At 45.7% G+C, this 144,179-nt stretch overlaps 2 protein-coding genes across 12 annotated transcripts; both read right to left on the bottom strand.

Moving 5' to 3' along the window:
* Window positions 1-3,494: 3,494 nt before the first annotated feature.
* On the bottom strand, window positions 3,495-110,038 carry LOC126537545 (DNA damage-regulated autophagy modulator protein 1-like). 9 transcript variants are annotated; one of them, XM_055074351.2, is made up of 8 exons: window positions 109,876-110,038; window positions 82,052-82,192; window positions 30,319-30,479; window positions 20,858-20,925; window positions 18,813-18,985; window positions 11,040-11,217; window positions 6,678-6,742; window positions 3,495-4,734 (listed from the first exon to the last, which is right to left on the bottom strand). In XM_055074351.2, exons 3-8 carry the CDS (start codon window positions 30,447-30,449, stop codon window positions 4,549-4,551), a joined length of 801 nt encoding a protein of 266 aa, XP_054930326.1. In that variant the 5' UTR covers window positions 30,450-30,479; window positions 82,052-82,192; window positions 109,876-110,038; the 3' UTR covers window positions 3,495-4,548. The 9 variants fall into 9 exon arrangements, with proteins under 9 accessions (XP_054930326.1, XP_050040603.1, XP_054930327.1 ...); XM_050184646.3 differs by lacking the exon at window positions 109,876-110,038 and adding an exon at window positions 107,639-107,866; XM_055074352.2 differs by lacking the exon at window positions 109,876-110,038 and adding an exon at window positions 90,319-90,340.
* A 7,222-nt stretch (window positions 110,039-117,260) lies between these two features.
* Window positions 117,261-133,884, bottom strand: LOC126537547 (DNA damage-regulated autophagy modulator protein 1-like). 3 transcript variants are annotated; one of them, XM_050184651.3, is made up of 7 exons: window positions 133,415-133,884; window positions 131,936-132,259; window positions 130,348-130,415; window positions 126,403-126,578; window positions 124,908-125,085; window positions 123,316-123,377; window positions 117,261-117,652 (listed from the first exon to the last, which is right to left on the bottom strand). In XM_050184651.3, exons 2-7 carry the CDS (start codon window positions 132,112-132,114, stop codon window positions 117,503-117,505), a joined length of 813 nt encoding a protein of 270 aa, XP_050040608.1. In that variant the 5' UTR covers window positions 132,115-132,259; window positions 133,415-133,884; the 3' UTR covers window positions 117,261-117,502. The 3 variants fall into 3 exon arrangements, with proteins under 3 accessions (XP_050040608.1, XP_050040607.1, XP_054930330.1); XM_050184650.3 differs by having other exon boundaries at window positions 123,316-123,380; window positions 133,415-133,881; XM_055074355.2 differs by lacking the exon at window positions 133,415-133,884 and adding an exon at window positions 133,015-133,389 and having other exon boundaries at window positions 123,316-123,380.
* Between the last annotated feature and the right edge of the window lie 10,295 nt (window positions 133,885-144,179).

The following is a 144,179-nucleotide window of genomic DNA, read 5'->3' on the forward strand; positions in this document are numbered from 1 at the left end:
TAAACATGGAGGTAGTCAATGTTTATCTGTATCTAGAGATGGGGCGCTCTCCAGCATCCTCTGAAGGGAGGAGGGGGGGAGGAAATAAAGAGAGAATGCAGGGATGTTAACCAGAAATGCGTCCGATTGGCAACCCTACTCTGGGGGACGGGAGAGAGGGAATAGAAAGATGACATAGAGGGAGGGGAGGGGAAGGAAAGCTGCGATGAGCTCGCGCACGTGCGCGGAGGGCCCGAGCGAGTCAAAGGCGTTCACATAGGCCAGTCGTCCTCAAGAAAGACAAAAGTGCCTTCACAGCTTTGTGGCCTGACAAGCGATGGGAACGGCCTTCAAGCAGCATCTGCACAGACCATGGTCGATCATCCATTCGTCGCAATGCGATAGATAACGTTTGCAATTTCTGACTGAAATTGATGGCATTGGCACCATAAACGTTCGATGTTCTCTTCGACGCCGCAGACGTCGCATGCATCACTGTCGGTCAGTCCAATCAAAGTAGCGTACGCGTTCGTGAAAGCCACTCCCAGCCACAGCCGGTACAGAAGCGATGCCTCACGTCGGTGGAGCCCGGGTGGAGGTCGGAGTTGGAGCGAAAGGTTCAGTTCGTGCAACCCGGTGGGCCTTATATATATTTGGGGTGTTGCACTCTGCTAAAGAGAGCTCGCGCGCCAGGTGACGAAGCTGTGGAAAGAAGAATGGGAACGCTGTGTTGGGAACGCTGTGCACTCTCAGGAAAAAACTCTTACAACCTTTGGGCTGTATCTCTGCCACACAACAATAATAGCCATCTGCCTTGCTTGCGTTTCCTTTCTTGAAAACGCGGCGCCCGCTACTTTGCTGTCGGACAGGCTATGTCATGCTGATAACGCGCATGCCTTTCGTTACTGGAAAGTACCGGGCTCGCCGCGCTAAAGAAAGGAAATGCGGACAAGACAGATGACGGTTATTGTTGTGTGGCAAAAGGGTGTAATTTTGCTTAAGAGTGTGGAGAGAAGTAATTAATAAAGGGAAAAGGAGACATGCGCCCGAACGTAGCTAAGTGCTACAAAGGAAACCCATGGGTTTCCTTTGACTGTGGGTGTAGGCCTGTTGGTGATTCATGATTTTGGGAACTGACCGCAAGGAAAACAGAAGACTTGAAGAAAGTGGCAACACGAAGCGGTACTGACAACGGGTAATTTGATGAAATGAACGCCGAGCTTATAGAGATCAGATACACGTGTGCACCCGAAGAGCAACGTAAAAACCAACAAAATTACAGAGCCACCTTAAACAGCGGTGCGATACTAAGATACCAAGATAAACGTTGACAGTCTACTAGGCACCGATCACGTGTGTATCACATGGAAAGAAACAAAAGTTCTTTCTGAGAAGCAGCAACTCACTGCAATCACCATCCTGAAAGCGTCGCATGGCCACTGACTCGTGAAAGCGCTGTGAAGTGTAGCACTTGAGAATGCCCCTACGCTAGACTCTCCACCTCGACCGACCGACCGATCGACGGACGGATCGGTAGGCGGGAAGGGCAGCGCCTTGACTATCCCCAATTCGTTTGATATCTCTAGGATATGGGTGTCGAAGACTCCAGCTACACATAATGAGCGAATGGTTGAACGCAATAGAATGACCAGAGAGAAAGGGGGATTGTGTGGAGGGGGATATTTAACGAATACTGGTGAGGCTTGCCATGGCGTCACGCCTAACCTCCTATTCCAGGTGATAAGGAATGGTCGCCCAATGCACTTTACAGATGCCGAATATGCAAAAAGCACCAGCACATGCCATATAGAAGCTTATTAAACTGTTTCATTGAGTCTAGTGTCTCCGAGAAAGGTTAAAACTTCCTTCGCTTCGCGGGGCGCAAACGCAGCGCTAGTGCACGGACGAAGTGCTTGGCATAACCCAAGGCATAATAGCATTTCATCTATATTCAGTGGGTACATCATAGCGGTACTTTCTAATGTGAAATGCTGAAAGATCGCCTTAAGTGGGCTCTGTCTTCCTGTAAGTTAAAGGTAGGGCACAGGGGTGATCTTATCTATTAATTAAATATAATAAGTATTTTCAGTTATTGACATTCAGTCGAATACGACGTACTCGTCACCGATTTTGTCGGTCAAAGCCACTCGGGATACGAAACTCGCATATCTGGTCGCCCGTGCGAATAGGTTCCTGCTGCTGCTTTGAGTCGGTCAAAATTGCAAATCGCGAGCGACACGTAAAACAAGACACAGGAGTCAATCCGTCTCACCCTGGAGAATATATCGTAAATTCTTGCGTAGAAAGTCTGTGTGATGAACCAACAGCTCAACTTGCATGCAAATTGCTTGCTGTTACGTAACGACGGGGCAGCCCTCGCAGAGCAACGCTGTGCTGCATCCCACATGTTTCAGTGCACAAAAAACTTGGTGTCGTTGATAGGATGGTAGTCGGTACGTGACAAATTCAGAGACAACAAAACGGCCTGTGGATCTGTGGAGATGACTCAGGTGCTAGCTGGCTGCTTTAAGATGTAAATAAAAGCACCACACTAGACAGACAGCTTGGTACTGGTGGTAGGTGTCTTTCGGCTGAGGTTCGAGATCATCGTGACACCGGTTGCCGGTAGCCTACATCTACACAGCTAAAGCAGATGGATGAGCAGTGACAGATCCGCCAGTGTAGACGCGGCGACGTTGCTCGTAACAGCATAAAATGTGTCTTGGCGTAAAATATGTTGATAACACGAGGGTTGTCAAGCAGCTGTTTGTCATTCGAGTCACCGGGCAACCCTGTAATACAGTGCACCGCTTTCTTTAGTCGAGGGGCGACACTCTGCTCTTATAGGCAGTTACGGGGAAGAGTCAACGAAAATCTTCGAGCGAGCCCCGTACCAGGCAAGGGTGTAGGGCCACCTACAACCAACCACCCTCTATTCTTCAGGCCGCCTAACGTAGCAGGCTATAGTAGTTTATCGCAGATAAATTTCTTATGGCAACTTCCTCGAGCTTCTCATACTTCTAACTTGGGTCTCCGAATGCACCACATAAGAAGCAGGGCCCGTATTCACAAAAATCTTGCACGCCATAAACGTTCCTAAGAACAACTTCAAGCGAATCCTAATGCTGCACATATCATTAGCGAACGCGGCCAGCCAATGGCAAAGAACACTTGCGAACGAGAATCTTGGCGAATTGGGCTACAATTATGTTGAGTCACATCTTTTTGTTCCCAGACGACTAACTATAAGAAGCTTCGCACTTTACTGCGACTGCGTGTAAACTCACTACGTGCATCGCGTCAACACTACGAAAACTCAGTTCTCGACTATGCTTGCCTTGACTTCAATTGACGAGTCTAACTAAATGATATACATGTTCAAGAAAGAGATAACAATGTTCGGTGTCAATGTACTTACATGAAGTGATATTTCTTCGGCAGTTTCTCTTTCTGCGTTGCAACTTACCATCCAAAGTTGCGATAGCAAATACTAAACCAAATATAATGTCAAAAAATAAGAAAAGAAATAAATGAAGCATTTTAATACAAAATGTACAGAGTATTTACAGGTTTCAATATATGTATGTGTGCGTTCAACCTGCGACTAAGGCGCTGCGAGCTTCTCTGAGCGTTTCCCGTTCAAAGTGGACATGTAGAAGCAACGTGGAGTCTTATATGCTGCATGTATTGCTTTAAAAACGGCGTAATAATGGAACTTTCTACGTATACGAGGGCATGCTTTAGAAACTGACACATGGATTTGACGAGGTAATGTCACGATTGTAGAGTTGCATAATAGCTAGTCACCAGAAACGCTCTGAACCTGGCTAAATTGTTTTCTTTCAAGCTCTAGCCGCATGGCCCGTACATCTGATAAGCAACAGCCAAATTTGAGCAAAGTGGTGATTGCAATCCATGCCATCGTTTAGCAAGGAACGCTGGCCACGTGCTACCAGCACACCAAATTGAGACTACTGTTTTAATCGTTCCTGGAGTGTTCGTCGTCCTGAACATCTGTGGTCACTTAGTTTGATTCACAAATCAAATCACACTATTTCTTTAAATAGTTTCTGTCCGGCTTTCTGAGATTTCGAATTGTCGCTTCCCTTTTTACTGCATGTCAAGTTGAACATTAGTGCTTAACATCACGTTGCTTTTCAAGTAAACGAGCCTGAAGTCAAACGATCCGACTGTGCTGACTCTCTCTTGCTTCCTCTCCCTCTTGCTTGAAGCTCAATGATGCGGATTCCAAGTGAATTCTATAAACTTGCCAGACGAGGTATCCTTCCTGACTACATACACTAGATATTTTGGAATATCATCGCAGACTTTCTGCCAGTAGCTAGCAACGACTCTTCAGCGACTAAGATGAACTAACCAGCAACAGTTCGTAACGCAGTGCACACAGTTCACAGGAGTGGGTTCCGGTTCCTAATGCAACTTGCCGTTTCGTACACAAAACCACTTCGTGAGGCTCGTTTGATGACCAGTGCTGGGAGGCGCCCTGAATGCCCATTGACCTTAACGGCGAAACCCGCACTGCAATGTCCACGCCGCCGCGTGATCCCACTAGAACTTCATCATCTCATTGTTCGATTCTTTCTCCTGCTGCGCTTCACTGTTGACAACGACGTTCTCTAGGTTGATGGTGACGTTGACCGCCTTCATGTCCGCGGAAAGCGTGAGGAAGTTGCACATGAGACCGATGATGAGAATCCACTCTCCAACGGAGGACCATGGGCTGAGGCCGCGATACTGCAATGAAAGCAGAATAATGATCACTTTATATTTAAATGTACTGGTATTTATATACAGGTTCAAGAACTGCTAAACAAATGGCACGTAGACGAGGAAACAAGTTAGCAGTGGCTCCAGTAAGGCCGTGCAGAATTTTCATGGCTTGACTATATTATTTTGGTATCGTGCAAGGCGAAAACGACCTAGAGATGTTCTTGTGAGGCTTTGACCGCAAAATATAAGTATTTACGCGCACGCACGCACACGCACACACAGCGATAAAAAAAAAAGAGACGCTGAAGAAAACAGACTTTTCAAAGCTATAAATATAGACATAGATTTTCATAGCGCAGGAATTCAGGAAAAGAAAAGAAAGAAAAATGCGAAAGCAAAAAGCAGAACTTCAGATAGGCGCTACTCATACTTTAGCGCCTGTTTTACTTTCTATTCCAAAAATCAACGTTGCCGTGCCGCTTGTGGCTGGGCGTGGCGTTTAGGAACACTTTACTCCTACCGTGCGGGAATGGTCGACTGCCCGACGTGCGACTTCTGTGAGTACGAGGAAATCACGGATCACCTATTGCGCATCTCTCACCGCTAAGACGTCCAACGCCTCTTTCTGCGTACAACTTTACACCGACTTGATTTGAGACCGTTCTCTGAGTCAAAAGTACTCGCACCATGGCCACATCCGTCACTGGCACAAAAGCGATTTGTGCACTATTGAATTACTTGAAGTGAACCGTCCCGAGATACTGCTGATAATGATCCTGCGCATCCTCCCACGTGAACCCAGTGCCTACTCCTCTCTATTTTGCTCTTTCTGTACACCGCTTTCCGTAACCCTGTGTAGGGTAGCAATCCGGACGCGCACCTGGTTGACCTCTCTGCCTCCCCCTCCACTTGCTTTCTACCTTTCCTTTCGCTGGTATTCTTGTTTTCGTTTTCTGACTTTTTGCGGTAGAAGAATAGTGTCGTACAGTAATCACCAATTGCACCCAAGAAGTGATTTTATGAATATAGACTTCTCAGAATATCGTTGCTCTTTCTGGGGTGCTTGATTAAACCACAGCGAAACTTCTCTTATGGTAAAGGTGTACACAGATGCCAAATGCCACCGAAGAGCGAAGAAGTCTGCATGTGCACACACATGCGTGCCATGTAGTAGGCACTACTTTGGAAACACGACTCGAAAGACAACTTTTATTCTCGAAGCCTTTGCTGCCGAGGTGTGACGTGGGAATCGAGGTATGCAAGATATGCTTACAGGTAACAGGAGCATGCCTGACAAGACAGAAAAAAAATGCTGAATGCGAATGAAAAGCGGTGACGTTGGCTAGAAGAGCTTGCCTCTGGCCTGCTACTCCACAACCCGGCGTGAGTGTCCGAAGTCGTAGCATGCCGGCGAGCCGCGGTAAAAGCTTGTCGCACGACTGGCCCAGTCGGCAAACCTAATAATCTCTCTAATAATTTCGGTTATGTCCCAAGGCAGAGCCTCCATCTTTATGTTATTCAGAAGCTTTGGCGGTAAAATACAACCAGGGTGCGTGGCTTGGTACGAGCTTCAGCACCTTCACGCTGAGGGCACGCTTCCCCGAATTTGCAGCAATCAAGGAAGCATTGTTTTGCGCTGTCCGAAGGTTCTGGACGTAGACCGGGCGTAGGTTCTACTCCCTAAGGGCATACTGGGAAATGCTGGCTCTGTACCGACAGCGCTATTGAGCCATTCAGAATGCAGTGGCGCATCAATGCGCAAGGAGCATCAAGCAGTGCATGGTCGTTGCCACTGGCATTAGTAATTTGAATAGGCAAACACTGCGGAAGCAACAGATCAAAGCCCGCACGGTAACATAGGTGATGAAGTACATGTGTCCCATGTTGTTCATTCCAATTAATCTCCTTATTTCAAGAAAGCATCAGAAAGTACAATATCATTTCAAGATTTCAGGATCCAGCCTTACAATAGTGCCACGATGTGGGTTGGGCTTGAAGTCTTCTAGGCTGTTGAATGGAGCAAACGCGGCCACTGTTTGGTTTCGTCAAGGTAGAAGAGGATAGCACAGTTTCGCAGTAACAAAGAGCTTTCTTTGGATTGTAGAAAATGCCTATCGTAACTGCAAATTGAAAGTTCACAGTGCCACATATTCACTGCCTGGAATAACATTAGTATTTCAAGACGTTTCTCTTATCATGCTTTTGTAAATCATGGTTAGTGGCTTGACATGGAGCCATGTTGACTAATATGTTGTATATTAGACAATTACAGAGTAGCGGGCTATTGGCACTCACATCTCTTTCATTGTGGTAGGCTAACCGTCTTTTTCAACGTAATTGGAACTCATGTTAATTTTCAAGGTATTCCTTTGTAATAGTGGCATGTTTCTCTATTCAAAAACCTAACAAGTAAGGTCGCTAGGGAAACTTGCATGAAATGTTCAAAAGAAAGTACATTGTGGATGAAAAAATAGAACAATTTGCTATATAAAAAGAGCAAGTGAAAATGATTAGCTTTACAACAGGATAAATAGTTACGAAATCAATCAGTGTATAAAATGTGTGACGTGCTTGACGGCGTAACTATGTTTATTGCAGCGATGATATTTACGTATAGCGCGTATTGTTTCGCTACGTAATTCTCACACGAACAGGGGGTTAGCAGCGCAGCTGTAGTGGTAGTAGAAATGGTGTTACGTATTCGCCAACACGTTCTATTTGTGCGGCCCTGTGTCGAGCCACGTCGAGCGATGACGTTGGCTTCGCGAAACGGAAGCCCGCGGAAGACTTCGAGAAACACACGCCTCGGCGGTCAAAAGGTGCAGGGAATTAGGAAGGTCATTCGCCTTGCTATACAAATTTAGTCATTTCGGTCTTGCGACTGTACAGCACGATACATAATGTGAGCTTCTGAAACTCGTAGCTTGCGGGCTTCGACATAGACTGGAGACGCGTATAATTCACGTGCTCGACAATGTCCACTAGCAGTGAACACAGACTGGAAGTATGTATTTAATGAATTTGCAAAACTTAAATTTTGTTCCTGAGAATTGAGAGTGCTGCTTTGTTTTTTGGGGCTAAGATACTTCCAAAACTTTCCAGGGGATTGTTTTAAAAAGTTAGGAAGCGTAACTGAAAAGAAATGTGCTTTCACTGTAATAATCTTTGCTCTCATTTCATTGAGAGCACACGTGAGTTTACGTTTATGTTGAGGACCTTTTTTTGTTTTGAGCAATTTTCTTAGTCGCTTCCCTTTGCGCTTCACATGAATGATATCACGTGTTATCCATGGGTTATTTCTATTTATTCGTTTGGCTTTTGTTGGTTATAGTTATCGATGCAGTGAGATACAATTGTTTTAAACCTTTCCCATAATGTGTCTATATCAGTGTTTGAAGAATTAGCGAGTTCTTCAAATGACTGATACTCCAAAATTAAGTAATTAACTATGCTTGAGTTGTCAGCTTTTGTAAAGTCTGGATAACCAGTTTTCGAAATAGAAGGATTTGCTGCGGCCTGAATGGGAGTAGTGCATAATGTTAATTTGCCATTTGATATTCCATTTAGCACTGCTAAGTTAGTTTTATCGATCGAAAAGTGATTGCACAGAAAGATGAGGTCAAGAATGTTGGCTGCATTGCCTTGAACACGTGTGGGCTCGTTGACAACTTGTGACAAGTCAAGACTAAGCATAATATCAAAAACAATTTCAAAATAAATAAATCAAATATGAGAATAAATCAAATATAAGAAAATAGAAAGTATCATTAGAGAAAGAACCCACTTCACGCGCCAATATCATTGTCCAGACAAAACTCGCCGATGTTGTGCAGCTTGGCAGGCAACTCAGGAATAAGTGCGACCAACAAAATGAACAGTGAGAACTGCTGTTTCTGAAATTGTGAGGCGTGCAAAGCCACAAGGAAATGTTTGCTGATTGTTGTTCTGGGAGATATGTTGTTGAATAGCTGTCCGTCCTTACGTTTATTCGTCGCCTGTGTTGTTTAGCAGTGTTCTTTTCTTTCTTATCGTTTTTATTCTTGAAGTGTCTTTTCGCCCACGAATGGTAAGGCCGGACCCTTAGGCGTAGACCGGGCGACCGCGTTGTTGTCCGCCTTTTGTACTAGTGACATAAGCCCGGTGTTGTAATTTCCCACACTGTGCAGTGAATGCTTCCCGACTCTTTTGTGCCCTTTCGCTTTCTAGACGCCCATAGTTCTTTGCTCTAGCTCTTCAAAAGTCCGACTGCAGTCTCGGTAGTTTCATGCATGTTGTTGCTTTGCGCTCGTTTGTAATTCTTTAGGCAGACGGCTGTAATCGAATTCAAACTTGGCGAAATCCGCCCGCGATTGGGTGTGCGTGTTTGATCTGTGTGGCTTGATTGGTTCTGGTCAACGAGAAGTTGTGATTGGTCTTTTTTTTTCTTCTCTGGCTGGGTGTTAGGATGATTCCCGAGGCGCCCGGCGAGAATTCACGCCAGAGACACCAAGAGACCAGTTCACAGTGACTGCTGCTCTTATGACATAACTATGTGATGCGCAATTGCCTAAATCTGTAATTCGAGTAACTAAACGTAAAACCATCTCAGGAAAATGTCTACGGATCTCCTGCGCGCACGTCTGAGCTGTCCTGTACGGAGCAAGTAGCGACAACACATTACGCTACAGTATGCTACGCTCCGTCACTTCTTGAAACCCACGAAAACTGAAACCTTTAAATGTGACACGAGTAACTTTTTGAAATTGCGAGGCTAGCCAAATTGAAATGTTTACCGACAGGGAATTTCAAAGCGTTTGAAGCGGATTTACCAGTTCGTACGCCGCTATAATATAGCTTCGCTAGGCCACTTCGCATAGTGTAACACACCTGAAACTACGGCGTAGTGAATTTCGCATCAGCTAAGCTAGATTGTTAGTTATTCTCTCCCTCACAATTTAAAACGGGCATAGCACTTAACACTGCCTTCACACCGTAAAAAATTGCAAATAGTTAAGCTTTAAGAATAGGAGTCGTAATGAAGAGGAGTACGCCTCTCATGGGGATTGAATACTAATGTGGTACAAGGGCGCTACCTGTTCAATGCCCAGCCACCAGAACAGGCGCCAGCATTAGAAGCAGTGCAGACCGTTGCTCTTGATTAACTTTTAAATTCCATCAAAACTAGGCTCTTGAAGAGCGTCATTAGGAAAAACTAGAGTAAACTTTACCACCACCACAACCACAGGTGGATACTTTGTTTATGGCTATCGGGGCGATAAGTCCTATGCGTGTTGTTGAAGGCCGTAAAATGTAACGAACATTGCTGGAATGACCAAAAAGGAATAGTGGAAATCATAGTGTGAATGACAAGCATCCAAGATCAGAAAACTGCGACGAAGAGAAAAAAGGGCCCACAACTGCATGGAGGTGCATTTTTAGACGGCGTGAAGATTCATGCCGTCAGAATGACACTAATACACGTTTCTTCTGTAAGGGTTTGTTTGGCAATTTCAACACATTCACTAATCCCGTCACGGAATGGTGTCCTGATTTACAGCATCACGGCCTGGGACTCTCCAGTGCACTTTCAATAGTTTGATAACCGAGCTCGATCCATAGCTACGATCTATTCGACAAGGACAGCATAATTAGAAATCTAAGACAAAGAAAAGAGGTCTGGAAACATGCTGTCGATGTGTTATGTTTGCATGCTTGTAAATGCCAGTATGATTGCAGTGCGATAGTATAGTAGCCAATGCTCCCACTTCTTGACTTTTTGGCTAAAATCAAAGCGTTCAAACTGATCAAAGTGAACTTCGACGAACAATAAAGCAATAAAAGAAAAGCGACACACAACATTACAGCGACGTGACGTCAGGTGTGGGGATGGAAGGGGTCGGTGTGGGAAAGAGTAAGGGTGGAGGGTGGCCGCATTTCCTCACTCATGACGTACATGACACAAGCAAATAAGTTATTTTCTACGAGTAGTAAAATTTTTTCCTTCAATGGTTGGCGGCGCCTTAAATTTCAAACGGGGGCCATTATCCTAAGGGGCCTCACGAAATGCGTTTTTAATTTCTTCGTACATAATTATGTATTTGTTGCATAAACAATTGGTAGGATGGAATACTCTATTGCCGCATACTTCAATTTATTCGAGAACATTCTTGGCTTCAGCCATTCGCGAGGGTCTTAGAATATGTTTCATTCCATAAAACGCGAAATCACGTAAGCTTACCGCTTCCTCCCAGTACCGCCCACCCACTCAGACTGGCTGATAAGTTCGCCCCTTCTTCCCACCCCGAAAGAGCGAGCATGTTCGCAGCAAACAACGCGTTCTTCAAGGATACTGGCTATAGCACCGCCAATGGTGGCCAACGAGGCGACTATCCTGGCGTATCCGAGCACTGGACGACAGTGGTCGTGCCCCAGCAACCACACGAACATGGCCTGGATGATGAAGTAGCCCGTCGAGAAAACGAAAGCCAGACCGGCGCCAGCGATGTGTGGAAGGAGAACCGGCAGCAACTGCGGAATAAAAAAAAATTAGCACAGAAGAATCTAAGGTTCAGGACAAAGAGGATCTAAATTTGAACATGTATAATTAATGCACGTTCGTGTACATTCGCCTTGCGGATGAAATGTGCATGCATATTAAGAACGCACTTGTTAACGGCACTCCAAGGGACATTAAGTTTGATGTGACAAAGCATATAGCTAAATGAAGCCACGCTTGCAACTTGGTGAAGAAGAACTTGCAAAAAAGTGTGCTTTTGCAAGAGGCAAAATTTAAAAAATATGGCTAATTTATGACCGGGCGTTTAGACTCTAGTGTAATTTGCATTCGGTACTCATAGCTTCGTGCAGATTCAAACGAAGAAGTCTAAATAAAAACATAAATCCTAGCGCTTACTGTGTTATATGTGTTGGACGTAAATGAGGTGCCTATTGTTGATTGTTAATGCTAGTGTAAAACATTTTTGTGAAACGTCTAAACTAGCGCTGCACTCAGATGCGTCTAGTCCGAGAAACTTTTCAAAGCTATATATTTGCCTACAGCCGAACATCCTTCGTGACCAATGAATGTGCAATGTGTTTTATCGTATCTAACACTAAGTCAGTCTAGATAGATAAGGTATTAATTCCTCCAAAGCTCTACTTTTGTTAATGTTATCGTAGTGGGCAATTATCGGAAGAGAAAATGAACCTGAAAGTTCCACTTCATGAATATTGCGCCGTAATTCAAGTACCAGTACGTCCAGATTTCAGATTTATTATCAGAATACGTGTGATACAGTGCAAAAGAATACATAAATGCGAAGGGCGTCTCAAAGCCACGAGAATCAGAGCGAGACCTCCTGTTAGACTGTACATCCTGGTGAACAGTGATAAACGCAAGAAACTACATTAGACATAAAGTTGATGCAAGTCAGAAACAAACATGCATGACAATGTTCTACACGGAAAAGCTGTTAGCATGAACAATATGAAATAATCATGCGTTTAACAAATGCGACCGCAAGTTTTTTTTAGATATGTTACGATGGATCCCTTCCTAATTCCCGCAGGCAAAGAACTCAAAAATGAAACTGATGAAAAATGTTGCGTATACTTACCGTAATTCGTGCGGTGTTTAGACAAGAGTAATTAGTTAATGTTGCAAAGCCAGTCAATGGTACACGAGGAAACGGATTTGGGAGTGTGAATTCAAGGATTTCAAACATGCATATTTTCGTAATTGAGCCACTGTGACGCGGTGAAGGATCTTGAGCTTACTAAGTTTAGTCTTTGGCTTTTTTGAATGCAATTTGCAGCAATACCTCGTGATAACAAAGCTCAATGGGGAGTCGAATTGGTTTGTCATATCAATTATTGCATGTACGGCACTACGGATCTTTGTCGTGAATTCAAATTTAATTTCACTTATTTTGTTAATTCCATTATTTCGTTATATGCCGCTTGGTTACGACGAGGTCTGGTTGTAGTCTGTCTTTAAAAAAATAACTTTAACAAGGCCAGTGCAGACGCCGCAAAGACACGTGACGTCACAGCGAGCTAGTCCTGGAACTTGCAGGCGGCGTCGCCACCTGTATTTTGGTCTTGCGTATTTAATGTGTTACGAAGCCTCTTCGCACGATAAGGTTGACTTCTGTTTAGTATTGTAGAATAGTTATTTACTTACACGACTCAAGCTATTTTTCTCTTTAGTATCCCTTTGTGCGCACGTGCACAAACATTTGTTCGAGTGAGTGTTAAAAAAACATTGCCTATTGGTTTGCTTGCTGAAGATTAGTATTCACTAAACGACGCTCGCGTATTACCGGGTATCGAAGTAACTGAACGTTAACTGATTATCATTTCAGCAGTGTTCAAATGTCAATGGTTTAACGCTTCGGCTGATACACACAAACCACTCGACACTTACTGTCTGCGCATCAACTTCTTTAAGAAAGCAGGCGCTTTGCCGACTTGAGAGTCTGCAAAAGGCGGAAGAGAAAGATAGCAGAACGTAGCGTTGAGGTATAAGAAGGCAGTAAGACACATTAACAGATATAGAAAAGAGATAGCGAAACTGACAAGCAGTGTACGTACACTGAAAGGAGCAAGTGTCTTAAGGATGCAATGAGAGGCTGGTTTCTTGGGAAGTCCTCTATAGACAGACAAGAATCAAGAAACATACGTTATAGGTGCAAGAGCACATTACATTTCCAACTTAGCGCTCCGCAATGTGTCTATGACACTAGGTGTGGCCGAATGGTGGATGAGCACTGTCACGACATAATGCTGCACAAATGTGATCCGCAGGAAGAGTATTCAGCTCTTGATGCTGGTGCACCGAGCGCTGAGGTGACAGTCGGCCAAATGCATTAAATGAACAGCCTCAACAACAGTGAACACGGGCACCGACGGCGTTTCGTAATTTCTGAATGAGAAGCAATGGAAAGCGTTCATCGGCACTAGAGTACATGCTTGAGTTGCTACATTACAGGCACTTCAAAGCTCGAGCGTTCGGCTGGCGCTGTAGCGCTGATCGGCTCACTACTGCAAATTCTTTCTTCATGCGTTCGCTACGCGAATGAGAGAGGATGGCGAAGGCTACACACATCGTGAGCATTTTAGTTGCAGCACTCTTCTACGGAAAACCAAGAAAAAATTGGCCAAACTGCGATGTTTCCAACATGAAAATGGAATTTCGAGGGTACGGCAGTAAGAAGGAGATGAAGTTGTGAAACCCTGATTTATGATTGCGGGATTACACTGCAGTATAGACGGCATTATGCTATCATCGCTTCGTAGCGCTTCAAATGAAAAAAAAAAAAATAACAAGGAAAGTGAAAGAAAACTAAATCTCAGTTGGCGGAAGTGGTGAAATGAAGCTGCGATTGAGGGAGGGGGGTAATCCCTTAATTTGGAGTGAAATATACATTTCTCAAGAACAACTTCGGATTAAAGGCAGGAAGCATAGACACAGTATTAATATTGTAGTTTCGTAGCATAGGGTCAGGGGGTGGTGGAGGGCGATGGAAGGGACTAACGCAGACATGGCTCGGACTTCACCCTAAGCTTCAATTACGGCTGCGCAGGGGTGCTACAACTTCAGGGGCGAAGTTGAGGACACTTGTCAAAGCTACTACTCAGTATGGAAATGGAACAAGACGGCCAAGAAATCCAAAAAGACGTGACTGAAACATGAAAAGACGCCACTGCCAGAACGCGAGAACGAAGAAGTGAAAATACATAACGACCAAAAAAAATTATTCTGCTTTTCTTTCATAGACACATTTTGAAGAGTTGTCCAAGACCCTAATTAGGTGAGTTTGTTCTGACTTGACAGGAGCAGAATAAGCATACAATAGCTGAGAACGTTGTCGCAGAAACGAGACGAGACAGCTGCGTTCGATGCGAACGAAATCAAAGATTCTTCTTTTTCCTTTATTTTTCTGTAGCGCGCGCGCCTCTGGAGCCGGCCGTCTTCTTTCTCTTCTTGTCCGCTCCCATGAGTTTCAACAGCTTCCGGCCGCGAAAAGCTTTCATCTCATCATTGGAAGCAGCCTTCAAGTGTGTAAAGCTGTTGTACTGGTCTCCGAACAAGTCTTCTTTTCGTTTTTAAGAGACAGAAGCGCGTCTTCGCGTCGACTCCAGAATATACTTCAATGACCTTAGCAAGGTTCCAGAAGGATCTAGGAGTGCGTGCGCCGATCAAAACTATATTTATTTGGTTCACCGTCATTACTTGCTTTCTTCCGTTACACTGCTCTCTAAGTTCTTTCAGATATTGCCTGTTCCATCTATTCCAGCAATCTTTCGTGATTTTTTGCTTATTTCTCCACATTTCTTCTATGCTGCCCTTTTTTTTTACTTCGGTTATGTCTTTAATCCTATGCTTTCCACCTATTATATCAGCCGGCACAACAGGTATTGGCTTATCCGGTTCGCTGTGTACATAGGTCAACGGTCTGTTATTAAGGATAGCTTCAACTTTAGTTCTTATTGTTTGCATCTCTTCTCTTGACAACAGTCTTTTTCGAATAACATTCCTCATTGCTGGTTTCGTGCTTCGTACCATCCTTTCATAAAAGCCTCCCCGCCAAGGAGCTTGTTCTGTGATGTACTTCCATTTGAGTTCATCTCCTTGGCTTGCTCTTTTGGAGACTTCTTCCTGTAGTTCTTTAATCATACGATTGCTGTCTCTGTTGGCCTTCTTGAACGTCCTTGCGTTGTCACTGTATATGGTGCAACAAAGCTGACTCTGTCAGCAGGGAGTGGGGCTGTTTCTTGGCGCAGTGGTCTGGCGTTAAATCGTTTGCACTTTAGACATCCATGAATTTTCTTCTTCAGCTGTCTTCCTTGTATTATCCAATACTTAGTTCGAAGCTGCGATGATGTGACGCTTATTCCTCCATGCAGCGTGAGTTGATAAATATGGCGTACCAGCAGCTCTCGTTGCACTCTCTCTCAGTACCTCAGCGTTTTCCCTGTGCTCTGACTTGAGTGACTCCATCTCGGCAGCGTGCTTGGTCTCCAGACTCCGCTCAATGTTTTCCCACTCCTGGTCGTACTCCAGCCTTTGCGAGCCAAGCGTGTCAGCGTACTGCTCCACTTCGTGCTTCAGTAGAAGTAGCTCTTCATCTTTCAACTTCACTTCTTCCTGGTACTGCTTCTGGCTTGCAAGCAGTTCCTCCAGATGTCTCCTGTGGTCGACTTCGGTCCCTCGGAGCTTCTCCTCAAGATTCTGCAGTGTAGACTCATACTCGGCACGAACAGTCTCCACTTCATCTTTCAGCCTAGACTTCCCCTCGCAGAGCACAGACTCATATTCGGTGCGTGCCGCTTCCGCCTCTCGTCACGACTTCGCATTCTCTTCTGCAAGTCGCCTTATTGCAGTGCTTGGGTCAACTGCCGAGTCCGACCTGGCCCTTGTGATGCTCTCTGCAAGCTCTACGATTTCGTCCCTTTCTTTCTTGAGGGAATCAAGTGCACTGCGGAGTGACTCTGTCTTTTTCTGCTCTTCCTCGAGGGCAGAGGACAGTTTTTGGACCTCTTCACCATGTTTGTTGATAAGCTCTGCCATTTCGGCAGAAGCCTTCGCCTGCTGTTCGTTGGCAGACCGGCTAAGAGCCTGCTCCTTTTCCCAGAAACTGCAACGAAGGACGTCCAGCTCTTCCGTCATGCGTCTCCGCTCCTCAGCTAGCCTTGCCTCCGCCGTTTTCTCTAGCTGCTCCATTTCTTCCCGATGCTTGCTCAGCAGCTCTTTAGTACGTACCACCTGCTCAGAGAGGAGTGCCGCTTTCTCCTGAGAATGCTGCTCTTCGAGGCTTTTATTGACGTCCAGCAGAACACGACAATAACATGACTGCCTTCTACCTTCTGCTAATGCAGCTGCAGTCTGCAGAAAAACACTTGATGTGATGTTCATAAAATGGCAAGTAGATGTTTTCTCTTCTTGATTTTCAGTTTCACCAGGAGTAGATGCTGTACACTGTGCAGTCAGTTCTTTGCTTCGGCACATAGACGTCGCATGCCATTTTCGACATATCTTGCACCTAATGTTTGCCTTACATATTTTTGCATTATGGCTAGGCCTGGTACTGCGGAAACATCTGTTTGCCTCTTTGAGCTTCATTTTCTTATCTTCATAAGGCATCGTTCTCCTACAGTCATCAGTATAATGAGTACTATTCTTGCAAAATATGTAAAACTTTGCAGCTGTACTTTTATTGTCTGCTGCTTGTTATTGTCTGCTGCTTACTCTCAGTTCTGTTGCCGTAGCTTTTTCTCTTTTCTGCCGACAATTCCTTTCTACACTCTACCTGATCTTCTATGTATTTCATCAAGCGCCTAAGTATATCTCCTTGACGTAAAACCACATTCTGATCTTGTGCTGAGGGTCTACTGATCACTTCTCTTTGTTTTAACTGGAATCCAATGTACAGATCCACTGGCAAAGCTCTTTTCAGGATCGGAAGCAACATCGATGCATAGGACTCGCTTTTCAGTCCTAAGGACTCCAATCCACGTATGTGCACTAGCACCTTTTGTGACAGCTTCCTTAAACCGTTATAGTCGTTGCAGTTTGCTACTGTATTCAAGTTAGTTAATTCTTTCATATGCATTTCTACCAGCACGTCATCTTCTCCGTACTTCTCCTTGAGTAGATCAATGGCATTCCCATAGTTACTGTCGGAAAACTGTAGTCCCTCCACGGCAGCTGCCGCTTTTCCGGTTAGTGAGGACAGAAGGTATGTAAATTTCTGATTTTTGTTCAAGTCGGTTCTTTCATGCACAGCTGTTTCAAATTGCCGCCAAAATCTCTGCCATTTCATTTTATCGCCGTCAACCTTCATTATTTCTAGCTTTGGTAACTTCACTATCGTTGTTTGCTGCGATTGTCGAGCTTCGTCATTAAAGTTGGGTTGCTCCCTCGCTGTTTCCCGTATTTCCTGCCGAGAAAGGTACGCGTTGATGCTGTGCAGAGCACTTATTATCTTTAATTCGTACTCAGTGGTTTTCGCAAACTCCGAGTCAGCTGTTTCGGGTGTTATGAACTGCTCCATCTGCTCGTCTGCTTTCTTCAGCGTGTCTGCAATACCTTTAATCTGGCTGGCTATCAGCGACATCGCTGTAGGATCCTGATTTTCCTCCATTTTCTTTTCAGCATCGCTCAATAAATTGGTTATTTGTGTCCTCAGCGACTTTCGCTTTTTCAAAATCACTTCTCTGTTCATCTTGAATGACTGAGGAAACTGCTGGTCGCTTACATATTCTAGCGGCGAAACGTCATCTGAGTCTTGGCCGTCCTCTGTGTCCGTGCCGCTCCTTGCTGCCGATGTCGCGCCTCGCTGCCGTTGGTTCGCCTGCGAGCCTCCTCTTCGTCCGTCTTCTGTAGCCAGTCCGTCATTCTGGTAGTCCGTGGCCAGCCGGAAGAGGAGTAGCCGCGATCCTGGTCACGGCACCATGTCGCAGAAACGAGACGACACAGCTGCTTTCGATGCGAACGAAATCAAAGATTCTTCTTTTTCTTTAGCGCGCGCGCCTTTGGATCCCGCCGTCTTCTTTCTCTTCTTGTCCGCTCCCATGAGTTTCAACAGACGTGCTTCCACGCCGGCTAGTTGGTATGGCATGATTTATCTGATATGCGTGTGCTAAGGTGTCACACGCATAGATAAATAGATAGATATAGATAGATAGATAGATAGATAGATATAGATAGATAGATAGATAGATAGATAGATAGATAGATAGATAGATAGATAGATAGATAGATAGATAGATAGATAGATATAGATAGATATAGATAGATAGATAGATAGATAGATATAGATAGATAGATAGATAGATATAGATAGATAGATAGATAGATATAGATAGATAGATAGATAGATAGATAGATAGATAGATAGATAGATATAGATAGATAGATATAGATAGATAGATATAGATATATATAGATATAGATAGATAGATATATAGATAGATAGATAGATAGATAGATAGATAGATAGATAGATAGATAGATAGATAGATAGATAGATAGATAGATAGATAGATAGATAGATAGATAGATAGATAGATAGATAGATAGATAGATAGATAGATAGCGCCCATGATAGAGCTTGACTCACCCATGTGCCATCCCGCCGTATGTGACTGACGGGGTTGGTAGCGACCATGGCCAAACCTACGCCGGCCAGCAGGCCGCTAATCAGCGACAGGTAGTTGAGAAGTGTGACGAACTTCTTGCGCTTGCACTCCACCGCTCGAACCGCGAAGAAGCGCACCAGCATGGGTATCAAGCCTGCGATTGCAAACGAGAACGCCCATTCCACCCTGCGTCTCGGGCACTGCCTGACAACTGATACGACAGCATAAGAATGCAATGGCAGCTGAGAGAATATATATATGTGAAATTTTGGGAACCGGTAGGACGAAAACTCATGCCCCATTGATCGTGTACCCAAGGAAAACAACAAGCCACCAAGCCACCAGGTACGAATCTATCAAAGTGATTCGCCAAAATCTCCCAATAATATTCGCTTGGTATTTCGTGATGACTGATGACACCTTCGATTGGTCATTTACAGCGCTATGACTTTTCTACAAAAGGCACCAACAAACGATGCAACTTTCTTACAAAATACAACTTGAGAGCTGTGTTATTACAATAAACAGCAATAGTAGGCATAATTAGGTTTCACTCTAGCCAGTAGAACCCGTTCGTGCTCACAGCAATGTTTCAGTTTTGTCTTACACGACCTTTGAAGATATTTGGAAAGCTCGGAAATGACCAGTCAAATGTGTAATGAGCATTCGCTTCAGGAGACGACAGGGCGACCATATGGTATACTGTATCATATATGATTTAGAACAGGTCAGCACAGACGCAGATCGCAATGTGCAGTAGTATGGAGCTGCTAAAGAAGGTTGGGTTAAGCTCGCATAAATGGAAAAGACCAATACAAGAATAAGAAATGGCACCAATAAAAGTACATTTACTAAAATAACCAATACGTGACTGTTTCAGGAAAATTAAGCAAGCACCCGTGGCTTGGAAAAACAATTTAAAAATTGTCTCGCCATCCCGACCCTGACAAAGTGGATGTCCAATGAAGCTGTTTAAAACCATCACTACAACTGCTCATGGAGGTGTACCATGCTTTATTACTTTAGAGTAATGGTAGCAATGATAGTTTTGACAGCACGCAGCCGCCAATAGCGCTGCTTCAACAACATTGAAATTAGTTGCTAGGCTGGTTCTTTTATATACGAAAACCTAGGGACGCCACTGCCCACGTCGCCAACTACCGTCGGCACGGCAGCTTGCTCAAGAGTAATCTTTACCGGGAAACGTATGAGGGGAGCGCTAAACGCGCTTCGCATCGTTATCAGGAGCGCCTTGTAGTCAATTATGTGGTTAAGGTGATTGCATTGCGCTTGCTCTTTACTGAAACGCATGCTGTTCTGCACGTTGTATGCGTGATTCCAAAGAATGCATGCACCGTTCGCTTCACTTTGCTGACTGTTTCTAGTCTCTGCCTTGTGGGGGTACGAGCCACAGCTCCTGGCCATGCACTGCCACCGGGATCGGCCCACATTTTTGCTGACGGACGCGGACACGAAAAATGCTGACCAAGTAGAGGGGAACCGCTTCGCTGTAATAAAGGTGCAAAAGAGGCCAGGATTTCAGATTTCTCTATGAGGTACAACTTCATATTTTGTCAGCGCAGTGGGGTGTTGGTGCGACAGGGTATGGGCTGACGTACGTATCCGCATACTTCTGGATAAGATATTCCCCGGCAATCTCCAGTGTACATTGGCCGTTTTCTGCGAACGACGAACACGTGCTGACACACGCAATTGTTATTGCTCTCGCGAAACCAGGAGTGTATTTGTCGACAGATCGCTGCAATAGATACGAACTTCTTGCTTTTGATGAGCCTTCGGCTATTGTCATACCGCCCCTTCAGATAACGCATGTTTTAGCGTGTTCAAAAGAGTCCTATAATGATAAGATAGCGCTCGTGATTCTCTCCACTTGTCAATGTCTTGATTGCGCTAATAACCACCGAAAACGATAAGTGCTCGCAGACAAATAAAAGTACGTCACAAGGGCGTTGCTCTCGATGAGACATAGAAAACACTTCAGAGAGCAAGAGTTGTGGCTCTTTACCCGAAAGGATGCAGGCGATCAGGGCGAGTCCGAATAGTGCGCTTTGCGGAGGATTGCCACCAGCATCGCTGGAAGAACAGAAAACGACATTAGCATCAGAAAGCTGAACATAAAGAAAAGACAACACACAAAAAAGCAGCATTTCGCCACCACACGCACACTAAGAGAAGCGAGTTCCCGCTGAAATAAAGGCATAGTCTTCGTCATACAGAACTGTACAAAAAAACATTATATACATTACCGTGAATGCCGTACAATAGGCATACACAAGGCCGAACTAATGCTATATATTTCAATAACATATCCTCACCACGATGCGCATATATGAAGCAGGGGAAGCGCAGATTCATTTATGCTGCGCTTCAACGAGGTCATATGCTTACACCACAGTGTAACAAGCTCGTAACTTGTGAGCCTGAAATTCTGCACGGTAACATCTACTTCTGCCGCTTTAGATGTTCAGTTCACAACAAGAGCTTCGTCCACCGTGCACGCCTTGCATGTGAAAATGGTTAGCTCAGCTCAACGACCACATTTATTCGGCCTTCGAAGACATATACTTCACCTCTTGTAGAGTTCGTCCAAACGGCGCTCATCAAGGCGCTAACTATACCGGGCGAAAGTGAGGTTACATCCCAGCCACCCACCCGACTCATCTGCGGAACCATGGACGACACCGTAAATCCCAGCTGGACTTTACTCAAGAGAACAGATATGTACAGTGCCCGGAGACTCAAACGCGATGCTCTCAGTACACGGCTGCCGGCGCTTTTTGCGCAGCTGGTGTGCTCTGTGGACACCAATCTGATGCATTGTGGTATACGACAAACGCAAGAGGGTTTGCTACATATTTTCGCTGTAGTTGGAAAAAAAGGATGAAATTGAAAGAATGAGCGCGGCGAGTACCTCGAAAACTGCAGTTGCGTACGAATGACTTTCTGCGCCATTGGTGAATGTCACCTCAAACGAGACCTCTGTGAAAGGATGCATAGTTCTGGTTCGTTACTATGCACGAGAAAAGAGAGAGCAGATAAAAAGAGAAGTAGAGCAAGACAGGAGAGAGATACAGAGAGAGAGAGAGACAGAGATGAGCACTAACAGAGCAACAACAACACAAATAATACAGACAATGCCTTTATAATAACCTGCATGGGGTCTCCAAAATTCTTCGTTGTAGGGGGCAATTAGTTGTAAAGGTCTCATTCTTTAAAGCTCAAAATAGAGCAGGTCAAGTAGGTTCAACAACGAAAAACGTTGATTTAGCATGAATTCAATGGAGGCTTAGGTAGACAAATGGGTGGGTAATTTTTTGTGACACTTCGCCTGATAGAATGCACGATTGCAACCAAACTAACTGCACCGAGATTCAGAGCGTGCTCCACGGCGAAACACGGCAATGGCGCACGATAAAACTGCACGTCATCAAATTTTGCCAACGCTTTACTTGTCGTCAGCAAGCAGTTTTGGTTCTTTTGCAGGATCTTTGTCACTGTTTTTTTTTTTTTTGTTGTTGTTCATTAACATTCCCGTGGTTTCCTCCATAGATGGCTTTGAAGGCGTTGCTGGTCTTCAATTGCGGTTACATCATCACGTCGTGATCGACTGTGGCGCATTCGTCAGCCATTGGACCAGCTGCTGTGTTACAAATAGCGCACGACTTGAGCGATTCATGCAGCACAGCAGCAGGACTGTAACATCTGACACCGGCATGCACATCGAGTCGTTAATGCTGCCGCTAGCCTACGTAGCACAGCTACGTGGCGTGTTCGTTAAAACGCTGCAAATCAGCCGTAGGGGACGGGTAAATTTCTTCGTTCTATAGGCAAATTCGTTTTAGTGGTATTCGCTGTAGAGGCGTTCAGAACAGATTTAAAAGATAGGAATTTAGCCGACACAGAATCAATTCTTTGTTAAGCCGGTCATTTTGTTGTAGAGGCGTTGGACTACAAAAAGGTTGTGAAATTGTAGTCTGCTAGCTGGCCGGGAAATTTAGCGGCAGTCATTCCGAAGTATTGAGTTGGTTGGGAACCATAGGGAAAGATGAAACTGTCTGCCCTACTCCCTTTAGAAGACACTGGTCGGACTCGCACATCCACAAGGACATACGAGTGGATGGATGCACGTTTGGCTTACGGTGACGAGGCCTTTTAATCTAGTACGAGGCCATCGGCATAGACCCTTGCCGTAGTACTAGTTCTGAGCTTTGTGTCACAGGTGGTCACTCGGCCCGGCTGTCTTCAGGAATCGCGAGAGGAAGCTTACCAAGCCTCCTCACATGGTAAGGGTGGCCAATTCGCTATCGCAGGAATGTAACTTACTAACAGAGCTTAACATAACATATTTATTGGTGCCCCTTTAAAAGCAAATCGAAAGTACCAATTGAACTTACCTATAGAATGCGTGACGTGATAACCAGTAAAGTCCAATTTTTCATTAATAAAAAGAAACAGTGAAAACGAAATCATTGAAATCTACGATTGCTACAAGCTATATAAAGCACGTTCATTAGGTTTGAAAGTTTTTACGAGATCACTTGCTTTGTCTTATCGGTTTCTTCCTTCTGAGAAGTTATTTCTAAGCTAACAGCATCCTATAAAATTGACTTATGGAGATAAGAAGAGTCAACAAGCGATGAAGATCATTAGCTCCTGCTGTCTTCGTATTGCCAATGTTTCGTTCCCCGCAGATGCTGGGAACCAGAAAGACATAAAGCTGATGTATTGCGAAACATAATAAGTATAACTGCCTTGCGTGGATTTACGAAGTACTTAATTCCTTCTCAATTTCTAATGGATGTCTTCTCAGGCCAGATGTTTAACAACCTCCAGCCGTTGGTATGACATGAAACAGGCTAAATAACAATTGCGGGAAACGTATTATCAATAAAAGAATCATGAAAACGTAGACATCGCGAGGAAAACGCAGAGAAGTTTCAGCGAAGGGTCAGAGCGCAAAACAAAGACTCCCCATCGACGAACAGAATCAGCCATTTATTTCCTGCAGAAATAAGTCACCAAAGGAATTCATAGTGTAGCGTAACCTTCAAGAAGTTCGCGGTTCTTTATTTTCTTTTTCTTCGCGGCTTCCTCTTCGACGATATGTTTCCGTGTTATTGTTACGTAACGCACACTCTTCCTCCTACGTGACCTACAACACGTTTCTTTCCACGCGCCTCATTCACCTCGCCTCGGCAAATGTGTACGTTGTGTAGAGTCCAACGAAACAGAACCCATGTTGCGGAAACAATGACTTCAACGCACAAATGCAATGCTCCACGTGTCGCTCATTGAGCGGTGCGGCCGCTATCTTTCCTATGAAATGGCAGTCTTCCGACGGGCCTATGAATGAAGGTAAGGAGACGCTACTTTCCTCATACGAAACGTAGGGTCACGTAGTGGAACTAACTCTCCTATTCAGTAGAGCCATCGCAATGAGACCCCTAAGGTTATGATTCGCTATCTTGCGTGCGAACTCACTGACAAAAAAAAAAAACAATGGGTACAGATGCAGCCCGTTTAGCTATACGTGGCGCAACTTAAGTGGACCGTTGAAGGAAGCAGATTTGGAAGCGCGAGAACCGACAACAGCCAGAAAGTATCGCTGTTTCACTAGACGTGGAGGTCGCAAGTAAAATCGTACCGAAAAGAACGACACCCAATGGCCACTTAGTAACTACGCACGTGCTCAGATACGGGAGGTTTTCAGTCGCGACCGTTAGTTCGTCTCCATCTGTCGCTGCAGATTCTCCTCGGCGTGGATGCCAGACACCGCGGTCAAGTGCTTTTATGATGCATATCGTGCTTCGTGCAAGAAGTATATGCGTAAGATGGAGGCCTCGTGGTGAGGGCGCTAAGTCTCGGTGGACGCCTCAATTGAGTGAGGAGCGTTCGCGGGTGCGCGCGATCGGGCCCTGCGCGAGGTTTTCCGTGCACAGTACGCTCGAACATTCGCGGCATATAAGCGCTGCATTCGTCGGGCGAAGGATGCTGCTGATCGCGCGTTGTGCGCTGGCATAACATCCAGGAACCTCCTTCTGCCGGCCTGCTCAAATTTGGTTCGCAAAGCAGAGCTCTCCAACATGCCTTCCCCCCCTCGAGGCCCCGGATGGCGCCCTCGCCACTTCTGTTAAGGCTTCAACAGAGCCCTTGCTGCGCACGCACGTTGCCGTGGACGAGCCCGCTGCAGACAGCGACTTTCACTGTCGAATTCGTGCGCTCGCGGGCTGTCCCTATCCGGCGATTCCGGATGATCCCCTTTTACATCACCTGACATTGAACATGCAATGATTCTTGGGAACTTACGCGCGGCACCGGGGCTGGATGGGCTCACGGGCACGTTTGCGCGAAATCTTTATCATCACCACCCTCAATTCTTCTTGCATAACTTCAAGCAGTTCACTTGGGTCACCTTCGCTCTGCCTGGAAGACAGGCCGCGTTATTTTTGTACCGAAACCTGGTCATTACCCTCACCTTCCTTCTGCCTATAGACCGCTTGTTATGAATTCCCTTTTTGGTAAAATTCTAGAACGGCTTCTAAATTCCCACCTATATTATTTTCGACATTCTCATAATCTAATTCATAAAAATCAATTTGGTTTTACACATGCACGGAGTGCCCCTCTGGCACTGCACACCCTAAAGCGGCAACTCAGTGTGTCTAAGGCTGCGAGCGCGCCCGCGGTCTTAATTTGCTTGGACTTTACTGGGGCATTTGATAGCGTCTGGCATGATGGGGTGCTATTTTTTCTACGCAAACATCGTTGCCCTGCGTACCTCTATCACTTTCTTCAATCTTTCTTTACTGGCCGCACGGTGGTTCTTCAGACAAAGACAGGTGAAGTCTCGGTCTGCCCTTCAATTGACAGTCCGCAGGGCTCGCCCATTCGCCCCCTGCTATGGAATTTTATAATTCATTCCCTGCTTAGTCTCCGATCGCCCGAGGGTGTTCACATCCAGGCATATGCGGATGACACCATTGTACTAATTTCCGGTTGGTCCCGATTGCAACTGCAGGCTTTAGCGGAATCGGTCTTGACCTTGATTTGTGATAGGGCCAGGCAAAACAAAGTCAAAATTAGTCTTCAAAAATCTTTTTTTTTTCTTTTTCAACAACGGGCACATGGAAACTTTTAAGCGCCGTCCGTGAATCCGATTGGACAGCGCATTCCTAAAACATCAGGACCGCATTAAACTACTCGGAGTGGTCTTTGGTCGCGAACTGAATTTTCACGCCCACGTTGACTACCTTAAGACTGAATCCGAGATATTGGTCACCCAATTGCTCAATTTTATCCGTATGCATTTTACGCGGCGACCAGTATTTTTACGTGGTTCATATAGACAGGTTCTGCTGCCTGCGGTTGCATATGCGTCGCCGGTATGGTGGCCTACTTTCCCTACGGCGCACCTTCACACCCGAGTGCTGTCGGTGCAACGTAGCCTATTGGTGGCATTAACCGGAGCGTACCACACAACCAGAACTTCGGCGCTGCAGATATTGTTCAACTGTCCGCCCCTCAGAGTGGAATTGGACCGCATGAGCGCTGAGTTTTCAATCTTTACGCTACGTCAGGTTACTCGCTATGGCTCTGACGCGTTCTATACCCGAGTGGTATCGAGTGCCCGTTCGACCCGTGGTTCTGTCAAGCACGAGAAATCTGTAGCTTCTCTTTCAAGAGACTTACTCCTGACCACGCTGCTCGGATCGCTGCCCTTTCCGCTTACACCATGTATACACTGACGGCGAATTCACGAGTGCCTTGGCGGGAGCCGCTTTTGTCGTATTTGACCCTCGTCGACGCTTGGCTGCCGTACGCAGGTTCCAGCTTGTAAACGCGACAAGTGCATATAGCGTCGAGGTGGTCGCCTTCGCCGAGGCGCTCGTGTTCCTTGCTTCACTGCCTGTGGGAGCACCGGTACACATTTTTACTGACTGTCTTTCATTGTTGTCCGGGTTATCTCATCTCCGCGACGCAGACTCACGCGTTTGGCGTTGTAAGAGGGCGCTTCTCTTGCAGGCTCATGGGGGTCGCCGGGTGCGCCTGTACCATGCCCCTGGCCACAGGGGCGTGGTGGGCAATGAACTGGCGGACGCCGCTGCGTCGTCAGTGGCAAGGTCGGGGCAGATTCGCGAAACTACATCCTCTGTAAAAACAGTGCGAGCGCGACTTTATAGTGTTGCGAGGAACCAGTGGCACTGTTACTGGCAAAGGGAGGGCAGAAACACCAGCCTTTACCGATGGATCCCTAGCGTACATGTCATTCCCGGTTGGTTCCCGCCGAATAGACTGCTGGGGCATCTATTTACGGGACACTGTCACTTTGTTTCCTATTTATACCACGTCAACCTTCGCTCTTCAAACTTGTGCACGTACGGAGCAGTGTGCGACAATGTGTCGCACTACTTCACCTTATGCCCGCACACGGCGCACATAGTGCGCCAATTGTGCGCCGATGCACGCCGATGAGTCTCTGACGCCCGACTGCTACTGCGGTCTGCTCAATTCCAAGCGATCGCGAGTTCTGCTCCTGCAGACCTCGCGCCTCTAGCTGTCCTTTCTGTTTCTCCTTCTCCTACCCTTTCCATTTTGCCAAATGCATATTCACTCCTCTCATACATTTTTTACCGCCTCACGTTACTTTCGCATGTTTCTTATTGCCAACTGCACTGTTTTAGCCAACTATGGCGGTGTTTCCCCGTGTTAGATGGCATTAGCTGCATGCTTCATATTCACGATCTCATTTTTTCTTCCCCTATCCTTTCCGATCCTATTCGTATTATTTTCTCTTCCTATTCCAGGCCATCCTTCTGTCACTTCTTGCCCGCAAGCCGCCACTTATACCTTTCATGTATAGACATACTTGCAGCATACGGCCTCGGAATCACCTGCCTGGCCATTTCCTGTCGGGGGCCCCGTGTGGCCATCCTGCCTGGCGGCACCTGCCCCCATCTGGTTCCTGTCCGATCAGGGTGCCGAAGGGCGCACTGATTACACCAACCGTCAAGATATACATCAAATACGCGCATGCTGCGGATGATTGCCGGAGCGGTGGGTTGGTGGTCCTGGGGGGCTGTTTGGATCTCCGATTGAGCTTTGGCGCTGCTTGTAGCCGGCGCCTGCTTCCTAAACTAGGAGCACACTCCTAGGTTTTGTGATGCCTTTTAAATCCTCTTCAATGTTGTATGCCTATTTGTACAGTCATCTACTTCAAGCTTGCCTCCGCTTTTTTTTTCATAATTGGCTTTTCTTTAAAATTCATTTGGGATGCTCACGCTTCCCCTTCTCATTTAATTTTTTGCTGGCATTCGCGCCTGCTGTACTTACCCGGTGCTTTGGGCTTCCCCATTTTATTTTTCATCCTATTTAATGCTTGTGGACGCAGAAAAAAAGCAATGGCACAATGAACAAAAGACATTCATTTTTACTCTGGTTGCGCAACACAAAGCTGACCGAAGAAGTTGCGCTTGTACTGGTTTCCCAGTGTTCTGAAACAATATGACGCAACCTGTCCTTCGCAGGAAAGTAAAAAAAGAAACGAGTTAATTTCCTGACCATAAAAAAAAATGAAAGAAAAAAGCCGGAACTTTCAGCACGACGATTCAGGGCCCGTATTCACCAAAACTACTCACTCTATAATATTGTTCGTAAGATGAAATGCTAGCCAATCATAAGGTTGGACGCAGTATTAGAGTAGGGGATCGGACAATAGAAAAGAGCAATTATAACAGAAACGCTTTGCGAATTTGGCCCCAGAAGAACTGAGGGGCTTGATTCTGAGGAAGAACCATGTGAAGCCTACAAATATTAAAGCACAGGGAGTCGGTGGGGCAAAGGAACTCTTTCTTTTTTAAGATATGGTTAATTGTGCATGATGGCGTTAAATTTGCGATAAGCTTCATTGTCATGATAAAGTAAGACGGCAATGAAGGCACGGGAAAAGACAACTCAGATTTTCCCCTGCGTTAGGTTCGTCTCGTCTTTGTAACTGTCTTACTTATTTTTATTTAGCATGCTAAGCAAAATATGAGGTGCGTCAAACGGATCCTTTAAAACGCTCTTATCAAACGCAAGCTGGGCAAGTGGAATGTACGTCAACGGGATAAATAAACCGCTACAGAATATTTAAGAAACATGACACGCAACCCCGCGTTTACGTCATAGCGCGAACTAGCGAACAAAAACAAAAACGAAAGCCACACGATTGATAAGGGACAGAATAGAAGACGCTGACAGGCACTCTAATTATTCTTCTCAGACCCGAAGGCTGCTCGGAGACATAGTCGCCTTTCATGTCGGTTTTTATTACCGTGGCTATAACGCGAAGGTAAATCTCTCCCCAACCTTACCTCTTTTTTTCAATGAGCCGGTTAGACGCTCAGGGCAGCATCTCTACGCATGTGGAGAACACAGCTGTCTCTTCACGTTACTTGCCATAAAAACCGCTTTTCTTAGTCTACACACAGAAATGGAGGTGCAACGGCTCGTGTTCCGTAGTTAGCACGTTGGTTCTGCATCCGGCATATATTCATGTCAACTGACGGTATTCGAAAGGCACAACCACGTGTGATTCGGGTTGTCCGTAACAATGCAACTTACCAGGTGAAGTTGGCGTCTAATTTCACAAAAAGGTGACGGCTAAAATATGCTTGAACCACTTCCATGCAGTTCCTCGCGCATTCGGCTTTATACGAGCAGTGATCATTTTACCTGGTCGCTTCCGAGTTAGCATTGAAAAGTATAGGGAAGGCAACGCGCCATGACAACAAACACGAAGTTTCGCGAGAATTTAGAACATGTAAGCACATCATACAGTCGATGCCTTTCAGGAACATTGCAAAAGAATAAAGAAATATTAACTTTTGTATCGGATAATCGAAAACTCTGCAGATTTGTCCGCTCTTCGCTGTTCTCTCCACGCTGACTGTAAAGGTAAGGGAAAGTGTACAGACAAGGCAAAAAAGAAAGAAAAAGTATCAATGACACCGAGGGAGAGAGAGGGAGAGAAATGAAAGAGGTGAAGACAGGGATAGTAACCATAAAAGCGGCTGGTTGAGGAAAGGGAATGCAGCTGGAACAGGAAGATGAGAGAAAGGGGAAGGAAAGACGCGGCGAAATCGCGCATGCGCGGGAACGGCAACGCGCAATTTAAGGCGCAACACAGGCCAGTCGCCCTAACGAAGCCGCTAACGTGTCTTCCTTCACTCTCTTGTGGGCCGACGAGCGACGCTTTGCGCTTTCACGACGTTGCGCTTTCACTCACAGTGGCCGATCGACAAGTCGTCGGAATGCGTTAGAGAGCGATTGTACGCGCGACTGGAATCTAGGACACGAGCCCGATAAATGCTCGAATGTTCTCTTCGCAACCACTGAAGTCGCACGTGGCACAGTCGGTCGTTCCAATCAACGTAGCCGCAAGTCCTGGCGAAGGAGAAGCAGGATATTCCGGAAAATGTGTCTTACCTGACGTACGGTAAGAACACAGGCACGTCGCCGATGAGGACGCTCCACGCGTAGACGATCATGACGGTGATCGTCAGCGTGAACACAAAGATCCATGGGAACCAGTGGAGCTTGGAGACCTTGATCTCCATGCCGCTGACAACGCGCAGGTAGTTTCCTTCCTGCACGTGAAAGATGAACGCTGGTTAAATGAGGAGACGGCAGCCCCATAGTGCTTATTTCCTGTATGAAAATGAAACAACAACAACAACAACAACAAAAGCATTTAAGCGCGCAAGGCTAGCTCCACGTTATTTAACAGAGGAATAAATACACAAAAATTGAAAACACGCAATTAAACTTTTATTGAACATAAGATTGGTTAAACGGGGTCAAGGTGTCACCTCAGCTCAAATCGTTGCAAACGGTGCGCCTGTATCGAATCGAACTCTGGAAGAATCGTAGGTGAAAGTCTGCCGTCACAAACTGTGACGCGTAAGTATACACTGTGATTCTCGGTAACAAATATTTTACACGTGTCCTCTTTGGCGTTTGCTTCCTTAGCCTCGCTGTAGCCAAATGATATTATTGCTCGGTGTAAGTCATCATGACGGAACCCTCCAGTACTCATGGGCACAGTCATTCGATCATGAAACTAATGCATACGTCGAAGTCCTCACAAGATTCTTTCGGGCAACAAGTATTCTCCAGAGTCAACAAGACGTTGGAATAGAGCAAGCGACACTGTGAAAGCAAAACAAAAGCAAAAAAGTCAGCCGTGCTAACCCAGAAATAACTACAGGAACAAAAGGAACCACTGAAACGATTTCCGTTCCTATGCTTGTGTCGGTGTTCACACGCCTGCCTTTTAGTAACATCAACAATCAGTACATCCCTGCTTAAATTTAAGTTGTTATAAACAAAAGCCGCGTCGCCAGTATAATTTGGGCAGCCTCTGCAAAATATTGCGCTAAGAGAAATTTTCACACAATAACGCTTATTCCACACTTGGAGCAGTCTTATTATGCTAGCTAAGCTTTGCGCCACTCAAGCGATACAGTACCGCGTGTACAGCTTGCACTGACTGTTATAAATATTTACACAACATTTCCCTCTGGGAATCCACGTCACTCAAGTAAGCAAGATGAAAAACGTTGTTCAGAAAGATGGAGATGGAACTTACACGAACGCAGCTTTTCACGAATACGTCAGGTGGCCCAACCTCTCAACCAACTGTGTAAGAGACAGCACGCTCGCAATTCTACACAAAAGTCATCTATAGTAGTAGAATTTATGTCATGCCGTATGTCGTGCCGAGAGGGGACTCTCTAACGATGTGTTTCTGAAGCGAGAACATCACTATACAGCATGAACACCTTTGCTACGTGCCCGGTGATCGTTGCCGCATCTTCCACCACCAAGTGAAGGGCGACAGCACTCAATCAAACGTTGCCTACTGGCATTATCGAAACGGAACTGTGGGAGTATCGACAGGGCGATAGGGCGAGCGTGAACAGCGCAATCTTATCCGCGTCAAACAAGCACCTATATGAAAAGCATGAGCACAGTCTCGGTCGAGCCAACCTCTTGAGCAGTTGATTCGAGACGCGCGTTGCGAATGATGGCTGTATATTCGAATGAATCCGGGAAGGATAAGGTTTACGGCTCGTACATGTGCAAAGCGATCCGCCACACCGCGCCGATAACGCACAAAGAAAGAGTGCACTGTTGCATTTAAGAGAGGCCCGTTTGCCGTTGCCGTCATAGTCGAACGCTATTCTCGTTCCTTGTGAGCCCCTTGCGTGCCAAGAAATAAAAATAATGTCAGTTACGGAAACTCTACTCAACCTCCGTGCTTCGTTCCGCTGTGTTATCTAGACCGTGTTTTCCCGGCTGTCTTATCTATAGTACGCAATTCGTATCGCTCCCACAAGCGAAAACCACATGTATTGTATCACTACATGTTACTGCTGATATTCATTTCTATAGTTGCGAATACGAGCAATAAATGGAGCTGGGCAGGCCATGTAATGCTTAGTGCAGGTAAGCGGTGGACAATTAGATTTACAGAATGGGGGCCAAGGGAAGGGAAGCGCATTCGAGGACGGCTGAGAACTAGGTGCTGCGACAAAATTAGGAAATATGCAGGCATAACATGGGGTAAGTTCGAGCAAGATGGGTAATTGGAGATCGATCGGAGAGCCCTTCGTCTTGTTGTGGAAGCAAAATATTATGAAAATGATGATAATGACCGTGTACTTATTATGGTGGAGAAAAATCGAAACCATGTGAAAGAAACGACTGGAAAAGAAAGAGCATCCCTGCGGGTGACGCTCTAACATAACAGATTTGTTTTTGATGTGATTTGTGTGGCGAACTGTTTCCGCGCATTTACGTCACCTGACTGAGTGAATTTTTCGTTATTGTTACTTTTCTTTCGGTCTGTGCCGGCTTGTGAGTGACGAATGTCGTATTTAGTATAACCTTGCTCTATGAGTGAAGGAATAGCGAGTGACGCTTAAAGGCGGCGACATCTCCTAAATATCACGTATTATACAACGGAAATAAAAACAAAAAGGAAACAGGTGCCGCTGTTAGAATTCTAACGTGGCAAAACTAAATCAACAGCCCTGAATCGAGTAGTGGCTTCTGATTTTTTATAGTTCCAAGTTCATAAGAGGGCAATACACAGAAGTTCAGACGCGATAGCGTGTACCCTGTTTAGTCCACATCTGCGCTTTTGTTGCCTTACCAAAATAAATTCAGTAAACGCAATTTGGATGTTTTCGACATTTAGAAAATCACATTAGGAAGCCTTTAGGGACCAGGGGGCGATAACGGATACTTTACGCTAAATGGGCCCGAGTCGTGTTCTGTGGAGAGAGACGGCGTTATAGCCGGGTCATTCGTGTCTGGCTTTAGCACTGGCAGCACGAAAACATGACGTAAAGCTAACTCGCGAGATTTGTCGAGCCTAGTGCCAGACGCATCGGCGTCTACGAGCTGCAGCGTTTCCGGCGCGCAGTCTTCGTGCAGTTGGCGCACAGTGCCAGAGCGCTGTGTCCCGCAGAAGCCGAACGCGTCGGGTGCTGGTCTCGTGAAATCTCGCGAAAGTAACAGTCTCTCCGTTCGTCCGAGAAGAATACCACCCCTGATGGAAACGATCGAAAGCTGATCGGATATATGCGCTAGTGGGTACGAATCATCGTAAGCCAGATTTCGTGAACAATCACGCCGACGTTGTAATGGGATTAGCATTCTTTGAGACCTTCACCCACTATGGGGTATGTCTGTTTGTATCCTTACTTCTTTTACAGAGTGACCCAAGTTGTTTACTACCTTGAACCTGTAGGTGTGTACTCTTGCTGCTAGCTTGCCGAACAGACACAGCACATGGTACATGATAGCTGTGTAGCCGAATAGACGACTTACTGCTGGCGGCAGTCAGACCTAGTAGACACGCTTGGATCACTGCGTTAGGCGCCACTGGCTGTGTGCCCGAACAGACAACTTCAGCAGTGCGCGTGTGATATTGGTATGAGGCCATTCTTCGCCAGTCGTCCAGAATGAATGTGCCCGGGTAGTATAGCCTTAAATATGTAAGGGTCATAAGTGCCCCATTCACGAGACACCTCCGTGTCGGGCGCGACCGTTTGATGGACAGCCATTGAAACGAAGTTGCAGCCGGGATACTAGGGATACCACGGAGCTGCAACTGGGATTCAATGCGATTACAACCAGATGCACTGTGTAGTGGCATCATTTGGCATTGTGGTTGGCAGCGAGGGCTCTACTTCGTGTGTCTGCGGTGGCAATACAATGTGTTGCTGCATTGCTTTAATGCCATTCGTGTTAACGTCGACATTCATCGTGAGGGTAATGCTGCCAGAATTATTTTGTTTATTTTGTTTAATGCGGAAAAACCATGGGCTTTGAAAGCACTCGATCCGTGGGGAAACATGTGGGGAAGTTGGTTACTGTGTACGTTGGAACATATCAGAACACGTTGGAAACCTGTTGGGTAGGACTGCATGTCTCTTTTTATTAAAGTGAAAATTAAAAAAAAAGAGAGATGCAGTCACTTTATAGTGGTGACGGCTACTCCTTTTCACATAGCTGAAAGAACAGTATTAATATACGTAGTAAGCAAATGAAAAGAAAACGCGTCATAGGGCCAGAAATCCACAGCACACAGTCCTATACACCCATGAATATATAAATACAAAAGGCAAATGCAAGTCGCACCACAAGGAGTTTGTAAACAAAGTCAAACACACACAAACAGCCGTGATGTAGACTGCGATGAGCATATAAACAGATGAATTACACAGAGTTAAAATAATGCACGCACGGAATACAAAAAAGTATAAAACGTAAGACACAAGCGATAATAGTTACAAATAATACAAGGAAGTTATAGTTACGTCGTGTGACTATTCAGTGCAATATTTAGTACTTGTTAAGGATGCCTGTGTCTTCGTTAACATGTTCAAGTGCGTTCAATGCTTTTGCCGTGCTATTTTCGACGCCCATGGGCCCACAAACTTTACGAGTGAGAAAGGTCAGTGAGGATCAACGGATTGTACAGCTCTTGTTCTAGCTGCCGTCATTGCATGGTGTATACGGGGCATTCGAGGAGTAGGCGGCGAACATGCTCATCGTCTTGGTCACAGGAGCAAGCCGAGGAAGAAGCCCGTTTTGTTTGATATAGCAAACGTTTGGTGTATGCTGTCCCATGGCGCAGTCGATGAATTAGTGTCTCGGTACGTTTGCAAAGTTCTGCATCCAGCTGGTATTTGAGCTGAGGGTCCACTTCGTAAAGAATTGATGCCTAAGTATTTTGATTAAACCAGGTTGACATGCACAGATCCATGTTTAGTACCCTTGTTATGAGCTGTGTGTCCATTGGTGATAAACGGGTGCGTTGAATTCCTGCATCATTATAGGCCGATTTTGCCAACGAACCCGCCAATTCAATGCCTGCTATACCAGCATGTCGCGGGAGCCACTGTAAAATCCCTTAATGTTTTATTTCAGTAGCCTGTGTTACAGTACTGCGTATGTTATTCGTGCGTGTGCTTGGCTGTGGTCAATATATTCAAGGCAAGCTAAAGCCGATAGGAAGTTCGTACAAATTACCCACTTTTTTTTGGTGTCTCATATATTTTGATAAAGAAAGTGGCTTGGAGAATCGCCACTAGTTACACTATTATGTATGTACATATGTAGTTTCTGTCGTAAGACGCATAAGTGTTTTTTTTTCTTATTTCTTTTAAATTATTATCTATTCGCACACCTACTTTCGGGCGAAGGCATTACAGCACGCAGTACTGTTGAAGGCATTAGTATAGGTGTAAATAATAATGATTTCCTGGCTGGTTTCCTGTTCTGCGCGCATGCTCGAATTCACGACCTCGTGGTTCGTGCAAAGAGCCGTAGCCAAACCGAAAACGTTGCTTTCGTCGCGTGCAGTTTGCTTTCTCCGCCCATGAAGCTCGCCTGACTCCCTTCCCTTCTTTTGCATCTTGCGAACAGGAATCTCGGACACTATCACGCCGAATCTACGTCGCGCTTCTTCTCTGGCTGAAACATTTTGAGAACGGAACTGTAAGCTTGGCTACTTGGCTTGTGGGCCTCACATTAGCAGTTGCGCAAATTTTTAGGCCAAGCACCATCCTGATCACCAAAAGCAAATTCGACACGTGGATTGAAGGCTCACCTATAGAGAGCGGTGCGATACGCAAATGACATACCAAGTGAAAAGTGAAATGATCAGTGAAAGAGTAAGTTATTTTTTACCCTTGCCCTGTAATTGCTTGCTCGGTGTGCTACACAGAGTGGTTAGGCCTCAAGCAGTGTGCTGTATCAGCAAAGGGACGTAGAAGAATGTGATGCCTCATTGGCTACCAGAACAATTTGCTATAGGAGCGACATTTGCGAACTTTTAATTCAGTCATTTATTTTTATTATAGAGAGTACAATCGTTAAAGACCAATGTGATGAGCAAGCAATTTCAGCTAGAAACATCGCATACGTAGGCTGATCCATTCAGAAGCTTGAAATTCCTACGCATTTCCCTCATATATGTACAACAGGCTAGTGCTTCGATACCGGTCAAGAGTGCGTTGGGACAGCCTTTACCGCCGCAACTATTTCGATGCCAGCACGAAGTTCCCCTCATTCCGGATATATGATTAGTTGTAATGAAATATTTCACTCACTCACTCGCTCAAAATGTACTGCGTCCGAAAACTGATGCAGTTCGAAGAAATTGAAGTTCTCTCAGACGTCTCTGCACAAAGGAGCGCGGCGGGTCGGGTCGGACTGAACCTGCCGAAGAGCGTCTGCTACCTTTATGCCTTCGGTGAGATCTACATCGTTCTCTTTTGTTTTTCCCTGCGAAGCCTCCAGCTACGTCCATTATTCATTATCCGTGCGCAAAGCAGTGGTTGCGCCCATTGCTAATTCCGATCACTCAATTCGGAAGTGCTCACGTTCTGTCAGATAACCTTCCCGAGGCACGGTGTACTTCCGGAAGATAAGCGTCTGGAAAAAAAAAAACGCCCATTGCCTGTAGATCGCGCGAGCAACTCGAGCCAGAGCCATCACCAGGCCTTCGATTATTCCACCGTGCGGCCGCCGGACAGGGGCAGCTCCCCTATGACGTTGCGCTTACGTAAGCATGACGCAAGGACCGTCCATCGTCACGCTACGTATGCGTTTAGACTGAGAGCGCGATGCTATTGCACGCGCAGACTTCGAAAAACGCAGACGAACAGAACTCGATGGAGAGAGAGAGAGAGAGAGAAAACTTTATAGTCGCTCAGTGGTAACGTCCTTGCGAGCGAGCGGGAAAGCTTGGTCGTTGCGACGGAGATTTAAAGGCGCGATGACTATCACACGCACCCGCTTTGCCGCAGGGCGCGTCCGTTGGCGGGGCAAAATCGACCCGCGTCGGCGCTTAGTCTCTGTCGAGGCGTTTTACCGCACACATGGACGCACGGAACGCTGGATTTGCGCACGCCACGGTCAGACAAGTGTTTGTCGCACAACACTGCGATCAAGCCAGCCGAAAAAAAAACGTTCGCATGCGCACAACTACCTGGTTATCTCTCCGGTCTTGGCGACGGTGAACTCGGCCCTAATTGTGCCGCGCAGTTTCCACGGAATAATGGGTGTCCGCATTTCATAGCGGGATCTGAAATAGCGGGTCATGGGAACCCAAGAGCACGGCTGGCTGATTGTTGATTCAAGGGCAAGGCACGATTTCTTTCCCGTTTTGCCCTAATAACAAGGCTGAATTAAGATGGTGATAAAAAAGGACCTCCAGCAGGCCTAGACCATTTCTAATTATTTAGAAAAAAAAGGAAAGAAACGGATTTGGGGTGCTGCTGCTCGACGTTAGCCATGCATGTGACCGATACTGCATGCGGTAAATAATAAAACTGCACCGATAGCACGTCACCCGCCACTCGAAACTTGCAGCAGCTTTGTAAACGTGGTTTTCGCGCGTAACTATTTCTGCACGAGATTTTCAGATGATCCATTGTTCGGTTTAGTTTCGCTGTGTTGCCTTCGCTCCACTGGGTGGCCAGTGAGGTTTATTTCGTCGTAGAGACCCACACGGCGGTGGTGTTCGCCTTCGTAGCTAACGCTTTCGTAATAGAGGTTTTGACGGCGAAGGCACCTAGCAAAGGAAATCACATTGTTCATGAATTTGTTTGCACAGGTCCGATAGAGGTAAAGGAATGACTTGATAAACATAAAACAATAAGGCATAAAAACGTGGTTTGGTAGCCAACTAATTGTCATCTTAGGGCAACGGTTCACATTGCGTGATACTCCGCTTTTGTAGAAGGCGCGATCCTCCCTTTGAACCTAAAATTCGCATCCGTACCAATTTAGGGCAACTTCAGTTGTCACCACAAAGTGGGTGCGTTAGGCATCCAGGTTCAGTTGCACAGTGCATCACAAACAGCCTGGATCCATGCTAACATCAGGCGAGGTAATCGGTTTGGCATTTAATGGTAAAGCTACTTTATCGAAAAATACGCGTCAACGTCAAACGCGATTCTTCCTTCTTAATGTATATTTATGGCTCTCACATAGCAGCAGCGCAGTGTTAGCGTGCTAGGGCGACCGAGGTTGAAAGCGCGCAATACGTGAACCTCTGAAAGATAATTTATTTGCACAGTGGAGCCCTTGTCTTGAAGTTCTTGTCTTTCCATATCTCTTATTTTTTTTTCTTCTTTCGGGACGTTTATCTGCCGCAGTGAAATGACCTCAGGGGGGTATGAGTAGGACAATGGAACTTCAGGTGACCTCCCAAAGAACCACTCGTAAATGTTATAGCGCTCGACTGCAGGTGTAGATATCTTGCGCTATGACGCTTGAGGGAATACGCCAGTGGTGACAGAAGTTAGGTATCAGAAGAAAATAAAATCATGACGGAAAGAGAAGGCGGCGATTGAAGAATTATTGACGTGCGCAATCTGCGCTGTGGCAGCGAGGCATTCTAAAAGCACTGAGATGCAAACGCCCATTTCGCCTGCAAGTTGGACCTCAGACAATGAGTGATATAGCCATTATTATTCAAAAATGTTAACTGACATACAAAGCGGAGCACAATACTTAGTTTCCGGCATACACAGACCCGCAGCGCCGCCTGAACTGTCGCGAAGGGATACCATCGCCCTTCGTAAGGTTTGGGCTAATGCGGGCCTCACATCGCGCATCACCCGAAAGTGGAAAAGTATAGCGTATTTTACAGCAAATATATTCCAGGCACTGAGGAATTGTCGATAGGAGGCTAGAAAGAGCGGAGCTTCAAACAAAGAGAGAAATAATAAAATTACTAGTTACGAAGGGCCTCCACTACAGCGACCAAAACACCGTAAGCGGTGAATTGACTCAAAGGATTCTGAACCTTTAAACGATAAGTATGGACAGCTGGGCTAGTTGGTTAAGATTAGCATTATGAAACATAGTTCCACCGGCGTTCGTGTTGTCTTTCTCTCCTCGTCCTTGTCCAAATGTGCGCTGGAACTATGTTTCACAATGCTAACCTTTAAACGAATTCCTCCAAGGTTTTTAACACGATTGGTATGAAGCAGTGCGTTTACACTTTTGGATGCCTCGAGAACACGATTCACCTCTTTTAGAAAATTTCGACGATGTTATCAAACTATCTCGATAACAAGTTAAGCCACGCAACCAAGGGTTCTCTTTTAAAGAAAGGCAGAATAATGTCGCCAATTAAAAATTCATTAAGTTAAGCAGCCGGCGTCTTGCGCACACGAGGGTTGGGTAGATAGGCGAAAACGTTTCGATGTAGCGGGACGAATATGTGGTACAACCTCGCCTAAGAAGCTTCCAAGAATGCGAGTGCTTGGCATAAATAAGTACGAAATACATATAATCTTGTGAACTTGAAGCAGTGTGTAGGGAAAGAAACGCACATAACAATAACCACGCTGAAAGAAAATATAAATAATCAGAAAAAGAAAGAAAACAAAGAAACCTGTTATCCTTTATGATTTCCCATTACAGTAGGGTGCCAGACACAAAGCCAACTATTGCACGCAGTTCTTAAGTACTTACCTCTGGCAAATGATCACTGCACCCTTCCTGACAGGATATTGAAGCGCTGTAGTGAATATTCCTGCCCGTCGCGCTGGCTACAGAAAGCTTTTTGGTTTCGCAGCGCGCATGATCACCTGACTGGTATCAGATCAAATCACAGGCAGCTGTAATGAAAGGTGACAGGAACGATGCATGTACCGAGTACAACGACATCATCACCGACACGGGGTTTTATAATTGGGCATTTCGAAGGGAGTGAAAGAGATAGTGGATATTGCCGTGGGACTGAATTACTGAAGCGTGCGTGTATTTACAGGCTACGGCAACAATGCGTACACAAGGTCGCTGCCAGAAGCGGCCACGCCTTCCTCCCCACCAAATCATTTTCTTTGCTGACAGTCAGCATGTCTTCACCACGGCCCCCACTGCTCCGTAAGGAAACATATCGCACTCCTAAAGCAAGCAATCCGGGATCTTGACAGAGAATGCTGAATCAATAAGGTTTGCGCTTTCATTACTCAGCAATCACTGACGAAGGCGTCACGTCATCATCGCAAGGAAATTTCTAACGTGATAATTCAAACGAGTACATGCTGGAGAGGAACGGTGCAAACGTTAGAGAGAGAGACAGACAGGAAATGCATAGTAAGGTAGGGAGGATAACCACAGGTATAGTTCTGGTTGGCTACCCGACATGGATAGAAGGAGTGAGGGGGCAGAAAGAGTAAGAGGAGCACGAACGAAGTAAACCACGTACACAATCTAGTGGCAGCATGCAGCGTTCACAAAAGCCTACATCTGGGCCCGAAGGCAGTGCCTGATATAACCGTCTGTGCGTGCAATTCCTTTGAGAGCGTTGGCCTAAATCTCTCTGCTCTCATAGTGTCCAAATGTCCAATCTGTCAAGCAGCGTACATGTCACTTGCCTCTCATCTCAACAGAACGGCTGACAGTCCCATGTACGAAACGTGTGGCTGTGGCGAGACTTGCACATATGTACCTCTGTTCCAACCACCTGGGATAAGAGTTCCCCTTGGAATTAGTCTAGTAGTTTATCCTGTTTCATTGATTTAGTGGTTAGCGTTCACTTGCCTCTGAGAGAAGCAGGCGTGCACTCAAACTGTTAGGATGTGATGAATCAAAGAGAACGCCCACCAGGAACTACAAAAAAAAAAGAAAAAAAAGTGAGAAAATTAATAGGATGTCTCGGCTCCCGTGATGGAGCCGAAACCACCCTAAACATTTTTTAATTAAACGTGTTTTTCAGTTCTTGGTCAGCGTTTTTTTTTTTTCTTTTCATCGTGCCTCTTCCCGATCAAACAGGATTTCTCCAGGCCCTGGGTTTCATTCTATCATGACGAAGCTTTCGCAGAGAAGCTGTTGTTCCCGCTATTTGATTGTCCGAGTTATAGTCATACGTTGCTCCCGCACCTCCTGTACCATTTCAGCGAAGTCACAGAGTACTACTGTTGTTTGTACGTAAACCCGCTCGTCTCGAAGGCTAGCCAGCTAAACCATGACCATGGCACTTTCTCCTATATAGTCGACGCTTTCCGCACGCGCGCTTTTCCTTCTTCGGGCGGAGCACGCATTGTATCGCGTGCCTTAATTTACCCGTGACCATGGAACGCCGGCACCGGCAACGTTCCTCGCGTATACATGCGCGCCGCGTCAAGTGTTTTAAGGCCACGGTGGCCTATTTTCTGCGATTCGAGGGAGCGACGCGCGCGCGTATTTCGTAACAGCCCGGGCTGTTTTGAAGGAAAGCAAGAAGCGGGCTCGTCGTCGACAGCGGCGCGTCGTCATCGACGAGCGGTTGTCGTGGGCAGCGCTTCTTGTATACGAGACGCGGAAACTCGAACGACCCTCGGCGTCTGCCGAAAGTCTCGATAGTTCCATTACTTCTCGCCGGAATTGAGGAAAGTAAGAGGCGCTTGTGCCGCCTCTATCGGCGCTGCTCTTGTTTTGTTTGTATTGTCACTCACGCTACACTAGGAAATCAGCGCGGCGGCGAGGGCACCTGCACCTTGAAGACGTTTATGTGCGTGTGTGTGCGCGCGTGGTTTTCAAAGATGCGCAAATAGTGCCTTTGTCATGCTCGACCTTCAACGACACGCTGGCCGCCGTGCCAAACTTGCACTTCCTGGTGGTGCGGCTGGTCGCGTGTGCTAAGCGATTTCGAACAGCTGGTTCGATGGTGAATGCTCGATGGCCATACCGAAAATCGGGAGGGAGGCGCCGTGAAGGTAGTATGAGAGGAAAGCAGATAAACATTCTGGGGTTTTACGTGCCAGAACCGCGATCTCATTATGAGGCACGCCGTAGTGAGGGACTGCGGCGTAAGACAGGAAAGCCGATACCGACGTCAAAAGCCTGACGCCGGACAACAGTACGCTGCTGTAGATTCAATCTCGAGAGAAGCATAGTCCGCCTGTGTGGAGATTAGTTGACTGTTTTTTGTAAACCCAAACAGTGCCTCCAAGCAACCTGGACGCTCGTCTATCGCTGTTTACAAGTATGCGCTACCATCTGGCGAAGTTTGGGCCAAATAGGGCATAAGCGAGCGGCCTGACATCAGTGAAAGAGCATGAACACCTTCTACGTCAGACGCCCGCGTGATAATACTGATTACATTCTTCACACAAGTTTCAGATCAGCTCAAAACATCTCAATGTGTTCTTGAATGAACAGAGGCAAACGCGAAAGGTTTCTTTTGGTGAAAGAAACAAAGTCGTCTTTTTTTTTTTTTGCTACCCAGTATATGTGTTTCCTCGCGACGGTAGACACCGGGACTTTAAAGCACTGACACTGAGTTTGATTTTGGCGGGCGTCTCTGAATCCACAAGGCTGAATTTGATCTTGGGGCGCTTAGCTGACTGGTTGCTCATTTTGTTGCTGAAGGGGACAAAGAGTGCGATAAAGGTGACGTTCCAGAGCCCCCCCCCCCGCCCCCCCCTTCCCTGTTTTGAAAGATAAACGCGATCCCAAGTACTATAACCTGACCATCTAAGGTAGTACATTTGTCTATAAAACACGTCATCAAGAACATTGCAGGATGCCTAACCAAGGCTGCTCCGAGAAGACTAGACAGCGCCGCACTACACATTTTGCGTTGTGCACCTCTGCACTAAGGTTGATCGTAGTTGCTTTCTACAGTAATGATGATGGTGATGATGACGATGATGATGATGATGATAGTAAAGAACTAAGCCCCTCATGTCTCACTTTGAAATCTCATTTATCTAAAGTAACAAAAGAGAAAATATTTGTTTGAAACTGTGGGGAATAAGGCAATGTGTGTGGAAGAAACATTTTTATATGGGTCGATCTGCTACTTTAGAGTCCCAGTGTCGCTGTGGGTAGACATTAATTTCTGTTTTACTACCAGCAAGTAAAAAGATATTGATTCATAAATGGGCTCTCTAAGTCCCAGCAATGAACGAGAGAAGGAAACCCAAGCGGCTTTATTTTGTTTAATTGTGACCTTTTAAAGCCAACAGACAAGAAGACAAAGACTTCATTGTCAGCAATAAATTTGGCTCATTCATTGTCTCGAACATTGTGTTAATCATTATCACTCAGTCATTGTGTGCAGTCCATGCAATTATTTAAGAGTGGCAAATGAATAATACTACAGTGGGGGTTTTCACGGAACCCACGAGGTTAAGATTCAGAGTAAACATAACCAAAACGAACACGCGTGAATCTCACATTTCGACTTCTGCTGTTTTTGCACTGGGTAAACTGTCAAACATTGGCGCGAAGTAAAACTATATTTCAAATGGTGTTAAGGAAATAGATCACTGAACCTCTCGGTGTTTAATTTGGATCAAATAAACAAAAAGGAGGGATCTCTGAAAAAGATGCCGCGTGACTCTGACGCAGGGAGGGAAACCGAATTGCTACAGGTCTCGAATTACGCAAACGTCATTGCTCAGTCAAGGTCTTTGGAACGTGTGTAGCGGCGGTGTCTGCCGACTTGAAACCCAACTCCTGCAGTGCCGTTTCGCCATGCATTGGCATGCATGACGTGCATACGTCAATGAACGGGCGTTAGAATAAGGGCGTCCTGCTGGTTAGCTACTTTCTCCTGCGCAGGGAATCCTGGGTGCCTGAGGATATAGTCAAGAACGCAGGACTAGCTAAACAATGATCACACCCGCTACCCTAAACTTAAGAGCGAACCAAATTTGTTCTTCAGCAGCGTATGGCAGACCACAAAGCGCAATGTTGCGTTTCATTCATCGAGGAATTACATATATGCGAGAACGGGAGCCTAACCAGTATATATATATATATATATATATATATATATATATATATATATATATATATATATATATATATGTATATATATATATATATATATATATACACAGGGAGTTTCAGCGAACACTTTCAACATTTTTTAAACGTTACCTGTGGCAGATAGCTCAATTCTATTTGACGAGCCGGTCTGCTCGAAGCGGCGGACACTACTTGCACAAAAATTGAAATGCAAGATCGACTAATTAACAAGAATTTACTAATTAACTTTTAGCTACTTATCTTATGACCCATATTGAAATTTACAAATTCTAGCAGTGGACTTCGCAGGGCGTGTCCACTTGAAACGAATTCTCAGGACGACACCAGTTTCGAGATATAAATTCCCGAACTTTGCGGAGAAATGCATTGGTGTTCCAGTTACTTGTGTACTTCCGTGCATGAAACGACGTTCTGTTAAGAAATTAACTGGAACGCCAATGCATTTCTCCGCAAAGTTCGGGAATTGATATCTCGAAACTGGTTTCATCCTGAGAAGTCGTTCCAAGTGGATCCGCTTTGCAAACGCCACGGCTAGAATTTGTAAATTGCAATATAGACCATAACGTAATTCGTTAAAAACTTAATTAGTGAGTTTTTATTAATTATTCGATTTTGCATCTTCATTTTTTGTGCAAGTATTGTCCGCCGCTTCGAGTAGACCAACTCATGAACTAGAACTGTGATTTCTGCCACAGGCAACTTTTAAAAAATTTGGAAAGTGTTCGCTTAAACACCCTGTATATATAAACATGAACGGAAACCGGGAGCCCGATTTTAATTAGTCATATCACAAGAAGCCAGAAAGCAATGACACCAATGACAGCATGGGGGAAATTATTCGGAGTTCTTGATTGAACGAAAGAAATGATAAACGAATGGTAATAAAGGTGGATGAAAACACAACTGGCCGCCGGTGGCCGCCACGTTTCACGTTACGTGTGCGGTGCTCTTACCAAGTGAGCTACCGCGGCGCCGTTTTTTCATACACTTTCTGGGATAATTATGTTTTGTGGCTAGAGCTAACCCTGGGAGTATTATCCAGAGCCACCACTCACGGCCTTCACGTCGGATGTGGAACGTCCTTTCCTCCGCAGGAGTCACGTCTACGCGAACTTTTCACGTGAAGGCAACCGGTCAATAAACCCACACATGCTACCTGAAGGTATCAAAGCTGCCAGATTCGAGACCCTTGTTATGTAATGAACGAGAAGAAAGGAAACCGAGAGGTCCGATGTTAATTAGTCACATCATAAGAAATTAACTGCAGCTCTTAATTAAGAACTCCAGTTCTTGTATTCTGGCAATTCATTCCAAGTTGATAAGCCTTGCAAACTCCCCGGCTACAGTCCATAAGTGGCAATATGGGCCGTAAAGTAACTAAGTAAGAAGTTCATTAGTTAGCTTTTAGTTAGGTGAACATGAGTTTCGATTTCTCGTGCAAATAACGTCCGCCTCTCCCAATAATCCAGTTCAAGGACTAGAATTATGTTATGCGCCAGAGGAGATTTCTAAAAATTGCAGGAAACTTAAAAATTATCACCCAAGTATTCGATATCGCGTCTACACACCACGTGTTCGCACTAGCCGCGTCAACGCATGAACTATTTCACACGTGTTGCCCCGAAATGAATGGATTTGTGGGGAAAAAAAAAAAACTCTTAATTTTATCATTGAGAAAATGCCTACCTGCATTTAACGTTTCCCGAAAGAAGAGTGTCGCAAAAGCTGCATGCTATAGTATTTCTGACGCGCCGCTTTATCCGAGCTCACAAAAACTTCGGTTCGTGAGAACTGCTCGTCATTCGGAAGCTGCATTCACTAATGGATTCGTTTTCGCAACTGGCTCATCCTTGGTTTTTACGCTCCACTCATGTGCATGCGAACGGGCAGATAACTAATTTAGAAGAGACTCATGGGTACAGATATAAAGGACAGGCTATTTTTGGCACTGCAGTGACGCCTACACAAATAGTGATAATGTACGTGGCAAGCGATGCATTAGGCTTTTTTAGGCGAAAATTTAAGACGATCACAGTACGTCCATTTTGGATGTACTTATTTATCCATTTATTTATTTATGCAAAGTGCACTAGTCGTTATAACATGCTGTAGCAGGAAATGGGACGCTATACGTATAACCTTACAGGTTTGCAGTGATTTACAATGAATACATACAATTTACACTTGACGATAACAAAGGTTGGTAAATTACTATAAAATAAAGTGAAAAACTCGGAAACATAGTACATCGTGTTACGGCTAGTAACAGTCGAGCACTATACAAAGGTACTAAGCAATCGTGGATGGAAACGACCGTGCAGCGTTAATCAACGGGGGCCTAATCACACAGTCCGATATCACCAACCTATTTTCACTCACCGAAGGACACGCTTCCACCGATAGGTTTCCTGCCCGCTGTCATCTGTGTTCTCCTCAATATCGGACGATACCACACGACCTAAGCCAACGTGCAGCGCCTCGACTGAGCCTACACGAGTCGTGCCTACTCACCTGCAGCTGTGACATTGAAAAGAACCAGACACCATGTAAGAGGAAGTGAAACGGCGCGGAGCTGCTGCTCGCGTGTGGTAGCGCTGCTTCTAGAATTGTTATATAGGTATTCACGGCCCGTCGTCCACCTAGCGCAGCGCGTCATAGTCAACGTCCCTCCGTCGCGATGTGTGTATACACAGCGCGGCGCCACCTTCTCGCCTCTCTTTGTGCACCCGCGACGGTTCGACGTGGACAGAGCTCGTAGTCTTTCACGGGCTCGTGCACGCGACGACGCCTGGGCGTACGTCAGCAGACTGAAATCGCAATCTTGTACCGAAGCCCCCCGTTTCTGTATGCGGTGGAACAATTTCACGTCTGCATAGCTTTTCTTTTTCTTCGCGGAAATATAGCGGATTTCATAGGGACATCACGACAACTCCATACAATATTCGCCACAATCATACGGAAAGCTTGAGAAAAACCAGTGCTCTCTACACAGCGCTTGTGTACAAGGAAAATAAGCGAAATGATGGTTGGACGATTATGGAGGATAGCTTCATTTGCTAGAACGCGGTAGCTTAAAGAGAAAAACACTAAAATTAAACATAACCTGAGCTGTATCACTGAATCACCCTTCTGCAATATCAGAAGGACCACTGTTACCTTGAGAGAAGGCTTGTTAAGCCAGAAAAGAAAAAAATAAGGATTGGTGGTGACACCGCATTGACGTTCCTGCACTAGCTCGCCGTGGCATCATGGATTTTGATAGCGTCTGCTCAGGCCTATTAATTTTTTTATTGGTAAAGATGAACGACATGGTAGTCTAAAGTGGTCAAAGAATGTATTATTAAGTCTCAAGGACTTTTACTTAGCCACAATGACCAAAAACATTTTTAGAGAGAGAGAGAGAGGGGCTTTTGAATCTATGATCTCACAGTGACGCACCAATGCTGCAGTAATAAGCTACTCGACACTTTACAGCTGATAATAATGCTCGGTGTTGTCATCGATATCGCGAAATTATTGACAAGCGCTCGCGCACTGCGCCACGGGGTTGTCGCATAGCAGCAGTGGTGCAACGATCTCCACGCAGGTTATTTACAAAATCATCAGAGATGAGAGTAAATATGTGTCCGATAAGGTTCTCCCACTATAGATGTAGCTGGATGCACACAAGAACGGGGACATCTATTTTTGTTCTCCGTGTCACCTTTCCAACTATCGGTGTGCCAGTTAAGCTGCTTTCCTGTTTGCGTCGCTGTAGTGTCCATGCTCAAGAAAAAGCCGTCACTGTGTTTGCAGCTTGATGTGTTAGAACGTTTTATTGAGCGCAGTGTTATGCTATGTGCACTTTTCTTTATGCTGATTTTGGAGATTGAAATGTTGCTGTGTCGATGTGTTGTCTGCCTATACGCGTTTCGACGAACTGCTAGCGTACATGGGTCCAGAATGAGCTAGTGCCACACCGAAGTGGCGATATAATCTGTTCTTTATTCCATAGTATTTTCGCTAATCTGGGCTAGTTGGTAAGCTGAAATGACGGAAAACAGGGCAAATTTAATGCGAATTACACAGGCGCTGATTCTCAAATGAGAGAGAGAGTGAGAATTTGCAGTGTTATGGGTGTAGCACGTGCGTGATTGTCGATCACCAAGGCAAGATATCCATTTTGTCCCGGCAGTTTATTTATGTAAAAGCAAGTGTATGCGCAGTCCACCTTTATGCTGAATCGTTCTGTATCTACAACTTTTGGAGAATTAAGCTGTAGCCAACGTGAGGCACACGCTATGGTGACGTAGTGGCTGTGGAGTTGCGTCACTCCCCCGTCATCGCCTGTTCTTCCTTTCCGTATCCCGTTCTTTCTTTCCTTTACTGCCAACTTCCCTTTCCCCCTGGGCAGCAAACCAAGTGTAAACTTGTTAGCTTCCTTGCCTTTTCTTTTCTCTCTCCTCAGACTCTACGGTACTTAAAAAGCGGAGCGAGCGCCACTTGTCAAGTGCAGTAGCAGTGGCCATTGCACTTGCTCTGCAACTAGAATTGCATTAACAAAGTAACTGCACGTGCATTGCAATTTCACTTGCAATACACTCGCACTGGCACTGCACTTGCACTTGATACTTCACTGTCTGTGTAGTGCAACTGACACTGTCAAGAGCAATTGATATTTCAAGTGCGTTGCACTATCAGTGCAGTGCAATTCGCACTGCCAAGTGCAGTGTCAACTGCCGCTAGCTTTGGCAAGCATGTATGTCCGCCTAGAGTAGGCAACGTTACTCGTCCTAGCCAATGTCAGCCGGCTATAATTAGGATGTTTCTCCCTACACGTGCACCTATGCGTAGACACAATCTAAGGGGAGGAAAACGGGGCGGAGCGAGAACTGGTTTATGAGGTAGACGTATTGTTCTTCTACATGTTAGCTGCCAGAAAACGATAAGGGTGTACCGCCATGTTATGTACCAAAGCTCACAGCGGTCGTCATCGCATGTGAGCTGCCAACTTTCACGACGAGACGTGTTAAAACACATAGGGTGACTCTGAAGAATTCCCATTATAATTTACTTAACAATTATTTATTATATTCGTTATAATATTAATTTATTTAAATTTTTGTTCCTATCAGGATTTCCAAGATATCAGGCTTGAACGCTTATCTGCAATGCTTGCTGGCAGTGAAAGTCTAGCACGTTGCCTGCCGTCTTGCCAGTGAATGCGTTGTGCTTTCTAACGGCCCAAGTGCCTAAACCATTATATAAGCTAATGGCGGTGGTTGTGGCAGAGGTGGTGGCGATAAGCGCGTTAGTATTTGATATTAAGAGCTACAATTGTTGCTTCTGATCAAAAACATAATGACAAGAGATGTTGGTTTAAAAGCTTGGAAATTTATTTAGTGGTGTACAACAAAGTAGCCACATAAACTCAGAATGTTAGATAATGATTTATATTTCTGGCAAAGAGGTGAAATAATGGTCAGGCAAATACCACGCATTCATATACCAGGGCCATCAAATCATGGACTATCACTGGCGCCACACGTGTGCGCTTAATTTACGAGCACAAATGTGGCCCCGATCAAAATTTCTTTTGATATATGCCTTCGATTCCTGCTTGTATCCATGAAAGTAAACATTGGAGACTAAAAAATATGGACTCACAAAAAAGATTGCTGAGCAGTGAACGTGTGTGAAAGTGAAAGTGAACATTGTCGTAGTGTCGTCATACGATGAACCAGGAACACCACCAAGTATAATCTGGGAAACGGCAATGGATTTATTACAGTCGGTTGCAAAAATTCCTGCTGGGTGCATAGCTTCCTCATTTTCATCGATTTGCCATACTTTACAGTCTTTCCTGGTACTCCCTTGCGTTTATACGCCAAGCAAGGCCTGTGAGGTTTCTTCACTAAATTTTCTTTCATGAACATTACTTGATGACAGTTTCACCTGTTTTCATAAAACATGTGACATATTTCCAGCGCAAGTAAAAAATAAAGGCAAAGAAAGCGACAGGACGAGCGCGACATTCAACTACCCCATTTTTTCAGGATAACGCACGGTACACATAGTTACAAAAGAAGCATGAAAAACCAGATACAAGAAAGACATGTCAGCATCCAAGCAGAACCCGCGGAACAAGCAAAATGCGATCTTTCTCTGTGCTACATGGCTCACAAGAGGTGACATTAGAAAATCATAGCTCTTTCGTTGATGAGGAAACAAAGAACCTGTTCCTTTTTTTTATTTTTTCATAAAATGTGCGTAAATATGTTGTGGCGCCTCGTAGAGGCCCAGCTATTCCTCTGCTTCGACGTGCATTAAAAAGATGAACACTCTAGGGATACCAAACAACACAAAAGCACCCGAAAACGAGTTTCAGCCAGTAAATACCCTCCCCCCCCCCCCCCCGAAAAAAAAAAATGACCCAGCCAGTCTTGGCCCAAAAAACTAGTTCACAATCCATGTACATGGTCCAGAACACATGTGCAATGCAGTCCGCGTTGGAAAAAAAGAAAAGGGAAGAAACGCATGTTTCTTGTAACTGATGTTTCATGCTTCTTTTGTTATCATATATCTGTCATGATCCTCAAAAGATAGATAGAAATCTGCGCTTGTCCCCCTGGTGCTTGCTTTGTCCTTGTCGTGTACTTTCGCCCTTAATATGTTGCCATGGGTTGCAGTTAGCCCAAACCAACAACACTTTGTTAAAAACATGTTTTTTCTTTATTTTTCTTTTTAATTGATGCGATCAGCAACACAATTATATGCATGACTAAATTAATTTTCGGATAAGTGCTCTTATTCTTAAACAATTAGTTCACGTGCGATCCGTTGTGCGCGCTGCAAGCAGCAATGCAGGAAATTATCCTTTCGCTTGTCCTGCATCTTTAAAACCACAGAAGTTTATTGAATATCACAGTGGCTCTACCAAATAAGGTGTACGTGCACGAGAAGGTCAGGTCTCATGCTCTTTTGTAACGAAAAGTATAATCATGTCTGTTTATGCAAGCGAGCCGTTATTGTTCATCGCATCTCGAGCAAACTAGCGTGAAAGTGTTTCCATAATCGCGAGGTACCACTCTATGACGCGCAGGCCCCGGCAACAGAGGTACGCATGTCCTTGTCGCCTGCACGCAATAAGGAAAAGCACCATTTGTTTTTTCGCGCCCAAGATGATCAAATCGGGAGCAGGCGCTTTCAACCAGAGCTAACTAAAACAGCTAAAGGAAATGACAAATTGCGACCAGGAAACATCAGTTTCATATTATATAACTCCACACTATAGGCCAGGATGACTCCGATACGTAATATATATATATATATATATATATATATATATATATATATTGACGTAAATGACTCAATCCATGCGAAAAGTAAGAAAAGTAACTTATACGATGTGTTACTTCACAGGAGTTTTCCGTGCTGTGCCATCAGACTAGATCCCAAAAAGAATTCACCGTCTGTTCTTCCGAAGAGTCGTTTGTTGGCGCTAAAATTTTTAAGAGACTGTAGCCGAGTTTACGTGCAACGTATCAACCAACCTTCGTGCGACGATTTCAGAAGCGTTCTCATGTCTGTTGCTTTTTTTTTTGATCGAACGCTTCTCGCCTCTGAGTGCTGGAGAGCACAAATCCCAGAGGCCGAATTCACAAAGCTTCTCGTTCGTAAGTGATATTTTCTATTAGTCACACGCCTTCTCTAACTATATCGCCATTGTATATCGAGTATCTAGGATTCGAAAGAATTTGCCTTGACAAACAATTCTAGCGTATGAAGTTTTTTTCTAATACGTGCCCAGGCGTCCCGCTTTCGCTATCTTCCCCTCGATGCAATGCGTTTGCCGCTCATATGAACCCGCAGGAGGTGACTTCACCCACTTAAGAAACATCCGGCTGGATCTTTAAGGCGACGCGTCTTCCTAGCGCGTCATCCCTATTTACATGAATGCGGGACGCTAAAAAGACTCACGAGATGTGCTCCATTTACATAAACTCGGCCTGTGCAGCAGCACCGGCTTAAACGGTGTGTGCGTATCCTCGAAACAAGAAGAAAATCTGTTCACATCCGTACAGTTACCTTTACGGTCTCGTTCGACGTAATAATAGCAGAGGTCCTCACGTTCTGTAGTACATGCACTAGAGAAAGCATCAGATATGTTTAGAGGAATGCCAAGAGCACTTGCGCAAATCTTTGTTGAATTATGCGCTTGTTGCGTTATACTGAATTAGGTTGAAGCAACATAAATTAAAGCAGATAATGAGAGGAAGTGCAGAGAGAAAACAGACGAGAGTTTAGAATTTCCCGTTCACTACGGTGCTCTGAGGTGGGAGGAAATGGGTTAGAAAGACGACAGGAAGATAAATAAATAAAAAGACAGAAAGAAACAACAAGGGTGCACCAATTACAGTCGTTCATACAGGCTGATGGATATCATAAAAAGCGCAGTAATGTTTGTACGACCTTATGATGTGAAGTTGAGCCCCGTCGACGCTGTAGAAGCGTTTCTTACGATAGAGGCTTGCTGAGCCCGATGCAGAGGGGTCTTCTTTGCACATGGTACTGTTGGTATAGTGGCACAGAAAGGGAATGCGGTTTCCCCGTCACCACAGTGGTGACGAATTGCGGTGTCGGACATCCCTAAGGCATTGTTGAATACCATGCCCCACCACAGACTAGACAACAGGTTCGAATGCCTTCGGAGGCGTCTTGATGGAAAATGAAGTATTAAGGCGTGATTCAGGAAATATAGTCGGACACCCCTTAATTTCAGTTCATTCCTCTCATATACGGAGCACTGAAGTGGAAATATGCGGAACTTTATTTCAGCGTTAATTCTAGATAGCCGAATGTATACGTGACGCTTATCCGCATGACCCGCCGTGGTTGCTCAGTAGGTTATGGTGTTGGGCTGCTGAGCACGAGGTCGCGGGATCGAATCCCGGCCACGGCGGCCGCATTTCGTCGGGGGCGAAATGCGAAAACACCCGTGTACTTAGATTTAGGTGCACGTTAAAGAACCCCAGGTGGTCGAAATTTCCGGAGTCCTCCGCTACGGCGTGCCTCATAATCAGAAAGTGGTTTTGGCACGTAAAACACAATTTTAAATTAATTATCCGCATGGGCTAAAGGTGCAGCTTCATCTGCACGTTCTCTGCAAATAATGCCACAGTGACTTGATATCCGCGGATCACTCAGTTGCTGCCCCTTCTCAGTTAGGTGGTGTATCATTTCTGTAATGTCAAACACCTGCTGTTCATGCGGATCGTACCGCAGGACTCTGGAGCGCCGCGTTAGAGTCTCTGAGATCGACCACTTTTGTACCATTGTTCGCAATCCCTAAAATATGGTGCGACACCAAGGGCTGCAAGTTCAGGCTACCGCCAATGTTGTCAAGTGAGAGGTTTTCAACACGATGACTTTGCTGGAATGACGACAGCATGCGCTTCGGCAAGACGGAGCAACTGGTGCATTTGTGCGTGTCCGTGCTTTTCATGTTGGAGGAATAAGAGAAGCTGCTTAAGAGCCAGCGATCGACAAACCCGTTGTTTGAAAGTGATCTGGGGGCTTACCGAGGCACCAGTCCAAAGTCTCGCAATAGGCGTGAAGCAGGTTGGTAATGAGTCTATAACGACTCCAAATGCGCTGATACTGTTCGGCAGAATGTGGCACATGGCTTGTCCACAGGTAGAAAGAAACTAGATTGTGGCAAGGAGTCCGGAGTTCGGTCAAGGAGCTTTATGTGTACTCTTAACGTTTCAACTGCAATAGGAATCTTGATCAGATGGCCTCGCCAAGTGTGATAGTGGCCACTGTTGGCACACTTCTCGGAACGCCTAGGAAGATCTGGAGACCTGAAGATCTGGAGACCTGTGACTGAATACCTTGCATCGTACGTGGGAATAATTCACTTGATCTCGTCAGTCCTGCCAAGCTGTGTCTTAAAAGAACCAATGAAAACATACAATTCAAGCACAGAGCTCAAGGGCATTCCATAGCTCTTTCCGGCTAACAACTTAAAAAAGCGACAGATACATCTCAACCGCTTTTTCCGGTCCCACAAGGAGAGCTCCATAAGAGGTCATTATGAATTATAACGCCTAAATATTATTGTGGCCTGGCATACGGTATTCCTTACCGACTGATTAGTATACTGTACACAGTATACATTGAATTGTACGAAGTCACCGACTTACACGCAAACGCTATACTGGTGTACATTTCTCGGATGAACTTTCGAGGCCCTCATTGCGGATGCAAAGTGTAACGGGAGTAGCAGCTTTCTGAAGCGTCTCATGCACCTGCAGGCATGTTACTTGGGTCGTGCAAACATGGACATGAGCAGCGTATATTAATAATTGAACTATGCTTCGAGACCAATCAAGGTGAAAATAATATTGGCAGAAAATTAACAAACTGCTTCTTAAGACATTATGTCTGACAGCATGCACTGCAAACCGAAGCAACAGCAGCAAGATTATCATCGTGTCAAAACGGTGGCCATTAAATAAAATATAAACTGTCGATGCAAAAAAAAGTAGCCATACTGGCACAGAGCCTGTCAATGTCCCACGCTAAAACTGACGTTAGCGCGAGCACTAATATAATACAAGTGGCTCACGGGGCGCCCATTGTAGTTCCCGTCGCAGTGCGCAAGTGAGGCTGACATTAACAGAAAGGACGCGACAGGGGAATAAGAACATGTGCATCGTAGACTCTGTACGGGAGAGGCGAGATCACTGATAAAGAAGAAGCTGTCACCATGCGCGATAAGGGCATCAGCGCTGACAATATCGAAAGGGCAAAATCTGTCAGAGTATCTCAGTGAAGTTTCAAGGATGCCCATCGAATATGTCATATATAATTTATCCACAGATATACCAACACATAAAGGCAAAAGCTCAATCATTCAGGTGCTATCACTGAAGCTTTATTATAGCCCGCAGCGTAATAATGTTCTATCTTTGTGCCGTGTATAGCTGCCCAAGGTTACGGAGATTTCTCAGAAGAATTCTTATGCTAATCTACTCCACTGACCGAAAGTTGCTAGCTAAAAGAGAGTGATCGACGTATGCGACACTGCGCAGCCCTTTCTAATCATAACATATCCCTCTAAGCTTTATTGCGCGGCACATTGCAAGACTAATAGAAAGCTGAGAGAAGCTCACTTTTGCTTACTGTATGTAGCCGCTCAGGAAATAAAACCGGTCGATTCAAGCTGCTCCGAGTAAGGAAGTCACGTTTCTTAAGGGGCACAAACAAGTTTACAACACATAAACTGAAGCGGCTGCGCACTGCACCTTAACCCCTACGTCGCTCAGACGATCCTTTACCCCAGGTAAACCAGGGAAACACTGAAGGTCTCTTGCAAGCAAAGGGAATTAAAAAAAAAGAAAACGTTACATCAGATTAAATTAATTACTCTTGAACTACGTTCGTTGAGTTCGCGGTGATAAGTTGATGATTGAAAGATAAAACGAAGGTTAAAGTTTCATTTCTCGAACGTTACGCCGAAACCCCAGCGTCATGGCGTCCATCGCAACGCCACCAATAATTCGGAGTGTATTTTAGCATTTGGATCATTGTGGTTCAGTAAAAGTTCTCGAAACTTCCTAAACTCAGTCTTTGGTTATTTTCGCTTCCATTGCAGTACCTTTTTAACGGTAACATATTTGATGAAGCCCGACGCGACGGCGTTAAAATTTATGAATGGCACGGTGAGTTGGCGCGGAAACTTCAAGGCGGTGTCACCATCCCACCCGTCTTTCATTTTTGTGCCTTTACTGGCTTACCGAGCTTCTTCTGGCGGTCAGAGTGGCTTTTTTTTTTGGAGGGGGGGGGGGGTGCCTTGTAGACAGATAATTACACTAACGAAGCTAGAAAACATTTCCTCTCCGGCGTCCCTTTAAAGCTGGCGAAGTGCTATCGTATAAATTTTGCGTGCATACCACGCAATGCCAGCGACGAAGGGATTCCCGTTGCCCTCCGCGCGATGCCAGCCACTTCGCGCGTCCCAGGGGACCGCGCATAAGAGAGTAAGAGAGCCACTTAGAGCGGACTTCAGGCGGCCTCCTAGGTATTCGAGCGATGGCGTGTCACTGATCTGTGGCGCAATGTTTGCGTCAGAGCCCGGGGGCTTCTTGGAAACGCTGGGCACGGCGTTCTCCTTTTTTTTTTTTGCGCTACCGAATAGTTAACAACTTGACCGTCCGCCAAGAAGGAAAAGCCTTAGCTCTTCGTCGGGTTAAATAAAGAAAAAACAGAAGAAAAGCTGTCTTGGGCGGCATGAAAGAGCGCTTGCGCGAAACAACATACCTTTTAGCGCTTCATTGTGAAATCGCATTAATTGGGGAAAATATTGGCACATGCTGTTTAGCCTAGCCAAAAAATAAACGAAGGACCAAGAGAAGAAGTCGAACAACACGTAAGTCTACAGTTTCTTTTTTCGTATTGCGGACCGTCTTATCAATTTACCGGCATAATGTAGCACGAAGGCGCAATTACAAAGAAGAGACACAGAGACACATCACAGCGCCTGTCACGTGTATCTGTGTATCTTTTTTTTTTGCAATTGTGCTTTCGCGCTACATTATGTCGGTAAGCAAACACGGACCCGCCCAACAAGTCCTTCTGCAGAATGTTATCAATTGTTCGCTTGTTTATCTACGTCTCCGTTTTGCGAGAACACTTATTAGTTTAACTTTCATTACTATCTCATCGTAGATATCACAAGAGAAGGGGCGCGTGCAAAAGAATGAGCAAGAATAGGAAGTTTACTGATGGCTAAAGGTTAGGCCTCGATCACCGAATGAGAAAGATTGACTGCTCAAATTAGGTAAGTTTATTCGCACTAGATTTGCACTTCTTATGCGCTTACATTAAAGAGCTTTAGAAATTAGGGACCCATAGTTAGGGCACGCTGTCAGCCAGGTGTGCGAAAGAACGCAAAGCCTGCAAAGTAGTCTGGGTTTTCGAGTGTGTGAAACCACTTGCGTATGCTATTGTTAGAGCTCGCTATTAATAGCTTATTTAGCTATCAACTGGTGATCACGAAATAGCAGCGGCAGTGCACCAACTAAAACAGAAAAAGAAATATGATAACAGTGAGAGACGCGATAACGCCATATCAAGAACAGTGGCTTTATTTTAGTATTCGAATGTCATCATCAGCGCCATAAACCCCCTCCCCCCCCCCCTCAGCTCTAGCTTTATGTAAACACTACGCAATTTTGATCCTGGAATCATTGAATCTAAGACTTTACGAGACTCGGCGCTATCCGCAACCAGCACGTGAACTGGGCAGTGGGCAGGATCTGTATACACAATGTTAATACATATTTCCCAAGATTCCACCGTTCCGTCCATCCATCCATCCATCCATCCATCCATCCATCCATCCATCCATCCATCCATCCATCCATCCGTCCATCCATCCGTCCATCCATCCATCCGTCCATCCGTCCGTCCGTCCGTCCGTCCGTCCGTCCGTCCGTCCGTCCGTCCGTCCGTCCGTCCGTCCGTCCGTCCGTCCGTCCGTCCGTCCGTCCATCCATCCATCCATCCATCCATCCATCCATCCATTTGTCTATCTTGTGGTCTCAACAATTCGCCTTTCGCAAGGTAGTAAACCGGATATTCATCTGGTTAGCCTCCCTTACTTCCCTTTGCACGCTTTCTGCCTTTAATGAGCTTTGTGAAAATACATTTCGCCATTTCCGGTTAAATACAGAGGCAGAAAACAAAAAGAAAAGACAACCCACGTATTTTTGGAAATTGAGTTCGTGACTAGGTTTCGGCGCGCACGATCACTCTTCATCTCTCTCTATATTTATTTTTATTTTTATTTGCAATGATTGATTGGATGCCATGAAAACACCTAGGTTACCATGTAACAGACAGGAACGACAACTAGAGGCGGAAGTTGATAGGCAGTCTGTTGTCTGCGATGAAAGACGAGAACGACGCATGAAATTGACACCGAGTCCTGTATTTAACTACCTATCGACATGTGATTACAAGCGCAACTCCATATTGATGACGAGGCGATGTGCCAACCAACTGCCAAGAACGCTCTTCATCCCGATCACTTACTTCTTAAATAATTTCGTCGTCGTCGTCGTCGTCGTTGTTGTCGTTGTTAGATTTAAAGTGGTGGAGTGCTGGACGTCATTAATTGACACCAGCAAATTCTTCGTGCAGCATGCTCACCTTCAAAGAAAAAATTTGGAGGATGCCTAAGCTTGGCCTTTAAGAGTGGAACGCGATAACATTCAAAGATCCCTGACTACTTCTTACACTTCCCGATAACTGCAGCGTATCTACGTTCGCGGCGAACGCTATGCACGGCCTCTTGTGTGGGCCGCGATACGGTGGAGGCGAGCGCCATCTGGAAGTTTTTCAAGGAAACGGGCGCGCCGCTCCATGGACTCCGAGATATACACGCACCGGCGCGCGCAAATGGCGGGCGCCGCAGCCGGTCTAAGTACGGTAGAAACGCTGGAAAAAAGGGATTTCTTTGAGTTGTCGCGTTACAGAATATTTTCTCGTATATTCGAATTACAATCCGACGATGTGTGTAAGTCGTACTTTACGATTTTTGTACGTAGTTTAGCTTGAGAAATACGATTAGTTCAGTAACTTCCTTGTGCCACATGGAGAGCCTGGGTATGGGTGGTCCGAAAATAATTTTTGAAGGAACAACGTCCGATGCTACACGCCAGACGCCAACGCCGACACCGGATTGTCTGCGACCGGGGCCCTCAACGCTGTCACGTTAAACACAGTGCTTATGTTCTTATCGCATGGAGAAGGGGATTACTTCCTTTGCTTGTACAACCGGGTAGCTTTCTCCGGGGCACACGATTTTGCTGCGACGCGAGGATTACTTACGCGGGAAAGTTGCCAATTATTTTGAGTCCGGATAATTGTCTTGACAGGAATTCTAACATCGTTTTGAATGGGAGCTATGATACGGGGAGCGCAGCTTCCTATATAAGTGATACGAAAACAAACAGCTTGGACTGTCGAAGGCTTGTCTGAAGAATCAAAGCCAACTATAGTATGGCGTGGCTATTGAGGCAGTTCAAGTATATTGATATTACTTCGGATGTAATAGACAAGAGAGATGACCGACAACTATTAAGCTTTCTTTTAGGCTAAAGAGACCCTGCACAGAAACGCCAACTCTGTTTGTATAGATAAATTATTCTTTAAAAACTCTTGCTTTGTTAATTTCGCGGTAGTATATTAATTATGAGGAAAGAAAACGAAGGTCGAGGTTCTATCTTTCTTTAATTTCGCGCCCAAACCAAAGTTCGGGTAGGCCAGCGTGACGTAACAAATTTAAAGTTTCCCTTTATTTTTATTTTTCATAATTTGAGCCACTGTGCTTCAGCGTTGCTAAGTTCAGCGTTTGGCTTATTTAGAATGCAACGTAATCCATCCTTACTTTTAGCTGCGCCAGGCGAAAATATGTGATGTCATGCCGTGTTGGTACGGAATTTTTTACTTTTGTGTGTTTTCATGGCCCACCAAACCTATTAGCGCATTAACTGTGGTATTTTCGGTATCGCGGTAGGTTAAGTTACATATACACGAGGAAATTAATTTTGCTGTCTCGTCATCATCAGCCTACTTATTTCTGTTTCGTGTAACGTGAATGCGCAAGAGAGTTAAAACGAAGCAACGAATACGAATCAGCGTTCGTGACATGCGAAACGACTTGGAATGTTGAACAACATCCGCGCTTTCATGCGAATGATAAAAATATTGCACCGGTAGCATGACAATCAAGAAGAGAAGGCTAGACAACAATTTGGCGCCCGTGCGTTCTTTCACCTTCACCCACGTCTGAGTACTCAAGCGCATTCCCGTTTCGCGGCCGCCGGAATATGACCTTCAAGGCCACGGATCGGTCCCATGACCTTGTGTTCAATAGCAGAACACCATTATCGTTGATTCACCCAGGATGGCGGGAGCATTCAGGAAAAAGAAACTTTAAAGCATACATTAATTCAGGCATTGGGGCTGGTGGTGAGGGTAATGGAGTTCGTACAGGTTGGTGCTCTATAGCCTGGCAGTCTTGACTAGAAATCGTTGTGCCCGACCATCTCCTTTCATGACACAAAAATATGCGCCACTATAGATCCATCAAGTCGGCATCACACACAGAGGTGAAGTAGAATGCGCGACACTCGCTTGCGCACCACCTCCCAGGTACGTTTCGGGAAAACTAACTGTCCTGCACGCTCGTGAGAACACCCTCCTCTTTTCATGCTGTCCAAGAACCATCTTCCCTTTCACTACCGAAGCGCCTGCACGACTTGCATTCAGCGCAACACAGAAAACGATATCGGCCAAACTAAGGCGACGGTCTGCAAAAGAAAAGTCTTACACACTGAGGTACGCGGACGTAATGTTCCCTGAAGGGCTCGCAGTAACCAAGAAGGCAGTTACACGCCTGTTGATTGTCTTTTTTTTTTTGTTTAAGGCACGGAGTTGGTCAATGTCTATAGTGGCACATATTTGCTAAGTACGTATGAGATGCTCATGCGAAAGAGCTGCCTCCTAAGCAGGTCAGACTACACCCCGCGTGCTGCTTCACCACCACCACCACACCAACCACCATCACTACTACATTTTACATATTATACAAACAGTAAGTCATACATTCACTTCCTGTACAGAAATACAGCCCCATTAGCCTGGAAATGTTTGTTATATTCTGGGTGTTTAGCTTTCTAATGAGATATAAAAGGCTAACAATGCCCTCGTGATTACCTTCGAGCGTAAACATGACACGAAAGCTGAAAGGCCAATTCTCCGTAGAGAAAATTGATGCATTGTAGATCTCAAATTTGTTTTTTCAACCAACCGAGAAGTCTTAGCTAATCGTTCAACTACAGAAGGCAATAATACACGTCGGCGTGCAAAAGGCAGCCATTAGGGCATCCCGATTGTACACCCCTCTTTCCGCAAATTATACCATTCTAAACTAAAAAAGAAAACGCAACACTTCGGTGGAACTTCAACACGAGCGCGAGGGCGTTTTTTTCGCAGAAGACGTGTAAACGCTGTTCTGATTGACCTCCCCTGGAGCCGGGAGGCTCTTGGAAGTTTCCTGCAATTATTCCTGGCAGGGAAAACGACGAGACGGTTGCTCACATCTGCAAAGAATGAGTATGACTGCGAGTCATATTTGTGTTTACCACATAGGTTTTTGTAGCGCTTCTTCTTGTTCCTAGAAACATGCACACACAGGATTGTCACCGACGTCAGCGGGGAAAAGAGAAAAAAAGTATCTCTCTCTCTTTCTCTCCGCTTACTGCATTAGTAACAGAGCATCGGTGGCAAGTCACGTACACCGCAAAACAGTGCCTGTAGCTAATGTACGAAGAGGATAAGGTATCAGAGAATAACATGAAGGTGTATCTGACATATCACAGGAAAACGGGGACAATTTGGCCCGCATCAAATCTTTCGACAATATCGCCTTCGTGCATTGTGGGCTGTAATTAAATCTAATGAAAAGTCGCCCTTGCTACACTACTCTGGTTATAGTTTAAGTTACATAAACAAAAAGTTGTGGCTTCCGCCAAAGGTGTCTGTAAACTTATGAGGTTTTCCTTGAGGACCAGTGAGGTCAAAATACAAGCGAGCGCGTTTATACGTTTCACATTACAATATTCTATGGTCCCCATCTAGGCAAGAGTAACAATATTTGTCTTTTTCACTGTTCACTCTCATCGGGAAAACCCGCAGACTGCTACACGATACAAAACATTTCTTGATTTCTCGTGGAATTTCTCTACGTGTCTGTAGTGCTGTTGTTGTGAATGTCTGCTAAATATGCGGTAAATATTCTGCGAGGTTTCTTTTTCCCTATCACTCGAAGGGGTGAGATCATAGCTTTTCTCAGCTTGATGTCGATCAACCAGCTCGTGTGAGGTTGGCCTCTTCGTATTAACATATAACACTTCTCACTACGGCTCTGTCGGCAACTATTGTATAGTGTTTGACATTCGCTTGGCTGACATTCGCAGATGCCACCAGGGACTGAATTCTAAAATATCGTTCGTTAGTGTTCTTTACCCCCTTCGCTAATATAGTATGTCCAGCATCAGAATCGGCTGGAATTTTGTTTTATGAACCATTCTAACGTAAGAGATTTATTTACAATACGCGACCAGGTCTCTAGATCCCTGCGTCTGCCCTGTTTTGTGTTAAGGGAACGTGCGTCCTCTTTTGTATGCTACCGCAAGGAAGACCAACCATACTTTCATCTAATGCATGCACCCCTATATGTTTATAGCGTCCTGTACGTAACTTCATGATTAGATTACATTGATTAGTTTGAGCGCATCAATGGCCGCACAACGGCATTTCTTCCTTCTCGGTGAGAGCGCACAGCTTCGCAAGCAGATTTTAGCAGGAACACACTGAAGGAGAGCTGCTGAAAACTGATCTGATCGCGTTTCACGCTTCGTTGCAAGACGCCTAAGAGAAATCCGACCAACGTTGGATTCGAAATGCATGCCCGGCTCACGAGGTCACAAATCTTTCTTTAAGGCCACCACAAACCTTAAAAAAAGCATCGCACACTAAATAGCATAGTGTCGGATCTTGTTAATAGGCAAGTTGTAGACGGAATACAGAAAGGTAGCCAAATAAGTGGTAAAATAGCAAGTCAGGTAAACTTTCATCAGACCTCGGCACACTTTTTTACCTTTCCTACTGAACATATAACCAGCTGCCTTCAGGGCCATTTTGTTGACTATCGCTGACGAATATCCCGATGAGCTCACTCATACCAAAATCGAGCGGCGTTGTTTATTACACCGAATGGAACTTGATAAGTAATTAAGGTAATATTTGCTCTTAGAAAGACCGAACGAAGTTTGCGACTCCATTAGTTTGGAATTGGTGCGCCAGGCGAGTGCTTCCTCGAACTGACCGCACAAAGGGGCGAGTTATGGTTTACCGGGTTCCACCCAATCAGATTACGTTGACTCCGTATAAAAGAGCGCGTGCAATGAGTCGAACTAAACAAACCTATGTCTTGCTCCATCAATGCTCGTCGGTCCGATATGATCAGCCCAATGAGAGCGCCAGTCGAGTCCACTTTCACTTCCTTCTTTCGAGATAGACAAAGTGACACCTGTGGCCACCCCATAATTTACTCTGCCATTAAGCGCGATGGTTGCGTAACATCACTGGCTTGCAACAAATGTAGCCTAGCAATCCGACCGAGCATACATTTAAAGGAAATTTCGTACGTGTTGCAAGTCACAACACTTCGGACAATGTCGACTCACAGCTCGACCGCACAGTTTTCGAACGTTGTCACTATCACTCTGCAGAGCGTTGTGGTCTCTTTAGATCACGTAATATCTCGCCGAAAACTGTGCCAACAAAATTCGACAACGCGCAAACGAAATTAAAGCGTCGCACCTACACCGGTCTTTCCCAGCCTATCTTATACAGAACAACGGAAAACCCGCGCGCCTGGCGCTACATTATGTAGAATTGAAAATTGCCGGCGTCGATCCGTTGACGCGGAGTGCATTCTTAACCGAAAGCATATGCTCTCACAAAAATCAAAAAGCTCTCGCGGCGAATGAGGCAGGGCGAAAAAAAAAACACGAAGAAGCATTGTTGTTTGCTCACGTGGCCGCAAATGTCGATGGTCGCCGAGCCGCGCTTCTTTGGCGATGCGGGGAGGGATTTCGGTTCAATCCGGAGGGATGATCGCAGCACCCGCTGCCGCCGCCGCGAAAGCGATAAAAAAAAGGAAAGCGCTCCACCACTTTCGCACCGGCGGCGGCAGCAGCCGACAAACAAGCCGGTGAGAGTGGTCGTGCTTACGTAAGTTCCCGTAGGCCACTACCGGTGCCACGCGATTGGTCCGTCGTCTCCGCGCGACGTGCAAGGCAATCGGGTCCCTCGCGCTACCTTGTCGAGCGGCCAAGAGGAAAGGAAAAGAAAGAAAAATGGCGGCGTATGTACGGCGACCGAGAGTGAACGTGTTCGTGTGTGTATGTATATGTGTGTCCAGGTGCTGGCTGTATAAAGAAGTATGAGGAACGGCGGCGCCATACATATATTCTCGCTTCCCCTCCAGGGCGCGCATCGCCGCGGACGGCTTGAAAAGCGCTTGCGGCGGAAAACTCCCAAGCGTGAGACTCCGAGTAAATAGAAATGTGAACTTCGAAAAAAAAAAGCACCGTGTCGACACTCTTTCTCTGTCCAATAAGGCATCACCCGAGACAACAATATTTGCGCGGTTGGTGTCAAAAGTTAGCGGGGCACAGCGATCTCGAAAGAACGTGAATATTTCCTTGGCGTACATGGCCACGCAGCCCCGAATTTTTATTTACAAGCTGGAAGAGCAGAAGCAGACAACGCAGCGTCGTACTGTTGCACTCTCTGCAGGCAAGAACTACACGGACCCACCACGGTGGCTTAGCGGCTATGGCGGTGCGCTGCTAAGCGCGAGGTATTGGGTTCGATTTTCATCCGTTGGGGCAACATTTCGTCCCGGGCGATAACGCTCGCGTATCGGGCACAAGGTGCACGTACAAAAAAAAAAAAAAGACCCTTCAGGTGGACAAAATTAATCCGGAGTGCAGCATTACGGTGTGCCTCATAAACATACCGTGGTTTTTTGCGAGAAGCAAAGTTCTTGGGAGTCTCGCCTCACAGCTCATCGGACCAGCTAAGCCGTTCGAGCTCTTCTACCGTACCTGAGGGCGACAGACTCGAGTTCCCGACTTTAGACATGCTGCGACTGGCTGTATTGTATGTGAGAGAGCGATCAAAATTAGAACGACAGAAAGCTGAGCTAGTTGGTAAGGATTCATAATGCAAAGAAGGGGTAAGGCGTGCTGGCACGGACACAAGAGAAGCAGACAACACGGACGCCCACTATCAACTGAAGGAAGCATTGAAGCGAAAAAAAGAAAGAAGACACAAAACTCATCTGTGCATGTCTGCACACCTTACCCGTTATTTGCATTATGCGATCAAGACTCACATCTCTCTCTCTTTCACTCCCCCATCCCCTTCCTCACGAGTAGCGTAGCAAACTGGACAAGGTCTGGTTGACCTCCCTGCCTTTCCTTCCTCCTTTCTCTTGGCGAGTAAAGCTCCAAAATTAATTTTTTAGTTTAGCAACTGCGCCATAACACCTATTTTTTCATCAGACCCACGCTCCGTTAACTGTTACCGCCGACTGTGGAAATCTTGCTCGCTTTGTATAGGAAGGTGTCTTATAAGACAAAACTGTGTGTACAAACCCATCACGTATGCAGGCACTGGATGTATTGTATTTACAATGTCAATGAAGATGTGTTCGACACGCCTTGGAGATATGGCGGACTACCTATAAGAAAGCGCAATTCGAACGCGTAACCTTGTACGTCTCAAAACAGTGGCATGCGCAGAATGCATGCACGAGGACCGCCGTTGGCTAGGGTGGAGGACGTGGGTCAATCTAGGTCGTCGGGGCATCTAGAGCTATCGGTGTATAAATCCTCAAATGGGCGTACGCGCGAGCTCAACCCGTCTCGACTGCAGCGTAAGGGACCGAATGCCGCGCGACCTTCGAGGAGAAGGAAGGGCGGCCTCCAACCAAGGAGCTTTCACTCGAATTTATATGGTGGCTTCGGGGCCAAAAGCTTGCAATGAGGACTTTGGAATCAGAAACAGAGTTGCTGCCTGCCGCTATACAGCTTCGCTATGCATGCGCAGCCATAGGACAAGAGGCACGAGCGAGGTTGTCACAAGGTTGTCTGCTCCCAACACCGCGGATCATGTGCGAAACAATGCGCATGGATCAGCACGGCCGTGGTGGGACCCGTTATGCAGAGGGAGACTGGGTGCTTAAACCGTTCGACAAAAGTTGTCAATGCTGACATATGGTACGTGAGAACGAAGAAGGTCCAGCAGTTTCGCACACATTTGAACCTAAGCAATGTGTTTCCTTCCGCCCGGATAGCGCCAAATATTTGCGTCACCATAAACTCGAATCACGTAAGAACAAAGTAATTAAGCTCGCCGTGAAAATATGATACGTTTCGACGTATACTTACTCTCCACGAGTGGTCAGGTGCTATTCCACACCACGATATGCCGCAATTATTTTATTTTGTTGATGGCTGATAAGTTTGCACTCGAATTTGTATGAACATGGCGGTTGCGCGACCTACGTTTGCAATAGGGACTTTAGAATCGGAAACAGAGTTTATACCTCTTTCGTTGCCTATGTCCCGTCTGTAACCTGCTTTTGGAACTTTACTATGCGCTATACCGACTCACCCATGTTCACACCGTTTTGAAGACTGACATGACAGCACTTAGATACCATATTCTGTTGAAAACGTGAGAATACTGGCGCTGCGGTAACCGCAGGTTTGAGTACCAATTTTTAACTCGCCTATTGCAAGGCTCTCCTTTTACAAATGGGGAAAGTATTTCAGGCGTTTTAAATAAAACTACCTCGGTCGGCAGCCGCGACAAATGGATCGCGCAGCGTCCCACAGACATTTGACATTTTAGCGGAGCGTTTGCCGTCCGCTCTGCTCAGACCGGTGTATCCTAAGAATGCGCATACAGCAGGTCAGCTCGAGCTTGAGCTACTGGTTGTATGCACAACGCTCATGCCGGCGGCGGAAAGCAGAGCGCTGCCGTCGTTTCACTACAGAGCCGACTGAGCAGAGCGTGAGTATGCGTACGCTAGGCTTCTTAGTTGTTTTGCAGCGAAGCTAACTACGCGTCGCTCGCTTCTCCTGGAGGCGCACTCGTTAAAAATGATGGGAGGCGATTCAACGTATAGTTGAACTTAATGAAAGACAATATGTTCCTGGGTGAATTGTTGAGTGAAAATGGGGAGCATGAACCGTATGATTCACTACGAGAGCCGCGCCGGAGCGACAACGTTTGATGGACATCATTTATAGGTGGAATCGTATTCCAACATTTTGCCCGCAGTTATCATCACCATCGTCGTCGTCGTCATCATCGCAATCATAATAATATTACTAATAACGATAATCATCATTACCATCATCGTCATTATTATGATCCCCAGCGCAGCTCTCAGAATAAATAAATTATATGGTTCATCATCATGATCATCAGTCACCATTATCAGCTCTGTCAGATTTTTAGACTGCACAATCTTCGGGAACCGCCCACAACAGATTCTAGAAACAAACGTCAGAAACAGACATACCCGATACAGAAAAGTGGCGGTAAATCTTCAAGGAAGACATTGTCTACAAAAAGTGATATCGGCGCAGTTCTCTGCAGCCACCTGAGTGCGTAAAATACGAGCGGACAGAAGCGCAACTCAAACAATGCTGAAACTGACCATAGGCAATTGCCAGAAACCGGCTGCAGCTCATTTCGCTGGGCTTGCTTGTTTGACATCACGTGGTGCAAGTGCTAGGGAGACAGGAACACGAGACGAAGTGAACACAACATGGCGCTCATCCGCGCCCTGTTATGTCTTCCTCGTCTGGTGCTCCTGCCTCATAGCACGGGCATCGCATTACGTGGAAAGCCGGCTATCTGTTTGAGTCCAGTTTCGGTTAAACTAAAGGGACGTTCACCCTGTGCTGCCCCTCACAATATATAATCCACAAAATAATAGCAGTATGGCTACAATTTTACAAGAAATTGCGTGGGTCCTACGCATTGTGGGAATGGGTTTAAGGGAAGCTTTGATTTGCGAGGAATGAAGCTCTTGTTCAGCTACAATTTGCAAGTATAAGCTATTTAGAGCCTCGCTGCATAGACACTGTAATCTTTGAACACGTTACAGCGCCACCACTAGCGGATGACTAGACGAGCAAAAAAAAAAAAAAAAAGGAAACCAGAACCCATTTCACGATGACCCAAAGCGCCTTGCTGTTTCGCACTTAAAACTTCAGTCGTTTAAGGATATCTGGTTAGGCATTACGTACATAGAACGAAATTGAACAACACGTTGACAATTCCTGGACTTGCCACAACTTGAGTAAATTTGTTTTTACGGGAGACGTTCTCAGTCTACACGTACACGTACGCATAATCACGGTCGACTGCGACAATGCGTACTTACGGGTCCTGCATGGGTGCTCGTCTCCTTCTGTTAACAAAAGGCTCATTACCGTACGCGAAACCATGGCAAAGAAGCACGGAAGTGTGGCGATATCAGAAGTGTACGAGAGGATGCTCAATCGTTCTAGCTAACTTATGCTCGGAACTGTTCACATCGGATTTTTATTGGCGCTAAACAACTTTTTTTCAAGACTGAGTAGCCTAATCTGTAAAATATTCATTCATGTTTGGTGGACAACCATTTATTTGCTAACGACATTGTCGGCACAACATACGAATTCGCGCTTTTCCTTATTGGTGCTTCGGGATATGCCGACATCGCACATTGTAGAAGAATAATTTTTCAGGTGTGCCACGCCACACTTCGCTACATATGTGCGACACCTTATCCTATACAATGAATAGAGTTAGCCTTTCCCTTTTTTCTGCGGTTCCGACATTCGACTGCGCTGAGATGGCACTCAGCCTGCACTCGCATGGCTTCGTATGGCATCGTGGGGTATCGGAGCCTGTAGAGCCACTTCTAACTGATGCAAACGGTCTGTGCAGCACGCGGACAAGTTCGACAGAATTTCACCGGGAAACGCTTCGCTCAACCTACGCGCAAGCTTGTGGCGCTCGAATATGTAGGTCCCACTTATGACGGCTAAGGAAAGATGACAGTGGAATGGCGACGACAATATGACTAGAATTGAGTGACGACGCTGGAACAATAACGACTTAATTACGATGATGGAACGACCACGACGACGTCCCGCGATGCAATGACAACGAAACGACGACAACGGCATTATAGCAATGGAGTGACGAAATGACGACTGCCCGATGATGACGAAATTATGACGACGACGACCGAATGATGACGATGGAATGATGAAAATGGGGGAATGTAGACCATGATGGATTGAAGAGGATGAATAACGAGGTCAGAGTGAAGATGACTGAAGGATGACGACGGCACAGTAATGAACACAGGGAAATGGGATGAAGTCGACAATATGACGATGACGAATTGAAGATGACGGCACGATAACGAGGGCCTGTTAGTGCTAGAGGACTAGAAGGAGGAGAGAAAAGAAATGTAGGGAGGACAAACAAACGGGTGTTCGGTTCGCTACCCCACGCAAGGACAGGATGTTAAGGTATGAAAAGAAATAAAAGAGAGCGACGGAGGCACTAGCAGTGCGATTCATCTCGCCCACTTCATGTCAGCGCTTACGTACGTCACCTACCACCCCATGGCCGTCTCCGTTGGCACTAAATGCGGTTCCAGTTGGCACTATGTGCGGACGGCCTTATTGTGCGATAACGCAGCAGCCAGCAGCGAGCACCCACAAAGTAAAGGGAAAAGGCCAAGAAACCCTCGGTTAAAAAAAAAAAAAGAAGATATTTCAACGGCAGCCCCATTTGTACCAGCGATCATAAGAAACGCAGCAGTATAAGCGTTGTCGGGGTAACCGCTACGAGGGCGCAGCGGAGGTATATCTTATGGATCTAAACCCCCTCACAAACATTCCCAAAAGCTTTATTAAGTACCCCTCTGCTTTCCTTATATCCATCCGGAGCGAGCTCACTTCCTGTCCCGTCCTTTCAATAACCTTGCAGGAAATCCAGGTATACCATACCGATCGAAGCGGCCCTTGCGGCATACGGAACTGGACTACGTGTTTGAGCATGATGTGTTTCTGGAACTAGCCTGTTTACAGATAAAATAATTTGCACCTTCCAACCCTCGAAGATCAACTATGGGCCGTCCAGCGGGCCGAGGATGCCGCCAGGACCCAAGAACTCCTGGCCGTCACCTAGGCGGGGCCTTTGGCCCTGCCCACCAACTCTCAGGCCACACAATAAAGTTCTTTCCTCCTCCTCCTTCCAACCATCCACCACGGTGGCTCCGTGTCTATGACGTTGTAATGCAAAAGAATGAGGTGGCGACCGCTCTCCGATGCATACAGAATGCTAAAACGCGCCTGCACTGGAATCTTTGTGTAATGCATGGAGACCAATGTGGTCGAAGCTCATATATTTCCCCAGAGCATTTCGCATATCCTGGCGATTGAAGATTCCATTAGCTACTAACCGAGGGTCATTTTCTTTCACAGTATCATCGTCCTACGGGCCACAAATTACCGTCGATGAACTTTCCCAGCGTTTCAACCTTGTATTATGGCTGTGTTGCGATATGCGCCATAGGCTGCTAAATAGACTGCTCAGCAGACAGCGATCGTTTTAAGTCTAGTTTCAATACCGATGAAGCAGGCAAGAAAGATACCTTCACGAAAACAGCATCGAAGTCAAAACTGATGGAAGCTACTTTGCTGTCCAAGAAAGGTGGCGGCTAAGCAGAATGCTCGGAAACTCGGCAGGTAGGTGTCCTGGTTACCCGGTTGCGTCAAGCCGCGCGCGTGTCTAACGAAACTTTCATCTTAGCAGTCAGGGTAGACTCGTCTTGAATGCTCTCCAGAATTGGAACATTCCCCACTATCTCACCATTTCCGTCACCTCACTACGTATGTCGTCGAATAAGGAAAGACAAGGAAACTTATTGGAAGTTTCCTTGTGCGGGATACAGCACGCCCACGATCGCATCGATGAAAAAAGAAGTAAACGAAGAGCAACAAAAAGGCAAAGGTAGAAGGGGTTTGGCGCTATGGATGGGAGGCTGACATTTCACCGGCTGCGTCGATACATTGGTCAAGCGTTCGTAAGCGGCTACAAGAAAAATATTTGTTTGAAAATAAGTAGAATGGAAACCTAATACTCTTCCCTTTTTTTTTTCTTTTTTTTGTTATACCAACCGGGACTCGGCTAAATGGTTGCGATGTCACAAGTTGAGCTCTCTATTCTACAGTTACCTATCCTACGCATTACACGGCCAGCCCAGCTCAACGTATTTTCCCCAATGTCAACTAGAATATCGGCTATCCTTGTTGGCTCTCTGATCCACACCGCTCTCTTCCTGTCTCTTAATTCTACTCCTAACATTTTTCGTTCCATCGCTCTTTGCGCGGTCTTTAACTTGTTCTAGAGCTTCGCTTTGTATGCCTCCGTGTTTCTGCCCCATATGTTAGCACCGGTAGCATGACAGATTACTTCGCACATGGTATAATAAAGCCATACTTAAGAGAGAGAAAGAAGAAAAGGAAACAAAATATTGCGGGTGGTTTGCTATCCTACCCTGGTGGAGAGGGTAGGCAAAGCAAAATGAAAAAGAAAGAGAAAAGTGAGAGGGGGGTGCACACGTATGAAGAACACGAAAGAGAAGTAGAAAGACTTCAGTTTTTTTCAGTAGCAACTTTTAAAAAAAAAAATGCGCTTAGCACTGCTTTGTTCTTGCTCAACTTTAGCATTCCGCCGTGTACGTCCTGTGGCTTATATTGGAGTGTCCCGCATTCGTCAAACAACGTGCACTGCCAATAAGGACAATGGACTGATTGGACTCAAGCGTATGACCATTGACGATTCCCTGTTTCCGAAAGGGAGTGCTACTCAACGCGACCAGGCCCATAGAGCCTTGCTAACTTTCATGCAGAAAACTGATTTGGCATCTCGTTTATAGACATTTCTACCGTGTTCATACTTTCTTTTGTACGTGTCTCTGTTGTTTGTTTATTTCGTATTTTCTTTCCTACTTCTTTGTTTCCCATTGTCTTCCCCTCTTCTCTTTTTATTCCCTCCTCCCGACAGAGTCGGCAGGCGTTGTGCCCCTCTCGGTGGCAGTTGTCAGCTTGCTCCCTCCCTGTTTCCTCCGTGTGTTTGTTTTCATATCTAATAATAAGTATAATAATATTATTAATTAGCATGTAACATCTAAATTTGTAGTCCGGATTGTTGAATTTAGCACTGATACTTGTCTGACTTGTTAAAGAGAATGCCCAGTTGTCTTCGCCGCCACCCCTCCTTGTAAGTTATATTGAGAACATGGCGGCTATGACGTAACACCATGGCTTCCGGATACTGTAGTATACTTGAAAGCATGGTCTTCTATATTTATTTGTATTAGCTACTGAAGGGTGTATTGTGGATGTCAAGAGAGGCACATACAAATACAACTACTTCACATCATTTTGTTACAAATTAAGCAAGTAAGAGCAACGAGCGCAATTGTGAACAATCCGGACCTTAAAATTCGATGCCAAAACGAAATCTGAGTAAGAACATGGCCAAGATATTCATTCCAAAGGCGAGCGTCAATGGTGGTCCAGACGTTCTGGAAGCGAGCGATATTCCTGGAAAATGTTTAGTAGACTAGTTATCGTCTTTGTAAGCTCACCATATGTGTTTTATTTGACCCAACTGTGTTACATATTAAGCCTGACTTCATGTGGCTTCCAGGGAACCTATATCGTGTTTTCTTCTGTGCCTTGATTTTTTGTGGTTATGCGACTCGATTTTAAGGTTGCATGTGTTCCACTTATTATGCATCATGACTTTCAGATAACTGTGCGCTCGACCTGTTTAAAATACTTGACTTGAAGTCGGCTTGACAAGGTCCTAGTCACGCGTGACCAGGACCGTTTCAGGCCCTTGCCTTTTGTCTGGGCGCCCTCTTTTCGTCAAAAAGGAATAAATTGTCACCTTCACTTTGAAGCTTGGACACATGTTTACTTGATTTTTTTCATGCCTGCACCTTTCATTATATGTATTTCTATGCAAAATTAAGTAACCGGTGCCAAATAGAGGCCCCAACATCTCCTGAACATCATATGTGACGAAAAAGGGCAGCTGTAGGCGCAATGTCGTTTTACAGCGAATCTCTCAAGAGTAGCTCAACATCCGTCTTCGGACGTCAGCGAACGACGCCTATTTAACCAGTAATACCTAATTGTTTGCAGCGTCGGGCGATGCTGCTCCCACGTGGAAGGTAAGCTAGAAGTTTTACAGCCGTGCATGGGGGTGAAAGCTGATGCCGTGATGTTGCAATGCAGACTGCGTGGGAGTCGTTTCTAAGACCAGCGAACCACGAACGCGCTCGAAATCAGCAACTTGGCCGTCAAATGATACATCAAAGACAACTGATAAGGCATAACTAATACATCAGATACATCTAGGCTATCTTTAGTGGACCAGTTTTAAGAGACGGATACACATCAGCGAAGAAGTTTTTTTTTTTAACGAAGAAACACAAATAGCCGTAATCAGTAAGTTTGGGTGTGTGTGCGGGGGGGGGGGGGGTAGCAACATCGTCGTTCTGTTACACTACACTCGTCGCTGTTACTTTGAGTTAAAAAGCTTGAGTGGGTCAGAGAACACACGTAAGGACGATTGGCGTGAGGGCTCGGCATTCCTCCACGAATACTTCGTGACGACCACGATATGATGGAGTATCTGTCGTCGAGGCTAACATTTCTTCTTTTAGAACAGAAACATTGTGTCTCATTTAAAAGAGCCGGGTGACTCACTTTGGCAAGTTGGAGAAATTCATGGCATACAAACCGTCAAAATGGACAAACCTACAGTCAAACTTGTGACGTATGACTGACATTAAGGCTGTTGCATTCTGGCGGTGAAACTGAACAAGTGTGGCCTTCATTTGACATTCTAATAATTCCAGTGGAAGCCAACAAAAACAAAGGCAATAGCCGAGTCATTTGCCACAACAAGGAAGTAAGAAATATACGATTGGTGTCTCTGGCTCTACTCTACTCTCAGCCATGCACGACCGGACGTTATCGCACATTACCCAAGTACACATAAGCGCCGATTCCTTAGGCGCCACTAAACAGCTGAGGCGAATCACTATAGCTACACTACTCTGTCAGTAAATACACGAGCTTCACAATAAGTCACCTTTCAACACACACCTACACTGGCTACAAGGGCACAGCTCTGACCTTTTCAATGCCATGGCTGATAGCAAGGCACACGACAACACGAAGACCATGCATCCACTGGAGATTCTTGTGCCAAACTCGTTTACAACTTTCCTTGCCCAGAAAGATTTCCTCCGAAGAAACACACTAGCTCTTTTCCTTTCAAATATATGACGCTTATCCCAGAATGTGTTCGCTCCCTCCCCCGAAAACTCACAAGGGTGGAGGAAGTTTTACTGAGGAGGTTAGGCACCGGAGTAGCCCTCACTCCTGATGTCACCTGCAAGTTAAAGGGCTTCGTTAAGGACGACGACGCCGTCCCCAGCTGAACGACCTTGGCACAAGGCACCGACGTGTGCCATCTGTTGTGGGCGACTGCCCAGGATTACGACACATCCAGGAGCACTTGTTCAAATGTTCAGGCCTCCGCCGGGATCGGCATGATGACTTAAGCATGTTGAATAAAGATCATTGTCACTACAGAGCATTACTGGGCTTCCTGCGCGATGAGTGTTTACATTGATATTCATATTTAAAGGTTTTTCGTTCTTCTTTTGTCTTTTTTTGACTATGCTGTCAGGCAGCCCTACTCGGAGCCATAATATATTATAAAGGAGATGACTTGAACCAGTAATTTCCTCAAATGCAATTAGTTCTATTGGCACTGTGTGAATTTTGGCGTCTTCGCAGTATTCGTTCCAATGCAACTGACTTCGGCATACAGTGTGCCATCGAAGTTACCTTGTGTCAAAACAACGATAAAGATATTATTAGTATTTTTAGGTTTCTTCTTGTCCTGTGCCCTTTTGTTCGTGCTGTTCTGCAGTTCTTATTGAGAAATTAGGTGGGGTCTTTTATTAACCATTCATTCTTTACTAAATCAATGTTATTGCTTATAAGATATTTTCCCCAATACACGTCATTATGATCCTGTCGGAACTAGAATTTACGTGTATGCGAAGAATAAATCCCTCTGCAGCTACGACAACGAAGATCTACTGTAACTACTGCTGCGATGAATTGTGGTTGAGCGTCAGTTTAATGTGTCATTCGTCCTAACAGCCCATTTTTCTACTACTCTGAAATAAACAGTTGCCATTAACCAAGTCAAGAAAATAAAAACAGAATGGAATCGGTGTAACGGAGAAAAGCCGCCGTACTACGACCAATGTGCTCATCGGCTGCTCAGTTACGGCCTTGGCACTGATAACGGTTAGAGAGCAATAACCTTATTCGACGTTTTATGAATAGCATTGCATACACGTATTGCTTCCATCAAGTGGATGTAGCCACTGAGGTACGAATAGCCAGTAGTAGACACCTGACGTCGACGGTTCATAGAAATTTTTTTGATTGACTTTGATCCTTGATTGGCGTCACACTAGCGAATACGCTGATTCCTTGTATTTTGTAGAGGCTATAGCAAGCCGTGAGAGTTGATGAGATTCGTGCAACCACAAGAAAAAAATCAAAACATGGGGAGACAAAAATCAAGCCTTACCAAGAACTATGTGATCCAGAACATCGAACGTAAAAAAATTCGGCAGAACCAATCTCACGGGGACTGTTGATGCCATCGAAACACCACACACACGCAGGCCGAGACGCGTACTACAGCGGGACTCCTCTTTCGTGCTTCCCTAAGTACACTCGGCGCCATCTAGCGCCGCCGCAGCGAAACCTGGGGTGGCATACGAAATACATGGCACACCAGTGCGTGCGAACGCTGAGAAACGCATCATACGGCAATCGGGCTCCTCTCTAGCCTTTCTTTCTGGACACGTCACGCCATCTTGTGGCGCTGGCGGAAAGCTCGCGCGTTGACCTTCGAGACGAGAAGCGTGACGCGCCGTTGCCGGTGCGTTGCCGTACTTGCAGAATTTCGTGCGTAATACTACTGAGCATCACAGAAATTTAAGGGCTATTCTAGAGCTGCGCACACACACACGCACACATGCAGTCTTGAAACTTGCAAACAAAATGTGACTTGGTATAAAAGGTGCCGATTCCTATGATTCCTATGCAGACACATTGCGCGGTCAATATGGTGTCAAAGCTACACTTTATTTATAATCACGTTCATGCAGCTATTAAAAGAGCCGGACGTTTCCAATGCAGAATGAGTATTACATTGTTTGAACAGCCAGATGACTCAAGATGATGAACATGATGAAAATCAAGATGACTCATGTATTTGGACAAGTAGGGCTCAAGAGCGAAATGAAGATATAAAGTTATTTTATTTTTGTTTTGTTCTTTCGCTTTCTTCGGCCTTCTTTCTAGTGCATTTTTCTCCCTTCTCCTCTCCCTTTACTAAGTAGCATATGTAGGTGGGTACGTTTACGCCGGCAAACCTTTCAGCTTTTCAATGAAGAACTCTTTCCCTCGACTGGATGGTCGTCCTATTTCTTGCACTTGCAACGATGTCTGAGCAATTGGCAGTAGTGCAAATAACAACAAGTTAGATAATGTGGATCAATGGAATAGGAGAAAAAAAAACAAGAAAACAAAAAGAGAAATGATAAGTAGGTCCCGGACCTCTTATCACTCCAGAACGCCGCACGGGGAGTCGCTATGCAACACGGGGGAGGAGGGGGGGGGGGGCGGTTTTCAATGGAAAAAAAGAAGAAAATAGATAAAAAGTTTGCTACTAATAAAAGCTGCAGTGCGCTTCTCTCAATACATCACCTATCACAATTTTGTTCTTTTTCTTTTTTGTTGTTTCATCGACGCGTTTGCTGGTTCTGAAATTCTTTTAAGTGATTTTCTCTTGCCTATTAGTTCCCACACGTAAGCATTTTACCTGAACAGGGAGGGTTATAAAGCTTTCCTAGAGAGGGACGTTGATAAACTGTTGTCGGTTACTCAAGTGGCTCAAGATCTCGAGCGGCTGTTATTCTGCTATCGACTTATTTGTGGGCTGCTTCGAAGGGCCAGAAGTCGATGCAGCTAATCAGGTCACTCGACGCGTTAATGAAGGAGTTTCTACATGAGCGACCGCATAATGGCTGGGAATTCAGTAGATCTGGACGTAAGGACATCAAGGACACGGAACGAGGAGAGGGAAAAGGAGAGGTGAACGGTGCAAGGACGCCATACCTCGTGCTCCGCAATGCAATAAACGGAGTAACTGACTGTTCAGAGAGGTTCGCGAGTAGAGCCCTAGCTTTCGGTTTTATTCTTGCGTTCAGTCTACCCTCGTGGAACTCCCAATCATTTGATCTGAAAGTTACTCAGCTGCTAATAATTGAGCACTTTTTCTGCGACTAATGACAGGCTGCGTTTACAGCGGAGGGTAACTAACGGGCCACCGAGCAAAAAGTGGAATCGAAGAAAGGCGCAGCTGCGGCTCTTAATTGTGGTGTTTGAATCTGAGTCGTCTTCCCTGCTCGGCCCCTCAATATCTCCGCACACTTTCTTTTTCTATGCCGCTGCTCTCGCATGCAGGGAAATGCGGGAAGATAAGCTAATGAAAGAGTACTGCACCCTCTTACAGTTGTATGACCCGTGGTGTAATGACCATTCGCTACAATTTAAAATCGTTAACATTGTACTTACCCTTAAGTGGACACTAGGCTACTAGATGACTTTTTAAAAACATCATCTGCCTTTTATCAAATAAAAAGATTTTATTCTATGCGGAGAACTTAAAGGTCGAACTTTCCTGTCTAGAATCTGGAATCTTCCTGTCTAGCCGCGACGCTGTCAATCTAACATCACAGATTTTACGACATCTTAGAGAACCTATAAGGTGTAATCTAACGTTAGAGCAGTTGTTCCCCGAAAGAGATAATTAAAAGAAACACGGCGCACGATACGTTTTTAAGACTTGCGGTTTTCTGTTGTCAGCCCGTTCACAATCGAAGACAGTAGGTCGTGTACCCTATAAGCGTATCCGAAAGGCTCAATATTTGGTTAGTCTCGACCATACCAAGTGGCAAAATATAGAGCCACAGAAAGCAGAGGAGAAGTTAATGGTCACATTTAATTACAATGCAGAAATAACCAGGTAAAGGTAAATGAGATGGAGAAAAAGATAACTTGCCGCAGATGGGAACCGAACTCACGTCCCGCGCATTACGCGTGTGGCAAATTACAAATTGCGCTTTGGCGGCGCCATGCCTCCGGCCACTTTCTTGGTCCCTTACGTAGAATATTAGCCCACGGACTGTCAGCCAGCCCGTTTCACCTTTTGCAGTGAGTAACTTTAACAGAGAGGCAATAAAACGAAACGAGAAAAGCAATACTATCGTTCCTCGAAAAAAATATGGCAATATCACCCGAAGGCCGATGCAATGACCGAGATTACACGGTTTATCGTTCCGCTCGAGCTCCTCGGACGGCGTCCTAGGTGTTCGGGTGCGATATGTTGGCGCGACGCAGCACGAAAGGCCACTTCTGTATAGAAGGAACAGCGCCCCGGCAGCTGCCAGGCGTCTCAGAACGCTGGTTTTATGAGCGCCGACAGTGGCGTTGGAGGCGTCGCACCTCGATGGTAGATGAGGCGACACAGAAGGAAAGCCGGCGGCGTCAGTGAGGGTCCAATTAAATGTTAGATCACATTAGTTTGACTTTTACTGTCGAAATCGGAGAACGCACGCAGGCAGCAGTTAACCAGGAACGCTAGCTTGCCCGCAACGCTCATGCTTGCAGCAGAAGGCAGAACGCTGCCCTCGATCCGACACTGCGGCTTCTGAGCGGTAGCGTTGACGGTGCGTCCACTTCTTCGTCATTTCTGCAGCCAGATTCAACCCGCGTCTCCGGAGACCCTCTAACCATACCGCGCGCGAGCCGCATACGCGCCGTCATTGGGACAGCACGACCACGTCCACGGCGGCGGTGTGAACACGCCGCGAGCGTGCGTATAACGCACTGCGCGCCTCTGGAGACCTTGTACCGCGCAAGGGACGCGTATGCGCGTCTATACAGTGACAGCACGACGGTGGCGGCGAAGGTGGCATTATGGTGGACTAGAATATAGTGGCGCGAACATGTCTCGAGTGTCCATATAACGTCTAACGAAATGAGAGTTCAGTGGCGATCCAGCGGTGAATGCGACATAAATGCGTAAACACGACGTCGCACCTCTTGGACGTCATCGATCTGTGATTTAAATCATGTTCACCAGATTGCCAAGTGTTGTTCGGAAGCTCACTCGACGCACGTTCTGCCTCTTCAAGGAGTGAAGTGCAACTCGCGGTGGTCCGGAGCAGACCACCGCCAGCTGCACATCGAGCCGGTGGGAAACGAACTCGCGTCTTGGCATTACGCAGGCGATGCTCTTACCAAGTGATCCATCGCGGAGCTGTTATGCGGTCCATTTCCTGGAGTATTTATGTTTATCTAGTATAACTAACATTGGGAGTGTTAACCAGCGGAACCACTCCCGGCCTTGGCGGCGCATAGGGAACATCCTTTCTGGCGCAGGCGTTACATATACGTGAACTTTCTGGGCGAATACAAATGGTCAATAAGCCAACACATGCTACCTGAAGACATCAAAGGAGCCGGATTCGAGACCCTTGTCATGTAATGAACGAGAAGAAAGGAAAACGTGTGGCCCGATTTTTATTATTCATAAGAAGTCAACAAACAATGACGCCAAAGACAGCATAGAGGAATCATCTGTGGTTATTAATCTAAATAAGGAAATGATAAGTAAATGGAAATGAAAGTGAGTGAAAAACACAACTGGTCGCAGGTTGGATACCGACCCACGTCTTCGCATTACGCGCTCGATGCTTTTACCAATTACGGTACCACTCTACATATACTTTCAGTAGGCCCAAATGGCTCCCAGTCCCATGGCAATACGATTTGTACTAAAAGAACATAGTCTCACTTCACCGCAGAAAGCGCGTGCTAGTACCGAATGGTACAGCGGAGCATGTGTACATGAATGATGTCAAAAAAGGAGATTATCCAACGCAGCTGAGTAACTTTAGGATAAAAAGCGAAACGATGTGCCGAAAAGGAATACAGAGGAGCGGTTGGTGGCCTAGGCTGTACATGGTATTATGTACTGGAACGTCACCAAGCAAGAAGATAAGCAGAAAAAGAAAGTATCAGTAAGGCACAGATGAAGGTAGCATTCCTGTTCCTTTCTCTTCGTCTTGAGAATTCCTTGACACTTTTCTGGTCTGTTTGCTGCGCCTGCAGCTATATTGAGGCCCTTCAGTGCATTATAGTGGCCATTAATGTACCTCTGTGCCTTGATTTCGCTCTCTGCGAATCCGGCAAGACGCACCAGAGGGGCCCCGGTGTGCCGTTTCATCCAGTCATCGCAGCCCGGTGCGCACCGGTGCGATTTGCCGAATTCACCGTTAATTCGTCCAGTGAGATTCAGACCGTGTCGTCAATCGCCATTACCTTTTTTCTGGCGTACATCCACACATCCGAGATCGCAAGGGGGGCAAGAGCCTCGAGGTGTTTGGATATGGCTTGTCGGCTGAGGCCATTCATGTTGTCGGTGGTCGTCTCGGGCAAGAAGAGATCGGAATCTGTGCGGGCATCCCGCGTTGCAGTAGTCGTATAGCCAAGCAAGGATAGGAGGAAGGCATGGAGATTCCTTCTTTTCACCCTTTTTGTTTTCCTCGCCGAAGTCGCGTGGTCGCTGTCGTCAAAGCTGTAATCCTCCCAAGCGGAGTACAAGGTGCTGTCATTCGACATGCCAACTTGCTTCCTCGTGGCGTATATTGGTATATGTCACTGTCGGAACTATCTTCAGCCGGAATGTCGAGAAGCCTCCGTTTCCATCGTTGGTACAAATGGGGCAGCTTCTTCCACCGTAACTTGTCAGCCCGCCCTCGCATTGAAGGTCTGTACGCCGCGGAGCGATTTCAACACACACACACACGCCATCAACACACCATCACTGCGGGAACAGCATCTCATGTCAGCTTTTGCGTGCGGCAGTTCTAAGCTTGAGTCGATGTATTAACGCTTTGCATTCTGCATTGAAATGAGAACTCGCTAACATATAATGGTCAGTTTGACGCGGCAACGTCATGATGTCTTTCTCATGTAATTAACACGTTAGGTGCTTTGAGGTGATATTCTTCTTGGTGTGAATTTTATGTCATGGTAACTTTCCTGCATTACTGATTTCTATGCGCCTTTGTTTTGAACTCAACTATTTCAGCGTGAGTAGACATTACTGATGCTTGTCGCTGGGCAAGCACTCACTCTGTGCTGTGCATATTATATAGATATTTGCAACATTACGTGGGGTTATTATTATGTAGATCATGGTTTTTAAAACTCTCAGTGGTTGTGAAATGTATTGCACTTTTTCAGTTTTCTTTTCATATATATTGCAGAGTCATTTAATGTATTCTTTTATTTTTATATTTTTATTTCTATTTAGCCCACCGGTGTTACAACTGTACCGTAAGCGGCACGGGCGCTATCGGGGTAGTACCACCGTGCGGTACCGGTGGTATTGGTACCAGTGGTATGAAAACATTCTGGATTTTTTTTTTTTTTTTTTTGCTCGTGACAGCTAGTCTTTTGAGGCGCTCTCATTGAGAAGTTGCGCCTCCCGTCGAAGACGCTAAAGCTGTCGTTTGAGCCTCTTCGGGCCTCTCATAATGAACTATATATGGTTCATACACGCTACTCACACCCGAAACTAGCTCAGCAATACATTTTCTTTCATCAACGTCAAGTAGAGGTTTAATCGCCTTCTAAGTCTCTTTTTCTCCGGCACGTGCTGGAGATAAGCTTATATGGCTGCTTTAACGCAACTTATATTTGTCGTTCAAAGCAAACTTAAGCAGCGACAGTTCGATAGATTCCGCTCAAAGTTTCTCGTAGACGGGCACGGGAATCTCGAGAAACGGATAATTCGCTGCGTGGCGACAGCTCACGCCACTCACAGCTGTGCCGAGTACCAACACACGCGCACGCACGCACACGCACGTGCCTGGATCGACGTGTATGCCTAGCGTACAGGAGTTGCTTACCTGCCGGCCCGTTTGATGATCTATGAGTTGTCCAGCGAGTCATCTGCGAGCGCCTGCTTTCCGGGTGAAGTCGACGGTTGGCTCACCCGGTCGAGCCTGAAGGTCGCCGCGCGGGAGTCGCAGGTCTCGTCCTCGGGTAGCCTACGTGACAGAAAATGAGATCGTTCTCCTACGTGTTCGCAACCCTTTTTAGCCTATTATTATTTCGATCAACGACACAGCTACGGATGCTGTATATTGCGCCACAGCTGGGGCCTTTCCTGTCCTGGTCGTTGCCTTATCGGCTGCGCTCGAAGCCGTTTGAACGCCACTTCAAGGTCCTTCCGCCTTTCCCAGGGAAAGAACAGCGAGAGCGTTACAGTGGACAGAGGGACTGGCGGGGTTCTTTACCACGTATTAGGCTTAAGCTTTCAAGATAGTGTCGAAAGGCTCACTGTTGTTCGTGGCGGGACTCAGTCTATACGTATTTAGAATGTGTATCATCATCTTATGCATCCTGATTATATTTTCTTTGATAAAAATATTTCCCGCAGTACTCGGCAGTCGTTTCGAAAGACCCTAAAGGGCATATTTTTGCTAATAAGCGCTTTCAATTTCCAGGCAATGCTTTCGTGAACCCCCTTGCCAAATATACTCTCGTGTACGCAGCACGGAGCCTATAGAATGCCGCTCTGAAGGCCGTTCGAGACCGCCGTCACTTTCCTTTCAGCCGAATGATATCAACAAACTCTAGGAAAGCTATTGACCGAGTCGCTTTAGTGGCCATGACCAATAGCTGCCAGCCCATAAGCAGCCACATAAAAAGCACGAAACACAATTCAGCCAGCAAAATGATCGAAAATGAAACGCCAAAAGAGAAAGCAACGAATAATTATAGAAAAGAAAGAAAGAAAAAAAGAACGAAAGAATGAAAGAAAGAAAGAAAGAAAGAAAGAAAGAAAGAAAGAAAGAAAGAAAGAAAGAAAGAAAGAAAGAAAGAAAGAAAGAAAGAAAGAAAGGCAATCACTGCACGCCTCTTCACGTCCTCGCCAACATGAGGATAACTTGGGCTCATGGCGATGAAATAATAGTAAAAAAGAAAGAGTCACTGTGTCAAAAAGACAGCTACCCTCTTTAAAACAAGGCGCGCACTCACGCACACGCACATGCACGCACACACACACGCGCGTACACAGACACACACGTACACACACGCACACGTGCACGCACACACAAACGCGCGCAAGATGCACTTACAAGGCAAATACTATTTGCTGAGTTTTATTCAAACGGATTCTTGCGTAAAGTGTATTTCGATGGTTTCACAGCAACGCTACCCGATGAGCGAGTTGGTACATGGTCAACTAATCTGAAAACCAGTGAAAGAAACGCACATACAAGAAGGAAGGAGTACACAGGATGATGCATCGTCCTGTGAACTCTCCCTTTCCTTTTTTTTGTACGCGTTTCCTTCGCTGGTATTAAACTTATTTAATGCTTTCCCGGATCGAGCTACCACGGATAACAGTGTAGGCTCCATAAAACCATGACTATCAAAACTTGTGACCCCGCTAGCCGCGGGCTGCGCTATTCCATAAGCGAGACCTTCATGACTCCGTTATCGAGAAATCAACGTTAAGTACACTGCCGAGATAGCACCCATAGTTTTCTGCCAAGGCGTCATTGAGGGTAGCGAAAGTATAGAACACCGTTCACTTGGCATGAAGGGGGCAAGTGACACAGAAATGGCTGCCCGGTTAGCCCGAAGCGGGCAAGTTTGGTGTCGCCATGTCCAGTGATGACACAACTACCGTGCATTTGTGGAAGAACTATCTAAAAACTGGTTTTACGATTTTTGGCGTTCATCCTACGTCGTAGAAGAAAGAAGGCCACTTCGCAGGAACATGCGAACCCGAGCCATTCATTGATCAAAGACAGCGAAGCTCTATATATATGGAAGTTCCCTCAGCCTTCGGAAGTCCCAGCTGTCTGGTATGCCACTGCTCGAAATCTACCCAAGGCTGCAAATACTTCACTATATCCGGTGAAACTCCTTGGCTATACCCGAATCATTTCAAACGCTAGCTCAGTATTTTTCTATATAGTCTTCGCTCACGTCCGCTCTATTCGAACGCACAGGGTGCGCGTTTTGATCGAGCGGCCATGCTCCACTATATCCGACGCCATGTACCTGCATATACTGCACCAGCTCTACTAACGCTGGCGTCCGGCTGCGCGTTTCCATGCCCTGTGCTCCTTCATAAAGGCCCACACTGCGATACCTGACAGTAGTCAGAGTTTGGGCTAGTATTACGGCAACTTATGAGGTGTATATTGGAATGCATCATGTAATAATCATGTAACCGCGCAAACGACAACGGACAAAGAAGGAAACACACAGGACAGGCGCGGAACTTCAACTGTTGAAGTTGTTGAAGAGTTGATGTTCCGCGCCTGTCCTGTGTGTTTCCTTCTTCGTCCGTTGTTTGCGCGGTTGCATGATGCATTCCAATATCGACCACCAACTAGCCCGCCTCTCCCTGTTAAAAAGAGGTGTACCAAGGCGAATCAGGCTCACCATGCTTGTTCGGCTTCTTTTGAGCTTTAGAGATGCCACAAGGTTTTTAACTTGTATATACGCCATTCCTCCTCATATCATCACCATCATTCGTAAGCCCTTCTCCTCCCCGTCCCTTTACCCCAGTGTCAGAGAAGCAGGCCATTGCAAGCTATAGCTCATGCCGACCTCTGTGCCTTTCTGTTAATTTCTTTCTTTCTTTCTTTCTTTCTTTCTTTCTTTCTTTCTTTCTTTCTTTCTTTCTTTCTCTTCCACATTGCGATAAATGCGCAACGCTCTACTACATGGTACGGGCATGCGCAAGCACACCAGTGCTCATACACAACGCACCTCACCACGTGGCAATGGGAGGCAGCGTTGTCCAGCTTCGACTCGGCAGACTAGCTCGAACTGCTCGACCGAGCGGGAAGGACGTCCACGGCCGTTGGACTCCTTGACTGAAGGGGCCATCCACTGCAGAGCTCAGGAGCTACCTTCACTCGCTTCGCTCGCGTGATGTTATGAATGTATTCTTTATGATGCGTCCGCTTCGGGGCTCCGACGCCCTGCTACATTGCTTCCTGTTCTCACGCTTAAATTCGATAGAGGTCACGCTGCCACACGCAGCCGCAACCATTTAAACATGAAATCCTGGGGTTTTACGTGCCAAAGCGACGATCTGATTCCTCCACCACAGAGTCTCCCATCGGCGTTCTCCACCACGCCGTTGAGGGTATTAACATTGGCCACCTGGGGTTCTTCAACGTACAGCTAATGCGCGCTACACGGTCGCTGTTGCGTTGCGTCCTCGTCGGAATGCGTCCGCCACGGCCGGAATTTGAACCCGCGTCCTGGTGCTTAGCAGCACAACGCCATAGCCATTAAGGTGCCGCTACCGCAGCCGCATTAGAAGCACCACTTAAAAGCCGATTGCAACAAAATTTTATACCTCGTAAAAAGTCTAGATTAAGACAGCGTCGATATAGAAGAGTCTCCGTGCACTGTTTGAGAATTGAACTATGACGGGAAGGGTCACGAAAATCTCGCAAAAAAATAGCGGCTCTTGATACCACAACTGAAAAAAAAAAACTAATAAAACGCCGACACTACTACTCGCCGGAAATGACCCATGAACTAGAGCGCGCTGCTGCCTGGCATGACCTCCCAGATAAGATGCCACAAGCGGCCGCCCGCAGCGCACCGAAAAGAGTCGCAGTGTCACCCGAAAGGCGAACCATCGATTGCGATAGCAAATTAGTGAACAGCTGGCTATACGCAGTAAGGATAGTAGTTTTATCGGCCGTATAAACTCGTAAATATAGGCATACTAACTAAACCAACAAGTATGGTGTCACGCGCCCCCAAGCAAATATGGACACACCTCACTCTATGACCGCGGAAACTCGCTGTCAGAACGCTGGAGTGAGAAGCGCAGCGGCAGCGGCGAGCGAATTGACCTCCGTGGTGCGCCTCGCATCACGCGAACTACACCGCGAAAACGCCGCGCGCGTCGGACTGTGTCCCCGTCCCGTGTCCCCGTCCCAGATGGCTTTCAAGGTACAGCGGCACGCGGTGCATTCCTTCACGCCGACAGAGTGATAGAATTTTGAACGCTAGACCGATTACATAAGCCTGCACAACCATAGATATTTCCCGTGATCGCAGTAGCAGCGCTAGTTTTCTTTGCTAACTTTCTTCGGTAGAAGTGATTTTTTTTCGCGGCGCCTATCACTTGCCGACAATGCTAATGAACCACTTCATATGCAACGCCAACCTTTAAATTTACTGTAGTTTTATACCAAAGGGAAGTTGTAATGGGCGCCAGTGCGCTTTCTCTAGGTCAGCAGTTTCAGCTTCTCCGTGTCACTAGGTATCCGGGATTTCATTTTGCTTTCACTTTATCAAAATTAGGTGTGTTTCTTGCGGTTCCTATTTCCACGACTCTTGTTATTATTTGCTTTCTGCAACCATGCTCGAACTTGGTGAAACGATGGACTATCTTAAGCGCCCAGCGACAGTTCCTACTGCAACGCGAGGGTAATCTACTTCCAATAGACGCGGAACCTGCGCATTAAAGCTTGCGCTCGTGGTCGTGCGCACAAAATTTGGTGATAGAAATAATAAATTAAAAAAAGGAGTCGTAGGTATTCTATAGATCCATTCCTTATCGCACAGGCTAAAGAAAGTGGGAAGTAAGTGCGGCGTTAATGTTGTTTTTACGGTTGCCAATAAGCTAGGTAAAATTTATGCCGCCGTGCAGAGTAAGAATGAGCAGGCAAAAGACAAAAGGCGCACGAAGATTTGCCTCATAAAACACACGAAGAAATTCACGGACTGTCGTAAAGGCGTGGTACACTTATAGTGTTCCTTTCAATTGCGGCCGCTTCAACGTAGGGCAGACAGACCGTTGTGTTATCAAAGGTTATTGGAACGTAAAAGGTCGTTAAACGGAGGATCACCATCTCAGCTTTCTTTGCATTGTCGAGACTGTAAATAGACGCCAAATTTCGATGAGCGCGCTGTTTTTTGCAGGCTCAAGAACGAAGAAACGCGTATAAAGGTTGAAGCCTGGCATATCAATAGTAGTGGAAGCGCGTGCATGAGCTAGCCTTCGATTAACTAGCATAAAGATTAACTAGCATAAAGAATGAAATGCCTATACAGTCGGACAGGCCGCCACTGGAATCTGAACCTGGCAACGTTTAACGCTAGAACGTTATCTAGTGAGGCGAGTCTAGCGGTGCTATTGGAGGAATTAGAGGGCAGTAAATGGTATATAATAGGGCTCAGTGAAGTTAGGAGGCCAAAAGAAGCATATACAGTGCTAAAAAACGGGCACGTCCTGTGCTACCACGGCTTAGCGGAGAGACGAGAACTAGGAGTCGAATTCCTGATTAATAAGAATATAGCTGTTAACGTACAGGATTTCTTTAGCATTAACGAGAGGGTGGCAGGTCTTGTTGTGAAACTTAATAAGCGGTACAAAATGAAGGTTGTACAGGTCTACGTACCTACATCCAGTCATGATGACCAGGAAGTCGAAAGCTTCTATGAAGACGTGGAATCGGCGATGGGTAGAGTGAAAACTAAATACTCTATGCTGATGGGTGATTTCAATGCCAAGGTAGGCAAGAAGCAGGCTGGAGACAAGGCAGTGGGGGAATATGGCATATGCACTAGGAATAGCAGAGGAGAGTTATTAGTAGAGTTTGCGGAACAGAATAATATGCAGATAACGAATACCTTCTTCCGCAAGCGGGATAGCCGAAAGTGGACGGGGAGGAGCCTGAACGGCGAGACTAGAAATGAAATAGACTTCATACTCTGCGCTAACCCGGGCGTCATACAAGATGTGGACGTGCTCAGCAAGGTGCGCTGCAGTGACCGTAGGATGGTAAGAAGCCGAATTAGCCTAGACCTGAGGAGGGAAAGGAAGAAACTGGTACATAAGAAGCCGGTCAATGAGTTAGCGGTAAGAGGGAAAATAGAGGAATTCCAGATCAAGCTACAGAACAGGTATTCGGCTTCAACTCAGTAAGAGGACCTTAGTGTTGAAGCAATGCACGACAATCTTGTCGGGATCATTAAGGAGTGTGCAATAAAAGTCGGTGGTAACTACGTTAGACAGGATACCAGTAATCTATCGCAGGAGACGAAATATCTGATCAAGAAACGCCAATGTATGAAAGCCTCTAACCCTACAGCTAGAATAGAACTGGCAGAACTTTCAAAGTTAATCAACAAGCGCAAGACAGCTGACATAAGGAAGTATAATATGTTTAGAATTGAACATGCTCTCAGGAACGGAGGTAGCCTAAAAGCAGTGAAGAAGAAACTAGGAATTGGCAAGAATCAGATGTATGCGTTAAGAGACAAAGCCGGCAATATCATTACTAATATGGATGAGATAGTTCAAGTGGCTGAGGAGTTCTATAGAGATTTATACAGTACCAGTGGTACCCACGACGATAATGGAGGAAAGAATAGTCTAGAGAAATTCGAAATTCCACAGCTAACGCCGGAAGAAGTAAAGAAAGCCTTGGGAGCTATGCAAAGGGGGAAGGCAGCTGGGGAGGATCAGGTAACAGCAGATTTGCTGAAGGATGGTGGGCACATTGTTCTAAAGAAACTGTCCACCCTGTATACGCAATGCCTCATGACCTCGAGCCTACCGGAATCTTGGAAGAACGCTAACATAATCCTAATCCGTAAGAAAGGGGACGCCAAAGACTTGAAAAATTATAGACCGATCAGCTTACTGTCAATTGCCTACAAACTATTTACTAAGGTAATCGCAAATAGAATCAGGAACACCTTAGACTTCTGTCAAGCAAAGGACCAGGCAGGATTCCATAAAGGGTACTCAAAAATAGACCATATTCACACTATCAATCAGGTAATAGAGAAATGTGCGGAATATAACCAACCCTTATATATAGCTTTCATTGATTACGAGAAAGCGTTTGTTTCTGTCGAAACCTCAGCAGTCATGGAGGCATTACGGAATCAGGGTGTAGACGAGCCATATGTAAAAATACTGAAAGATATCTATATAGCGGCTCCACAGCCACCGTAATCCTCTATAAAGAAAGCAACAAAATCCCAATAAAGAAAGGCGTCAAGCAGGGAGATACGATCTCTCCAATGCTATTCACAGCGTGTTTACAGGAGGTATTCAGAGACCTGGATTGGGAAGAATTGGGGATAAAAGTTAATGGAGAATACCTTCGTAACTTGCGATTCGCTGATGATATTGCCTTGCTTAGTAACTCAGGGGACCAATTGCAATGCATGCTCACTGACCTGGAGAGGCAAAGCAGAAGAGTGGGTCTTAAAGTCACTCTGCAAAAAACTAAAGTGATGTTTAACAGTTTAAAGTAAGTTTAACAGGTAGTGACGGTGGATCCGGATCATGAGACGAAAATAATCAGAAGAATAAGAATGGGCTGGGATGCGTTTGGCAGGCATTCTCAGATCATGAACAGCAGGTTGCCATTATCCCTCAAGGGAAAAGTGTATAATAGCTGTGTCTTACCACTACTCACCTACGGGACAGAAACCTGGAGGCTTACGAAAAAGGTTCTACTTAAATTGAGGATGACGCAACGAGCTATGGAAAGAAGAATGATGGGTGTAACGTTAAGGGATAAGAAAAGAGCAGATTGGGTGAGGGAATAAACGCGAGTTAATGACATCTTACTTGAAATCAAGAAAAAGAAGTGGGCATGGGCAGGACATGTAATGAGGAGGCAAGATAACCGATGGCCATTAAGGGTTACGGACTGGATTCCAAGGGAAGGGAAACGTAGCAGGGGGCGGCAGAAAGTTAGGTGGGCGGATGAGATTAAGAAGTTTGCAGGGACGATATGACCACAATTAGTACATGACCGGGGTTGTTGGAGAAGTATGGGTGAGGCCTTTGCCCTGCAGAGGGCGTAACCAGGCTGATGATGAAACAGTCATCTCTCGCGTAGGCCCGCACGTGTGCCTGATTGGCAGGTGGCGCTATCATACCGAATTGCCAACGTGGTAACAATAGCTACATTATGAGCATACTGGGCAACTGTCGGGATCGGCAGAGTCTTTCTGCACACTAAAGAGAAGTCAGATGCAGCCATTCTCAATTTACGCTTCCAAGGTAGAGCACTTCTATGGCAAATTACAATTGCAGTGGTGGCGGCTGTGCGCGGAACATCATAAACAAAAGAAATGTGAAAGGTTAGTCACTAACCGGCAAGATCTGAGGATGTCACTTGTGCGACCGCCCGCCGCCACCACCGCTGAACAAACGCAACGGTATCTGGTCGACCTGCTTGTTACGTTACGTTACGAGGCCCACGTGCAGTATCAGTTGTTTGCGGCGTTGTAGGATTTGAAAGATTCAGTCACTTTTGTTGACTCCCATCCTGGAGGAAAATGTGACTATTCCAGGACAGCCTGTTCATTTTGGGACAGCTCGGTGTCGCTACGAAGTATAACAGGTCCAGGTGGTATCCTGCAAGATTCGCAGAAGTCAGTCGCTTGTGCCACCGCCCGCCGCCACCACCGCTGAACAAATGTCTATTTCATGCCTACGTCTCCGGCAAACCTATATTCTGTAAAGTACAAGCGTTTGTCTACAAGTTAAAACTCTCTAAATGTGAGTCGCGATCCCACGCGCACGTAATTGATGCTGATCTGCACGCTCCCCCAAACGCACAAATCGGCAATGTATTATAGTTTGCAGTGTACAAAAACTGAATGGAGGACAGCTTCGAGGGGAACTCATTGCTCTTCGCAACTCTATTCAAGCGAAGTGCTTTTACCGCAGAGCCCCAGCAGCGGTTTATCGTTGCGTCTCCGCGAGAGCAGTATTATCAGAATAGAGCGGAAACTGACCAGAAATAGAGGCGTCTGGCCGGTCCACCTGAGGCCGAATGAGTAGTCGCTTCTAAGCAGTTTTGGCATCCTTCACTGGAAGAGGGTTGTGTTATACTCTTTCGATACATTTTGCCTCCCTTCGGCAGTGAAGTTCGGGTGTTACTTCGGTGGTCTTCTTCAAAAGCTTTCTCGGCAAGAAGGCCTTTAAATGTCGCCTTGCTTGTTGATGTCTTATCGCAAAGGCCTAGCCTGTGGAGAATATATTAACACACAGGCGGCTCGCTATGTTACTGTCTTGGATTAGCGCGGCTTTAGGCATCATATGCCCTCCTTCGAAGAAAGTCTCTCTGCTCCCTAGGAAACTTTATAACCTCTTCGCCTTCTTCCGACAGATGGCGCTCTGAAAAACGAAAAAAAAGGAGGAAATACTAAAGAACACACGGGCGTTTACAAGCGCATTAAAGCCTGTTTCATATGGAGCGATGTTGTACTGCATATTTCGCAACTTGGACGACATTGCAATGCCCTTTCACATGCACTGAACTCGGTGGCTGCGATTCTGTCATGTGAGAATATGTCGCGGAACATGGAATTGGTTCTTGGCGCCGGATTATTTAGCCCAGCCCGCTTCGGTGAAAACAAAGGAAAAAAAAACTAACAACTGTTTTCGTCGAGCATTTTCCGTCTTTAAACTCACTACTTCACATCAAAAATATTTTTAAAAGTAAAAAAGGAAAGGACACTGGGTACAGCGACGTCTTTGACGATCCACGTTGTAATTGTTTTCCCGACCACGCAGCATGCGCATTTTCGCATGGAATTTGGGCGGCTCCGTAAAATGGGATGTACGAAGAGGCCTACGGCACACTTTCCGCACCTGCGAGATCGCAAGAAGGATATCGCAAGCAAAGATACACCGCTTAAATTTTAAAGATATAGCGTCGCGAAATACACAGTGATACAAAGGCGCACGTACTGTGTTCTACGCCTATACCAGTACTGGTGAAAAACGCTCAAAGACGCAGAGACTAAAAAAATTGCGGCAGAACCCATCTCACGATGACTGTCGATGGTGATGCGTAGAGCATTGAGTCAATGCAGCGACGTAAAGTATTACCACCGTTGAAACGAGCTATGCTTCAGAAATGTCATCGTCGTCGTCGTCGTCGTCATCATCATCATCATCATCATCATCATCATCATCATCATCATCATCAGCTTGGCTACGCCCACTGCAGGGCAAAGGCCTCTCCCATACTTCTCCAACTGAGAAATGTACTGCAGCAGAACTTCTCTTTCGCGTATCCCTTACCCCCGTATTCACGAATGCATCTTGAAGCCCACGCTTGACATTGATTTACAGGACGCCTGTCGTGAACACACGAACACAAACGCATGAGCGTCTTGAGCGCGTTCGCCCCACGCGTCGATTATATCAAGTCAAGCATGGGCTTCAAGTTAAGACGCATATCTGAATACGGGGGTTAGAGCACTCGTCGCCACCTGGCCGCCGCGAAGCCTGCGCGTGGTCTCCGAAATGCATGGCGCGCCGGGGCGTGCGAACACTGAGAAACGCGTCATGCGGCAACCGGGATCCTTTCTAGCACTTCTTTCAGGACACGCGGTGCCATCTAGCGGCACTGCCTAGAAATCCGTGCGGGGCCTCCAAGACGAGAAGTGTGGCGCGCCGGTGCCTACGAACGCTGAGAATTGTTCCGCCGCGCCTGCTGCACACTCAGTGACACATATACTCGGTGACTCTCAAGTTGGCTAGAGGTTCATCGAAGAGCGGCACATGTCCAGTGCATTCGTGGCAAAGCTCGTTAAAGCGGTGGCGTGAAAGGTGTTCTTTAAAAAGCGGCGCATACTCATTGCATTTGCGGCGCAGCCTGCCAATTATTCGGGTTGCTGTCCTTCAAAAGCTCTTTTGACGGGAGCTCGATTCCGCTCGGCAACGGAAAAATTTAAAAGATGTTTTTCGTGATTATAGAAAGCGACATGCCCACTGGCTCCTACCTACTTGCCTAAGTTGGCGACAAAGACGTCTATTGAAGAGCGGCAAACCTCCGCACACACTATTCATGTGATCCCAGTTGGCATCAAAAAACGTTTACTGAACACCGGCACAGATCGAGTGGCACATATCCAGTGCTCCAAGTCGGTGTCAAAGAGTTTCTTCCAACCCACTGCGGCATCTCACAGTGACCAATGTCCGCGTGAAAGAGGTTCGTTGAAGAGCGGCACGTATGTACACATTGAATGCACATTCACAAATACTCAGTGATTCAAGTTGGTCCGGCGGTTGGTTTCAAACCCCGTTACCTCGGAACAACAGCCCGACGCGCTGCCCGACTAGCCAGTGACCCATGTAGGCGGCAAAACAGTTAGATAGAAACAAATACACATGGATAAATACATCGACCCCAGAAAGTGTGCGAAGGGCCATAATAATGGTAACGCACGATACAAGCGCTCGATACAAGCGCTATTCTGACCCTTTCAGCTTTCCTTTGTTGGCGGGAGATGGTGTGTTGAGACGATTGCACTAGATCTTGTCGTGAGTTTTTTGCTTCCAGGACCTGTCAAGAGTAGAACCATCTTCCCGGCTCGATGATTGCCATTGAAGACCACGCGCAACTTCGCACGGCCATAATCAATGCCATCACTTCGGGCTTCACATGACTATTACTACGTCACTTGCTACCTTCCTTTATTATTTATTGTTTTGTAACCTTTGTTTTTTTTACCCCACTCCCCTCTTTAACACCTTTGGGGTCTTGAGGGTATAATAAATGAAATAAAATGAAATGACTGATTTTGAAGAAGATGGCCTTACGGCCTAGTGTATTGAAAGAAAGGGAAGTGTGGGGGGTTAAAACTTGAATTACAATCGGTCGTCGACTACGCTGGTATGCGTAAAGTCCAAACAGATAGCAGGATGTCCTTGACGTGAGCGGCATTTCGAGATACAGCGCAAGATCTCAAGCATTTAATATACTGGGCGAGAAACATCCTGCGGAGTGGTTGCAGGCCAACGCAATCCCACTGAAACTCCCATCTACGTTCAGGAATGCAGAAACCTGCCATAACGCTCCTTTAAATCCTGCCCGGCATTTAAACGCACTGCAGGTCACCGGCCCTTATATTGTGGGTGCTGAGCTAAAGAGTTTACATTGGGCAAGCGAGTAACGTTACGAATTACGCCGCTGTTAATGCGAAGTTCGATGAACGAGGCTATGAATCAAACACGTCGGTAGTGTTAGCGACAGCCTCTGCTTTCGGCAGGATGTGCGCGCCGTTGCGCACCGCGGGGCTAACGTACTGAGCGGTATTTATTTTCGAATGACGAAACAAAATTATTCGAGATGTGCGCAACCTCTTTGCGATGATCTAGGTAGAGGCAAGAGTGTCCCGTGCCGATGATTTCGTGTATTTGCCGTCCCTATATAGACCAAACCCATTGTCTCACCAAGCATTACGTTCACGTACGCACATAAGTCGCTGATGTACTACGCTCGTGGCGCCTTCGGCACAGTGGGACAAGTAAGGGGCATTCTCGTCGTCGTGGACGCAATGTTCAAGTGCCAACCAGTAACTCGGACGAAGGCTGTGTTTTCAATGTACACCTAAAACTAAAAACTAAAACCTATTTGTATTCAGACCAGTACTGCTAGGTTACCGGTACCTTATACGCCACCTGCTTTATACGATCAGTGAGAAAGCTGATGTTCCATGCCGGGAACGAGAGTTGAGACGCCAAGTAGAAAGATTTACGAACACTGCTTCTTATTTTCGGTTTTAGATCAGTCTCAGAGGAAATGATGGCTTCACACAGTGAGATCATCGTAAATTCCTCCCAAGGCCTCTTGGTCTTCAGCGATTCGATTCAGCGATGCTCTTTGTCAAAGGAAGCACCTTTATAGAACTATAGCACATCCCTATAGCACTCATGGGGTTTCGAGGACAACGGTCTGAGGAAACAGTGGACTGCGTGGAGGTTGACTCGACCACTACCGCGAAGCTCGAGACTCGTTAACTAAGCAGTGACTGGACAGTGGTGTCATGCGATCGCGGAATACGTAATGACATGCATCTCAGCAACAGCGCGCCATACACGCATCGCAAATAGCACGCACGCGTTCGATCGTCTCCGTGAAGAGTTCGCGGACCAAGGTTTTGACGCTGATGGAAGACATGTGCGGCAAAGTGATGACCGACTGCACAACCGGACAGCGGAAAAGCAGCGGAGTACATTGTGCTTAGATTTCTTCCTCGTATACGTTGGTTTATACGTCTTCGCATCTTACTGCCCTCCAACCTCCCTCATTCTCATTCGAAACCACTTCATTGTCCTACTCTCACGGAGAAGCTCCCGGTCACACAGTCAGGCGAAGGCGAAATGATAACCCTCGCATGACATTCTGGCTGACTCAGCCTGAATGTTGGGACTAGCTTCAAGCTGCTCTCACCAAACATATTCAGCGGAAGCTGTTATCTAGGTTATAAAACAGATGACCAAATTTAACTGAACAGACACTTACAGACATTAGATGAGTGGTGCTTAAAATGGGACATGGAAATAAACTATAGCCAAACAACATTTACGCATATTCGCTCAAGTAGGAGCGAACTTTTCTTCATGTACCACATCGGAAGCCATCCTTCCAATAATGCAGCTTGCTTCAAATACTTAGCCGTCAGTATTATGTACACATTGCAATTGCGCTCACACATTGATATTATGTGTTCCAAGACAAACCAAAAACTATACTTTTTAAAGAAAAAGCTGGAATGTTCTGTACGGGACGTGAAATTAACAGCCTACAAAGCTTTTGTACGACCAGTCTTAGAGAACGCTTTTGTTGTATGGTTCCCTCATCAAAAAAGTCCTGAATGCAAAAATAGAAAAAATACAAACACTAGCATTCTGTTTCATATGCGGTAAATACCGACGCACGGAGCCCGTTACGGCCTTGTTAAAGTCGTGTGAACTAGAGTCTGAGGAGGAACGCAGACGTAACCATAGGCTAAAGTTCCTTTTCAAAATCATGAGTGGGTGAACAAAAATAAACGAGGATTTATATACACAACCTCCGGGAAGAAGATGCGATCGTCTAAACAATAGCAGAGCTATCCAACCTCATTTGACAAGTACTGATGCTTTTCGTTCCTCCTGTTTTCCAGACACAATTGACATATGGAACAGATTGCCTAACGCAGTTGTGAGCAACGAGGGGTCTGCCGATATTGAAAATGCGTTAGATACTTTTTTTGCGATGATGTGTATTAAATTTTGCTACGAGCCTTTATTTATTTGTTGACATTTCTTTGTGTAACCACTCTTCTTTGTTCCTTGTCTTTGTGTTGTTGACTACCATAGCGTCAGTGAATTTGTATGTTATATAGAATGAAAATTATGTATTATGTATTCTTGACACATCACCCTCCCTGTAATGACCCCAAGAACGGGGTTGGCAGTATCAAACATACATAAAAAAAGCAAATATTTATAGTTTAACAGAGCCGCAGCTGTATGGGTCGGTGGCCATGCCGTTGCGCCGCTAAGCACCAGTTGCCGGGTCGGTTTTCGGCCACAGCGGCCGAATTAATAAGGAGAACGGAATGCAGAATCGTTTATTTACAGTGCATTGTTTGGTTACACGTTAAAGAATCTGAGGTGGTCGAAAATTGTCCGAAATAACCACTAAGCGTCAACACGTATTAGACATGCAAGATAGCCGGCGTGAGAGCAGTTTCGCGTCCCACAAGCGGCCTATTCTTCGCCAGACCTCTTGAATAGCCCTCTTGAGGCTTGCTGCAGCGTCGCACAGAATCTACGGCCAGTGTTCTCAGCACGGATGTCACCCTAAAGGAAACTAATTATAATTGGAGGAAACCTTCCAGCCGTTGGCCACCCACTGTTACACGAGCTGATGAGGACACTGCCTCGTCGTGCTTTGAACGAAACTCGCACATTCGTTCCACACCATCAGTCCCGTCTGGTACGCCGCACAGGGATCAGCAAATGGTAATAGGCAGCAAGATATAAGCAGAGCGCAGAAAAAGATTTCTGGACTGCTTTTGCGTGCCAGAATTCTTTCTCGATTTTGCCACTAGCGTCTATTTTGAGCATTACTGTTCTATGTTGAGTCCATGCTAGCGCAGTCAACGCCTATTGAGCGCAAGTGATGCAATCGCATTGAAGGAGCACATTGATGTCCGGAGAGAGAAAAAAAATGATGCTGAAATCTAACAGCAATGCACCACATCTCCATTTCGCACATTTTGTGGATTGCGCAACCGAAGGTTATCGATTTGCGATGAGCACAAGCAGCAGCTAAAGAGCGCGCCCCCTATCGACCAGCGTAAACGACATCAACAAATAACGATGCTGTACTGCGTGGTACAGCATTGAGTGGCTCTTTGGCTTCGGAATGCTTCGTTCATAACTTTACCCTCTGCAATACACAGCTTAAGAAGTCTTTTTTTTCTCTCTTTCTTCTGCTACCGATAATCCACTCATTATCTTTAACTTGGCGGTCCATGGCCGTATGTGGCCCTTGCGCCAATAAAATCGCTAAATCGCAACCATCAGAAATAGACGGCATACTCCCTAGAGCGACTCCGTGTGCAATGATGAAGGGAACATAGCCTTCATCCAAAGAGGAAACAAATAATACAGCTTTTACTGGTGAAGTCGTCATTGGTGAGAACATCAGTACTGGTTCGCAAGAATTGTGGAAGGCAATCCGAAGGACAGTACGACGGAAGGCAATGAAGAGATGCTGCTTTTGCGCTGAGGCTGCGCGTTCGTCGCTTGTGGTTCGTGTAATTATTAATACTTTCTCTGCTTCAGTTCTAGACAGCGACTGTCAGAACATACGTTAACAGATTCGCGCCCACAAATGCGTATATAGTGAAAGCTTCTGATTGTCACAGAGCGAGAATGTAAGCACCGATCGTGGATAACAATCGCAGCTAAAGAAACATAGCGCGACCTGCGTTTTAATAGCTCCGCGCAACGCAGGCGCGTGGACGTACGGACGCAGTCATTAGGAAAAGTTACAAAGGAGTCGTTTACCAATCGTCCCCACGTATGGCTCCTCACCCAGGCTAGATGCGAGCTTGGTTGCCAGAATTATGCATAGGGGAGCGATCTGAAGCGTCACATGCTCTGTGACGGTGCATACCCGCAGAATTGCGAATTGCACCGCGAGGCCAGCGGCTTTGGTTGTGGAGGCTATATGAATAAAGTTTGTTCCTCTCCTCCTCCTCCTCCTCCTCCTCCTGGTGTATGCGCCTTTGGTTTAAAAACGGCGTCCGTCCTTTTTGAAGGAAGTATTCCTCGCATGAGCACAACGGAAGGGCACGGGAGTGGGCATTATTCTGCTCAAGCGCGCTTGTGCGCAAACGCGCCCCAATGACAGGGCGGAGAAAGGGAACCACATTCGAGGAAGCACCAGTACATTGAGAGAGAGAGAGAGACAGAGAGAGAGAGAGAGTGATTGTGAAGAGGAAGAGGCGCTATTTGATAGCGAACGTATGCGATGGGAGAGCCAGAAGAAAGGGGGTTCGCTGGCGGCTGGCGGATAATAAGCAGATTTGCCCGCAATATCTGCTGCCGGCCTCAACGCGAAGGTTCCCGCCTCCGGCGAGGGCAACGTGTGATGAGTCATGCGACGGAGCAGACGGAGCGTACACACATCCGCCAGGTTCTGCGTTGTGCGATTGTTACGGGATGGTAGCGCCACCTTCCCGCTCTACACGGAAACTATATGTACGGCAGTACACGGGACTTTCTACAGCCGGCACCACTGCTACTCCAGTCGCACAGTCAGCACGGGCAATGCCTCTCGATGAACCTGCCTTCTTTGGCGCCTGGAGAGAGGCTTAAAAGCTTCCTCGGCGTTTAAAGGAGCGCTTAAAGGCACGCTTAAAGGCCTTGAAATCACGCTGGAGGATCAGAGAGAGCCGCTTTATATCGTCGCTTATCGTCTGTGGTCGTAATGGGGAAGTTGCGTTTATGAGAGTATGGGTCATTGTTTAAGGGGTATAAGCCATTCATTGTATTCCTTGACGTACACATTTAAACGCAGAGGTGATACGCGAGTATGTGTGCGTACCTATATCGACACGATGACCACAGATTAGGACCATAAATACGTTCGCACCTTTGTTCAATATTCGGGGTCACCTATGTGTCGTGCGCTAAAGAGCTTCGCTGGTCAACCACCTTCACAGAGTGGAATGGCACCGTTTTTTTTTTATCTTTTTCAGCAAAACAACCCAAATGCGAGAAAACGGTTTTAATTGCTTGACTTGACGCGTGGGCTTCGATGCGGCTATTCAGGCCCTTAATTTAAGGAGCACAAGTTTCGCTTCCATTGTGTCCGTCGTAATCAATACTTCTTAGCCAAATCAACGAAAAATAGATTTGATAGCTTAGGACGCCTCCACAAGCTGATTTGGTGCTTCGTTGTACTCTATCTTTAAACTTGCTACACACTGTCTGCCTGTATCAAAAATGACTTTTGCTGAAAACTGCACACTTTCATTAAAACCGGCGTCGCTCATTTCGATGCCACGAACAATGCGACGCGTGTGAAAATGCAGCAGAGAACCACACCGTGTAGGAAGTGAATCACATGAATTTGTAGGCTGACTGACCCTTCTTAACTACTGAGTGACCATCAAGAGATATACTTGTTATACTTGTTATAGCCATAAATAGAAGAGAAAAAATGAAAAAAAAAATAGCACGCTGTGGAACAGGGATCGTATCTGTTGCAGATAAATAGATTACTTGCTCTAAAGCACATCGGTCACTTACCTGCGATATTACATATGAAACTTAGACTACCTTGCAGTATACGCGCGGTCGCGTTATTTTAAAAGTGACCACACACAACATATAGCGCTTATACTTACAACAGATAATGCTAATCAAGCGATCTTTATCGCCTGGTACATTTTTTCATGTAGAATGTACACTATAACTCATGTACAAAATACGTCAATGTAGGTGCTCCAGAAGTTAATTGACATCCTACTCGTTGCCTAGGTTTCTCACAGTTCCTAATTTGTTTTACTTAGCTGTAACGATTGTAGGGCAGAGCGGCGGGAAAATTTTCTATGTCGTTGAAGAATTTATTTTCGGTTGAGTATGACTGAATCGCTCAATTCCGACTCTAATGCTCTTTTTTCTTCCTGATAAATTTAGTTCGATTCACTTCGTTTATGTTATTTTATGTATTCCTTCTTTTTCAATAATACATGCAAAGAAATCTTCGTTTTGATTCAAACCTACATAAAATCAGCTTGTGTTTCACAACTTTTACATTTCTCATAGATTTTGTTTTTTATTTCGAGCAACAAGATTCTTGGACGTATGAGTCATAGTGCCTAAGTTATGGTATGATTCCATACTGCCACTCAAGCTACATCAGCCTCAGTTTCAAATCAGTGGCATCTAGGTCACATGTTTCTAGATATTATAGTCAATTTCATTTCTTAATACGACGACGTCGGCATAATGACGAATCGACGACGATGATGGCATGAGGACAAGTACGAAGACGACACGAATATTCTTTATATTAGCGGTCCATACCCATAAATAAGTCGGGACATTCGGTTGAGTTTGCCTGTTTCGTCGTCGCATGTCACTCAGATGTATCTTTCTAGCCGTGGTAGCAGTCATCGCTTTTCTTCAATATATCCTGTGTGTAGATTCTTTACTGCGTCGTTTCATATGTTTCTCTCGAAACTCAAGAAGGGTGTAATTTCGGCCTTGTTGCTACGACATACTGCAACTGAAGCGCAAAACGCAGAAACAGAAGGAGAGTATGGAGGGTGGCTTTCATTGCATTGAAGATCTGCATTGCGTTTCGGCGGCAAGCTTAGGCTTTATTTAGACCGAGTTGGAGGTGATACGTTATGATACCGAAGCTTTCTTTGCGTGTCCTTCCTGGCTTGGCCCTGCTGCTTACTGCGGCTGCGGCGGTCAGCATCTTGGCGGATATATTTGTGGCCGTACGATATCACCATCTTGGCGGATATACGAAAGTGCCGTCTTGCACAATGGACCGGTACCGAGCATAGTGCTTGCCAGCACCAGGTATAGCGCGAACCGAGGTGGCCCGCAGCGGCGAGTTGCGTACGTAAGCGCGGACGCGAGCTCCCACACAAACACACCGTCAGCGTTCTGCCGTCGTAGTCGTTCCATCTCCTTCCTTTCTTTGTGATCATTCCCGCGTCATCGGTCCGCAGTCTCCATCCTGCCGTAGTCACTGCGTTGTCATTTCGCCGTCACGCCGTCATCATCATTCTGTCGCCGTCGTTCCATCGCCATCAAAATTAAATTAAATTATGAGATTAACGTGCGAAAACCACTTTCCGATTATGAGGCCCGCCGTAGTGGAGGACTCCGGAAATTTCGACCACCTGCGGTTCTTTAACGTGCACCTAAATCTAAGTACACGGGTGTTCTCGCATTTCGTTCCAATCTAAATGCGGCCGCCACGGCCGGGATTCGATCCCGCGACCTCGTGCTCAGCAACCCAACACCATAGCCACTGAGCAACCACGGCGGGTCCATCGTCATCAAGCCGTCGTCGCCATGTCATCGCTGTCATTGCGTAATCGTCGTACATTCATGGTCATATCGCTTCGGAAACAATGGAGCGTTTCATCAACGAAGTCGCCAGGGGTTTGCCGTCTTGCTTCAACTACCGCGAGGATGTGCTTGCTGCTAAGATCAAGATGCCCAGGCGCATCTCCTTCAGCTGAGCGCTCTTCTACGTGACTATCTTTATCATCGATATGGAGAAATGTCGGTTCGGAGTATTCTAAAGAGTTTTTAATCAAGCCATGTATGTCATAACCATGCCTAATGGAAATGCCAACTTTTTACAACCGGGTATTGCAACTATTTCAACTGTTTAATGCGTTAGCATTGTCAGTGTACTTCACGCGCGTTCTTGCTGCTATGTGTCTATGATTGTATCTGACCATTTTCCCACCTACCTGGGTGACTGGGCAGTTCGTGGTCGAACGATTAGCGCATGGGGCTGCCGTGCTGAGGTAAGACGGTTACAAACCAACCACCAGAACAACTTGGACCCACGAGTATGTGACAACGTGTACATACATGTCATTCTTCAACGAACCTATTTCATGCCGACGTGGGTCACTGTAGACGGGGGACTGAGTTGGCAACTCTGTTCAAATAAACTTTTGGATGGACACTGTTACGTTTCGCCTACGGCGCGCGGTATAGTCGGCGCGGATGCAACGGATGCCGGGGCTTCGTTCAAAGCGGCGGACATTTTGGCTCGTTCAGCGCTGCCGCAACGCCTCCCCGCCAAGCGCGTCCAGGCATGTTTCAATGCCACGTGTCTTCGTGTGTGCGTGTGTGTGTGTGTGCATGTTGGTGCCCACGCTTGTCAAAGCGCGGATCCGGGGAGAGGAGCTCCCCAACTGTGAAGCGAGGAGGTCTGACCGGCGCCGGCTCGGCGGATGCGTCACCTTCTAGTCTCAACGTGTCCGCGCGGCGCCGTCACGTGCGCCTCATCCCGGGCCGTTCCTTCTTGCCCTCGACACTGAGAGTATAAAAGCAGCAGCCCACGGACGCCGAGAGAGGCTCCGATTTCTTCCGTTGAGTAACGTGCTCTCCCGTCTCTCCACTTCGGTCGATCTGACCGGCCGCTCTTTTGCGATGCTAGAATAAACAAGTTGTTCTGTTAGCAGTCGACTCATCCTTTGCCAGCACCTTCGGATGCTTCCAGTTGTGCCCCAGGCCGCCAGGCCAACGCTACCCTTGGGGCTTGCGACCCATATGCAACAACACCGATTTTGAGCACTCCGTATGCACCACTCAGTCTGTGCTGGTTTCCAATAAACCTCTGTGATGTCAACCTTTAATACTGGATATGGGCCGGCAGGTGCCTGCTGCTCTCTAATTAACGTCTTTGATGCCAGCTCTTGTGAATTTTGGCCCGTCCCAAATTCCGTGAGGTCAATCCCACCACTTCCACCACTGTTGCGAATGTCTGGGGTCCGTGCGGCCAACAAAGGTTCCATGGGTGGTGCCGTACTAGGTGCCGGGAGAAAGAATGGTTCCGAGCGACGTTGACGAGAATGGAAAAAGCATTATATTAAAAAAAAAGTACATGGTTCAATCTTAGAACACGGCTACAACTATCGGAGTACACTACATGCTAGAGTCCTTGCATGTCCGAGTGTCTCCCTCTTTTCACAGCCGTCCTGATCCGCTTTTTATGCCTTTTTCTTCCCTCTTTCCCTCGTTGAGGGAATTCACTGGTCAATCACAAACACCGAGTCGTTAACCACCATCTCTATCGCCTCCCACTTGTCTCCAACGTGGTGCCTCTGTGACCCACGTGGTGCTCCTATCTCCAAAGTGGTGCTCGGGTCTCCACCATGGTGCACCCGTCTCCACCATGGTACACCTGTCTCCACCATGGTGCACCTGTCTCCACCATGGTGCACCTGTCTCCACCATGGTGCACCTGTCTCCACCGTGCTGCTCAGGTCTCCGCCGTGGCACAATACGAAACAGCCACGTGGAAAACCGAATCTGCTGTTGACGCTTTCTGTGAGAGTTCTCGACGCACACCCTGTCATCGATCAGTGGCCTCTTCGCGACGCTCAGGAGGGCGACGTTGCTATCTTGAAGCGAAGTGAATGATGAGGCGTGGGCATCAACCGTGTCAGCTGCATGTCGCTGGTTGGGCATCCTTTGTTCTGGGGGATCGCCAGGCACAACACAGCCAACTTAGGTAACTATATATGTGCCACAGGAAGTGTACCGCCCTAGAATAACGAGAAATATCCCTTAAATTTATCCAATACTGAGCGGAATCGAAGCAATGTCATCAGGATTCCTCAAGGACAACAACCCGACGCGCTAGTAGGCTGGGCCACAACTGCACTGGATATGCCCTACTTTTCAAAGAACGCTTTTTACGCCAACGCTTTAGCGAGCTACGCTATGAATTCAATATGTGCCGCTCTATCAATCAGTCTCTCGTCGACTTGGCTCACTGAGTATGTGCCACTGAGTGTGCGGCAAGCGAGGGAATGGTTCTCAGTCTTAGCAGGGACCGTCGTACCACGCTTCTCGTTTTCGAAGGTCACGCGCGGACTTCTCGGCAGTGTCACTAGATGGCGCAGCATGTTCAGGAATAAGCCCGAGATATGAGCCCAGTTGCTGCGTAACGCGTTTCTCAGCGTTCGCACAAGCCGACGCGCCATGAATTGCGGATGCCACGTGCAGGCTTTGCGGCGGCTGTGCTAGATGACGCCGAGTGTTCTTAGGGAGGCTTGAAAGAGGAGTCCCGCTGCAGTACGCGTCTCAAACATAACTCGCTTCGACGGTGGCAGTACGTTGTGCCGCTATAGTGATTCAATGCTAACACATAACCGTCGACAGGCATCGTGAAAAGAGTTCTGTAGCAGTTTTTTTTTTTTGTTAAGAGGCGTTGAACCGGTTCTGTTGACTCCGTGATGTGTTGTTTTCACCAACCACTTCCTACAAAAATTTTGCAAGCTGAATCTTCGTGTTATGCTTACGGGCGACCTGGTTACATGTCGCAACTTCCCGCACCCGTAGCGTGAGCTCTATGTCAACATTAGTGCGCTGCGGAATCATACGCTTTCTTTAGAGGAAGCGTATTTCACAGCGTCCTTGTACAGGCATCCTGAGGAAGGCTGCAGCAGGAGTTAACAGCTCAAAATTTCACTCTCTCCGCGTGTATCTCCATCATTTGACGCCGTCAACATCACCGCCATGCGCGTCTCCTTCGAGGTTCGGCATCCGTAGTTATTTTTGAGGCGGATGTATTCGTGGATATATGTAGGCTATTTGGGCCACTTGGGTATGTACCTTAATAGACAAACTTAAGGCTGGCTACTGTCCAGAATTGTAGTAGACAAGTTGGGTCACTGGGCATGGTGCCACTGGGTGTGTGCCAGAACAGAAAAATTGTGCACTTTGAACTTTGCCGAAAGGCTGGGGCAACTAATGGCACTAGCAATACCCGAATATGAATGTGCCACTGTGACACAGAGGGTTATGAAGCAGGGGGCATTCAGATATGTATGTGTCGTACTACTCTATGCATGCACATCTTATCAATACTTTTCCCTCAACAAGCGTAATCATTGTCTTGACACAGACAGCTTACATATATGCAGGAGGCGAGGCTGGGCTCACGTGACCCGCTGCTGCTGATACCTTGGTAACACAAAGACGCTTCGTGTCGTTTGGATTACAACTATGTGTTGGCTTTGCCTATTTTCTTTTCCTTTAGTACTTTGTAACGATCAGCTATGTGCGACTTTGCGATTTTCACTATTTCTTTATTTTTCACTTAGGTTAATTTTTTTGTCGTTCAGATAAGCTTACTTCATTTTTTTCCCCAATAATTTCAGTCACCCAGTTTCTTAGTCGATTTAGAGTATAAGTGGAGCAGCATGAAGCAAACATTTCCAACCTCTCCGCTTGGACCCTACCCACTATAATTTAATGCTACGAGTTTTTGTGTGTGAGCTGATCAAGAACCTTGGTTCTGTGACCAATGTGTAATATGTATCGCTATCAAGCTGTCTATATTGTAATACAAGCAAGAAATTTGCAATGCATGAGGGGCACAGACATCTCTTTTGACGCCATATCCTGATTTCATATACCATAACGTCATCCTCGGCCACTTAGAACGCGACCGACGTCACATTCTGCTCATTAGAGCAACATGAGCCATATCGCATGCCTCAGTCAAGTTTTCGTTAATGATGGCTGCCACTATGCCGCATAATGCAGTAAACAGGCCGCTTGCTCAGTTCTGCACGCGGCGGTGGACTGAAGCCAACTTGTGCCGGGACCCCGAAGCTTCCGTGTAGATGACGCACGTGCGAAGCGAAATGTTGTCACGTTGCTGACACGTGCAGAAACGAGCAGCACGCGGCGTGCATATTAAGATACGTTACGTTGAAGAAGCGAGTGGTTCTCGCTGGTAATGGTCAACGGATTCACCTTTGGCTTGATCTAGACTTTGAAATACCGCCGGACGAGACGGAAGTACAGTCAAAAGCTAAAAGAAAGAGTTGAACACTACTTGTCACCTTTCGATTCGTAATGGATTCCTGTAGTAAGCTCAACCGATCAGTCACACTGGCTCAGTGGCTTATCAATATCGTGATCACCATATTATATTCACTGTCAAGGGCCTCTCGCGGGGCATTGCTGTGATCCATCAGTGTAGATATGTTTGCTTGTTGGTGTAACATTTTGCAGTCTTTTCTTTGTAGCGCAAATAACACAAGCTAGAAGAAAAACAGGGGCACACACAGGTGCTAACTTCCAACAACAATTTATTTCCGGGACGGACGCCACTTACGTACCCTCACTTTTTTTCTCGCTTTTCTTTTTCTTTCACGAGCACTTGTCTACTGACAAGGTAACAGACCACGAGATAGTATAACACAGTTGCAGACTAGGCAAAAACTATTATGTTTAACGCATACTCAGGAATTCCAACTCCTTTGATAGGGGCATGGACATTTGCTAACGCAAGCATCGCCAAACTCTTCAGTGCTGACACTTTCATTAATAAGGCGAGTTAATTCGCATTCGCTTCTCCCGATAATAACTGTACCTTCAAAGCGGGGAACGCATCCGCACTTGTGAGAATGGATTGCGAGGAAGCCATCCAGCGAAAGCTTGTTTACTGTATTACAGTGCTCCCATAATAGTGTTTGCCTAGTCTGCAACTGTGTTATACAATCTTGTGGTCTGTTACGTTGTCAGTAGAGAAGTGCTCGTGAAAGAAAAAGAAAAGCGAGAAAAAAGTGAGGGCAGACAAGTGGCGTCCGTCCCGGAAATAAATTGTCGCTGGAAGGTAGCACCTGCGCGTGTCTCTGTTTTTCCCCTACGGCTTTGTGCTATTTGCTCTACAAGGAAAAAAAAAAACTGCAAAACATTACAGCGGTATTACAGAACTAGGGGCGGGGGGGGGGGGGGGGGGAACAATTTTGGTCATGTCAACGGAGGGACGTATTGTGATGCAGAGAATAAATTCACTTCAAATACACCGAAAGCGCAAAAAAGATAAAATTTTCGCAAGAATTGGCATGGTGAGTGAGGACGTGTGGCGACGTTGTGAAGGCGGTTAAGGGCTTAAGGGCTGTAATGTTCTTTGAACATTTTTCTGCCTCTGCCTCACGAACTACCTGATCTGGCAGTGTAGTATATTCAATTCCGGCCTCTATGACAACGAGAAAGAAGTATTCTTTAAGCGCAGCGATAATGCGATGTAAACGTTGAAAGTGCAAGCTGTTAATGCGGCGGGAAAAACGGTTCGCTCGAATAAACATTGCTCGCTGTGGCGTTACGATGCCGAGCACAATGCAAAGGTCCGACTCCCGGCGCTGCGGCCGCATTGCAATGAGGCTGGAAATGCAAAAAGAAAGAAAAAGAAATAGAAAAACAAAACGCTCGTGCATACAACGCATAGCTTGTACACTAAGGAACGTACAATAGTCACTCCTCTGCAGCCCCCTTAGTTAAATGGTTCGAGCTTCGCAAGCAGCCATGACGTCTCGCAACCTTCCTTCAGCTTTTTTTTTTTTTTGAGGATCGCGTGATCACAAACAAATTTGGGTGCACTTACCCGGTAAAAGAGAACTCCTGGGTGACACGAATAAATCCTTCTCGTCATAGGGTGTTGCTGTGCAGAAAGCCACGCGTACCCAGCACGCTGTCGTCGCACGCATCTGTGTGCCACACGCAGCTGCGCAACAAAAGCGTGCCCGTAGAGGACGTCGCTGTGCCTCGCGTGGAAGCTCCCCTTCCCAGCACAGCTGCGATCGCTTCTCATTATCGGTGCGCCTTCGAGCGGGGCGATACGGCGTGGCTTGTAACCATGCATCCGCTATGGGACTCGCTCAGCTGTATCGCGGTCGCAGTCGCGTCGGGCCAAACCGTAACGAGGGAGGACGCCAAGGAAACCGCTGTGTTGTTTTTTCCTTTCTATTGAGCCGAGGAGGCCATTTTAACCACTGTGAATATGCCGCGCTATGAAAGACAAAAAATAATATAATTACGAGAAAGGAAGTTCGAGATGGTTTCAATTGAAACACCAGTTGGAAGGCATGAAAGGAAATTCCTCGCCGCCGCAGTCAGTACGTCATCTTCTGCGCAAGTGTCCGCAGTACACTGCACAGAGACAAAAGCTCTCCGTCTAGCTCAATCAGCTGCATAACCAACCTCTGCTGGAAGAAAGTGCTCTACAGCATCAACGCATCAGAAGGCCGTGCATGCGCTACTGCGCTTTTTGAGATCTGCCGGCATGTGTGAACACCTCGAATGACAACACCCGTCAGGCTCTCTCTCTCTCTCTCTCTCTCTTTGTGCTCTATCCAAACACAATTTTCCCCACTCCAGTGAACGGTAGCAAACTAGAAACTGCGTCTGCTTAACCTCCTCGTATTTGCTCCACACCACCCCTCTCTCTGCCTCTATCTATCTCTCTTAGTATAGGCCCTCAGCATGAATTCCAATAGCTGTAATAAATAGTCGCAACGCCTTTCCTGATAAGCGGTAGGGCAGAGCTCCGGAGTAATTTTAACCCCCGGGGGCTCTCTGAATTAAGCGCACTTAAACCTATGCCTAAGAGCGTTCTTCATTCCGCCCTCATCAGAGTACGATAGCAGCGGATGGCATTTCAACCCGAGACCTCGAGCTGAGCAGCAGAACTGAGTCATCATTGTGGGTACCGAATTCTTGCGCAAAACGAGGCTTAAAGGTGTGCTATGCTGATTGAAGACAAGCACCGCCGCTTAGAATAATACAATGGGATCCTTTCGTTCAAGGACAAGCTCCTTCACATACGCACCCTCCTTCACATACGCACACTTTCGTTTTTCCTTTTTTTTCATGATCGTTTTTTCTTTGTCACGCAGACCTGCTGATTCTGGCGATACCCAAAGTGGACGTGCGGTCGAAACAGAAAACACGGCCAGAAAACGCCTCGTTAGATAAGGTTTGACTTTAAATTTTTGTTAGTGTGGCCTAGGTCTGAAAAAGTTGAATTTTTGGGGCTTAGAGCGCCTGTGAAGAAGATTTAAATAAGCGAAATATATTTTGCTTAAGTGCCTTCTGGTCTTAGGCGGTTAGCTATCTGCTTCTATACGCTTATATGTTATCTCAATAGAAGCAATTGGGCATTCACTAAGCGTGCAACGACACTTTCTTATCGAGTCGTGGGTACACTTTTTTCGTCGCAGCTGCATTCGTCGAGAAGAATGACCGCAAGCTTACATAAAATGGAGGCGTCGGGAATTGTATGCACGCAATTCGACTTGCCAACTCGTCGAAGCATGGCATTGGAAGTCATGGTTACACTAAATATACACTACTTTTGTAAATAAGCTACTTGTTTCGAGAACACCTGATTTTTCACTATTTCTCGGTCTCGCCATTTCATTGGCCTTAGTGGCATGCATGAATCTAAGTGCAGGTATGAAAAAAAAAAGAATAACGCGAAACTGTAATAGCTACGAAAATGAGTAATGTGCCCTTTCCAGCAAATAAGAAAAAAAAAGGGGGGAGGGCCCGAAATATCAGGGTTTTACAAAGAGATTGTCGTGGCTCATCGAGTTAATCAAATTCTGGCGTTTAATTTGCGTGCCAGAACCAGTGACCTGATTACGAGGCACGCAGTAATGCGCGTCCAGCGCGCGGTACAAGAGCGTTTCATTCTTTTTTTCATTTCACATCGGCAATAAGTAAGCCCCCGTATCCGGGATCGAACCTGCGACCTAGTTCTCAGCATTGCAAAGCCACGTAGGCTACCGCGCCCTGGGTGTGGCCGATAAAACATTAGCTTTAAAAATGTCCAACCGTTACCTGCTCTCTTGACGGTTCCTGTTGCGGCTCCGAGCTCCCTTCCGCGTCTTCGCGAGTGGTCAGCGCTGACCGCCACTCCGTCCTAGCTTTTGCTGCACCGACGACAAATGCATTGCCCCCGCCATTGCACCCGACCAAGTACACACTCCGAATAGCACGAGGCACGCCGGCGTCTGCGGTCGCAGTTGTTGTTGGCTGCATGCATGGACAGCTGAATGGATCGCGCGGTGGATAGATGGCCTCGAGAACGTCGCTGCTCGATTCCGAGACATTATTTTGTGTTCTTTTTTTTTCTTTGGTGTCGTGACTGAACAGCTGTTCTTATAAGGCACAGTGTGATTGGACGTTCATGTTTTGCAGATACATCGCGCTACGGCTACGTGCATAGTACATAGGAAGGTATGCCAAGGTTATGTTGATGTTTTGCTCCGCTGATATATTTCCTTTTTGCCTTTGCAGTTTTTCTTTCGCATTTTCTTCTTACTCATTCGCGTGGATTTAGTTTCGATGCGGAATCGAATTCTGGGGTTTTACAGGCCAAAAGCACTATTCGATTATGAGGCATGCGGTAGTGGGGGACTCCGGATTAATTTTGACCACCAGGGGATCTTTACTATGCCCCCAATGCATGATCTTTTTTTATGTCGAAATAGTATGCCCCTCGGTAGCCGAATTTCGCAAGATCTCAGCACTGAATGAGTGACAAGAACCGCAACAGACAAAGACAATTTTCTCTTCAGTAAACGATGAAACTTTTTTGCTGCCTTCGTTATTACTATCGAGCTATGTACAAGCAATTCTCTACAAAAAAAAAAAAAATGGTTTTTCACTATGGATCATAAAAAAAAAAACTGCTTTAGGTTTCATCACTAGACGTGGCATACAAACCAGAAATTTTGAACGAAAGATTGCGACGGGTTCCTAGAATAAAAAAGTGATTACAAACGACAAATAGGAAACCGAGAAGAGCCGACATTTTATTGCACTATCTCAGATTTTTAAGCGAAGTTTAGGACAAAGGGTGGACGAGTTGGTTTCCGCAAATTTTAAGGTCACCATTATATTTTACCTGCACAAACCATAAGCGCCCTTATTCATTTTTCTTTTCTTTATTTCGTGAGGAGGGTGCTGAACAATCTTGATTGGGGTGCCTTGAATTACGCTATAGCCAAGTGCTTCTTCCTTCCAAAACATTCATTGTTTGCTTCTTACATGCCGTGTTTACTAATGTCAAAGCGCTATAAATTTGTCTCGAATGTTTGGTTTAATTAAGCCTGATTGCAGCCGCACATCAGACATTACCACCGCTGCAGGCCGGACTTTAAAAAGAAAGGTGAATAGAAACAGACAGGAGAACGCTCTCCTATTGTAAAATTAATCATTCTCATTTTCTCTTTCCAGGCGCCGTGTTAACCAGGATCATTACTGCAACCATCGTCATACACTGCGATCGTCACAATATTACTGTATGTGTTGGACTTCTGGCCAGCATCGGAGACATTCTACAAGGAGACAGCCAAGACAGCTTCGAGCCCAAGTAATGGAACGCGTTCGAACCATCTGGAAGACGCTTCTGCGACGGGACGCCACCTCACGGGGACAAGAAAAACTCCAGCACATTGCTTTTTTGTTTTGACGCTTTGCGTCTGCCAACTATTAAATAACATTTGCGGATCCCACGCACTGTGGGAATCGATGGAAGCGAGGCTTTGTATGCTGATTGCATTGACTGACGATACTTGGCGGTGACGTTGGCGACGAATGTGTCATTTCTTCAGCGTTTAGTCCAATGCGAGAGTGGTGAGTTGATGTTAAACGTTACCTTGCGTGCACCACGGCTTGAAGGAAGGTTAAAACTGCGAGGAAAAAAAAAACGAAGACAAGCAGCAGGAATACACAACACACCACGCTTCCGCTTGTCATTGTTTTCTTTTTTTTTTTCGCGCAGTTTTAACCTTGCTTGAAGTGTAAACCCACTATCCAACAAGAACGCCCCCCTAAATTCATCGCTGCTGCTTGTCTGCGTAGTCCACGGAACACACAGGAAGACGTGTTTGTTTGAAGCGTTGTTGTGCGCCATCGTTCATAATCTACGAGAGGGTTGAGCATTATCGTTGCCGCACATGGCACATCGCATCGTGGCACAAGTGTTAAACTTAAAGTGACTTACGGGGCTGTACATAATTCGATTAATTATTATAAAATTGTACGTAGACATTGTATACATACATTCGCTGTCTCCACCACTTTTCGCTGCGTAGCGAAGACGCTCCTGTACCGCGCGACGCTTCTTTCTACTCCATACGTGACTACTCCATACGTGACCAGCAAGCTGTTGAGACGCGAGCTATGGATGATTGTAATGGTTACGCTATCACAGCCCAGCTCGCAATCACCGCAGCCCAGCAGCTGCATGTTCTTTTTGTCGCAAAGGAAAGCAAGCACATCACGTGTCATACGCACAAACTACGCATACCGAACCGCGGCGGCGCCGGCAGCGACGCGCGGAGGCGAGCGCCATCTGGTGGTGTTCCAAGAAACCCAACGGCACGCGCGGCAAGACCGTCACAGCGCCCGGAAAGTCTCGAGAAGAGGCAAAGAAAACGTTGCTTTGTAACAAGACGTGACTTGCATTAAGGACATAGGAAAGCATGTCTACGTTTTCTTGTGCGCAGTCGAACTCCCCGTCGAGTTTCCAAGCGTCCTGCTCAGCTGCCATCTTGTTTGGACCGGAAAGCAACCTGCATCGTTCTTGACTTCGATGCTGACCCGCCGTGGTGGCTTAGCGGCTATCGCGTTGCTCTGCTAAGCATGAGGTCGTGGGATCAAATCTCGCCCTCGGCAGCCGAACTTCGATGGCGGCGAACATTGGAACAGTATTGGAACGCAGTCATAATAGCTCTTTCGTATTTATCGTAAGTCCTTGACTGTCCATCGATTACGTTCTGGGCCTGGCGGGACGCAAGCATCGTTGCATCGATCACACGCAAGTGATCTTGTCACGCTTTCCACAAGCGGTCTTCCCTGCATTGACTTCTGTCACTTTCCTTTGAACCGTTGGTCGTGGCTTCTACCAGAGTGCAAGTACGTCCACATACAGTGTCCCGACTGTCATCACCAAAATTTTAATATATACAAATGCCACGTAGCTGTACAGATCCGAGGTAATGGTGTTTGCCGTCGCTTGGAGATCCTCAGAGCATTGTTGCATTCGGCCTAAATACATAATTAATTAGCTTTAACTAATTATTCAACTTCTCCAATATTTTGATTAGATGAAAAGTATATATATATATATATATATATATATATATATATATATATATAAGAGCACGACGGCACCGCCAAAATGGGGTACTTAGGGCTGCTGTATGTACGGGTTGCCATATTATGTGGCGTCCGTTCTTCGTCCACTGGATACTGGCGTCCGCAATCAAGTGCTCTACTCTCGTCGCCTTCTGAATACCCGTTCAACCCGCTAGACTCGGAACACTTCCATGGGATGGGCTGGCAACGTGGATCCTGCACCGGACATAAGCATCGGCCGGTGGCGGCTGGCTTTGGGCCCGACACCACCGCTGGAATGGGGCACTTACCGCAGCTGTGTCTACAGGCAAGTTACCACCTTGGCACTTCATGTATTAAGATTTAACTACAGCGTCGCTACGGTGTCGTTCCCCTCAAAACGCTTTAAGTTAAATTGTGTTTGGCGACATCACTCTTATCGAGGGTATGTTCTTCCATAAGTAGCTGGTTGATTCTGCTTTCTGGGGATGGGGAACACAATCCGCGTCCTGAAACTAATGTTATCGTGCCAACGCTTGCTTCCGTTCTTGTGACTGTGCGCAGTCTTGAAGAGGGACAGTCAGATAACCTAAATGAGCTGAAAGGTGTCAGGGAACGGCAGGTAGCCACAGATGCCAGAGTGAATTACTTTGCTGGAAGAATAAATGCACTCGAAGGCACAGTTCCATCTATCGGTTATTGTTCAAAACTCGGCGCCACAACAACGAGTTAAACAATTTATGCGATCACCTTCATTCGCTCAGTTCGAAATATGATGATACGGAAAACATAATGCGGTGATGTAATTTACTACTTTTTGGTATTGATAATGAGCAAGGCGAGAACTGGGCTGTATCTGAAAAAATATAATAAAGTTTTGCCCTGAACAGCTTGGCCTTACCACGGTGAACGCATAGCTTCAGATCGGGCGTAGATTGGGACGCTTTTCTTATGAGAAACGTCGGCCCGTCATAGCACGATTGACCCTTTTTGAGGACAAGTAGACGATCCTCGCACTTGCGCACAAGCTAAAAGCTACAGAGTGGTTGATACGCGAAAATTTTTCATTATCCACGAGGCAAGGTAGGAAAAAAATTGGTTGACTTCGCCAAAACAAGAAAACAGCCTTTCAAACTTACAACAGATAAGATTCGTAATAATGACAACACTTATGTTTATAACCACGATACTCACACATTTGAGCCGTCACTCCCGTAGCTAAAAAGGAAAAGGCAACATGTGCTGGTACTAAGGAATCGCCATCTTCTTTAACGTCCCCGCTGTCGTTATCTTACGAACATGCGATCGCAGCCTACTAAAGAAGCGCGACGCATTGAGTGTCTGTCTGGAAGATAGTGATCCCGTTATCGTAGCTTGAACCGAAACTTGATTTCGCACTATAATATCACTAATGAAGAACTTCCCAACACCAACAAATGGAACAGTTACAGGCACGACCGTATACAGTTGCAAGAGTGGTGGAAGTGTTCTGACTGCTATAAATGAAAAGCTGCAGTCCAACTTTTTTTTTTTTGTTGACACAAGTTCAACCGATAAAATAGTCTGGGTCGCATGCGCTACCTCTATCCGTGTTCCAGTGGGTACTCGTTACCGGCCACTCGACGCTGACCACTCGTTTCTTGATGCACTGCGTGAAAGCATAACCTCTGCTACTCAACGACGTTCCACGGCTATCGTTTATCTCCTGGGCGACTTTAATTTTTCACTAATTGGTTGGCCAAATTTGTCATCATCCTGCCGTTTCTCTGCTGAATTCAAAAGCTTAACACTAGATTAAAATCTAACTCATATAGTCGATCAAACCACTTGCGGTCCCAACATCTTAGATATAGTATTAAACACCACCCCGGAACCGCCGGGCCTATTGCATACATTGATGGCTTAAGTCATCCCAAATTCCTTCAATTAAACTATATATTCTACTAACCTTCTATGCGGTTACACTAAAAGCATTAGAGATTACAATAGGGCCGACTACAACAAAATTAATGGGGAATTAGTTATCTTTTTTACTGAAGAATTTCAACCACATCTTAACTTTAGATCGGCGAACGACAGCTGGGAAGTTTTTAAGCAAACATAAACAACACTGATAGAAATTTATGTGTCAAAAATCTGAATTACAAATGAGTGGTCTAATCATTGGTTTACGAAACAGCTTTGAACATTAGGAAAAAAGAAGAAGCGTATGTATAGGGCAGCAGAAGGGACAATCAAGCCTCATCTTGGGCAGCCCACAGTGATTTTCCAAAATATTCCTGCAGATAGCTGTGCGCAGCCAAAAACAACCATTTTCACGTGACCTGCCGTTTCTCCTAGTTAATAACCCCAGAAAATTGTGGCAATTGATATCATCAGATACCGCAATATTGCGCTGCCTGACGATGATGAAAGCCCTTTGTCTGACGCCGAATGTCTTGTGGCGTCTAACAATTCTTTCGCATCTGTTTTTATGCAGGAATACTGTTCTACTGTTCCCCTAGTCCCTGACTTTTAATATTCTTTTATGAACCAATAGAAATTACAGCGGATGGCATTTCTTCTTTAATAAATATCAAATTAGCAATATCTTCCGTACTGACAATATTAATTCAAGAATACTAAACATATCAGTGCAATTTCACGCCAAAATTTGTGCCAAATCTTTAGGCAATGCTTGTCATTGGGCGAACTACCTTTGGACTGGAAAATCGCAAACGTTATCCTTGTATTCAAGGGGGATAACAAGCACTTTCCATGGGATTACCGTCCCATCTCATTAACATGCATCTGCTGTAAACTACTGAAACATATCATAACATCGCATATCTACGGCCATTTAACATCGAACGACTTTTTTTATTTTAACCAGCATGGAATCAGAAAGAGCTTATCTTGTGAAGCTCAATTGCTCATATTTACAACAGAATTACACTCCAACGTGAATAACAAACAGCCAACCTACTATGTGTTCTTAGATTTTTCGAAAGCATGCGAGCGCGTGGCCTCGTTGTCGCCTCATCTCAAAATTGTCGCCCCAAATTCCACATCGAATTAGCAAAACTTCAGGCAGTTCGCAGCCGTGCGGAACGGAGATACAGGCGCACAAAGCGCATTCATGATGTGAGACTGGCCAGACGCACACAGGTGAAAATACAACGTCGTATCAACAAGCTAGCTCCACAATGATGGATGTCTTTATACGAGTCTCTGGATCCCCGGAAGCCTTTGCCTCTTATATGGAGAAAGCCACCATGCAACCCCTGAATAGCGACACGCATTTAATTCCCTGGCTGTTTACCTACAATGCAAACAGATGGAAGCCTCAGAATCCTTCTGTAGGCATATTGCCGATGAAGCAAGTTTCACTGGAACGCATGCTCCCGACCACTCACCATTTTGACCTGAACCCTGTATGGAGTGTCATTTTGCTCTGGACGAACTAGAGGCTGCGCTTGCTTTGTCTATTCGTTCTTCAGCGCCACGGCCAGATGGCATTACGTACCACGCTCTGTGTAACCTTGGTGAACGGGCTCGAAAGGCACTCCTGCTCCTGTACGACTCGTGACTCGTGGGTTATCTCCGACGGAACTTGCGTAAATCCCTTGCTACAGTTCGTAAGTTAGCATATCAGACTTTTGCTCATCCACAATTAGAACTTGCTTCATGAGTGGGGTCTCCACGCCAAAATTATTTAGGTTGTATGCTAGAATCAATTCAAAATGGAGCAGCGCGCTTCATCACAAGTAACTACGACAGAGCTTGCTACGTCACGAAGATTAAAGCAGATATTTCGCTCCAGTCACCTGAAACTCGTAGTACGATAAGTATCGTTTGCCTTGTGCATATATACGTTCATCGTAATTGATCTCGTACGTTGCCTCTTGGAGCACCAGCGCTCATGTCACGTCGCCTTAACAATAGCCACAGTTTCACGCACATCTTTGGCAATACACTGCCATTTAACGCATCAACACTGCCATCATAAATCGTTCTACTTACTCTCTACGACTCTCCCGTTCTAACTTGTGGGGCACAAACACAAATATGAAGGAGGAAAGTTTTTTTTAAGACCAAAACAACACACACCAGAGACACTCTTCACTATGCCGAGTATTTATTTTCGTAAAGAAGCACGCAGGGGCTGTTTAAAATATTGCGATGCCACTAGCAGTTGTCCGTTTCTAAAAAAAATGATGTAGAATAAATTCGCGAGGTCGAATAGATTCTCCACACTCATACAGCCGATGGTCAGAACAGGCGTCGACGAGCCACCTTGTAGCCCCTCATAAACGCTTGCAACGGAAGTCCCGAGGAGCACGCACATGACGCCTGTATACTCCTATTCCTTTTTCGCGCGCACTTCACTGATATTTATGTCGAGCACAAATGTCGCCTTGCGGAAGTCCGGGATGTATGTCAGTACGTAGGACTGGAAGATGAACGCCATGACCCACTCTGCTGACACCGCCCACAGCATTCCTTGCGGGTACTGTAGAGAAAAGGAAGAGACATTTCGTTTGCTGCTATTATTATTATTATTATTATTATTATTATTATTATTATTATTATTATTATTATTATTATTTGTTTTGAACACATATACACAGGTATCAGGAAAGGGAAAGCGAGGAGCAGGCTGGCAACTGCCACCGGAAGGGGCACAACGCCTGCCTACTCTTCTGAAGGGAGGTGACAGCAACACAGAAATGGAAGATAGGAAGGAGGGAAGGAATAAGGAAAGAGGAAAGGAGAGCAACAGGACAAATCTAAAGACCAAAGTAGAACACTGCAACAGGTGTCAGGCCTGAAGCATGCAACCGCTTACGAGTAAGTAAACTTGGCGGAGAGTTCTACAATGAACAGCGCATAGCAAAAAAAAGAAAAAAAAATCATGGCGAGAGAAAACCTGCGGGACAAATTTGATTACGTCATGTGCATGTTCTATGCCTGCGAGTCATTTTCTTTTTTGTATTGCTTTCTGCTGCACGTTGTTATTTGCTTGCCAATTTATCCGTGAAGGTAAGTTAACTAACAGTATTGACGCAGCGTGAGCATCTCCAAAACCTGCAAAGTATTTATGACACAAAATTTTATCGATCTGGCCATGCTGTAAAAAACGAAATTATGCGACTGTCCAAAATGAGCATTACGGCTTCAGAGGCGCATTGTCAAAGAAAGCGTTGCTTGAAGAAAAACATTATTGCACAGTCGACAGCAACATGAGAAGTGACACCAAATTCGGTTTTTAAGAACAATTCCTCGCGATTGTGCATTTTATCGTGACTCATTACTTATGGGAAGTGTAGTTTTCCTATTGATCATTTAGCGTCTGATGGAATATTAATATCACAGACATGTGTGTTTAACAACAAAAGCCTTGTCGAAACCATTTGCGTGTTCCGCTTCCTATTTATCGATGGGGTAATTTATACCTCCGATGATGGCACAGAATTTCATCGTAGTATTGGGGTGGTAAGAACTGAAACATGTACACGCAGAAATGCGACATTCAACACATTCGGTATTAATATTTGCATCTATAAGCGAGCTTCGGTTCGAGTGTAGAAAATCTGCTAACTGAACAAATAGACCTGGCCTTTCCTACACTTCCGGCGATTCCTCCCCTCGAGCACCGCTTATGAAATGCGGTGAAGTATATTAAAACACGTGACTCTTATTTCCTGCCCCCGCATTACGTCATCCTCATATAACTGAAGATAATACAATTTCGCGGAAGTCTGTTCAGATGCCGAGGAATATTTAATTTCTTAAAAAAAAAGGCGTTGCCATTGCAAAATTATATTGTTAGACAGCGTACGTTTCATTGGCGCCATCACAAAGTAAATAACGTCGCCCGTTTATGAGAGCTCACGTTAATATAGGTGACTGCGGTGTTGGCAGCCAAACATCTCGATGCACAGTCGAAAAAAAAAAGAAAAATGGTAGACGACCCTAATATTTGACAAAGGTGTCTCCCCACCTCGGCGCTGGTGTTCTTAGGTTAACTTTAGGGGAATGCGACGCACGAACAGAACTCGGAGGCAACTGTGTTTCGTGAATTAGCCAGTTAAATATCATGCCACTTTCTTATGTGTGACGTCATTAGGGACGTCATTACTTCCACTTTCTAATTCCGCGTTTCCAGGAATTTCGCCAACGTGGTGCTCACGTGGCGGTCTCTAAAGTCTACGATTCCGTGCTTTGGCTTGCGATAATCAGTGATTTCTAATGAATTCTAGTTATACTAGACACTTCAGTAACTCGATCAACTTGTAACTAAACTTATGCTCTGATGTCACATCTATAATGAAACTCGTGAATATTGTACTGTACTATTTTTCTTTTTCTATTTTTTTTCTGATTTATTTTGCATTTCCTCCCCGGTCGTCTCAGGAGGTGAACCGGAAGTGCTGCCCAAGAAACAAGAGTGTCACTCGATGCTCGTGCCACTAAAAAATGGATTTCTAAATATTGATGTCAGCACGCATTACGCGTTATTGACAAAATGCAAATCCAGGCGGAACGACAGCTGTTCGCCTGAAGAGTCAGCCAAGATAAAACAGAAGTAAAGAAAAAATAGCGAGAACGAAAAGAAAAGAGCTACGACATTTTTCATCGCATATCATCCTTGTTATCACGGGTTGAAATCTACTCGTTTATTTGGAGCTGTAAAAGAAGTTAGTAAGTTGGTTTCCGTTCAACAGCTCTCGTGCTGTCGTCTATATTGTCCACGTCTTTGTTTTATGTTTCGCATTCTGTATATTCATCACGACCATTTATTTGCGTTCGTATACCGCTGGCCGCCTTGGGTACATCGATGCAGCGATGCCGTCACACTTACTGCGCATGTAGGGCCAATTCAGCCTTTCTTTCCTTGACAACTACTTCAATGATGTCACCCCGTAAACAGCATTACCGAGGCCAATAAGTGCGCGTGGCCCTATATGTTATGGTTAGAGCTTGCTGAGTCGTCGCTCTTTAGGCTTCAGTCGAAGAAAACTCATCCATTTGGCGGCTGTGACGTAAGAATCTCGCGGCAATCGAGCGCATCTTCCTTGTTCGATGCCTTATCCTCCCTTCCCCCCTCCGCCCTCCAACGTCAGTTCGCCCGTGATGGGGCTGCACAATATCTATCCACTGACGTCGGAATTTTCCTCGCGTATCTTAAAAAGGTCATAACTGTATCGCAATGAGCTCTCGCTACACTCACGGCGGCGCGTTCACACGGAGGAAGATGGGGAAACGAGCACGCATGGCGGAAAGCAGATTTCGTTGTCAAAAAAGGAAAAAAAAGAAGGTTAGCAAGCTGGCTGCTTTGAAAGTAGAAATACTTTCGAGTACCGGTGCAGGGTGACGGTAACAATTTAGAGTAGAGTCTCGGTGATACGAGCTTCTCCGGATCTCTTAACATTCGTGTGAAATCTTGTGATCCGTAAGAAGAAAAAGAAAATGTGCCCACACCTGCCAAGTGAAGGAAAAGGTATCACTGTTTGTCGTGGTAACTGTTTTCGAATGAAGCCGTCATTGATTACTTTCTAGACTTCCCTTCTTTCGACGTAGTCGAGCCGACCGTTCCGCAATGCGTTAGACAAATAGCACTCGTTTCTTTTCTCCCCCAACGTTTCCATAGCGCCCACGCCGCGGAGTGCTCTTGAAGTGCGAAGGTCTTCGTTGCGACCATGAAAAACAAAGTTGTCATTCGCCGACTTCGCAGTTGTACGCCACAGAGGTGCTTGTTGGCCGTGAAAGACCTTGCCGCGGATCAGGAATTCGTATCGTGCCCCCACGGTTCTGTAGAACGCTCGAATCATCGAGAAACAGAGCGCATTGTACACGTAATTTATTTGGAGCCGTGACTCCTTCTTTTTTGAAGTTTGCATCACGCCTTGATTAGCATAAGCCACGTGATTGTATCATAGAGTTTTGACTGTAATCGTCCAGCAGAACGAAAATTGGGTCAATTTAAAACTGCTCACCGTGATAGGCCGCGGTGTGAGCACTATAGCGAGTAAGGACGCAGAAAAAAAGAAAGAAAAAAGCTTATTGTTTTGATCATTTTCTTATTTCTCCTACTCTTTCGCTTGACCGCCATTATGTGTCTTACTTTTGCACGCGCTCAAAAGTGACTATTTTCATATCTTTGTGATCGAAGTTTACATGACGAGCGTCTCTGCAATGACTCTTTCAGACCGTTCAAATGATCTTAGACAAATCCATAAACTCTACTAATCGAGTTTCGTAGCTGTTTCAGACATTAAAATTTATTTATTTATTTATTTATTTACAGAATACCTACGTAGCCTCGAAGACATTATCGCAGGGGGGACAGTTGGAGGAAAATGTATTATATTGTTCACAGAAATAGGTAAAGAATACATAAAATAAAGTAACATCAATGTGGGAACGTACAATACGTTAATATTTTCAAGCGTAACAGAAGATTAAAACAAAATTAAGACAGTAATGCATTGTCACAAACACAGGCAGGAATAAAAATCGCGATTATGAAATACTGAAACACATTGCTCCATTTCATAAATAACAACTTTTTACTAATTAGAATATTAATGAATGACTCCAGTGACATATTATGCACTAAATGAAGGATTGCGGCCATTGAGCACTCAAGGCTTATCCGTTTGGCAAGAACTGTCGGCCTTGCAGAGTTCCAAAAAATAAGTGCTCAAAGTCTACAGCCAAATACATACTCTTCAAATGCAATTTCGTTACCGCCATCCTCATCTCTCTTTTTACTTATTTTGGTGGTCCTTTTACCCATCTTAACGTTTACAGAGCCCAAGGAAGCCTGCTAGAAGACTGTACCTCAAGTGGCGGCCTCTAAACTTTCCCACGCACTCTCTCCCAGAGTAAATGTAGTGTACACAAGTTCATGCTTATTCTCACTTGAACGTGCCCGTCGAGAGAGTGAGCGAAATTACTATCTGCTACGGTCAATTCAGCGCAAAACGTCGTGGCCAAGCCGATCACGCTGAGGCGGATTCCGGTCGCTCGTCGCGGGCCAACCAGAACGCGGGCGGAAGCCGTGTTTGAATACGTCATGACCTTAGACACGTAGTGCAGGGTAAACAAAGACAAAAGAGAGAGAGAGAAAGAGAGAGAAAAGTGGGCCCGCATCTCTCTCTCTCTCTCACTTTCTGTTTTTGTCCCCATTTATCGTGTGCTACGTACCTGAAGTCAAGATGTACGTATCCACTCGGTCGAACCGTTACATTTTTGAATACGCCACTACGACTATATCCGCCAATACGTAGCTACACTATATCCTATAGATGTCCGCTAGGCGTACACTCATCTCCCCGAAAAGGGCCGACTGAAGAGCCACTCGCCTTCTTGCTCAAGGGACAGCCCCACATGTTGGAACTAAGATTTAGGTATTCCGTATGCACCACAAGCTTTCCATATGGACGAGTATGCGTGGTCGCATGGTGAATGCGCGCGGAGAGGTATCTAAAACAATCGCCCTTCAACTAACGACACCCTCAGAAGCCAACAACGATTGTTTTAACTCTATAAGGCAATAAAGAACTGTCGTATATCGTGGTCAGACATTCAGCAGTCACAGTTTATACTGGTTCTGAAGTTTACTTTTGCAACGTTGACGTGACGTTTACCACTTTAGGCGCCTACGTTAATTCGGACGTTGGGTGTACATTTTCTTTTTCAGATTTTATAGGGACCTCAGATCGAGGTAAACAAAGAATTAACTAACGTACAGATTGAGAAGCCTTAACTTAACCTCAATAAAAAAAGATGGTTGCTGCAGTGATATCTTCTCTCCCGATAGCAGTTCATTTATAGAAAAGTCCGAAAGCTAACTATTTTTCACTGAGTAAATGTAGGAACAAACATAACGTATATCTGTGAGGTGAGACCCTAATGTTGCAGAATTTACGAGCGTAAATCTTTGGGATTGAGTCTTCTTTTTTTATTCGGCGCATTCAGGCCTTCCATGCACAGTTTTTCCCACGTTACAATCGAATCCTTTATATTTTGTCGCTTCCCTTTGAACTGAAAATCTAATCGCGTGCTAACTGCGGTGCCGGAAAACTACCTCAAGACAGCCAGGCTGTTAGTGAGAATCAGTCATCAGGACCTTGCGAGAACAGAGATGAATATATAAAAGCTACTTACCACTTTTCCTCGGCCACTTGGCGGTGTCATTAGGCTCATGTCAAAGAGAAGCCAGTTGAGGCCTGCTGCGGTGTTGCAGAATGTCAAGGAACCCTTCGAAAATTGAGATAAATTCTTCATCTCTATTGCTGATCAGCATAACAGTAAATGAAAAAAAATGTTTTTCAGACAGCAAGATGCACAGATGACGTATACATTTAGTAGAAGATGCGATGACGCTGCTGCTGCTTTTGTGTTAAAGTTTCCAGGGAACTTCTCCGGTTTTCAGAACAGAGTTATAACTTGTCACAACACTTGTGGAAAGGCTAGACTTTCATTTTTCCCGTGTTCTTGCACTAACATCAACAAAAATTGCTCAAGTCATACACATAGCATGCCTTTCTCTTTTTATTCGTTATTTAGATAGCAACATATGAAGTAAGTCTTAGAAAGGGTTTGAAATTATGGACACAAATTTTTACAGCACACTTATTTATGAAAGCATGGAAGAAAAAGATAATAGCCCATTTATGTGTTTTAATGAGGTTACCTAACAATCTATCATTGATCTGATAGCCATCCCCCGCAAAAGACATAAGGGGCCACCAAAAACGCATTGAATATCAGCTCTTGCTTTTAGAACGTAAACCGATTTTGATGGAAAATATTAATAATTATTAAATAATCCTTACAATTGTTTCGCAAGCTTACGAATCACACCGAGTACACTTCTTCTGATTTGCCAAGAATAAGCTTCAAAGAGAATGTGAATTCAGTAGGTCAAGTGGAAGGCTGTATATGCTGGATTCTGGTTAAATTTTTATGCTCGCACATTTCCTGCACCACTAAGAACGAAATATTTAAGATAGCAGCAAGGTAGCTCCATGATACTCTGAGACATCGCTGGCTAAAGCGGTACTGTGACAGTGCCAGGCCGCCATAGTTCTTAAACCTGGCATTACACAAAAATGTAGATGTTCATCGTTAGAGTTACGTGTTGCACGAGTGATCTCATCGTTCGGAGTACACCTTTATTGTTTACACGATGTGTAATTACTCCATTTCTAAGATTGTCGCTGATTATTGTTTATAATATTTTATAGCGTACAGGTTTATTGTTATCTTTAACAGGGAGAGGCGGGCTAGTTGGTGGTCGATATTGGAGTGCATTATGAAACCGCGCAAACGACAACGGCCGAAGAAGGAAACACACAGGACAGGAGCGGATCCGCGCCTGTCCTGTTTGTTTCCTTCTTCGTCCGTTGTTTGCGCGGTTACTTGATGCATTCCGATTAGTGTTATCACTGCCTGTTAATGGCATTATATTTATTTATGTTAGATTTTACTATATGCCCACATACATGTTTTAAATATATATGAACAATGCCCAATATTTTTGTCGAATTTTATTCTGATTCCAAGCAATGCATGTGTTGTATACTTGCGTTGTTATCTATTTACATATATGTAGATTTTCTTGAGCTTTCGTTTTTTTTTTTCATGCTTCATAGGTCGTCTCTCTGGCAGTATTGTACTTTGGAGTTCTTTCACTTAGTATTGCTTTACCGCTTAATACGTCGGAGGAAATTGAGACAATTTTTCGCAAAGGATACTGATAAGCATGGCGATGATGCCGACTAGGGATAGCAGCACCCTGCTGTAGAACACTGGCGACGTCTTCCAGCGTGCATCCGTCAGGTACTGGAGGTAGATGTGCAGCACCGTGGTTGTGTATCCGACGCCGAATATCATGATGGCACCGATCACGTGCGGTACGAACATGGGCCAGTACTGCGTAGGCCCGTGATGCAAGTAATGAGAGATGGAAAGTACGGTCCACAAGGAAACAAACCGCTGAGAAAGGATCAAAGAGTGAAGGAAGGAGAATGCAAGGCAATCATTCTCTCAAGTTATTCGCCCTTCATTGACGGACGTACAAAACCACGAAATCTCGATTACTCTAGCCTCAATTAGTGAACCATTCACCGGTGCTTATATCAAGATCGGAAACGTCTTTTCCAATGGACACGTTTTGCCCAGTTTACTATCTTGACTAAGTGAGTCCTCAAGATATTTAGAACCAAACTATACCTAGGCACAGCCTTCATGATTGCTGAACGCTCCACAGCTCTGCTTAAAAGAGTCAATTTTGTTTTATGTCGATTGGGTCTATGACCATAAATTCTGGTACAGAGCATATAGGAAGGAATCGAGGTATTTGCCGTAAAACGACAATCACATGCACTACATGATAAACTCTTCTATGTATGTGCACATTAATGCGGAACGTATATATGTATTCCATCCGATATGCAAGGAAAAGTGTCGTAATGAGAAACACAGCATGGAGGAAGGTTAGGTAGCAGTTATCTCCTGTTTACACAGTGTCAGCTAATGCTCGATAGCACGACTAAACCACACGAAACAATCAGCGGCAAAAAAAAAAAGAAAGAAATGCTGCGCATGCGCACAAAGCTGTATGATGCTGGGGGAGAACAAGTTTGAAAGAAGACGCATCGCAGAAATCTTTGAACGCTAAGGTAATAATTTTGCTGAGATTATTAATTACTATTTGAACTCCCCTCAAATAACTTGTTCTACTAGTTTCCTTACTTATGTTTAAAAGTCTGCTGAAGATTTCGTTGTCCCAGTTTCGATTCTTAGTGAACAAGAAATGAGGAATATTCACTGGGCTCGATTCCTATCCAGACCGAAATGCACCAAATTTTCTTTCACACGCCGTGGTTGCATAGCGGCTACGGTGTTGGGCTGCTAAGCACGACGTCGCGGGATCGAATCCCGGCCACGGCAGCCGCATTTACATGGGGGCGAAATGCGAAAATGACACCCGTGTATTTAGATTTAGGTGTACGTTAAAGAACCCCAGGTGGTCCAAATTTCCGGAGTCCTCCACTATGGCGTGCCTCATGATCAGATCATGTTTTTGGTACGTAAAACCCTATAATTAAATTTTTAGGAATATTCAATGGCATGCTATAAACGCAAAAGCCACAAGCTCCTAGAGACACGTACTGCTTAAACTGCGACCTGAGCAGTTCGCTGCGGCGTTTGCCAATGCGCTCGCAGTGCAATCCTCGCCTGCCTCACCCAGGTGCAGTCCTTGCGCAGGTGCCCTGTAGGCGATAATGCTACGATGAATCCTCCGATGCAGACGATCACGCCGGCTACGCAGCTCAGATGATTCACTCTGTCCACCATTGCGTCACGGGCGTGTCGGTTCTGCTGCCGAACCATCAGGTACTTCATGTACATCCCTATCATACCTGAAATGACCAACATCGCATTGGCGTTAGCGTGCACTGTTCACTGCGGAACAGTATAGGGTAGCTGAAAGACTACCTGGAACACATTTCTAACATTAATTATTAAAGTGCAGTGTGCACAGCAAACGAGACCCAAAGCCAAAGGTAACACACATACGCTTGTGCGTTACCTTTCCTTTGTGTCTCGTTTGTTGGGCGCGCTGCAGTTTCATAAAGCATAGCGCCCAACTTCCAGTACCTTTACATTTCTAACAGTTTCCCTCCAGTCTCTGTTTGACAGCAACCGGGAGAAGAGCGAGAGGGAGGACGAGAGGCTGGCTTTACGAAGCACTTAGTTTGTAAGGACTATTTATCCCAGCCTGCCCGTCCTCGACAAACGATGAGACGCTGCTGAAGTTGAAAGGGATCTGCAGTTACAAAACGCTCGTCCTATCTACCAATTACTGCTTCAATACAGTCCCAAGTCCCTGGATAACAAAGTTGCTGGCGTGCGTGAGGGGTTGCTAAGATTGGGTCGGGGCCTATCACGATAGCCGAATACGAAGGCCTTCTTCACAGACTTTTGCAAATATCGCGAGATAAAGAGGACCTTAACTAACGAAGATATGCGTTTTTAAAAACGAAAATATTCGGTTTGCTCCTCCTCTGGCACTGAAGCAGTCATTGACATTGAAGCGGAGCAGTAAGTACTGTCCGCAGAAGCCGCGGAAGAAATCGGAGCATAAAACCAATACACGCAAGTTAATCGCTGTCTTTTACTTTGCTTTATGTCCGCCGCGTGCTTTGGAGACCGCTCGTGCGATTGGGCATAAACAGAGGACATCTGATCGACCTTGCCGCTACATTTCAAGTCCTAGCACAAGGAATGTATTTCAGGGTGAAGCAATAGCTGAAGAAAAAGCTAGGACGACGACTTAGGAGTTAGTATTCACGATCACCAGGAGGCACGAGGGCAAGATTTGATATTAGCAATATTATTATCAGAGACGACCATAATTGGCATTGAACAGTCTATCAGAACATTGAACTGGGCGAGTTGGCTGACAGTCCAACTGCTGGGAAAGCAGTTCTGAAAACACAGGAACAGAGACACGCAGTACACATGACATACGCTGACTTACAACTAGTCTGTGTTGCCGTAATACGGAGACTGCGCCGTACATTTGTACACCGTACAAAGGAGTCCAGCACGTAACGCCACCTCGTCATGTCTAAGCAACGCTATAGAGGGACGGAGTAACTCACTCGTGCTCTTTTCCTGGTTTCTCAAGATTGCTATCCTACAATTGAGTGCTGGCTACTCTCATTCAAACCATAGGTGCATATTCTGTTTCAGAAGGCTTTTATTTCAGATTATCTCATTATTAGTTTATGTCATTCTTAGTATCGCTCGATTCTTTTTTTTTTCTATGAGCCTTCTTTCACTCTTTCTCCTTCTCTTTCTCTGTGCGTGTCTATGGTGCTGTTTGCTTCTGGATTATCCCTTCTGTCCTCGTAATAGCGCGATCGGTCGACGGAGACGCCAACGTGGGAGCTGCGCTTGAAAATTTACATAAACCGAAGGCCTAATACAATGGCGTACGAGTGACCTCAGATGAATGATACGTACAAGACGTGGCCCCTCGGTGATAAAGAGCGCGATGTTTGCTCCAGATAACGGTCTCCCCTTGAAGTGGCTTATCTCCGATTTCGGGAGAGACGGCCGTTAGAAGAGAGGCATTCGTGCGGGCGTCGAACAACGCTGCTCTCAAGACCTTCGACTTTGCCACCGAAACGAAGCTAAAATCTTGAACTGCTTCATGCGCAGTGCAGCGACGAGACTTAGCCCCATGTGGGTAGAGTATGATATTTCCTCACTCTACTACTCAAGGAGAAAAAAAAAAAAACAGGCTGGCGCACCTGCAAGGTAATTACGTGCAGTCAAAAGATGTCCTTGAAAAGTCCCTTTCAAGAACGCACGAGGATGCTTTCCTTGGGTAAAATAAATGCTCTTTGTATCTTTCTTTTCTAGCTATTAAGTTTTTTTCTCCATGCATGCGTCTCTAAACATCCATGTACGTCCTTTCATATACTCTTAGCATAGAAGGCTTATCTAAAGCGGTACCAAGAACGTTCACAGCCTTTTTCGTTCCATGCGAGCACAAACGAACGTTGGACATTTGCCACGCAGGTAAGCCAAACGTCGACTGGGCGGAAGTAATGTTTGACGAGGGCGCACCCATTCTGCATTGTGGCACTTCGTCATTAACCAGAATGGCGCCCGCCTATGTCGCAAACAAGAATCCGCGTGTGCCAAGCGATGAATCGCAAGAATGACCTGCTGCGGCAGTTGAGTGGCTATGACGGTGCACTATTGAGAACGAGTTCGTGGGATCAATCCCGGCCGTGGCGGCCTCAATCCAAACGGGGCAGAATGCAAAAAAAAGTATTTTCTACCGGGCATTGGGGTAGACGCTATAGAACCACAGCTAGTCAAAACTAATCCGGCGTCCTGCACTACGCCGTGCCACATTAACAGACCTTGGTTCTCTGGCACGTAAAATCACGGAATTTAATTAAACTTTAAAATTTTAAGAATACATTTGAATCAAAAGAAATAAATCGCTTGACTGTGCTAGCCCAGTACGGAACGAACTTGAATGAGATGTTGCATGGCTTCGGCTATTTGTCGAGTGGTAATTAAGCGGACTTGAGAGGTGCCCAGTTAGGAAAATCCGGAGGTCATTACACTAAGCAGCAGAGAAACGAACACCGAACAGTGATAAAAAGTCCGATGGAACACCGTCTGGTAAAGTAAGTACATTATTAGTACAACAGGACACTGGCCAATGTCAAAAAACACATGAACGCAAACACCGAAAGGGTATGGCTTACTTCCACTATTCAATTTCTGCTGCAGACATGAACCGAAATTCCTACCATGGCCAGATCACCTTTGCCACCAATGTTGGGTTTTCCTGTATTTATCATTTCGCTTATTTTTATTTGTTCAAGCGTTCTCTACAAAACTGCTCGCATGTCAAACGTGATAAAATGAATGGGTGATAGAAGATCGCTAAATGATCTTTTGGCGTTATTGCCACAGGCCACTTTCACCTCGCAAGTTTGGGACAAGTGTTGAGTAGAGTGGGCATGTCAGTATGCTATGTCACGAAATGTAGGGGGAAAAGAAAGCAAACAAAGAAGGAAAGCACGGAAACGAAAATAGTGACACAACAAGCACTTGAGCCACTACTGTTACAATATTTGAAGGCAAACCACGAGCTCACACGTCCTGTATATGACGGGCCTTGCCAAACTCATATCCTGTGTTCTGAAGAATACTAGACTAACAGTACTCTGGACAAAGTAGGAGTACATATAGGAGTACAATATTCTGGAGCTGCACATGACCTTTTCTTACGTTAGATGCGTTAGCTGCGCTATTCGATTGCGCGGCACACAAGCTTGTGGTTTCCCTTCGATTAAACTAACAGTTTCAGGGCCATCGTTTGTCATATCAGCGCATTTGTCTCTTACCCTGTCTTCGTTCATAGATTTTCTGGATATCCTTACATATTTTTTACCGTCTTTCAGAAATACAAATGTGCGTCGTCAACCAACAGCAGCGATGCTATATTTTAGTGCGTTACGTAGCGTAATGCTCCTGCCGTCGTGACAGTTATTGCTGGCAAAAGCGCCATTGAGGCAACCTGCCGCACACTTTCCAACATTGAAGCTACGAGCCTTACAATTAATATAGAAGTGTCCGGAGTCGAGCATCCCTTACCTGTGAATGAAGTCGCTCCTAGGAACAAGCCAAACACTATACTCTGCGGTGGGTCTCCCCCGGCATCACTGTAACGAAATGGCACAGGAAAGTGTTCTGAGGCAATTACTGCTACACAGTTAATTCTCTCCCCGATAGTTCATTTCGCTTCTCCACATTACCATATTTTTCAATACCTAGTGGCAGAAATGTTCCTCGCTGAATGAAAACGCACAACGAACAGCTCCATCCTTGAAAACAACTACCTTCTTCTATAGTTAAGTGCTGCTGACAAGGCTAAAGCTACAAAACTACCTTTACGTCCCCGCACCGATTGCAAACCGTCCAACAACACAATTGTACCAATGCAGCAACGGTCAGCTTATCCAAGCAGCGAACCTTGTTCTTTTCCTGTCATCGTATTCATTTCTTCACGTGGGAGCATGCAGGTGTCACACTAACAGCCTTTGTCTCGCATAACTCACTGACTGTCTGCGTTCCATGATACAAAGCTTAGCTGCGCCACGAATAAGTTGGCTGTGCCGCCGATTAACCTTTCTACTGGAAACCTAGATTAACAGTAAGGAATAAGATTTTTCTTGGACGCCGTAGCAAGGAGGCCCTATCAGATAAATGCACCATCAGTAAAACAAGACCACTGACGCAAATCGACGAGACAACAAATTGTCAGGGTGATGGAAATGGGCCAGCATTACACGAATTGACGTTTCCGTGTGCGTATACATGGAGATCCCTTTTTTATCCCACGTAACTGATTATCAGACAGCACATTTATACACTGTCTTGTTGTGAAGTTCGTTATGAAACTAAATATATTTTAAACCATTTTAGTCGGTGTCCCGAGCTCTTCTTTTGAGGTGTGCATCATCCCGACCAGACGGGCTTCCGCCATATTCTCGACTTCACTGTCTTGTTGGATGCCGCGATAGAGCAGTGGCTATGGCGCTTTGCTGCCCAGAATGAGGTCGCCGGTTCGACTGCTGACCGAAGTGGTTGCATTCCGGTAGAGTCGGTTTACAAGAGCACTCGTCGTGTGCCGTGCTTTGTGAGCACGTTAAAGAACCCCATGTTGTCAAAAATGTTTCGTGAGCTCTTGATCCACTATGTCGTCTCTGTGTCTTGTTATGGGACGTTAAACCTGATTATTTATTTCAATTTTTTATTCAGACCTCCTCGACTCTGAAATATTTGATATCTTCAGGTAGCACATGAGGGTTTATTGGCCAATCGGCTGCTCCTAAAATTGCCGTACTTCACGATGCCTGTGGTTAAAAGGGGCTCGCAACATCCGTCGCCCTAGCTACGAGTGGCGCTGGCTACCACTCTCAGGGCCAGGTTTATTGTGCATATACGCGAATACCCCCAGAAATATAATGGTGCGACAACCACCGCTAAAGCTCAATTGGTAGAGCATCGCACGAGTTATATGGTTATTTTTTTTTTGCGCCTCCCAACTGCGGCAATTTATCTTATCATCCGCTGTTATTCCATCTCCCTTATTCTTTTATTTCTATACTTCAATTTAAGAAAAAGAAACGGTAACTTTTCCTTGCGCTTTTCTTGTCTTCGTATGGCTGTGACTCCTTACCTTATGAACGGTAGAATCGCAGGCGTGTCCCCGAGGTAAACACTGATGGCGTAAGGGACGAGCATGGCGAGAAGAGAGCTCACGAAGCCGACTATAGGAACGTAGTGGAGATTTCTGAACACAAAGTACTTAGATTCGTCATTGTAGATTCCGTTGGTGTTGCTCACAGGTGCAGGCATTGTTTACGGTCGGAGACGTACGCGACACTGAAGTTCTCAAACGTTCTTCTTTTTTTGCGGCGTATACTCGTGGGACCTATTTTATTTGGCTGGCACACGTAATCCGTTGGTCATCCTTGTATGACGGCAACTGAGACGACCGTGCCTTGAAAAGAGAGAAAACGCATTATTTATTTTAGCTGTCGGAAAACACTTAAAAATGCAGTGGGTTATTTTTCATACCTAGTTGCTGCAGTACAGCTGTTCACATAGATGGATATTTGCACTAGCGTAGCAGTGACAGGTGTAAATGACAAAGATCAGATATGCGCTCGATAACTGCACTGACGGACTGATCTAAAACGACATTTATGTGAAGTTTGCTTAAAATACACGAAACTTGCGTCAACTTAACTTCCCCAACAAGACATTCTTCCTATATTCGAATTTTACATTCCGAAAGTGGGCTTCCGTAAAGGCTTGCCTTACAGGAAGAACGCTGAAAAATGTTTGCAGTAGTCACAGTCGTGAACGCACCCCTGCGTCTTAACCGCAGTGATTATGTAAGCGAAGCACTTGCGAGTTCACGATCAATAATTTATCCGTCTGTGTTCTTTCTCTTGTCATTTAATCAGCAAAGGATACAAAAATAATTAAAGTAAAACACTTAACAAGGTGAGTTACATCTAGTGCAGTTAAGTATCGTTGTATGAAATTCAAACATCTTACTGCACTTGTAAGTTGTAGACTTGTCGAATAAATATTAACCGCCTCAAAATCTTGTAAAAGAAGTGAGAAATGTTCTCTAGTGCCGCGACTGGCAAAACTTTTCAAATCCATAGGGACCACGGGAAAGCAATCCTTGTAAAACTGAGGGTCTTCAAACATACCAGGAACATATAGATTGCGTCGCCGACTTACCACTGCATTGAAGGGAAGTGCAATTGTCCAGTAAGCTAATATTCCCCTGCAAAGTTGCTCAGGTGGCGCAGTGTACACTCTGCTGTCAGTGTCGATGTGTTCCCTGTCGAGCCGTGTTCGAGCGATTTGAAAGGCTTGTCGAAAACATTTTGTCAGGCCAGTTGGTAGCGCGCCTTGTGATCCCCCTTCTTGCCTCCCTCTGTCTTTTATGTTCGCCAGCGGCCGTTTGCAAGGCATGCGATTCAGTCATGCGATATCGGTGAAGTAACGCGTTGTAACGTAACACGAACTCATAGATAAACCGCCCAGCCGCGCTGCACTAGCGCGCGCAACTAAGCTCTACGTAACCAATGTAAGTTCGGGGCCGCCGGGCGAGCGAACAGCAAGAATAGTGGCTCACCTTTTTCGCGCACGCTCGGAGTGCGGTGGCCCACTCTTGCCAAGGCGGCGACAACGACAGTGGCTGCCGTTCGCACGGCGGACGTGATCTAAGTCGAAGACGCGGATAGAGAAAAGAAAAAAAAAAGGAATCGCGTAGACGGGGGAAGGAAAGGACATGGCACGACGAAAAAAAAAAAAATGAAGCAACCGTTTAACGACAGCCTGTGGAGAAGCTGGGACCACGACGATGGAAGAAAAAAGAAACGAAAAATAAAAGTAGCGAGGAAAGAGAGAGAGAGAGAGAAGCGACATTTCACAAGCAGGCGAATACGATTCCTTCGGCGTCACCACCGGCAAGGTTAGGGAGCTCCTCGCCGATCATCCTTGGCCCCACAACGCGTGGTCTGGCCCGCGCGAACATTGAAAGGCGTGCGCTTGTCGTCAGCATCGACGGCATCGTGACCTTACCCAAGGCTGGGCCGCCGCGAGCGAATCAATGTGCTTATGCCTGTCGCTTTGGCTTCAGCTGGAGCAGACACTCGACTAAGTCACTGCGCCTTTCATTTCGAATGGTGTGTGTTTTGACTCGCAATCACGGGACGACGTGTGTCTGCGGGCAGGTCACGACGCCTCCGGAGGCGCCTTGCTCGTGTCGTCGAAGCGTTCTGGTCGACGTAGATGTAGACGCGGAGCCTAGATGTTGGGCGATGTATATTGATGTGCACGCGAAGGGTAATCGACCATCGGCTGTAATAAACGTCGGTGATGATCATCACTGAAGCCTTTGTTATCCTGAGGCCGGGGGACTCGGCGCGCATTTTCTTTTATAGCGATAGCTGTTATGGGCTTACTCCCCCTGGTTGTTTTGATGTACGCCGCTGCCTGCCAAAATCAGTGGAGAGAAAAATTACAAAGAAAGAAAAGAAAAACTCCCATTATGCCGCGAGGATTTGAACCTAACGACCGACATATTAGCAGCCCAAAATTCTCTCTCTTAGCCACTCTAACGATTGTTTTTTTTTTTAATTCTGTGGGAATAATGTTCGTGGTCCGTAGAGATTATTCATATTACATTTAGAAACACCGGCAAAGAAAAAGAACGCACGCTATGCTACACTGTCTAATGAAATTTCAAAACCGATCGAAACAACATAATCGTCGAATAGCAGAAGCCATTCAGGAATGAGGTCAAAGGCTTCGACACCACTACGTACTTGAGCAACCTGTTTTTCTGTCGATAGACCAACTATGTCGAGCGAGATGGCTCCGCGTGCCTGTTGGTCATGCTGCTCTTTCATAATAAATCCTAATAGCAAGAACAAATGATATGGTGTGACATTGAAAGTTTTTTTCAACGGAGCCAACCGGATAGCGTAAGATATAGCATAAAGTTTTTTTTTGATGGTTTCTTGTAAAATATGCAAAAATAAAATACATCATGGACAAATAATGCAACACTGTTCTAGATTCTCAAGTTTATCGCATTGCCTAGAATACTCCGTTTTCATAAAGCAATACTCATATTGGCAAGGTATAAATGTGCAGCTTAAAGAAATACATTTTCGTTGCTGGCAATTTCCGTTGCTGGCTGACGTCATCTTGTTTTCTTCAAAGATAGCGTGAGGTCAATTAAATGAGTATCCCAAATATCAATTTGAAAAAAACAGAACGAATCCAACTTTAAGAAAGAGCTAAACAGGTCTTTTAGTAGACACCAGTAGCCATGTCCGGGTAGGTAAGAGGAGCAAAAAAATGTCTAGTATTTCCACAAGCGAATACGACGTAACACTTCTTTTACATCTCGAAAGAACAGTGCTCGCTCGTACCCTGCGAATGTTCACTGCAACAAACAGCGCACGAAACAGTCTAAGGCTTACCACGCATTATATTCTCCCGGCTATTGCGTCGCTTTTTTTATTGATATGAGAGTGCAGGGAGTGTGTGCGTGTGTGCGTGTGCGTGTGTGTGTGCGTGTGTGTGTTTGTGTGCGTGTTTGTGTGTGTGTGCGCGTGTGTGTGCGCGTGTGTGAGTGCGTGTGTGAGTGCGTGTGTGTGCGTGAGCGTGTGCGTGTGCGCGTGTGCGTGTGCGCGTGTGTGTGTGCGTGTGTGTGTCGAAAACGTGGCAGAATAGTCAGCCATTTACCAGGGTCAATACTTCAATACTTATAGCAAGTACTGAAGGACCATGCTTATAGTTTAGTAAGGAGACAAGGAAAAAGAAGAAATAACAAGAAAGATGCGGTCACTGCGATCATACTCCTAAAGAACTTCCACTCAAATTTACATGCCGTCGTAGGCTACAGCCGCTTTCAAAAGCACACTAGTGTAAAATAGGGCTGTAGCATCGCATGAGAGTTTGTAAATGTACAATGTAAATGTTTTTAACAAGTTCTTGCGCCTTTTGTATGACTTGGCAACATCGCAATGCCAGAGCTGTGAAGTTCGTACCTTATCTGCTTGTGTTATACACCTTTTGACTACGTTTCTTCGGACACCTATAGCGGGATATCATTCAGAACGCCGGTGAACCTTCTTGAGTGTCGAGCTGTCAAGCCACTTAAAGTTCAAAGTGCTACCAATGAGAAGTGTAAGGAATTGAACCACTTGCGGCCAGCTACGAAAGGAATTGGCTTAAATATCGTGCCGCTGTGTGATTACAGCCCTCAGTCAAGTTTCTCACAGCGGGAATTCGAATTTCTCTCTCCTGTGCTTTGGAGTTGTTTCGCAAAGTTTCTGCACGTGGCTACCACGCGCCGCGCTGAAGCTGAATGACTTTTATTATGTGTGTATTTGACTGTAACTGAAGAAATAATCGCACTGAGTTCATTTAAAGGTGCCTTGAAGCACTTTCTATCGAAGTTGAGAAGGGCATTTGAAGCTATACCAGTAATACATTGCGCAAAATACTTCGATGCGTTTACCAGAAGTACTTATAGCAGAAGTAATGGCAAACAGCCCTTTCGCGGTGCTTCCGCTCCTTATTCAATCCCTTGCATTAGGCAAGCAGGCTGAGAACGGCTGAAGATGGCAAATAATGCTATTCGCATAAAATACTTTTACGCTAGCGGACAAAGAAAATACGTGCCGCGCCGCTCCCTTCCGCCGTTCAACGACATTGAAAGAAGTGAAAAGCGCCTTCGGCAAATGCTCTCGAATAAAATAAGAAACAACAATAAAAAAATGAAAAGCGGCTTCCGGAAATTGGGGTTTAGCAATACTGGCGGCGATTGCATTGCGTTTCTCTGGATGTGCGCCAATAAACCTGCAGTGGCCTTGGTTTGTTATCAGACATCCCACTCAGCAGCAGCCGCACACTTATATTCAAGATAGAACCGTAGGCACTAGGATTTTAACAACGATTAAGGTGTGCGCTCATTTCTTGGGTTTCTTTAACGGTTATCGATTCTCATTTTTACGGCGTTACGCCTTCGTCGTCGTGTCATGGGTATCATGCCGTCGTTTCGATGGAGACCACCTGCTCATCCTCAACTTCTCCCTCGCTCTGAGACGTTTCCTGGACCTGATGTTGCACATTGAAACGGATGACAAGAGCTGAGAACTTCGACCATGTTCAATAAGAAGAAACTTTGTAAGGATGGCACTGCTGTGTCCTGTTTAAGGTTCGCGGTTCAATAAACCTGCCCATGATTGCATGGAAAGTCGCGTCAATACAATTACCTAAATTTTTAAATGGGCTGACGTTCCCGCATTATGTTGTCACTGGGACCTGACAAGAGATAATTTGTACATTAGACCGAGTCTGAAAAGACGGGAAGGGGATAAAGAACCAGAAGAAAATTGAAAAAAAAGAAAGAGAAGAGAATTTTCGCAGACACCCTTAAAAAAAATCGAAACTAGCTGACTTTTCTGCAAACAAACTGCGCAAAGCATGGAGAATGGTCATTGTTCAAATGATGACTACTGCGCGTCCGGTGGACTATTTCAAGTTCATTACCTTGGCAATTAGTTCACAGAAGCAAGAACAATGCTCTAACCTCCCAATAATTTGCGTTTTAGCAATTCTCTAGCGGTAACACTCTGGGCAACATGCATTGCAGAAAAGCAAGCTTGGCACTTTTCCGAACAATTCGTCGGGTTCGAATTTGTGCCTCTCGGAACGCGTCATTAGAAGCCGGACATGCGTAGCTTGTGAGTTTATGTGGGCTCTTGTGCAGACTCTGAGAGTACCGGTGTCTGTGCACGTATTTCGGAGACAACGGCAGGCAACCTCCCTATGTGACCGTAGCTGGAGCACTATATGGCAGTCGTTCGCAGCACTGCCTTGAGCTCAGACGTCATCAGAGGGCTTTAGCTTGTCCGCAAACTTACTGCTTTTTGATCACCGGGTTAGCCGAGTCGTACACGACAGCGTCAACGCTGGTACCTACATCTGGTGAAGACTTATCCAAATACAAAGCGCTTAACAAATTGTGCCACTTCAACTCTATCATCGAAGTAAAATCATAAATGTACTGTATGTTAATGACGATGATGCTTCCAATACTTTACACGAGCAGTTAACTAGCTTGTGTAAGTCAATGAAGTATTGGCTTTGCGTGCTCTCTGGCTAGACTCCGTGTCACCAGATGCTGCTACCGGCGCTGTTACGGCTGCACACCTCTCCGGTAACCCTGTGTACCGCAAACGCATGATACGCTTACAAACAAGCTGTACTATCAGCATTTTTCTCGTGTCATCATCACGTTACCGCCGTCATTGCCATCGTGTCGTCATGTTCTCACCTTTCAATGCAGTTGCTGAAGTTAGCACCGGACAAAGTGTGAATGTTGGGGGCGTAGGTTAGGTAGTAACTTTTGGCTAATAGATTCCAGAGCCAGAGCAACCTAGTCTGTAGATTTTTTTTTGCACAAGCGCTTGATGTCCCGTGTTGATAGGCTTAACTTTTTTTACTCGCACAGGAAAGAGGGTGACCGCTGTTGCAGCGCTTAAATGGTATCGCGCAAACAAATACCTTACTTTACTTCACACAGTTACTTAAACGAGATTTTGCTTGGTATAAACATCAGACCAGGTATCGCATCAAGATATGTTTTCGTCAACTGTCGGCATCATAAATAAACTGCAGTTAATGTATCTTGGTGCACTGAAGTGATCGGGAGTTGTCGAACAATGACTGTCGCTGTGGCCAACGCTATCGACAAGGGGACTCGTATTCGTCTAAGTCTGGCAAAGACAAAGCCCCTTGTCGACACGCTTTCCTCTGCGATATTCCTAGTTTTCTTCAAATCAACACATTGCTGTGAACCTGTCTCGTTTCGATTTTAGTACCCTGCGCTTTGAGGACATACATTTAGGTACCTTTGAAGGGCACATGCCTGTCTACTACTTTTATGGAAATAGAGCTGATAGCAAACACACCGCTCGACGACGTCAAGGGTGCCTTGCATATAGTTATAAGCTTCAAACTAACAAACAAACAAACAAACAAACAAACAGAAAAACCCCTTTGTGCAAGCGCCAGCTCGCTCAGGCACGTCCCTGCTGAAGATTGCCCGAAATGGCATGGCACTGTAATTGCAACCGTAAATAGCTGTCTGCATTTGCTAAAACCCTACGCTCCGTCCCAGCAATGAGAATCCTTGTACTGACTCCTTACCATTACAAAGACCATGTGGTACGTTTTCTCGATACGGCGCAATTCAGTACGCCATAGAATGCCAACGTGTCCCTAATGTTAGCACCTCCCTGACGTTGCGCTTTTGCCACAGTAATATTTATGAAGATGTATACACATACATTAATCAAGGGTTAACTTCTTAACAGATATTGCAATGCATTAGTTTTTATGGTTTGATCTACTGTGTGAATTTCGAAAGCTTGGCTGACGGGATGGACAGTGATGTGTAACATCTCATTTGAACGCACGAGAATATGTTAAAACGCGCATTTTTAAGCACTAAACACTCAAGTGAAATGAGTCTGGGTAGAAATGGATTATTATCGCATGTTCTACACCACACTACATGATCAATTTGTTCGCCGCAGCGCTTTTACACCTAACTGTAACGAAAATCACCGCGGCATAATGTTTTATTTTCTCTGCACCATTACATGTGTTCTTTAAAACTGATGGTAGAGCTAAAAGGGACGAACACACGGTGAAAAGACACGACAACGAGGCAACGCTGCTCACAACTGGTTTATTTTTGAAAAGGGTTCAAATTTAAGACAAGCACAAAACATGCGCACAACCGAACTGCGCCAGCCTTATTTTGCAAATAATGATATCGCAATATCGCAAGCACTCACGGGTTAAAGAATGTTTTAAACAATGCATCACCAACTAGCCCAGCACCAAGTTCTATTCAAGCATTGCGTGTGTGCAAGTGCAGATAGAATTCTCGCATGCCAGATAGCCTGTCAGCAGAGGTAGAGACCAAGAGGAACACTGGCTCTCGCAATATAGTTGTTCCTGGCTCAGCGTAACGATACATTCGAATGAAAGAGACGCGTCCACTAAAATACCGAGCGAAAAACCCGAATAGAAAGGCGGGCAGCTTCAACATTAGGCATGAGCGCGCCTGACTGCTTACCTGTAATGGAGAGAAGGAAAGCGCTAACAGGAATGGAAAGCGAGGAGGGCAAATAATGAATACCCCTGACCAACCCGCATAGATGATCACCATGCACTCAGAGGTCTTTTCTTTTTCAATGCCCGTGATTTCGTGAGTTACAGCGACTTTCCTTGTATATAACGACCTGGACCAAGGTAACAAAAAATTTTGCTCCGAGAATGGTCGATCATCCAGCTAGTTCAACTTAGAGCGGAGATAATTTCTTTCGTCGTTGCAGCAAGGACACTTAGGGACAAAGTGTTTAGTGAACTATCTTGCACACTATCGGAAATTTCTATTTAAAAAATGGCTGTGGCTTAGCTAAGGTTAAGCCCAGGATGCGAAGCGTACTAGCCTTTATTTTAGTTGTTGAACCACTGTTTAGCCTGGTGAACTGCTGTTGCTTGGCTATATTTGGTTCGGCTAGACGAAGAAACAACTCATGCGTTACTCTGCTTAGCCTTCAAGAGTGGAACGCGACAGCGTTCCCGTCGACCCGCCAAGGGGTGTAAGACAATGGGCTACGGCGCAGCGACTACGCGCCCCGCATCGTCGAGCAACGAGCGTCGAGCAACGTGAGCGTCGAGCAACGCAGCGTTCGGCGCGGCAACGAAATGTGCACCTGAGCAAGCGACGCACGCCTGAGCCTTAGAAACAGCTCGTTTCTAAGGCAACACCGCATTCACTAGAGGCGCTTTTGTACCGCTTTGAAGCATCGTACTCGTGGCTCAGTGGTAGCGTCTCCGTCTCACACTCCAGAGACCCTGGTTCGATTCCAACCGAGCCCATCTTGCAAGAGTTGAGCCAAAGCCACCTAGAAACAAGCGCAGCTGCTTATATACCGCCGCGACGCCGCGAGCGACGGCGCGAGTTGGAGCCCCGTTTCTCCTCTGTCGTGACGTCACGGTGTCACGTGGTATGGCATGGGGTCACTAAAGGTCATTGAAGGCGACACCGCCGCGCCTGAGGAGCTGGGTTGAGCTCTAGTAATATGCTTCGCATAAAAATTATGCAGATCCCGCGCGCTGTAGGAATCAGTGTCATGCGAATAATAATTGACGGCATATGTGTCTATCCAGCGCCGTTTGGAGTTACTCAAAATGTTACTACATTTAGTGCAGCGTGTTTGCGTAAAACAAGCGATTGTGTGTTCCGCGGGCGCCTCTTACTCTGGACGAAGAAGATAATGTTACAACCTGTTACGTTACTATCTGAGCCGATCCCGAAGGCGGTGCAATTTACCACGGCGTCTCAAAGTGTTAGCTGCCACGGAGCCGTAACAGGAGAAACTGGCCCGCTCGCGCCCGTGGCGCACCGGAAAGACAGGGTCAACTTTACGGCCGGATGGAAGCTAGCGCGCACATATGCGCTCTCGCTCGTGCTATGTCATGTGACACACGTGCCAGTCGTATAACGGAGTTAGCGTTTGCGCAACGAGATAAACGCGTGCGCGATCGTGACCCAACTGCCCGAGCACTCGGGCTGAAACACAGAGGTTGTATCTCGCCATTGGATGCTTGAATTCCTTTCTTCTAATTGCTGAGACCCGAAACGAGACGAGAGAGGAACCTATCTACCGGAAGGGGTCTGGAATGAGCTAAAGGATGATTCGAATTAAAAGCAGACGTTCGTTAACGCTGCGCACAGTCAAGGACAATAGAGCAAGGTTTCCGGGAAAAGGTGAGGTATTGTAACAGCATTCCAAGTAGTTGCGGAAGCTCAAGGGATTGTTGAATTTCGGCGCACTCCATTTCGTCGTCGTCAGAATGATAAAATTTATTCAGGCAGGCTTCTCGTAGAACATCTCATAAACAAAGGTACTCGCATGCTGAGCTATCTCAAAGCTCACTTTTATTCAGCCCCTTCCAACAGGAATACCGTCTTTTTACACTGCCCTATAACTTGTGCATCGTCTAATTACATATCAACAATCGGGTATCCACGTCTTGAAGTAACGTGTTAGAGAGAGAACGTTTTTTATTTCGCTTTATTCTCATAGCGAACGTTTAATGACATAGTGCTATCTTTCTTCTAGCGTTGCTAGAATCAGGGATGTTGAATTGTTTTAATCTTTCATTCGTAGTTTATTATCGTATTACATTGGCGCTCTATCATCCAGTCACCTTGTCACTTTTTTGTCCTTGTGTTTTTTATTAACGTGGAGGTATCCCGTATACTTATGTATTTTCGGGGCTATTATTCACACCTGCTGTACGAACTTCGACAGGAATTAGGTGTTTCAGCTTGTATGAATCCAGTAAACAGAAAGTAAGCAAGAATTTTACTGGTTGAAGTTTGTTTTATTTACCACATATATACACGGATGTACATAAGCGGTGGGGATGGCAGGATAAAAGCTGCAGAACAGCAGCATGACTGGTCCCACGTCCCTGCGAACAAAAGGCAGCAACATGGCAGCATATTCGTTGTGCCTACTTGTGGCAACGTAATACACACGCACGCACACACACAAACATATATATATATATATATATATATATATATATATATATATATATATATATATATATATATATATACGCATCATAGGAAGCCAACAAACACTGACACCAAGGACGACATAGGGGAAATTAGTTGTGCTTAGTACATGAAATAAAGAAACGATAAATTAATGGAAATAAAGTGAATGAAAAAGTTCCATTAATTTATCGTTTCTTTATTTCATGTACTAAGCACAACTAATTTCCCCTATGTTGTCCTTGGTGTCAGTGTTTGTTGGCTTCCTATGACATGATTAATAAAAAATCGGGACCCTCGGTTAACCCCCTTTCTTCTCGTTTATATATATATGAGCACGAGCAGAAACGACAACTTTGAAACGGTAAAGAAGCACTTTTCGATTGACACACAAAAAAGTTAATATTTACAGAAAATTTTGCAGTAATGTGTTCTCGGATATATGACGCATGTTTACATCACTTAGGTAGTTTTATTAAGCGTTGAGGGAAGACCGTAGCAGAGTGTTTGAAGGCCGTAATTAGTGCGTGAGCTTGGAACTGCCCAGTGTTCAGTGTATCGATTTAGGCGAAAAGCAGGATTCTGTTGTAAGTTTGCAATGTTTCTGATATGATTAGTATTCTCAATCATATCCCATTTAAAACAACGTATAAGTTGATACTCGCAAGGGTGGTCTACTCATACAATTTTTTACTTCCGGGATATATCACGCGTATGTGCATTGTAAGGCAAGTCTGAAATAGCACGTAAGGCATTCTTTGGAAGCGAAACTAAATTACTTAACGACCTCTTAATACTATCGGACCAAACGAGGTGACAATAGCGCAGGTGAGAAGCAAGCAAATAATGTGTTACAAACTATAAGTTTCAGTGGTATTCATAGTAACCTCTGACATTTGCGCAACGTACGTGACGCTTTAGTAAGTTAATTTTGTAAGTAATCAACGTAGTGGCCCATAGCATCAAGAAAGTAGGTGCCACTACCGCGTCCGTCGCATGCCCTGCTACTCCAGCTCCCTAGCCGCCCAGACCGGTCAAGGCTGATAGAAACCAGAATGCCGAAAAAAATAAACTGCGGTTGATCTAGCTTGGCCAAGGTTGTCAAAGCCACAGCCACCTGCAAATTCACAGAACACATCGGCAACCTTGAACTCGAAATCTCCGGCCGATAAATTGCCTGAAGAGTGATCGTAATGTTTCAATCACTGATGAACGCCATTCACGTGCTCTTCAACAAGCTATAGACGACGTCAGCTCAGAGTGCACAGCAGATAGTAGATGCTAGAACTCCAGTACTTGGAAGCCTCGAGTAGACATTATGGCTCATCCAATACTGTCATTTCGCTCTAGGTAAGACAGGCTTCGATTTTACAGTGGAACACCAGAAGATTGAGGTTCTGCTTCTCTTCCTTCAATCAATATATTTTTTTGCAAATCGGATTCCCATAACCATTATGTGCGAACCCAACTTAATTACATCAAACTGTCAGGGTAAGAATCATTTCTTTCGGCGACGTGCGAGGGGGGCAGCAAAGTTGTTGTGTACGTCCGTACAGATTTTACGCATTCCCACCATGCAGTACAGCCACATGGTAACAATCAATATGTCTGCCTACGTATAAGAAAGGAGCAAGTGTCATTCACCCTCATCGGTGTCTACATAACCACGTTAGGACGATTTGAATGCGATTGGCTTCGATACATATTGTTAAATACCAGTGGTCCTTGGAAT

The sequence above is a fragment of the Dermacentor andersoni genome, chromosome 4 (genome assembly GCF_023375885.2).
Source record: "Dermacentor andersoni chromosome 4, qqDerAnde1_hic_scaffold, whole genome shotgun sequence".
In the NCBI taxonomy this organism is placed as follows: domain Eukaryota; kingdom Metazoa; phylum Arthropoda; class Arachnida; order Ixodida; family Ixodidae; genus Dermacentor; species Dermacentor andersoni.

What these genes read in the sequence shown, in the direction of transcription:
- LOC126537547 (XM_050184650.3), bottom strand. Translation starts at nt 132,114, where the DNA reads ATGCCTGCACCTGTGAGCAACACCAACGGAATCTACAATGACGAATCT. An exon ending in AGGAGCGACTTCATTCACAG is followed by an intron (nt 126,579 to 130,347) that starts GTAAGGGATGCT and finishes TGGTCATTTCAG; the next exon opens with GTATGATAGGGATGTACATG. An exon ending in TGCGCAAGGACTGCACCTGG is followed by an intron (nt 125,086 to 126,402) that starts GTGAGGCAGGCG and finishes GGGCCTACGCAG; the next exon opens with TACTGGCCCATGTTCGTACC.
- LOC126537545 (XM_050184645.3), bottom strand. An exon ending in TACGGCGGGATGGCACATGG is followed by an intron (nt 11,218 to 18,812) that starts GTGAGTCAAGCT and finishes TTTATTCCGCAG; the next exon opens with TTGCTGCCGGTTCTCCTTCC. An exon ending in ACCCACATCGTGGCACTATT is followed by an intron (nt 4,735 to 6,677) that starts GTAAGGCTGGAT and finishes CTTTCATTGCAG; the next exon opens with TATCGCGGCCTCAGCCCATG.